General features: G+C 34.4%; 1 protein-coding gene across 3 annotated transcripts; it reads left to right on the top strand.

Annotated features, from left to right (window-relative positions):
* Positions 1-35,655: 35,655 nt before the first annotated feature.
* Cabcoco1 (ciliary associated calcium binding coiled-coil 1) lies at positions 35,656-141,441 on the top strand. Of its 3 annotated transcripts, none has more exons than XM_027931165.2 (8): positions 35,656-35,728; positions 45,020-45,123; positions 50,891-51,060; positions 56,243-56,387; positions 70,508-70,580; positions 134,545-134,667; positions 135,060-135,200; positions 140,868-141,441. In XM_027931165.2, exons 1-8 carry the CDS (start codon positions 35,678-35,680, stop codon positions 140,940-140,942), a joined length of 882 nt encoding a protein of 293 aa, XP_027786966.1. In that variant the 5' UTR covers positions 35,656-35,677; the 3' UTR covers positions 140,943-141,441. The 3 variants fall into 3 exon arrangements, with proteins under 3 accessions (XP_027786966.1, XP_071466831.1, XP_071466829.1); XM_071610728.1 differs by having other exon boundaries at positions 35,665-35,728; positions 45,024-45,123; XM_071610730.1 differs by lacking the exons at positions 134,545-134,667; positions 135,060-135,200; positions 140,868-141,441 and adding an exon at positions 80,095-80,163.
* The last annotated feature ends 2,738 nt before the right edge of the window (positions 141,442-144,179 follow it).

Here is a 144,179-nt window from a genome sequence, read left to right as displayed (position 1 = left end):
AATTTCATATAGCAATCATTTGTAAAACACATGCACATACACAATTAAATTTCTCTTAAGACATTTCTCTAGACTAAACATGCTCAATTTCTTCTGGCTGTTGTTCATTTCCATGGTTTTTAAGTATTTAATTTTCCATTCAAGTGTTCAACAATCACTTCATTTTGTCAGTTCCCTTCCCTACAACCAAGCAGTCCATGGACTCCTTAACATTTCCTAACTTGTGTTGTAATAGACATAGATAGGGTGAGTCCTTCTTCTCAAAAATCCTAGATACTAACAAATCCTCTGAAGAAACCAATGCAGAGAAAAGACTTACCAAACAAAGCACTCTGCACAAGTTCATGACAGAAGAAAAAAATTAATTAAATATACTCACATTGACGCATGACTCAAGGTTCTTATTTATTTCCTAAATGAATGGGCTTACATTATATTCTAAAGTTCAAAAGGATATACTCCAAGTGACAGTAATACCCATAAGGGGGTGTTACTCTTACTGGTTATTGATTTTGATTATTTGAAATTTCTAATTTTTTCTACATTGAGCTAGCCTGGTTTACACACATTCTTTTAAAATATTCTTGAATTGATTCACCAATAAATTATTTTGGTATACACAACTTCCAAAAGTTGAACCTCTGGGCAGTAAAAAATAAATGGAAATTATATATTAAAACCTTTTGTATAAAACAATTACAGTTTTATGATTGAGGCAGAATCATGAGAAATTATCTATAATGCTCAAGTAAAGGCAAAAATTTTGAACAAAGAATTCATCTGAAACATTCAAGCAAAGCATTGCCTCTGGGTATATTGTTTGAAATCCATTTCTTTTGGAACCTTGATGTGGAAGATACATGTACAGTAATGTTAGCCTACAGTAACATACAACAGAAAATGTATTATTAAACTTGGAATACTTATAAGCATCCTTAGACAAAAATGCCCAAAGTAGCTGCCTGAATTGAGACATCTGGAAAATGAAGGCATTATGTGTTGACCTGGGATAATTTGCTATGATGCTGGTGATTTTCTATTCATTTTCTTCAGTACTTTTCAAAAGACTATTGTATTTAAAAACCAAATTGCTGGCACCATGCAATTTGGAAAAAAAAATACATCAAGTACACAAATTACTGGAGAAAAATGCTGCCTGTATTTTCCTACCAAGTTAGATCCACAGAAAATGTCATGTCAAAATCCTGTGGGGTCATCCTTTATACATTTGTGGATGAATTTATTACCTTATTACCCAGACTATCCCCATTACAGAGCAAAAGCTCCCTGTGTAATGGAAGCTTATGCAAACATTGATTTCTTGTGGTTAACTTCCAAACGTCTCCAGATTATTCTCGTGCACTCTTGGAGCTTATCTCTTCACCCAGCAGCAGACAAGTGAGTTAATATACAGTGCATGTGTGTCCATTTCCGTTGACACAATGCGCAGGCTATCAGTCGCTATTAATTCCAGGAGAGTAAGGGCAGGGCAGAGGGCAGGCAAAGAGGAATTTCAAGGAAACAGTAAAAAGAATACCCGCTGTCGGATCTTTTTTTGTCGAACAGTTCAGTTGTGCTCCACTGATCTTTTAAAGTCTGTGTTTGCACTACCTTCAATTACTTGCTGAAAGCAGCCCAGATTGGCTCGTACATGTCATTGTTTGTACAGCACAGAAACATGAATTAAATCTGTCAGTCTTTTGATCTGCATGCCAAGTCAACAGTGTACTCATTGTAAGTACTTATCAAAAAAAGAAAAAGAAAAAAAAAAAGAAGAAAGAAAGAAAAAAGAAAAACCTCTGTTCCAACATGAAGAAGACAGGGAACAATTTTTGCCCTTTTGCCTATTTTTTTTTAATCACACCTCCCATAATATTCTTCTTTAAAGTGACATTTATTTATCAATAGAAACAAACCTTGTCAGAGGCAGTTCTTAATTATAGATTTTGCGGCCTGTGGAGGCTGTGTTACCTTTTTCCTTTTAGTGCATAACCACATGAGTAATAGAAAGAGAAAGGTAAACAGTGACAAATGAAAAATACTGTTTTGCAAAAGTTCTGGTACAGTGTGAAATTCCTTCCTTTAGAACTTTGTATGCAATCGAATATTCTAGAAGCAGATCATGAAGCAATCTTCTAGGAAGAAAACAGAGGAGACACTAAACTTCATTTAAGTTGAAGTTCAGCCTTTAAAAAATAAAGTCTTCTATAAAAATGAAGTTGGCACTTTGGCACTCTTCATTTAGCTTAATCAACCAAAACAATTATCTTTATCATGTACAATGTTTCAAGAAAGAGAGATTCTTTCCAAATTATTTCTTTAAAATTAAAAAAAATAATAATAATAAGACGAGGACTCAAAGTTCTCTGACTTTTTAACTTTGTTTATTATAAGGTTAACATTCTAAAAAAGAAAAAATGTGCAAAAGTTTGCATTGACATAGTCACCCAAAATGGAAGGAGATGGATAGCACTGATGGTTGAGCAATCCTCAAACCTCGGCGTATTAACTGTTCCTGATAATCTAAGAAATAGAAGATTGTGCCTATGCAGCCATTTAATGTGAAAAAGGATGAGGAAAGTTTCAAGAGGAAGATAGTGCAAAGAAGAGAAAAGATCTCAGTAATAATTCGTATCTTCAAACCCTAAATATAACAGAGGAGGCTCTTTGTGATTAAAATCATTTTTGAATTAATAATCAATGCTTATCCCCACAAAACAAATTGGAGGCAGCCAATCAGAAATCAGCCTGGAGAGTTAAGGAATTTATCTCTGGAGTTTGGGGCCAACATGTTTAATGAAAGCTACATTTATTTTATTTTAAGAGCTTGAAAGAACTCCCCCCATGTGACCAACAATTAATCTAAACCAATGATGTGCTGAAAAATCACTCTGACCATAATTGGAAGTCACTACAAGAAATTGCCTCTTTTAGGAAAAGATGAGAACAAAGATGCTACTGAATATGTTTTCTTGGGTCTTTTTGTCTGGCTGACCTTACTGTAGATGAAAAATCGGTGACAGCTGTAGCTGTGAAAGGCACAAAGATCTCTCTCAGTATTCTGTATAACACACACTCTCCCAGCTCACATTGCTTTGTTTCCAAAGGCATTTTATTCTCAACTTTCAAAGCTGAGAGAGAAGAAGAAAGTGCCAATTGGAAGTCAAAAACAAAACAATGAGGAGATATTCTTTATTAGATTCGTCTGCATCGCTTTGTTAGCAATCTGTTAGTCAGACTTCCATTTTTCTATCTCTCCAACGAAGTACATATGAGTCATATAAAGACAGAATCACTGAATAGCAAATTGTCATAGAAAAATAAAGGCTAATGGTTGTTGGTCCCCAGTTCCAAGGATCAAGAGAAGTGTCGCAGGTCTTGTTGGGGCTGGTTCTAGTGCCAGTTTCCAATGTTTGATTATGTATATTTGCTAAATATTTTATTCTTCCAAAATCCCAAGAGAGCATGCTTTTAAACATATTTCCAGTATTTCCTGCTTTCAAACAGGCCAAAAATACCATTAAATGTATTGTCTCCAAATTTCTCTGTCCCCCTTTTTCTCTGTCTCTCTTGTATTTCCTTTCACAATTCTTGCCAGAACTTAAGGCACCATGAATCTGAAAAACAGTCTTCTGTTTTTAATCATAAATGTCCCCTTTGAACTTATCTGCTGAACACATTCTGAATTCCCTCACACAGGAACAGGAAGTATTATGGGTAGTCAATCAGACTGATATTTTGGGCATGTCAAATCTCATGGGTGATAACAAATTTGTTATTTTACTAACAGGTATTTAGTGCATTAATAGCAATAGGTTAAAGATGTACTTTTAAAAGCTATACTGGTCAGCATAAAATCAGGTAACTTTAAGTCCAAATATGAAGGTGATGTTATTTTCCATATCCAACTAAAATGTGGAAAACTGAACAAAACAGATCCTTCCATGTAAGTTACCTAGAAAATCTGGCTTTTGGTTAAGAGGGACGTTTGAGGGACTGTTTTCTAGGCTTCATCGTCAATGTCTCAGCAGCTGACTTAGCAACCAGCCAAGATTCTGGGGAACTCCAGCCCCATGCTCAGGGGCTAGAGTTGTAGATCAGAGGTAGAGTGCTTGCCTTGTACATGTGAGGCACTATGTTCGATTTACAGCACCACATATAAATAAGCAAATAAATTAAAGGAGCATCAACAACTAAAAAAAAATATTAAAAAAAAAATCCCATGCTCAAAGGTTTAGATGGATTGAGGCCTGGTAGCTGAGTGGTTATAAATTTGGAATTTGGTGCTAGACAGACCTGAGTTGACATTCCAGTTCTGTCATTTACTGGCTGTGTGGCCTTAGGCAAACTACTTTACTCTCTGAGCCTGTGTACTCAACCATTAGAAGTGGAAAATGAAAGAGCTTTGCAAGTTTGTACAGGAGAGCTTTTGCATTTGCCGGAAAGATTAAGAGAGAAAATTCCTATAAAGCACTGGCAGGTAGTAGTATGGGCTCCACTGAGAGCAGCAACTGTTTATTTGATTATTGTTGAATTAAAAGTTCTATCGGCTGTCAGTTATCCTCCAGGGAATTTGGTTCATTCATTTATCATGGAGTAGTTAGCCCTTCACACTCACTGAAATCTCCAGTGGTTTCTAGAAGGGAGCATGAAACAGAGTGAGGCAGCAAGAACAGCCAGTGAGAAGAAGTAGAGTAGAAGGAGGAGGGAAAACTCTGCTAATCAAGGAACCCGGTGTTGACTTTGAAGTTCTCTGCCAGAAGGATAACATGACGCTCCAGCTATTAAATTCTAAGCTGAGGAATCAACAGGAGTTCCTGGTCACTCCAGAGATACTGGAAAAGACTGGTGAAGTTCTGGTAGATTATCCAACAATAGTGAGGAAACCACAGGTGGGCAAAGTCTTGGTCACATGAAAATTATGCAGAGTGTTGGATGGAACCAGTGAGCGAGAGGCAAACTAAAGATCCTAAAGGAAGCCTTGGCTTCTGCCCTTGGATGCCACTCCAGGAAGCAGAGCTCCCCTGAGCCTCAGGAACACATAGTATGTACACACACACTTACAGTTGCACATGCACACAAACGCACACACACACACATGCTCTTCTTATTTCAGAGTTGGTTTGACACAACATTTTAGTTACCTAATAGAAAGCTTAATACCTAAAGTTTAGTTTGACACCAAACTAATTCTTAGAGGACAAATGCTTCATATGAATAGTTAGAAACACTTTATAATACCCAGTAGCTCAATAAATGGATTTTCTGTAAAAATAATTGTGATGAGTGAATGTCAAGCTCACAAGCCATACAGAGCAACAACTTTTCAACAAAAAAGACACACAACTTCACTATCCCTTACTATATCTAAACCGTTGGCAGTTCTATTTTCTCTGTTTCAAAATCCAAGTTGTCACCATATTTACTGATTTACTGACTTCACAGCTCTCAGTACTACTTGACATTATCTTGGTCATTTCTTTGGCTACCTGTTTAATGTTTGCCTTCCCAGTCTAGAATATAAGCTCTCTGAGAACAGAATCTTGTTGTATTTACACCTAATAACACTGATACTTATTTTTGCTAAACAAACATGTATTAAGTGCTTGCTCTGGACAAATACAATTATAAGCTCTCCCCAGGAATTTTATTATTTGAAATGTCCCCAAATTTTTGAGATGGATACAATTAGTATTCATATGTATCCAGAGGAATATGAGGCAGATAGGTTAAGTAACTTTCTCAATCAGACAACAAATACATGATAGCACCTGTATTTTAAAAATCAAGTCTATTAAAGCATAATTTATCTAAATTAAAAAGTTCCCATTTTAAGTGTGGAGATTAATGGATGTTAACAAATTTATGTACCTGTGTATCCACAACCACCATTAAGACACAGAACATTTCTATCATCCCAGTAGATTCTCTGATATCTTTTCTACAGTAACCCCACCATGAGATTGGCCACCAATGAACCACTTTTTATCTCTATAGACTTCTTTATGACATCTGTATAGAAACCTACATTAGAAACCACGCTTGGTTACTTTGTCTCTGAAGCCATTTCTGTAGTTATCATGTTCTTTGATAAGTACTCAGGTGACATTCAGAAGTTTAGTTCAAATTGTTATATATTCTACAATTTTAATAGTTAGTTACGCAAACACAAATGTAAGTAAATAAAAATGCACTCACCATCATTTACTGAAGTAAAAAAAAAATAAGCTAAACTGGATTCAAATTCTGTTTTGTTTCTCTTGCTAGGCTTTGTGACCTTGAGTGAATTTTATATATACCATGTCTCTTTCCTCATCCACATAAAGTAGAGATATTTATAAACAACTGGAGAGGCAGGAAAAACAATTGTAAGAGATCATGTAATTAACATACAGATCAAGTTGCCTACACTTAATAGACCATAGATAACCATTGCACATTTATTTACTATTTCTCTTCCAGACGCAAGGTCACATGGCCTTCGATGCTGAGAAGTGTTGTTTTTATCAAAGTACCACAATTGCCTATGGAAACTCAAGCATCTCTGTGAAGTAGATGAATAAATTATTCCTCAGATCTTTCAGATGGAGAACCTAAAGCAAAGAACCCTCAAAGTGAATTTGCATGGGTTACAAAATAAGCCATTGGCAGAGTAAGGTCAAACTCAACATTTTTTTCCAAAGAGACTCAAAGTAATTATGTCCATTTTTCATTCCTGCTCAGCTGGTTGGAGGAAACTATCATCATTGCTTTGATAGGTGGGGAATCTCAAATGTGGGTCGGCTAAATGGCTATATTGGTTCGGATATGAAGTGTCTCCCAAAAGTTCCTATTAAGGCAGGGATACCTAGAGGTGAATTGCTTAGATTTTTGAAAGCCATAATGTAATCAATGGATACTAGTTTGAATGGACTAACTGAATGATAAACATAGGCAAGTCAGGCCTGGCTAGAGAAGGTGGATCACTGAGGCATGCCCTAGAGGGGTGCATCTTTCCTGCAGCACTTTCCCTTTTCTGTCTGTCTCTTCTTCCTGGTCACCCTCAGTGGATCAGCTTTGCTCCACTGCACCCTTCCACCATGATGTTCTACCTCACCTTTGGCCCAGAACAATGGATTCAGTCAACCATGGACTATCTCTCTGAAACAGTGAACCAAAACAAACTTTGTGTCCTCTAAGTTGTTCTTGTCAAGTATTTTGGTCACAGCAAAGAAGAGCTGACTAACACAATGGCCTGTAAACGTTATTATTGTTAAATAATAACAGAGCAAGGACTAAAGTGTTTGCCTCTGGATTAACCATTTTCTTAACACTGAACTTGCCCATCTCACAAACTTTCAAGCTGAAGCTTTGTAAAAAAATAAATTGCTGATCAGCATACTCAAGAAAAATGAAGAGAATAACCAGACAGAAGGGAAATGGAAAGAACTCTTAAGAAATTTGATGGAATAAAGATAAACACTGAAAATGGTAGAAGTTGTGAATATGGCCCATATGTTCTTTTGGAGCCTGAAATTACCCAGACAAATAGGTGGGAATACATGGCTGCTAGACAGACAATGTACCAGAAATACCCATTTAGGGATATAGTAATCAAAGTGTTATCAAGAAATGTGTCTTCAAGATCAAGGGGAGAACATGCTATCCCCATGATGACTCAGAAATTTCAAAATTTCTGGTTTGTGGCTGCATAAAATGAGTTATTGGCTTGAACCAGAACAGAGAAGACAGACTTGTGCTGCAGGAAAAAAAAAAGAAAGAAAAAATTTTACTCCCTTTTAGCTAGCTCCTTGCAAAAGAATATTATGATAGTTGGTGAAGAAGCACTTTCTAAAATAAGAATATCTGTTTTGGGTACAGAACAATTCTTAATATTTCTATGTTTTAAAAGCAGTAGTTTCCAGCACTGTTTAAAAATTAATAGAGTATGATGTTTCAGAATTCTTATGCCCTTTTCTGAAGCCAGAGTGGAGAGGAGGATTTTGCTGATATTAAGTCATGAGGTATATAAGGCATACCTCTTGAATACGTGTTGGCACTGACTTCATTCTACTTCCTACAAGCTAACCTACTTTTTTTTTTCTCTTTAAGACATAGCAGAGTGAAGACTATACCTTCATCATTTAGATGGAGATACAGAACTTCAGTTTTTAGAGAGAGATACTTTCTGAGTATTTCTAAGGAGAGCTTATTTCCAGGCAGGCTTAAGGAACACCACAGGTGCTCCTGCGTCAAGGATAATTTAAGAACAGTCCTGCCTACAGGCAGAATGACAAATCTTAATGGGAGGTGTTTGGATTATGCTGGAATTCAGACCATCTAATGATACAGGATAGCATTTCACTTTAGTTCTTTCCTAGCCTGCCTCTTAAGTCATTGAAAGAGTAAAACAACATTCTATGTTTCTACATGATTGAAATACACGTGGGATGTAGGTGAACATGATGTTAGGGTTGGAGGGAGAATGTCTTCACTCCTTATGGAAGTGACACTCTCAAAATTCAAGCTTCCAAGTTCAATTTTAACAAATGATCTAAAACAGAGTAGATAGCTGGGGAAAGATAGACACTTAGCAAAAATGAAAAATTGATGAAAAAATCATCAATATCTTTTTATGGGACCACAGTTGCTCTCCTTCCCCAGTGTGTGGCTTTGTGATGACCCTTATGTGCTCTCACTTTTCCCCAATCTAGCCATCATATCCACATTCCTCCATGTCACCCACATGATATAGCATCCTACCCAAGAGCCATATGCCAGAACTTTCCTGAGCACTCGTCAAAATATTGAATTAAAGCCCTTTCCCATTCAAGATAAAATGGCATGTGATTGTAAATATATATAGTTTGGCTTGCATAGCATAATTTCAGATGTGCACTAGTGCTAATCATTAAAAGCAAAGAATGCTCACATAGAAATCAGACTTTTGCACTTTTTAAGAACTAGAAGATCTTAAAATATCTGGATCACCATTTTTTTGAGGCAACAGTCTCCAGGAGTTGCTTCCTCTAGATATGGACATTGCAGATTACCAAATTCCCAGAGGGCTCATTTCACCATGTGTACCATTTATTGTAGGGTGTGGTGGGTGGTTAGGGACTTTCCGTGAATGTAGTTCAGGAGAACACAGCAAGTGATTCTTCATTCAGAAGCATGGAGGGGACTTAAGAGACCTAGTGGTGGTGGTGGCAGAGAGGTGACTCTGTGACTACAAGGTGTGTCATGTTGTTTATACACAGATAGGCACAACTAAGTTCCCATGAATTTGGAGAATTAATATTTTTGTCTGTGTTGTTATTTTATCTTAGAAAAAAAAACTAAATTCAAAGAACAAAAGGAATTCAGGACCATCACCCAAACAATTCAGTGCTATCTTTTAACTACGTTATTTGAAACTCTGTTCATTGGAACATTAAATTTCTGTTTACGGGGATGTTCCAGAACTGACTGTGCTATTGTGCATGGTCCCTTTACATCGCACCATTCCCTAAATTCTGCCCCCACATTCTTTTTTCTTTTCTCCATCCAGTACCTGAAGTATACAAACATATGACAACATCTACAAACATAGATATAGAGGCATTTTTTAAGAATAAAATAGGATCATTCTATTTCTCTGCTACATAAAAATACAACATAGGTAACAGGAGATTTATGTCACTTAAAAGTCCTTTGATAAAGTTTCACAGAGAGTCCTAGGAAGACTTTCATCTCTTAGTAGCGTTTCTGTCTCTATTTCTACTTTAGCCTGCTCCTAAGCAAAGCACAGGAGTTGAACTCACCTTGGGTATTGTTCACTGGGAAAGCCACACTGTTAAAAGCCTGAGTTTGGGTGTCAGACTGACCTAACTTTGAATCCTTCCTCAGCCACTTGCTGGTTCTGCCACCCTTGGATGCAGTGTCATTTAATCCAACAAGCCAACAAAAAACAAGTCTCAGCAGAACAACAGCTCCTCAAACTTATGCGAGTATACCTTGATTAAATTTTCCAGAAATTAGCCAAGAGAAACTCTGAGAATAATTTCATATTTTAATTCTAGCATGTATATGGATATATTGTGTTATGTGCTATTTTTATTTTAAATTACATATGGAAGAGGGTACTGTGATCTTTTTGATACTTAGCTGTTTTATTCAGCTTTTTTTGCCACTGTGACTAAAAGATCTGACCAGAACAACTGTGGAGGAGGAAAATTTTACTTAAGGGCTCACAGTTTCAGAGGTCTTATAGCCCATAGAAGGCTGGCTCCATTCCCCAGGGCTTGAGGTGAGACAGAACACCATAGCTAGAGTGTGTGGCAGAGGGAACCAGCTCACGTGGAGATCAGGAAGCAGAGGGGAAACTCCACTGGCCAGATACAAATGTATACCCAAAGCCACACCCAATCCCCACCTCCTCCAGCCATATCCTACCACTTCAGTTATCCCTCAGTTAATCCCTGTTAGGAGATTAAATCATTGATTGGGTTAAGACTCTTACAGTCCAATCACCTGAAACTCCTTGCATTGTCATATCACATCCAAACCATAACATGAGCTGTTCTAAAAATTTTAGTCACTCTGTGTATGTGTGTGTGTGAGTGTGTGTGTGTGTGTTTGTGTGTTTAAATCTCCAAATGAAGCTAATATTATATAGGCTCACAGAGCTATTTGCAAAGGCTGCAGCAGACAAACATGCAAACTCTTTTGTTCCATACTGAGAGAGAAGGTATCCATAGAAGGTATCTCTTAATACAGTGTGTGCTGCCTTCCCATTTCTGCACTTTTCCCCCATCACAGCTCTCAAAGTTTGGCCCCTGACAGCCCCTCCCATCTCGAACCTCTCCTGACCTCTTGCTTCCCTTCTCTTCAGTACTTTCCCCTGTGTTTAGTATTTCCTCCACTTATTTTCCACCATAAGTTGGAAGTTCCTTGAAGGTAGGAATTCAGTTGCTGGGTCCCAGAGTGCTGTCCCCCAAGAGTTTCTGGAGTTGAAAGCCAGGTGACTGCAAGGGACCAGAGAAAGGGAAGCACCCGAGTCTCAGTGTTGAACTTAAACTTCAGCCACTCCCTGGCTTGGTCTGCTTCCCTTTTCCCCTTGGCTGCCTCTGGCTATTTTCCCTGCTTGTAATTGGTCTATGGTTTTTTAACTCAGTGGAGCACATGGGTTAAATACCTAATTAGCACATTTTTTTTTTCTAGTGGCTCAAAAGTAGATGCCCTCAAGTGGCTCTTAAGACTACATGCACAGCCCTGGCTGTGATAGCAGCCTGGCAGGAACCTGAACTCACTCCTTTTCTTGTACATACTCTTGGGTATGTACAAAAATGAAGACATCCCTCCCAGCTGTTCCAACAGCCTTCATCTGGGGTTTACCCAGTGTCCAAGAAGTACAAGTGGGCTTTTTTTTTTTTTTTTCAGGGAGGCCAAAATATATTCTTTATGCAGTGTTTAAAGTACAGCCTTGAACATTCAATTCCGTGTTTTTATATCTCTCTGGTTGTTCAAAATAAAATTAAGTAGACATATAATGATAAAAGAGATTTTAAGGGGAAAAATATTCATTGCTGTAATTTGTCTCCAAAATAATAATAACAGATCAGCTATAGTCTCTTTTATCAGAAATTTCAACTGTCTTCATTTCTTCCATGACACAAGGCCCAAGACCTACATTATTGCATTAAGTTTGCAAAGCTATCGAGATGCCCTTGAGTAAGATTCATCATCTTGTCCTAAATTCTCCACACGCTTCACTAAAAGCCTAGTGGCAGACTGAAGGGATTGTCAGAAAGCATAAAAGACAAAATAAAAATTTTATGCTCTTTTAGGCAAGTGAAGATTTGCCCTGTGGCAATTTCTGATATTAACTCATTAATCCTCACCACCTATCCAGAGGATAGATTTCGTGAAGGAGCAGCCCTTGTCATCTTATTCACCATCAAAACAGATCCCAGAGAGCTGGCCCTTCCCCTAGGCTTGGTCTAAGCATCTCCTCAGAGTCCAAAAGGAATGGGAGACAGGGACAGATGGCATTCAGGAGTACCCCCCTAGAGTTCCCTTCACGTGTCATCAGGTCCATCAGTCACACAGGCCCTGCGCTGGGTTTAATGCTCCACGGTCGCCATCTTGAAGTTCAAAACCAATGTCCATCAAGAGGCTCTGCATTTTCATTTTGCAAATTATACATCCAGTTCTGCCTGTCACACATCAATGGGAGAAGCAATGTTAGTAACACATCATTGGGCCTGGAAATTTATTTGATATCCACACTGATGCCAATACTCTAGCAGTAAAGTCCACACTTTCTAGCACTTCATCAGTCCTCTAGGTTTTCTCTACTTGTTCAAATTTAGACCATCCATGTGATTACAATTCTAAAACATAAGGCTGGATATCAATTTTCCTACTAGAGTCTATTTAGGCTACATTTACTTCATGTTTTCTTGGTTTGAAATCCTGTTTACTTTAGAGTGTGTTTAATTGTTGACATATAATCCTATACCTTCTTTGCATGTGGCATCTCAATAATGTGCAATTTCTAATAGTCAGCATGAAATCATAACTTAGAAAAACATTGCTGAGCTAATTAGAGGGACTATCAAAATAAATTCAAATCTCTTCTGGGCCACCATCCATATCTGAATCATAATAAGTGTGAAAATGTTTACAAATTATTACAAATTTTCCACATAGTTTTTGCTCAGTGTTAGGACCAGTCGTGTTTTTTCAGTCATTTGAGTTGACATGTTGGATCATCTCCAGTGAGAATACTGATTTCAGAGGCACTCAGCTTATTAGTGATTATAAAAATCAAAAGACAAAATAGCCCTTAAAGTGTAAAATGTAAGAGACATTCTTAATGGAACAAATTGAATTCTCTCATGAATGTGCTATATTATTTATCCTAAAAAAAAATTCAGTGAGGTTAGAAAGACAAGAATTGAAGGAAACTAGCCAGGCCAATATACAAATTATTTGTATATTCTGATGAAATTACATATTTAAAAAATAGTTAGAAGTCTAAAAATTATATAGAAATGAAGTGGTTGGTTTCATAGAGGAATTTTAAAATAAGCAGTTGCCTATTGTTACTTTTAAAACCTTAGAATTGAGCTTCCACCTCTTCCTAATTCTAAGTCTGTTTTTTATTACTTTCTATGAGATTCATCGTACCTACTGTGTGCAAGGTATTGGAAAAACCCATTAATACTCCATATTTCTTATTCTTTTCCATGTTCTTATTCCTACTAGTTTGAATACTAGGAATATATTTTGGAAAACAATGAGCTCATTTCTTACAAATCCCTAAAGCTTTTCCTGTAAAAAGCCAGATATTACATTTTAAAATTCAAGAAAGTAGAGTTTAGTTTTGCAATCTGATAAAAAATGATTTATATATGCTTATAAAATGCTTACATAAATATATTTTAGGGAGTCCATAAATCCCTAAAATTGCAGGTGAAATTTTGAGAAGAGGAGCATTTGTAGCTTTCATTTGACTCCTAAAGAATTTGTGACTCCAAATACAAACTGCCCCCAATATTACCTTCTTCTAGGTAACTCAGTCACTACCATGAAACTCTTTAATGAGCTCAAAAGCCATGAAATCCAAAATAAGTCAAATTCTTTATTCTGAAAATTCTCTGTGACTTGATGTTTTTATTGATGTGCTATGTTTTGGACTCATTTGGTTCTGCAATTATTTTTTTCTGTTGGTGAGTTGTACATTCTCCACGGGGGTACAATCTATCTTGAAGCCATAATTACTCTTAGTCTGCTACAGTTTAGATAACTTTTCAGTGAGGTTAGAAAGGCATTTTTCATTTTTTAACTTTTGTATCCTCATACACTCATTGGTGTGACCCATAAATGTCTAGATGATGTCAGAATAGAGAACATGTATTTCCTTGATAGCAACAGAAAAGAATTTCTAACTTGGCTAATATTTGTTAAATAATATGTGGGGAAATAAGAAAGATTACATGGTTTGACTAAAAGTAGAACTATATTTTTGGCCAAAATGATTCAAGTAAATTTATTCCAATCTCATTTCTATCTTGCTTTATAAAGCTTTTTGCTAAGAAATTTCAGTTACACCATAACACAAAATAAAGCCAACAATTTGTCTTTGGGTTCAAACTTCAAATACCAACTTCCAGATTCAAAATTTTGAAATGTGTTATATAGCATTTTACAAATTTTATCTCTAAATACTATCACTATCACTATTTTAACAATACAGAATGAGAAATATTTTTAAAGGTAGTAATGAAGCCCTGGATTTTCTTTTCTGTGTTAAACTGACCAATGGACACGCACTGAATAATAATAAGAGCAATAATATTGACTACTTACTGTACTCACAATAATAAACAAATGTTATTTTACTCATGAGGAAACTGAGGCTTAGGTTCAGTAATGTGTCAAATGTCACTAAGCAAGTGGCAGGGCCTGAACTTGAATCCATACCTGTAGATCAGCAAATTTCATGCTCCAAACTCACCATGTATCTTAGCTTGAATGGATGCAAAATAATTGATTGACATTAGAACATACTGATCAAAAGTAGTGTACATTCCTTGGGAAATATATGCCTCACTCATAAGAAAAACAATGATCAAAGAACCACATGATATCAAAGCACAACAAAATTAAGAACCCTAGACTCTTAAAGGACTTTTAGAATCCCATGACCTCAGGCAAGTGGCAAAGTGGTTCTGGGGAGACAGGTGGCCTACTTGCAGGAAAAAGAGCGATCCAGTTACTCTCTGAACCTCAGACTCTCCACCTTGCAAATGGCCTGGTGAACTGAATATTATTTTTATTTTTTTAACAAATTTTTAGACTTTTTTAAAATTGACAAATAAGAGTTGTATATATTTATGCTGTATGGAATGATGTTTTGAAGTAAGTACATATTGTGGAATGGTCAAATCAAACTAAAAAACATGTATTACCTCACATACTTATCACTTATTTGTGGTAAAAACTTTCCAAATCAGCTTTTTTAGAAATTTTCAAGCATATCTTACACTGCTATTGACTGTGGTCACCATGTTATAGAATAGATCTCTTGAACTTATTCCTCATATCTACCTGTAATCATGTATTGTTTGACCTTCTCCCCACTCTTCTCCATCCACCATTCCACTCTCTACTTCTATAAATCCAACTTTGTTAGACTTCAGGTTTAAGGGAGATCATCTAGTCTCAGGATGGCTTTCTGTGCCTGGTTTATTTCACTTAATTTCCTCCAGGTTCATTCATGTTATTGAAAGTGACAGAATTTCTTTTCTATTTAAGAACAGTATTCCATTATGTATATACCACATTTTCTTTATCCATTCATCCATTGATGGACACTTAAGTTGCTTCTGTGTCTTGATTGCAGTAATTAATGCTGAAAGAGATATGAAAGTACAGCTATCTCTTTGACATACTGATTTCATTTCCTTTGGATATATTCCCAGTAGGGTGATATCTGGGTCATAAGGTAGTTCAACTTGAATTTTTTAAGGAAGCTCCATCCTGTTTTCCACAGTATATTTACTTTTACATACTCATCAACAGTATGCACACCTCACCATTTTCTCTCATTTTTAAATAGGTATTTCAATAGACATGTAGTGATATCTTGTTGCTTTAGTTTTATTAAAACACTGATGATTAGTGATGTTGAACATTTTGAGTTGAACAATTCCTAACTTCCCTTCCATGTCTTGAAAGTCTGGCAAGCCTTGTCAGGGAAAGGTTTTACAGGAATCTCATGTGAAGTTACAGTTTTAGTCTTTAATATGAAACAAAATTTATCTATTTTGAATGACAATTAAGTACATACTCATTTTATAATTTCATTTAAAAATAATTCTGAACTATAGTTTGATGATTTCAATTTCCAGATAAGTTAGCCCAAGAAATAATACAACCAGGGAAAATTGGCTTTTACTCCAAGAAATGTGACTGATTTTTCTTTCACGTCTGTAACACTGTTTGGTCTAGCTCTGATTTTTCTGATCAATTGTTGGCTGATGCTGTTATATTACATTATGTAGATCTTTAAAATATGTTACTTCTAACACTGGGAGTTTTTCTGCCAATTACTTCATGATTTTTGAATTTCCAAATAGGAAAAAAATGGGGAAAAGATGATTATTCATTGTTGAGTCTTATTATTTTAGTGTCAACACACAGTTTTCAAATTGACACAGTGGTTCCAGGTCAACTTTAGATGTGAAAGGAAAACTCTACCCTGACTGATTGCTTTCAAAGGATCCGAGGTAAGTGAGTGTACCTCAGTGCTCCTCTGCCACTGCTGTTTTAAATGAAAAGCTAATAGCAAGCTACTGAATTAAGATGGGATTTGGTGTTTCCGATCATAATAATACTCCATCTTCTCCAGACATCCACTAGGTTGGGTACAGACCAGCAAATGCATTCTGTCTATACCATCAACTCCCCTCTCACAGCTCTAACTGCCCTCTCCAGCAGCTTCCCAAATTATTAAGGGATGGTTATTCCAGAAAACCTCTTTAGAGGAATATAGACTTTCATAAGAAAAAAAATAGTAATATTTTGCAACATTACACAGAATGACCCAATTTGACAAATTGACATATAGATATCAATAAAATGGAGCCATGGAGCAATAAATAAGCACACTGAGTTGTAGATGACTGGAAGTCACATGAATAATTTCATGTCTCTTGGGTCCTTTCTAGTGAACAGAAAAGGTATTTTATTAAATGGAGCTCTGGCCATGTAAAATCTAATATGTGGCTTTAAGGAGTAAGATACATTCTTAAGAGGTTGGGCTAATTGAGCCCTTTTAGTTCTGTTCCTATTAATTTAATCAGCTTTGCAGAATTAGAAAACAACATAGAACCTGTGAAATCTCTAGTAATTTACAAGTATGATATAATTCCCCTGTAAATTTGCCCCAATGTGTACCATATAGCACAGGGATTTACTGAGATAGTAGTAAAAATTGGGTCAATGTGAATATAATCCAAATAATGTACTGAAATAATACCCAGAAACTCAACAACATTCTGCATTCTACATAGCATCACATACTTTATTAATATATTTAATTTATGTACCAGATAATTATTTATGCAGCAAATGATAGCTAATGGCCTGAAAAAGTTGATGCAATTGTCTAATTTACATTAAGATAAAACTGGAAACGATGGGAGGCTAGTTACTTAGCATTCACTCATTAATGAGAGATCCAGTTGTCTTTGTTTTTTAAAGAACTAAATGCATTGGACCTTATTTCCTTTTGCATTCCAGGAATATATTTATTGAAAAGTATACCACTCTTAGCTGAGTGCAGTGGTGCACACCTGTAATCCCAGAAGCTAGGGAGGATAAGACAGGAGAATAATGAGTTCAAAGCCAGCCTCCTTATGGAGGCACTAAGAAAGTCAGTAGGACCCTGTCTCTAACAAAATACAAAAAGGGCTGGGGATGTTGCTCAGTGGTTAAGCAATCCTGAGTTCAATCCCCAATACCAAAAAAAAAAGTATACTTCTCTCCCATAGTAATTTTCTTTCTTGGCCAGATTATTCCTCTCTGTCTACCAAATTTTACCTTTTTCCATCATTCACTGTATTTACATACCAGTCCTTCATCTGGAGCTGTAAGCTCAATCTTGTCACATTGGACCCATCCTTTAAACCCAGATATGATCTTGCCACCACCCAACTCCTAGCTAAACAGAGTCTGTCTGCCTTTCAGCCTCAGGAATCAGCATATCCATAATCCTAGCCAGCCTCAGATGATCTTAAATGTGGAGACACATACCATGGAGCCTTTTCATTTGACTCCTTAATACATTATCTGGACCCCTCACCTGGCCCTCCCTTTCTTAGTTTTCTTTTCATGGATAGTTTATAATTGGGTTGGAGATAAAAATCATCCATGCTTTGCCTCTCTTGGCAACACTCACAGTGTGTAAGATGATTTCTTATAATTATTCTCACGATTTAGATATTGGGAGAATGTGTTACAGAGACATTTTTTTTTCTGATTAACACTCAATTTGCAACTGATCCGCCCAAAATCATTCATGCCATGGTAACTTTTATATTCATTCTGCAATATCATGTGTTGTTTATAGGGAGTTGGGAGGTGATATTAAGTAGACACCTTTTTAAAGAAGTCTGACTATAAAGGAAAGAAAAAACTGAAGCCAATCCCTTAACCAGAAAGATGGAGCAAGGAAAAATGTTATGTTTTATGGATGAGGCTTAGAAGGAAACATGAGAGTACTTATAGGTTGCAGAAAAAGAATGGCAAAACAGGAGAGACGGACATGACACAAGTTAGGATCCTTCCTGATGGATAACGTCTAGGAAACAGAAGGAGAGGATGGGATCAAGTGGAAGAGTTTTACATATATAAATATATATATAAAAGTTTTATATAAAATGTATAAAAGTTTAATGTATATATGCATATATATATGCTTTATATATATAAAATGTATAAAAGTTATATATATATATATATATACTCACACACACACACACACACACACACACATACACACACACACACACACACATACATACTTTAAATACACTGTTGTATCCTGGAAAATAAATGAGGCACATCCAAGTTTTCAAACTAAGCAGTTATAGGGGGCTACCCATTTAAAATGTAGCCTATGATATAAACATGGCTGACAGCCAGTACATTGCTAGATGGTTAGCATGTGTTGAATGCTCACCATCTACCAGACACTGCACCAAAGCACTCTCACATACATGATCTAATTCAATTACCACCCTAGCAATTAAGCATGCTAACACCATGAACTGAGTAAATACAGCATGGAAGACCTTCACCAGCAGAGCTTATCAAAAGGATTATTCTGTATTTTAACTGAGTTGTAGCAGAATGTCCTGGTGCCGTTTACAGGAATTGAAGGGATGTATTTACATAGTGACTGCCTCCAAAATAACTCCCTCTGAGAAAGTTCCCACGAGGCAGTTACAGTGCTGTTCTGGAACTGTAATAAAGCAAATGATTCAGTAAGTTGAATTCTTCCATTGTGTGATTAACAAAGACACAGAGCATTACACAGATCAACAAACTACAATGTGCTCACAAGGAAGTCCCACAGCCTCAGCCTGAGAGAACAGAGGCTGACTGCATACAGCTGCCTGAGGAAAACCAGTGTCTCCAGTTTAAAAAAAAAAAAAAAGTTTAGAGTCCAGGAAAAGGGTTTTGTAGTTGCTTTTTGCTCTGTTTGCTTACTACTTTTTCCTTTATCACACACATAAGCCAACCGCCATTTTGAGTCTTTTTTCCTAAATTAGATATACATTTGTCAGGTGACCTTGTATTTTCTATCTATATGCTTCCTTTTTTTTTTTTTTTTTTTTTTTGGCCCTAAGGAGTGAATCCATAGGTACTTGACCACTGAGCCACATCCCCAGCCCTTATTTATTTTGAGACATAGTCTCACTAAATTGCTTAGAATCTCACTTAGTTTCTGAGGCTAGCTTTGAACTTGTGATTCTCCTGCCTTAGCCTCCCAAGTTGCTAGGATTATAGGCATGCACCACCATGCCCAGACTTCTGTATGCTCTCAATAGTATTGAGAAATACTCTCCGCAAACACATGAACAAGTGGTTATTTTTTCCTGATGATTCTTAGTCATCATAAGTATTTATATTCTAAAATCATAAATCAAAAAATATTTACTAATCATTGGGATGAGCTCATGTGTAGAAATGCAACAAAACAGATGAAATTGAAGGGAAAAAAAAAAACAATGGAATGTTTCAGAGGATAAACAGGGAAGTAGAAACAAATTAAATGAAATTTCAAAAGCTAGCCTAAAACCAAGAAACCAGATCTAAGAAGTATAGTGTCTCATCAAAATTGCTTTACAGGTACAAGTGCTCTGTGTTCTTCCAGAGTTGTAAAGAACAAACCTTAAACTCTAGAGGACAGATTCACCTCACACCTCATACTTTACCTCACTAATTTATGCACCAGGATTCTGGAAGCATAATGAAAAGGCAGAGACTAAGCAAGACCAAAAAAAAAAAAAAAACCAGAAAATGAAATATTAGTCTCAACAATACCTATAGCATTCCAAAACCCAAAAGAAAAAATTACATTTTGATAGGACTGAAGAAAAAAATAGAGTAGATATTTATATGTACACACATATATAAAAATATATAATTAATATATATATATTAATATAATTTATATATATATATATATATAGCTTTAACTCTCTGAGTAGAAAGATTATATTATAGCCAGATTTTATTATTCTGTTCAACATCAACACACATAGATTATTGAGGTACTATATTTACCTTGTATCAATAAATAACATTAAATGAAGTAGGACTGATTCATGGCTGACATAAATTTTGTCTGTATTACTACTTTCCGTGGACATTGCTGCTTTAGTTCTCTCTGTCATACCAATACATGCACACCGCAATCATAACCATAAACTAAATGACTACATACTCAGAATAGATGGCTGTTAGAAAATACTCACACTAATTGATAATGACATCATGCTGGTATGCACATTACAATGTAAATGAGGCTTCCAGACTCATTTATGGCTCTTTTATTCAAAGTTTAATACTTATTGCTTTTTTTTTTCTTTCATGGTTTAGAAGGTTCTTCTTAAGGCTGTGGGATTACTTATTCCTGCTGATTTTGCCCCTTGGAATTGGACCAAGAGTACCAATTTTTAACTGTATTTTAAAACAGATGCTTACCAGCAATGAAGCAGAATTGAAATGGATAATGGAAACCACATTACTGAAAGAAAACAAGTAAGGAGAAAACTGATTAACAGATTTATCCAGGCAGCCATTTGGCTTTATTAAAAATTTAATTATTCTTTGCATCAGAATATAATATCACTGTTTCCATGCTTTTGTCTGAGTGTGTATAAAGAGAATCAACCAAATGAACCCTTTATATTACTGATACATTTTGAAAGGTGGTTTAACATCCATCTCACACACATCTGTAAGCTTAAGTGATTTCTCAGGGTCATACAAAGATCTAGGAATCAAATGCAGAACTCTGAACTTCCCTTCAAGTGTTTGCAAACCTCAGCCAAATTTAGCAAAACCAGGAAAGAAAACAGTGCTTGATATTGTGCCCAGCTTTTCTTTGGCTCATATTTGTGATGATTCACAGCAAGACCACATGGTTTCCCTGTGTCTCAACTCCTTCCTTTTCTAAGAACTCGTCTTTCTCGAAGACTCCATTATTCTCTTCAATGCTGAAGAGTACGGAAGAAAATTACCCAAATTCAGATTTGGGTCTTGTAGATATAGGAAATATTTTTTCTTTATCTTTATAAGAAAAGTTGTAGAAAGTTAATCCATCACTTAACTGTAGTACATTCTTAAGCTCAAAGAGATTTACTTTTGCTGAGTTTAAATCACTCACGAAAACATTCTCCTTCATGCAGACGAATTGCATGTTCCATATGTGGCTCATAGCATGTAACTCATTACTGAGACATTGCTCACCTAGTACACTGTTTACAGTGGAGGGAGGAAACGGCATGTGTTCTTATTCTCCAAGAGCTGAAAAGATTGTTTTGTTTTGTTTTTTAATTAACATAAGCTCTACCAAAGTGAAGGAGGAAAAAACAACTTCATTACTGAAAATAAATAGTGGAGATGTAAAATTGGGATCAGAAATGATGGAAACATTAAGAGAAGTAGACTGTGATGATCTCACCAAGTGATATCACCATAGTCATTTTTCAGTGCAGTAGTAATTTGGCAGAGGGATGGTCTGACAGTAGCTCTACATTTTGCTTAGCTGAGAGCTTCCCTTGTAGCATAATACATCATGGAATTGAAAGCATTCAGCTTTGTTTTGCAATTCACAATTCAGCCCAGGTGGGCCACTATTACACAATAACTGTACAGCTGTTAGTATCATTGCCTAAATTGCCCTTCCTTTTTTAAAATTTATAGAATAATCTGCTCAACCAATAGATACTAATGTCCAAAAACTCAGCTCTTATTTACCATTTACTCCCTATAAAGGTCCAAATAACTAACAAATCATTCTCAAAGGAATTCCAATTATGTGCTTGTTCCCTTAAAGAGTATAAAGGCAAAAAAAAAATGTCAGCATTGTGTGTAAGAAATAAAGTACTCCGAACACCTGCTAACAATACACACTGTATAAAGCACTTAGCCTGTAACGCATTTCTGGAAATCATTTCAGAAATTTACAAACATAATTTTTGGCCTATCTTCCCACCATTGTAAAGACTCTACCACATGCTACAATTTTTATCTGAATTGCCTGATGCTGTATTCTTGATGTTAACTTGGTGGGGAGAACTTAACAGATACATAGGTTGTATCGAATACACAGAGTTTGTCAGAGTTAGTGTTTATAAAAATTAATAGTCTCTGCTGAAACTTTCTGATCTCAAAGAAATCATTCATTTGTTTAACTGACAGTGTTTGTCTTCATCCAAAAGCTCTTGAGTACATCCAAAGAGCTTTGCTAGTGTGATAAATAGAACACACGTTTACTCATTTGTTTCAAAGCTTTGAAACACTTTTTTTTAATGTTCTAAAGACTTTCAAAGAGAGCAATAAGTTAAACAAATTAGAGAGGACTGAGAATAGAAAGGTCAAACTCAGGTGTGATATATATTTGTAATGGAGAGGAGCTAAAATAACACAGAATTATGTTCTATGTATTTTATGGGAAGGATTGACTACAGGATAAAGAAGTTTCTGTTCACTATTTTCTCTCTTAACCAGTGCTGTTGGCAATTTTTGTTAGATTTTTCAGCAGGGAAAAGATGGTGTCAGAGGGATGGTCTAACGGTAATTCTACATCTTGCTTAGAAATAAGCAAACTTCCTCCTGCTCTTTACCCCAATAAGCATCTTCTTTATTGTTCACACCATGCGCCTAACATCTATTTTCTGTCTGCAGTGATGTTTCTCTCTGACATGGGTATTTCTACATCATGATATTTTACTAACAAGCTTATGAATACACCTGACACATCTTATGACTATAATCTTTATGAGAAATTTCTCAGTATGTTATTAAAAAATTATCTGATCCAGATTCTGTTGTTTTCTGCTTCTCCAAAATAGCTTTTATTCATTAATTATTTACTTGATTTATATGAAATGTGTTCACTGCCCAAGGACTTCTGTGTTTGTGCATAAAATTTCAACTACATCCAGCAGCTAAAATCCCTCTAAAACTATAATGAAATTACCAAGTTAATGGAGCAGTGTAATCAAACCAGAGTTAATAAATATGGTGTGGCCTTAATAGACGCCATAAGAACAAATGTCAATAGATATTGACAATTTGCCATGTGAAAGCATGACATTTATTATGTTTATATTCATGTTTTCATGCATTTATTATTTTTATGATCCAGTTATACTGAGTACCTTGGAACCGCAGTACTGGGCTTTATGGAAATAAAAGAAATAAACAATTTTCCACTTTCTGAAAGTAAGTTATCTATTTTTTTAAATAGCATGCATTAAAGTTTGCCAGAGGGGTTAGTCCATTGAAATGCACAGACTCCTACTAACACACAATGTGAAAAATGTACCTTTAAAGATTGGTAGTGAAACAGGAGTCTGCCAGAAAGGTTTTAAGTTATAAATACATTAGGAAGTGGTTGTTGTATCTCTTTGTTGTCTTTTATTCCTCATTATGGAAATATTTCAACTCATGAGAGTCTGTTTATGCATGCAAGCACATAATTCTTTTGAACACACATGGTTCTTAAATTCTTCTAGAATCTTCTCACAAACATCTGCTTTCATTGCATGTATTTTACGTCAAATTTAAGTCAAGAATGAAAGTGCTCCCCAAACCTATCGCAGAGTAGATAGGACCCTTTTGCTAAAATATGCTTTGCCAAATTCTGCCCTAATCCCTAAAGCTAGATGAAGAGAAGTTCCAAAGAACACAGAGCTGGCTACACCACCTTTTGGATCTTACTGTTTATAAGCTTCTTGTTTATGTGTTTAGAGAAACAATGCACACTGCCAGAAAAGAGCTTCCCCCCCCCCGACTTTGATGAAAAAAATAAGAAATCATATTATTAATTTCTATTCTCATGAAAAACACTGATATGCTTGAACTTTCTCTTCAAAAAAAGAACTATAGTGGACAATTGTTGAACTAGAGTGATAGATACATGGATATTTATTATACTATTCAATCTATTTTTTGTAGAGGTTTAAAATTTTCTATTAAAAAGCAAAAAATAAAATTGCATATTCATTACAGAAAATTTTCAAAGTACAAAGATGAAAGTACAAAGCAAAAAGATGAAATCACTCAAAGGCAGTATTTTAGTCAATTTCCCTCTAGTTCTCTTATTAGAAAAATATTACTGTAATTACACAGACAGAGCCACAAATTGGTGCCATACTGTATATATCTTATTTTGTACTATTCTTTCTTAATTTATTATGAATAATTTCTCAAAAATGTGACTTTGTAGCCGTAAAATTTTATTTTATGATTTTAATTTGTATCTCCCATTATTGGGTATTACCTTATATGTCACTTTCTCCCAATACTTACAATGTCCCACTAAAAATTATAGGTGATATTTACAGATGTTTATGATTATGTCCTTAAGACACATTTCTACAAAACATGTTTTCAGGTCTAGGAATAAGTAAGCTTTTATATTTTATGGATAGTTTCATATGAACATGCAAAAATGCCATTAATTCACATGCCCGCCAAAGTGCATGACAAGATCCACTCCCCTGCATGCTTGCCAATTATTCATCTTGTATCTCTTTCATCATGTTGAGGTTAGACACTTTTAATATGCCCACTTAAGTTCTTGATTTTTTTACAGAAGAGGGGAGATTTGTCTCTTATATTTATTTTAGTCATTCCACTTATTCAATTCAAAATGTTTTTAGCTAATTTTTATGTCTTAATTTCCCACATAAGGACATGATTTCTACAATAAATAAAATCACCTTCAACAGTTTAATCAACCACTGAAGACAATTCACTCTAGAATTAAAATTATAATTACAGAAATGATATTAAGAATGCCCACTCCTCATATCATAGACAAAAAGGGAAAACAACACTCCATTCTAGCTAGAGAAGAAGGTAAACTTTAGTTGTGGTTCTACAAGTGAGTCTAGGGGTAAGGCATAAAATGAGACCCCCAGAGGGTCTGTAGATATGGAAGTTGCAACTTAAAACTTGTGAGTTTCCCCTTTACCCGCACCCATCTGACAGTAGTTTCCTTTCAAGTTCAGTTGCCTGAACTCCATAATTGAGCAATGAAATCATGAAGCTTTCATGCTATTCTACTTCCTGAATAGTAGAATTTTATAGATTAAAATAAGTGAGGAAAAATAACAATTATTTTGGTCATTTGACTATTTATATTCATAAAAGGAGCATTATTATCTAGTTTAACTTATGGCCACTTAGGGCACAATCTACATTATTTTCTATTTTCTTAGGTAGTTGTCATTTTAGAAATCAACTTCCATGATTGTATCAGTGGATTTAAACCTATGTTCCTCCCCTGTTATTATTTTTGTATTAGGATTTAATGAGTAAATAAGTGAAAATGTTCTATTATTTCTACAAATATATTGTCCAGTCTATTAGACATGTATTTATTATCACTATAAAATGTATTGACTTATTACTACATGTACTTATTTGTAATTAAAAATACTAACATAATGAGACTGTGCCCAGTCTTGTCAAACTCAACCTTGAACTTATTTCAGTAGTCTGATTTGATTTCCTACTATTAAAAAAAACATGCACATTTGATCTACCTAAATAATGATGAATGATAGTCTGAAAAAGAAATCTTTCCCAGGTAGTCTTGGGATACTCTTCAATTAGGTAATCCAGAGCTTCAAATAAAACCAACATTTAGACACTAATTATATCAGATTTTCTCAAATCTAAGTCAGGCAAAAAGCACCTAAACCTAAGGGACAGTACTCTGATAGCCATTAACAGTATGATTTCCCTTATCAACAAGTTCTCAATGATCCCACTGTAATGCAAAAACTTGTCACTAGCAGATATACCTTTGTAAGCTCTATTCAATTGTCTTCTTTTCTCACAGACCTATCCTCTGTGCTACGCTTGAGCTGTTTTACAATTTTATGACAACAGACATGATAAAGCCTGAATTCTTTTAATTGTACAAAATCAAAACATTCCTAACAAATGAAACATTTATACATCAATCAAACACACAGGAAGAAAATGATATATTCAATATGTATCTAACGAACTGTTTAACAGGTTGAAGTCCTTCAAGGTGTTAATATGTGGATTACAGTGTATTGGGGTATATTCAAACTGTATTTTAAATACAGTTTGGAAATTGTATGGCTAACAATAGATGCTTTAAAAAAACTAATATCAAGTCAAATCTCGGTAGACCCTCCAAACACAGCTTGCAAACTATTGCTTTGAGAGATGTACAGTACAATGAAACTTGGGCTCTTAATTACATAGTCCTGAGTTTAAATTATATCACCTCTACTAAATAGCTCTGTAATACTGGGTAAATAATTAACTTCTTCAAGCCTCAGTGACTACATCTGTTGAAAGGTTTAAGGAAGATAATGCACAAAAAGCAGTTAGCCAGAATGCTAGTTATGATAATGACAATGATAAGCTTTATTCAATTGTCATCTTTTCTCCCAGGCCTATCCTATTTAAAACTACAACGTGCCCAGCTAGAATCATCCAACTCCTAGATCTCTTTAAGTTTTTTTCTACAGCACTTACCACTTTCTAAACACATGATTAACCATTAGCAGAGGATATGATTTTCAGTTTAAAAACTCACATAGAATAATATCAGGTGCTTTGTAGATCTTAACTTCCTAGACTTGCCTAGACAAAATGTCTTTCAAAAATAATAATTAGTAAGTTCTTAGATCCTAAATAGAATCTAGTCTTATGAACTCACTAAAATGGAATTTCTGGGAGCACAGAGTGTTTGTCTCTTTTTTTTTACCATGTGCATAGGACAGTGCCTGACACTATATATGGTCGTCCATAAAATTTTGTTGGATGTCTTGGTCCATATCATCAGCAATTCTAGTTAAGCTTAAGGTGTGAAAAAATTTTTTCATTACATTTTTATCCTAATACTCATAATAATAATTAAACACTAATTACTGGAGGTGGAGTTAGAAGCCAAGTTACTGGAGGTGGAGTTAGAAGCCAAGCCTTAATAAGGAGTTTATCTCTTCATGTATGACCACAGCTCAAGCCAGTTCATTGATACCTCTCATTAGATAAAGTTCCAGTAGAGAGAAAAATGACAGCTCCCTTATCAAAGAGAGGAGTTAATGTTGGTCCCAGCAATACATCCAGAGCCAGAGAAGAATAGGTAGACTTGTTCCAACAGTTTATACATACACAAGAAAAATGGGACCTTTCTTGTCCAATGAAGAGTGGTTTCAAAGGATGCAACAGCAATAAGAAACATACTGCCCCATTGTAATAAGCTGTCCTTGGACCCTGAACCTATAATCATCACTGAGTTCTACCATTTATGGAGTCCACTAAGCAGCGTAATTCTTCCTGAGTCTGCCACATCAAGGATGGCCAGGCACTCAGGGGGCTTCCCAGCAAGAAGACCTTGACAGGTCCTTCAAACTTCTGCATTTAAACATATCTCTGCTTCCTAATCCAATTACTAAACTGTAATCAAATTGAATCAGTCAGCTTTATATCTATGGTCATGGTATCAATTATTTCAAGAGAGTCTAATGATTGAAAGAAAAAAATAGTATCATATCAGCATGCTTAGAAGACATAGATCAAAAAGAAGGCATTGTCATAGCAACCCCCCTACTAATTACCAGGGTAATTCCAGAGTAAAGCAGAACGTATAGAATACTGTGACCCAATCTCATAGAGCAAATTCCTAATGACAAGAGTGTGATCCAATGTTGTGGTGTTTTGATTAAGCTTATCAGACTCCATTTTCTCTCTTTAAAGTCTGGACATTAGGCAGGCATGTAATCCTGTAATCCCAGCTACTCAAGAGGCTTAAGCAAGTTCAAGTCAAGCCTGGACAACACAGAGAGACCACCAACCCCAACCCACCCCTATTTTTTTTAATTAAAACTTTTAAAAAATCTGAACATCAGTTCTGTTCTATGATTTATTATTTTTTTCATTTCTTTTCCCCAATTTTTGACTTTTGTTTTTTCTGTGTAAACATTCTAAGTTTATTTGCTCTAATGTGAAGAAATCTTCAAAGAACTTTCTAAGAAGATCCACCCATATTAAATGAAAATAAAGCTATTTTTCATTCCTTAAATTAACTGGTCAAAAATCTCACTCAATAGCATTTTCTCTACTGCTGGGTACTGAAGCTGTGCCTGTATCCTAAGGGTCATGAGCGGAGGTGGGGGGAGACCATAATGGGCATCATGGAACAGGACCATCATCAAAATAACAAGTCAGAAACCAAACATTAACCACCAATAGGTGATTATATCTAGTCTGACAAATATCACATATAACCTCATGTTCTTTGCAGACCTAGCCTCACAGCACACATAGACAGACATCTCTCCAAAAATTATTATAAAACAAAATAGAATAAGGTATAAGTCTTGTGATAGCTGATTGCAATCTTCTGAAAGCTGAACAATGACATAATACATTTCTGTAGTGTAATGCTTAACCCAGCTTTGAGACACATGAAAACACATTTCACTTGAAAAGGATTCAGATGTGGTTTTTAGAGATGATGAAAAATATTATTTAAAATCTGTCACCTATTGTACTAGAATTGAGAATAATCACAGCTACAAAAATATTTTCTATTGGTTAATGAATTGTTTCCTCATCATGCTTGCCTATTTACTGAAGTCTTACCAAAGCATTTTAGCAGATGCTATAGAGGTGGAAGAAATCATAGCAATAGCTTCTGGCCCTAGAAGGTGAAATAGAGCTGTCTCTAAGCTGAGATCTAAGAAGGTACCAGAAAAAGACTTCCTGTTTCCAAGTTATAAACCCCACAATGGGCAACCCTCTATTAAATCCTCATTCATTTGAGTGGCAAAAGAAGTTGCCATCTTCAAAAGTTTCCTAGGAAAATACAAATATACCCTGGTAGGTGCTAAGCCATACCATGTCATACTTTAGTTATTACTGAGTATCTGGGTCAATCATTGGCCCATGAAATGCTAACTGAGTTTGAAATTATTGTGAATGCACTGGAGATGGGGGAGGCACAAGAAAAAAAGATTGAAAAGGGAGCTAGAAAGGCACCAGATATAAATTCCATCCACCCACTCAGGCTCTGGAGTGAGCAAAGAACTAAAGTAATGTGACGTAGGGAGGCAGAGTGAGTGGGCTGTGGAATCATGAGAACTAGTCCATACCTGCACCTGCCTGCCACATACTTAGCCATGAGACATTAGGTCAGTTACCCAGCCCTCTGGGCCTCAGTGTCTTCATCTACAAAATAAAAATAATACTGTCTACCTCATAAAGTGATTTTGATGATTAAGTGAGACAATGTAAGTTATTTCACTTTCCTGGAATCATAAACATGCATATGCAACAGAAATGTTTAATAACAGTAATACTGTGTATTTGCCAAAGTGTCTGTCTGAGGCAATGAATGCTTTCGGAAATTATAATGTAATAGAATTTGCAGAGATGAAGTTTCCTTTGAGATTATCTGGTGGTTTTCAAACTTCTTAAAGCTTAAAATCTTTCCTTCTAACAAACTGTACACGAAAGCTATTATGTAAAATAGATAAAATAGGAATTGCTATACTTAAAAACTGGATGGGGGTAAGAGGTACTGCTGAAAAGGGGGCAACGCATGCATGGTGGAGGTACTTCCAGAATCGCCCAGGTGAGAGCTCCCCCAAAATGTGTTCACAGAGAAATGGAGCTCCTGCCTTTAACTAAGTGGCACCCAATCACTTTTAGACAGTTTTAGAATAAGAAAAAAAAAATCAATAAAATGGTTTTGATCATGCATATTTCACAAGTTTAAAGTGTAGGATGAATTTTGATTTCCATAAAATAAATTTATGGCTAGCTCAAATCATCCATTTAAAGGTTCTGTTTGTACTTTAGAAATTTGGGTCAGTCTGTCTTGGCTAACATTCTGGAAACAGGATATAGGTTTTTTTTCTCAGCTGAAACATTTTCACATGAGACGTATGTCTTTGCTTAGGTTTGTTAACTTGTTTTTTGCATGAAATTACCAGTTCACAGGTATGGATTAATGACATAAAAATGGTTCACTGAAGCCTAAAAGGTGTGATGAAACTACTAACACAAACACTGCAATAATGAACAATTTGTAAATGAAAATAATTAACAGGACTTGTGTGAAATATAGATCATACTAAATTTAGTTGGGATTACAACTAAATCTGTGAATAATAAGCATTCTCCCATACTGCTGCCCCTGCCAAGTGTGGTCCTCTGGCTTCCAGTGAATTCTGCAACCTCACATGATGTTGTAACCTGTATCCTCCAGGGAGTGAATTGAGAGAATAAATGCCTTGACTTCACTTCTCCACCCTCCAAGTTCTCATCCCCTGGTGAGATTTTACTGGGAAAGGTGAAAGCTTCAAGGGCAGGATGAGCAAGAAGAAAAGGTGAGGCACTCTTCCTTCCTCTGTTCCCATCATCCATGGAGAGGTCAATCAGGGCTCAGGTAATCTGGGTTTTATTTTTTGTTGTTGTTTTTTTTTGCCATTTTACGGAGCAAGTTTGTAAAAATTACTTGTCAATAGAGGAACTACATATTCTTTTTGACATTAGAAAGTTAGGATTTAGGGAAACAGCAATCTCTACAAGTTGTCTGAGGAAGCCTGCCGCCCAGGACATAGATGGAACAAGCCCCTTAGTACTTCCAGTCTCCCTGTCTGCCATCATTTCTGAGCTTAGGTACAGCCTCTCCAGCTGGGAAATGGGGGGAGGGGTTCGGGCAGGGAACACATTGGGGTTTAACCCTACCCAGATAATTGTTTGGAAATCCACAATGAAAATAAGAGCTAATTGTTGGGAAATCCCAACAAATCCCAATTGTCTGTTCAATTACAGACAATACTGTATGTGGTAGGCAATAACAATGGCATTGAACAAGTCAGACCTAACCTTCCTTGTTAAAAGTTTTAGAGTTAATGTTTGCTAATGTCAGTCAAAGTCCCACCACAGAGTACAAATCTATCTGGTAACTGAGGAAAGTTTAGGAATGGAGCTATTTGCAAATATGTAGGCAGTCACAAGAGAAATCAAGAAGGGATGGAGAAGCATCTCAGGACTAGCAGCCTGAGGGAGCCTTTACTACCCTTAGGCCTAAATGGGTAAGCAAAGAGGTTGCCCTAACCTTGAGAGGGCTGTAGCCATGGAAGAGCTCAGGCACAGGTGATCATCTTTGAGATCTTTGGTAAGAATATAGCTGTTTCTAACTGTAATCCTATGTAGAATGAAGTGAGAGAATAAATAGCCTAACTTCACTCATATACCCTCCAATATCCTGCTAGTGCTCCCATTGGCTAAACTGAGCCATAAGTCAAAGGGTAAGAAACATGGTAGATCCAACTGATGGAGCATAGAAGATATTAGTCTACCAGGGTAAAAGGCCTATGGAAAAGGACAGAGAATGGATATGAGAGGCCAAAGGAGAATGTCTATATACCAAAGAAGACAAGAACCAGTAGCAACCCTTGATAGTACAGCTTTAGGAGAAAAAGGAGATAAGAGAGATTGGAGAGCATGAGCTGGTTAAAGATGAGTCATCAATAAGTTGATTGAAAATAAATGGAAGAAGTTATAAGATTATCTTAGAGATCTCTGGAGTAGGAAAATGTAATTGTTCACAATATGGAACAAAGAGAGAATTTTCATTTGAAGAGCAGAAAGAAGTACTGTAAAGTGGAATGACTGGATAAAAAGGACTAACAGATGGACCCAAAATGCAAAAGGATGGTTTTGAAGTTGTAGTAGTATTACATGAATAATGTCAAAACAGTACCACCTTGTTTACTGGAAATCATTGCTCCATTCATCCTCAATAATAATCAGTCACTCTTAGAATTTATGCTACTATGGTGGGTTTACTATCTTATCTCCTAGGAGTGTTTTTATTAAGGTAAGATCTTTCAATGTTTTTGGTATGATTTACACAGATGAAGGCACTTGATTGAAATGAGAAGACTAAATTTGAGGATTAGGTAAAGGTTATGAAAACTTTAAATGTATTTCAAAATTAGTTAACTATTAGAATACTTTCTTTGCTAAAATTAAATATGTAACAAGAAGCAAAGACAATTACTTACAAATTAAATTGCTTTTTATCTATATTTTTTCTTTCTACAAAAAATGTTAACTGTGTTTCAAGCTAGATACAATGTTCTATCTAAATTTCATCTCCAAATTTTGTGTTCTTTCACTACCATTTAAAGGACAAATTGAGCTGGACATGATGAAAGAGTCACTGGATGATAATCCCAGGGACTCTAATTTCCAGCTGAAGCAGGAGGATCCAAAGTTCAATACCAGCCTGGACAATTTAGCAAGACCTGTCTTAAAATAAAACGTAAGAAGAGCTGAGGGCATAGCTCAGTGGTAGAGTGCCTCTGGGTTCACTCCCTAGTACCAATAAACAAATAAACAAACAAATAAAGAAAGAAATTGGAATTTTTCTAGCCTGATTCTCCTAAGATTGTCTTTGGGGTTACTCAATAGACTGAAGATCTCAGGAGTCACAGTATTTGAACTACTCATATGTCACCCATCTCATTAGTGACATTATATCATTTATTGTTGAAGCACCTAATTAATACTTAAAATTAGCCAGTGACAGAGAAACTGTGAAGAGTGGAGTAGAATGTTTACCCATCCTAAGAACTCTGCTGTAATCTTGTTGTCAGTACTACTGGCCATACATTGCCAGTAGTACTGACAACAAGAAATATCCATCAGAAAACATCTGGCCCTTTCCTATATGTTTCTCTGATACTTAAAAGTATACTGTTTTTTTTTTTTTTTGGAGGGGGGTGTACTGGGGACTGAGCTCAGGGGTACTCAACCTCTGAGCCACATCCCCAGCCTATTTTTGTATTTTATTTAGAGACAGGGTTTCACTGAGTTACTTAGCACCTCACTTTTGCCAAGGCTGGCTTTGAACTCGCAATCCTCCTAACAGCCTGCCAATCTGCTGAGATTACAGGCATGTGCCACAGAGCCCAACTTGAAAGTATACTTTATTTTAAAAATCTATCCAGTATTCAAATTGGTAACATGATGAAAAGATTCTTCTTCGAAAAAAAACCCTACTTCCATTTATTAAATGTGCTACTTACACATTTATAGGTGTGCAGATTAGAGTTCTTTCAGTAGAAGAGGAGTCAATCTGATTTATTAAATAATAATTTTAGCACCCTCCCACCTCTACACATACACATTTTACTGATAGGGTAAGTCAGAAGTCTTAAAAAAAAAAAAACAACTGTAAACTACAAGGTTTCTTCTGTTTCTCTTCTATCCCTACAACAATAAACTAAGATAATCTGGAATTTTCCAAGCTTTGGTTAGAAGTCTTTCGCTTCAGAAGAGACCTGAGGAAAAAAACTTAACTGACCTTTACAGGTAGGAAAGCATAGCACCTACTGAGATTTGTCTTCTTGTTGGCACCTCTCTACAAAAGAAGTGGGAGGCTAAAATCAGCTTCAACTTGTGCAAATTAAAAGTAACCTTCAGGCTAATGGGTTTTCAACACCACTCCTTACTGAGAAAAAAATAAAAATCTACCCCATAAAATTAAATTACCTCCTCAAAACTGACTTCTCTAATAAATTACAACATTAAATATGTTAAAATAAAATTATAATTCCTTCCAAACAATCCCTTGCTTCCTGAGGTAACACCCTCCCTGTTACTGTTAGAAGTAATTCTATCTGTAATGGAATACTTCATTCAGTTCTGGAGTCCAGTACCAAAAAAGACCACCAAAAACCTAAAAACTGTCAATGAAATGGAAAAACAACTAAAAGTCAAAAAAATAAATCAGATATTTGAGGAAAGCAAAGAACTATAGTTAGGAGAAATTCAATCTTTTAGCTCTTTAGCAAACACTAAATTTAAAGAACATAAAGCATTCTAACCTTGTGGAAAGTGACCAGCTACTTTCAGTTTCTTTGGAGTACAGATCAAAAAGAAACAACAAAACAAGTAGGCCTGGTAATGAGTTTGTAAAGTGGTGGCTCTCTATTAATCCTAGCAATCACTAAAAATTGTCTATATAGTTCACTAACTGAAGAAGTTCTAATGTAGTCCTTTTAAAACAGCATTGAAACTTGGAAACACGTTGTTGAGTCAAAACTTTGTACTGAGAACTGGACTAGTTCCTTTAAGAGGGAAAATATGGAAACAAAAAAAAAAAAAAAGAGGAACAGTACAACCCACTTGAAGAGATGGGCATACATATAGCTAGAAGCAACTAATGAGCACAAAATGCAAAAATGATGTGCATAATTTGAACTGGGAGATCATTTGGAGGAAAGTCACAGGAGATTATATAAAGCCAACAGGTTAAATTTTGTTTGAAAAACCATGGATGGGCTAATTTTAGAATACCTGAAAAAACAGTATTCTGGAAACTATATACAGGATGAACTAAATCAGGAGAAGCATCATGCTAATACTAAAACTAACACAGACCACTAGTAGGTGCTAGGACTATCTAAACATTTACATATGAAGTCACTCATTAAATCGTCACCTTAATGTTCTGAGTCCAAGAGTGTTACTATCTTGTTCTACAGACCAGGAACTGATCCACTTAAATAATGTCGGATTTTGAGAGTAAGCCTCCTGCATAGCAGACTTCAGGCAAATAAATATAAGCAAAGTACATTTCATTTTCAAAGCAAGTGTTGATTATCCAGAGAAGAGAATACTCAAATTTCCATACAATATATCATATTGTTTTAAGAATTTTTATTACAGAAATTTTCCAATATTTATAAAAATAGAAAGAGTACAATACACCCCTGTATCCCGTTGTACTCAGGCTTGATTCATCTGCTACACAACCCCTAATTTCATATACCTAACCTTCATTATTGGATTTAGTGATGATTAAACCATATAAAGTATTACTACTAAACTCTGAGGGAGGGGTATAGGAAATAAGGAGAGGTAGACTACGCATATGAATGTTTCTCTAAAAAATGAAGACTTTGCTTTTTTTTTCCCTAAACATGACCACAATACTATCATAACACTGCAAATCACACACTCATTCACATACAATGCTTATTAAGATAAAATATCAAGGAATGATCCAATTTTCAATAATTTATCTCACTTTATTGATCCAAGTTTTAATAATTTATCTCACTTTAATATCTATTGAGAACTTGCAACGCACCAGCATTCGGTACCATCACATAGAGTAGTTTATTGAAATTGCTGTTATTTAAATTGCGTTTTTCCTCCCGCCTTTCACTCCAACTAAAAGGACAAGTCTGTCTGCACCGGTGACTCAGAGCCTCCGCAGCCACGGGGCGGAGGCTGGGCCTGAGCGGCTTTCCGCTGGGTTCGCTCTGGCCCCGGGACGCTGGCCCCACCCCGGTTGCCTAGGCGACCAGGGCCGTTGCTATCCCGCGACATCATGGAGACTTCCTTGGGGACGACCCCTGTGGGAAGCACACCCGAGGCGGAGGTACGCGGCCCCTTTCCCCGTCCCAGTCCGGGTCCCAGAAGGTCCGAGCGCCTGACCCCGCCACGGGTCAGCGGCCAAGGCCACGGCCCGCCCGGGAAGGTTCTCCAGGCCCGGCTTCCGCAGGTGCGCCGCCCAGCACGACCGCGGGGCTGGAGCCCGCCCGGGCGGCGCCCGCTGCGTCCCCGAGCCCCGCCGCGGCTGGCCATCCCCAGCTGGCCCTAGTGCACCGCGCGAGGTGCCCGTGATTATAAATTGTATTCATTCTTGCTTTGGACGGTTAGTTCCATGCCCGAAAGACCTTACATCCACTGACTTTTTTTTTTTTAATTTAAAAATTAAAAACTGATTTCAGATTTTTAAATGGGCCAGTCCCTTTAAATATTTCTATAATGATCACAGCTATGATTGTTTGAAAGGTGTCGCTGAATAATAACTGCTTATTGGTAGTGGATTGAGTAAGTGTAGAAGGCCAGACCTTGGTGCTTCTGTTATTATTTTGCCATTTCTCTGAAAAAAAAAAAAAAAAAAGATAGGCGACAGGACAAAGAATAGCAGATGGAAAATCCATCTTCCAGCCATGTCTTTGTTGCTTATTATTAACATGTCTTTTGGAAATCATTTGACCTTCGTGGACCCCAGTAGCCTCCTTGTGTAACATAAAGGTTTTTTATCTTTAGACCCCCTCAACACCCACACACAGCAATGATTTTTAGGTACCTTTACTCATTTAGGCTTAATACCCTGAGACATTTAACTAAGAACACTGCCATGCCAGATATAACCAAAAAATGTTTTATTCTCCACAACCGAGTTTTATTCTTCAGCTTTTTTTCAAGCCTCTTAGGTGAATAATAATGTGTTAATTAACATCACTTTGCCTTATTAGTCTAAAAAACATTCTTTGTGCAGAAGATAAGTATTAGCTGTAATTTTATAAATGACGAAATGCAGAGAACCAATAATTTTGCTCCTTGCTCTCAGGCATCTAACTGTTCCCACTCTGGATCCCTCCAATACTATATGCAGACCGCTAAGGCATGCAGACTCTCATATGAGCCTTTTGAAATAAAATTAGCATACATTAAATGCACTTTTTAATGTGATAAACTGGTTTCTCAGTCACTTACTCCCTTGTGATCTCTAATGTAAGTAATAGAATTTCAAAAGTAGCATAGAAAATTTCCCAATTAAATTGTGTTATTTAAACATATAGAAAAACTTACGAGAATGCACAATTGCCAGTGTAAGCATACTTATACAAGTAAATAATACCCTTTTATTAGTAGATTGATAATTTTGCAGTCTGTTGAATCTGTACTAAAGTACACATACACACAATCTGTGCCATATATAAAAATGTGCACATATATAAAATAGTATTTATATATATCTACTTCAGATAGATATATCTGTACATATATCTATGTACAGATATACAAATATATAGATATCTACTTTAGATATGTATAATATACATATATGATTACACATATGTGACGTAATGAAGTGTCATACTCTAGGGAAAAAAACTCCACTTTTTATAATGGATGAATCAGATGAATGCACTAGTTATAGACCTTAGATGATTATCTACCATCTTAGGATTTTCAGCTTGCCCATCTGTAACTTTGTGGAGTAGCAGATATTCCTCATGATATGCAATTCAGGATATGCTCAGTCTTTTGGTTATTAACAAACTGGGGACATCAAGTTGTAACTTGGACTCACTTAGTGGGCTCATTTACTAAGATGACACATTAATACACTGGGTGGTGAAAAGTCCATTTTCCATTCTAATGAAAGCAGAGTTCTTATCCTTCACAGGGGAGACAGTTGCTCCATACAGCTGTGTCATTCATTACAGTGACAAGTTCTGCCTGCTGCCCATTTGTGCTTACTTCGGGTTTCAGAGGTTAGATGGAAAAGATGGCAAGGCTCTCTTGTAGTCTATTCCCAAGAATGCAGCTTTTTAGCTGAATACTGAAAGGTTCTTCTTAGATCAGATTCTTTGCAGAGTTGATCCCCCGGGAGCTAGTCCCTGATGGTGTCATTTCTAATAAATTCTTTATCTTAATTGACTGGCTTAGCCAGTAGAACATCTAGTCAGCAGAGCCAAGATGTAGTGAAATATGTCTTTTCTTGCCAAATCTATCAGAAATAAAGCATAAACTTCCAATAGTTTGAGGTTTCCCATTTATTGGTAGTAGCCAACACCTAGAATAAAAGTAACCAATTATCCTAACCACATAGTAGACACACAATAAATTATTAAAATCATGGGTAGTCTGAAATATGCAGGAGAGGTAGTTATCATAGACTAAAACCTACTCTGAGATACTGTGAATAAATGGACATGAGACACAGATCCAGGGAAACTATTCCTGTGACATTGCATAAGCTCTATTTGCCAAATTTCTGAATTCAATATTCTAGGTTCTTTAATTATATTGGAGAAAATGCCTCCCTTTAAAATTTAAATCTAAACTTTTGGCATTTAATGTATGGACACATAAAAACAGAGAAAAATGGGGAAAATCTGAAAATAAGCATTTCTACATGTTGACATATATAAATGAAAGGAGTTTATAAATGCAAACTTAGACTTCAGTAATCAGTCTTCTATCCATAGTTTGTTCATAAACTGGCTTTCTTAATATCTTCAAAAATAGTATTTGCAAAATAGAATCATTTAAATGGTAAACATAAAAGGAATATGCTTCAACTCACATGAGAGATCTAAAAGAAAATGTAGATGATTGTTTCTCAATTGCTTCTTCTGAATAATGTCTCTTAAAATGTTAGCACATCTTCAAATCAGTGACATAAACTCAGTGCATGAGCATGGCGGGGGGGTGGGTATTTGTGTATGTATTTTTGTACCCAGTATTGAACGCATATCATCCCTTTTTTTAATTTTTAATTTTGAGACTAAGCCTCACTAAGCTGTTTTGAGCCTTGAAAAGTTGCTGAGGCTGGTTTTGAACTTGTGATCCTTCTGCCTCATCACCCCAAGTCTCTGGGATTACAGGCATGTATCACCATGCCTGGCTGGAACAACTATATAATCTTGAGCAGAAAGATAATGTCAGTTGTCTGAAAGAATGTCCAGTGGAGTCTATAGATGATTCTTTCTATGTTAGATGTTCCCTACAAATGTTAGAATATAGACCCTACCCAACCCCTGAAGGTTAGAGAAAAACCATGAGCTCAACTTGGGTAGCACAATGAGGTTTCTAGAATTTTAACATCATTCAAATTTATTGAAATTTAATGAAATTATGAGTAATTCAATGTGAGTAAAAATATTGTCATATAGTAAAAATCAATCTGTGTACACTATGGGACACTATGTACTTAAAAATCTTACTGAGTGATAATGTTTATCAGTATTTGGGGCTTCTGGCAAATACTGGCCTTAAGCATGGAAATACTGAAAAATATTTGGGGTTGTCTTTTTTCTTGCCATTGTTTACTGTCTTGTTTATAAAGCTCTGCTCTTACTTTGCCTCTGTCCTTCTCTAAGGTGGCCCTATATAATCCTCAAACGTTTTCTAATATTTAAAGTTTTATTTTATTAAAATTAATTATTTAACAAATCTAGAGTTAATTTTTGATAGGTGTGTTTTGTATTTGAAATGAGGATCTAATTTGAATCTATTCATGTCCATTGAGAATAGACTTACTGTTGCTATCACATTACATATAATACATGAGTAAGTATAAGAATGGACAAACTACTTAGTGGACAAGAATAAAGGATCCAAATTTTATTTTATATAAAATTCTCTCTTCTGTTGCATTGACTAGTTTGTCCATTCTTGTATCAATATCATATCAATTTTATATTCAGCTTTACTATCTAATTTGGAAATGTCATCCTCACTATTGTTTCCAAATGTATGTATTCTCCCATAGGAACTCAAAATTTTATCTGGTAAAGTTCTAGAATCCCATTGAGATTATTAGCGCATCACATTTATAACATGGGTGGTGTTTCATGTTTTGAATTAGAGGTTTTCAATACATTTATTTTATCAATTCTTGTCTTTAAACTTTTGATAAAGTTTTAGAATTTCTCTATATAGGCCTTATACCTTTCAAATTATAATCAAATATAATTTAATGAAGTTTTCCCTTTTCCATTTCTAATTAGTTCCTCATGTAGAAAAAAAGCAATTGACTTTTATATATTTGTTATTTATAACCATTTTACCAAGTTTATTATTAACTCAAACACTATTAATACAATGTCGGCTTACTTAGGAATGTAATCTTATAATCCTTAATGAAGATTTTTTAATTTAATTTTCTCATTTCTAATATTTAAGGTACATATTTAATTTTCTTACCGTAATTTTTAGATCCTCTATAGTATGTAGAATTACAATAATGTCGCTAGCCATAGTCCTTTTTTGTAATAGAAATACATATTTTATTACTATTAATATTGTTTTCTATAAAGTGTTTTCAAATCAGCTCATATGATAATAGCCACAGTGCTTTTTCGGCACATGATTTTTAATAGGAAAGACTGCCATTTCATCATTCAATATTATGTTTATTGTTCATTTTGGTAAAAAGTCTCTTTCATATTTAGCTATTTTTCCCTATTTGCTGAGTCTTGCTGCTGAGTCTGCAAAGTACTTTTTCACATTTATTCATATAATCATAAAATTTATTTCATTTAATTTGACATAAAATTACATTCAAGGTATTAATAATGATCCATCTTTTATTTCTGAATTTAATCTTCTTTGGTCATAATAATAACTTATTAGTATTTAATGCATATCTGGGTTCAATTTTCCAATATATATTTTAATTGTAAATTTTGCATCTGAATGTATTAGTGATTCTGGTTCATGATTTTTCTTTTTTTTAGTTCAGGGTTTATGTGTTGCTTATACTTGCTTCTTGAAAATGAACTCTATAAAATCTAAAATTATCAGAGTAACACAGAATTTATTTGTTTTTTATTATAATTTAGTATTATATTTTAGAAATTCAAATATAATACTATCTGGCATAGTGACTATATAAAAACATGAGTTTACTTTGCATTTGTCAGGTCCAGTTTTCTCCTTTACCCCAGTCAATTTTTTTTTAGTTGTAAATAGACACACAATACCCCATTTTGTTTATTTATTTTTATGTGGTGCTGAGGATGGAACCCAGAGCCTCACACATGTGAGGCAAGCCACAACCTCATCCTAACTCCAGTCAATTTTGATAACTTAAAATTTTCTAGAAAAATCATCCATTTCCTTGGAATTTTTATATGTATTTAAACTGAATGTACTATATATTTATTTATTTTCTTTCTTTCATATTTAATTACATGTGACAAAGTTTTGTCTCTTTTATTCACATTTAAGAAGCTAGTTCTTTCATTTATTTATTTTCTTTTAAAAAACTATTTGATCCTTACCTTCACAGCATGATGGCAAGGTGAGCACAAAGTTTAAGGAGATGTCCAAATCTCAGTAATTCAGACAAATCATGTTTTGATGCACTACTTTCAAAAACAAAATTAATACAAAAATCTTGATGGATTAAATTTTAAAATAGAGATAGGATTATTATTACTGTTTTTTTTTTTTTTTTTTTTTTGCCTCAGGCTCTAATATGGCTCAATACTGCACTACTCCTTAGTTCATTTATTTTAGACTTTAAAAAACAATGCTTTTCAAAATCTGGCATTTGTAGATGGCCTATGTTCTATGTGACTAGGAAGCTCCTCTATAGTAATGAGGTAAAATCTGTTATCATTCTTTAATTACATTTGTTAAGAATTTTTTCTATATAAAATACCACCATTGTTGGATACAAACAAGCCTCTGAAAGCTTACATTATAAAAAGAAGATATATGTGTGTGTGTGTGTGTGTGTGCGTGTGTATATATATATATATATATATATATATATATATATATATATATATATACACACGCACACACACACACACACACATATATATATATATATATACATACATATATATGTATGTACACACACTTACACACACACACACACAATGTGGAATAGTTTGGTGACATTAAAGGAAAAAGAAATGAGAGAGAGAATTATCTAGTAAATAATGCCAGGCTTAAAATTTTATTGCTCTTGGAATAGCTGCTAAAATCCACCAGGTGGTGGAATAAAATGAGGTAACAGTGCAATTTAGCTTACATATTTTCCTAGCCGGAGATGTAATTTTACAGAGAAAGCCACAATTACATATCCACATTTTTTAGTCTATTTATGAATTTTCTGTTATGTCTTTAATTCTTACAAATCAGAATGTATGTGTTGAAAGATCAAAGATTTTTAGCCACCTAATATTCTTTCTAGTGAGAGGCAGTATAATAAACAAACAAAAAAGAGGCCTAGTTTAAATAGATCCAAGAATACAATTTAATAGAAAAGGAAAAAACCCTGAGGCAAACTCTACTAAAAGACAATTATTTTAAGCCTCAAAGTTTTAGTAAAAAATGTAGCACTAATATTAGGCATCTTAACTAGAATTATTATTGTCCAGAAGGTTAAGATGATGATTGTATTCTCTTTCATACAGCTCTTGGGTGGCCTACTTTTCTCCTATCCAGAGATTTTTTTGAATCAAATAAATTGATCTGAATCTCTGTGTAATTCACTTTTCTTGTATATCTTTAATTCATTATTAATAATGACAGCAATCTTGTATTTATTAAAACATATAAAAATGATTTTAAATAAGGATCTGAATTTAGATTCAAATGACTTGCTTCAAGACATAAAATGAATCAGTAGTCAAGCCATCATGAGATCCTCTAAATCTGTCCTTCATCACACTCTGCCACCTAACACTGTCATCCTGTGATGAAGAGAAATTCTGTTGGCAACCTGTGTTGACATAACAAGGATTTGCAGAATTCTAAAAGAAGTAAAAAATTGGGTGTCTTTGAGGAATTTATAATTGAATGAGATTGACAGGGATAAGTATATTTTACTTCTAATAAAATGAATATTTTAAAAACATTTAAACAAATATATAGACATATATTAGGAACCAGAACAGTATCCTATATAAAAATGGAGTGATTTGTTTTAATTTACAAGTATCTGAGTGCCCAATAGGGGTAAATTACTTTATTTAACACTAAACTATTTTTTCATGTTCAGTGTGTTGGTGTATGCCTATAATACCAGCAGTAAGGCTGAGGCAGTAAATTGCAAGTTCAAGTCTAGCCTTAGCAACTAAGCAAGACTCTTTCTCAAAATAAAAATGGCTAGGGATGCTCAGTGATAAAGAATCCCAGAGTTCAATCCCCAATACCAAAACTACATAAAATATTTTTTCTTAATGTGTTTGTAATTTCATCATATGACCTTGTTTAAGTTTAATTTGCTCACCCTTAGATTATAAAAAGATGGCTAATAATTTTACATGGTTTATTTCTAAATTAATTTTTTAAAATAAAAATACAATGATAACCTAATATTAAATTACAAACACTAAACCAATGATCATTATTAATAAGCCTAACTTTGAGAGTCTTCTATTATTGGAAAGGAATAAAGGAAACGTTTGGGATGTGATCTGGTCAATTGTAGCAAAGCATTTCCTTGGCTGCCCTTATTTACTGGAGCACATTCACATGGAAGGTCCAATAACTATTTGGTGAATTTAAAAACATTTGGTGTGTTTCTTCCCATATCTCGCAATCCGTGATGCTGTGTAGCCCCTGTCTCCCATCTCTTTCATGGCCTCCTCTTCCATCTCCCATTCACAGCTCTTCTTTTCCTGCTCTGAATTTGGACAGTCTCACCCATTCTCACTCTTGAAGTTGACTCCTAAAACATCTTGAAGCTTGATCTTTCTGAACCCACATTTCTAATTAAATCTAAATATTTCTACCTTGCTATGCATACTCTCCTTAATTGAAATTAAACTTAACATTTTGTCTTTTAAATACCAGTCTTATCTTCTAACATGCTTATTTTTACAGGTGTAACGAGGGTGCTAGGTGGAGATGTGCAGGCTGTACTCTGAACAGAAGCACTTGGCTGAGATGTTGTTGAGGGCTGAAAGTATATTCACATGTGATGTCCTCGTGCACAGGACCACACCAGCTTTGAGAATGGCCTTTTTTTTGCCTCTTCCCCCCAAAAGGATAGCTTTGTCTCATTCACACCAAGGCGGCACCTATGTTATTGAAAGTCCCCAAATCACCACCATTTTCTCCAAGTCACCTATTTCAGAAATTCAGAATGTCCATTCATTCTTCCCTCTTTCAGTCCTCCATAATATAATATGCGGCATTCGCTCCTTTATATTCATCTATACTGCTAATGAAGCCCAATGCTTTATCCCCAAACTGTTTTAGTGACCCCTCTTCATTGAACTCTTCCTCTGTGTTTTTGTTGTTATTGTTGTTGTTCCTGCTTTTCCTTTATCATTCCTTAAGGCAAAATTTTATCTTGTCATTTCACTGCTTGAAAACCATACAGATTCCCTATTGCCTGTATTATTAAGAAAAAAACTTGTCATCTGTCATTCTTCAACCAGCCTGGATCTAAAATTTTTATGGTCCCTTGCACAATATCTTGCACTTTGTAAGCACTCACTAAATATTTGTTGACTCCTTCAATTTAAGATTGCCCATAATATGTTCCCAATGCTCACAGCCCACCTCAGTCCACCTCATCTCCTGCATACCCTAGGTACCACTGTGAACTGCTTGCTTTTGTAAAACCCACCCTTAACTATTCTGTCTACATAACCTTGGCGTTGCTGATTCATTTACCTTGAGCATCGTCCCGCTGTAGTGCAACAATTTATTCCTAGACCTCCCCACTGTGGACTTTGTTTATCATTCCCAGTCCTCATCCCTTTTGTTAAACTGACTGCTCCATTTATTAAAGCTCACTTATAACATTGTTTTCTTGTTTTAATCAGCCTTGGTTTGTTCATCATAAACTTTCTGAGGTTAGCAAGTCTTTCTTATTCACCTTTGCTTCTTCTTGAGCCCAAGTTCAAGGAGGAAGATGAAGGTATTCAGTAAATATTTGTTGAACCCCAACTCATTACTCAGTTTTACATATGTGCAAGAAATAGATTGACTAGTTACTTGATTTGAGGAGAGAGATATAATCACATAAGAATGGAAAAGTAAACAGATTATATAAGAGACCATTGTTTTAATTTTTTTTTCTGACAGCAACTAGGCCACAGGAAGAACAAATTTTGTTATTATTAGGTTTACTGTGTAATCCATGAGATTGCAATAACTCATTCCATTTTTTTGATAGAAAGATACTGAATTGCAAGAGCATGAAAAGATTTTGTCTTCCGATTTTCTTTCAATGGACCAAATCACTGATTTGCTAAAAGAAAATGTAGATGGAATTCAAGAGTAAGTACTTCAATATTACAGTCAAATATAGAATGGTTTTAGTTCTTCATATGTAAATGACTATGTTTTAAAGTTTCTTCAAAATATTTGTTATATTGTGCACTGAAATATATTTAGACTCTAGAACACATAATTTTTTAAATAACTACCTGACTTTTGCATTGCCCAGCAGTCCTTATTATGGGGAGAAATCCATTGAAAACCAATTTGTTTATGCTAATCAAGAATAGGAATTTACTATTAAATGTAGCCTCTAGCATATGCCATCTTCCATTTCTTATCTCTTTCTTCATAGAATGGTCAATATGCACAAGAACCTACAGGGTTGTGTTTTCTGTAATATTGTCGATATATTTTATTATTTTGAAAATCCTGAATATTAGCCACCCACCTGTGATTATTATTTAAAAAATTGAAGCTATGCTATCTACTCTAATTGCATATACATTGCTTAAAAATGTAAATATAACTGAATTTATAGGTCATAATTCTAGCATATGTCCTTCTCACTACTTAGGCCATTTATTTCTACAGTAGATCATTTATTTATATCAAACAAAATTTCATAAAATATATTTTCAGTAATAATTCATTTAAAAAACTATCTTACTTTAAAATGAAAACTCATAAAATATGGAGGTGGCAATGATGTGATGTGCTGGATCACAGTGTTCTGGTGTCTAGCCTCTGATGCTCGTCCTCAGGACACAAGGTGTTGTGGTCCATATGGACAAACAGACAATGATTCTGTCAGTGGTTATAACTGGCAAATCACATAAATATTACAGAGTACAGCAATTTGCTATTAAGAAGGAGACAGGAGAGATGTATTGGCTAGAAGAGAAATTTAAGAAGAGAAGGTTCATGGAGAGCAGAGCCTTTTGCCATGATACTCTTCACCAGCCCACTCTCACAGACTGCTAGAAAGTGTGACCTGTGGTTCAGCCATGCTGCCTACAATCAGTGAATTAAAATTCACACAGATTTTCTTAAAGTATCTCATGATAATTTTACCATTTTTATAAAAATGAATGTTCACCATTGGAATTCAGATTCTTAGTGAGAAAATTGCAAAAAAAAAAAAAAAGGATTCATTGTGTTGATGCCACTAATTGTGTTTCCATGTAAAATATAATTTTCCATTTACAGGTAACTCCAAATGCTGTTAAACAGTGCAGTGCAAAACAATATGTGTGTATTACTAGGAACAATAGTAAAATGTAAATAACAGATGTTTAATAGTTTAATATTTACTTTTATTACATATTAAGTAAAGCATGTCATATTAAATACAATTATATTAAATAAAATGTATTGTTGCTTTTTAGAACTATTTCTTACCACATCACAAGTTGTGTTGTGTATTATACTTTATGTGACTACTTTTTTAAAATATTGACTCACAATTTTTTTAAATACCTAAATTCTGAAAATAGTTTTAATCTCTAGGTGGTGAGATCCAGGAAAAAGTAAATGATACCATAGTTAATGTAGAAATGAGCAATATAAAAACAGATGGGTTCAATAGCAGATTGATTTTTTTAGACTATCTCATCAATATAGAAATTACCTGAAGCAATCTCAAATTTCAGAACATGTTTGGGTAAATGACATCAGTTCTGTTACGAGTCACTTCTTTGTAATTTGTTTTAGGGATCTTTATATGATTTTTGTACAGGAATCCTGAAATATTTGCAATCAATCATTTACTTTGAATTTAAAATAGCATTATTATAAATGGGAATTTATATGCTTTACATTTTGAACATGCTTTTCAAAATGACAGAAATATTATTTAGGTATCCTGTCACCAAGTGCCAGAAGTATGCCAAAATCACACTGTATACAAAGCTACAGGACAATTTAATTTTAAAAAATTCAGTGTATTTACCTACCTTTTGAAATTAAGAATTGCCTCCATGAAAGCAACAAATGAAACATTATCATTAAACTTATTTTTGGAATATACTTTAAAATGTTAAATGTCTGGGTATACATCTTTTGATCTCCTAGCTGCTATAAATCATAAATATTTTTAATGTAACCCTAATTTTATCTACATATCCACCCCAAATCCTTTTTTAAAAAAGATGGGGACCAAATTAAAAATAACTTTATAAACACAGAAATAACAATGAGGCATTTTAAAAAATATTTTATTTAGTTGTACATGGACACAATACCTTTATTTATTTATTTTTATATGGTTCTGAGGATCGGACCCAGTGCCTCACATGTGCTAGGCAAGCACTCTGCCACTGAGCTACAGTCTCAGTCCAAGGCATCTTTTAATAACATTTATGTAGCTGTGCCTCTATGAGCTATTTAGTTCTTCCTTAAAACTATGTCTTCATATCATCATACTTTAGAAGTAAAATACACCCAATTTCAAGAACATGTAAGAATAGGTAATGATTTTACTGAAATACTTGGAAAGACAAAGTAGATAGTAATCATCTCTCACTGTAGCAAAACTTCTTAAAACACTATTAAACATCATTATTTTAATTGACATTCTCTAGCACTACTTCTGTGTCCATCTCTCCCCTCTCCCTTGTTCCATCTCCCCTTGTACCCAGAAAAAGGTTTACAAATTTGCTAGTAAAATTCTCAGAAACTTTGCATTCAAACTTCAGCAGTATCTTGTTCCAAATGTTTCCTGGCATAATCTGCTTTGAAGTGAAATGACTGAACAAACAAGACAAATGATAAATACTTATTAGCCCTGTGGTTCAGGTTCCAGGGAAGATTCAAAGGGAAAGGAGTAGAGGGAGGTAAAAGAGATTTCACCAAAATAATTTAGAAAAATAGTTGTCTTCAAACACGAACATTGAAAAATAAAAACAGAAGTCAAGAACATATACAAACATCCGACCAAACATTTTATTAACAAATCTTACCATGCAGATGATAATTGAAGAGAAACTGAGAAGGAAAAGTAACTGCTAATAGCAGAAAATGTTAGGCAAAAACTGATGGTTAGAAAGGACATCAATTTCACACACACACACATACACACACACACACACACACAAAAGTGAATAAAGAATAAATGAGAAAATTTGTAAATAAGGAAATTTTAGAAATAAAGTAGGGAACTAAGTATGAAAAAACAAAACCAGTGTAGAGTTTACCTTGTTGAAAATCAAGTCAATGATAATAATGAAACATTATTACTGAAAACATAAAAATGAAGATTAAAGCAATTAGAAGGTATTAGAATATACACCTGACATAATGAATCAGAAAATAATTTAAACTTCATAAATACTTCAATTTTAATATTTCAATAGAATAAAACTACCTGTATTGCCTAATTTCTGGGTTAAAGTCACACATAGAGGGAAAATAAAAGAATGGCCACAGACTTTTCCTTAATCGTGTCAGGCAGCAGAAATCACTGAAGTTGACTTTTCCTTAATCATACCAGGCAGCAGAAATCAGTGGAGTTGATGAGTCGCCAGAATTGAAGGAGTCAAAAGAATGTGGTTCCAGAATAAAATGTATTGGCCTTCTTTATGATTTGTATATTGAGGGTCAGGTTTAGAAATTTGACTTTCTCAAATATCAGAAATATATTTTTCTATTAAAAGTTTGTAATATTTGCTATTTGCATCTTTAACCTGCATGGATTTTATTTTAATATAAATGATAAAGGGATATTTTATTTTATAAAAGGATAAACAATTTTCCCAGCACCATTGAGTCCATACTTCCCCCATTAAATTGAAATACTACCTCTCTCATATACTAAGCTCCCATATATATTTACACTTTTTAAAATTTTTGTTCAACAGAAGAAAAGGAATCACATCTTAGTTGTGAATTAATAAAATAATCTAAAGTGCCCACCACAAAAAATAATTATAGAGAAATTTCATATACTGAATACCATTACATGGCATTGTAGGTAAAGAGTAAAATTACAATGATTGTTTAGAATAATCAGAATTAACTTTTGATTTTGAGGTTTACCCTGATACCACTGAATATGAAACATATCCACATAAGTTTTAATTTGTTCCCAAAATTGTTTACTCCTGTTGTATTTATTACTCTGATCACATAGTTTATGCTAATATTATGAATAATAAGCACTTCCTTTTTATAAGATGGCAGTGTAAAGCTGTCACACATATACTCCCCCTGCCTCACCCCCAAATCACATAAAAACCACAAGGAAATACCAGTTCCATCTTTGTCAAAGCAAAGAGAATGCTGAAAGCCCAAACTACAAAATATGAAGATGATTGCTACAATCATTATGAAACTACCAGAAGAGCAGGAGAAAATATAAGGAAGATACACATAATTGTAGATCTTAGAATGTGTTAAAAAATATATTTATCCTCCCCAAGGGATAAAACCCTAAGGTGCCATTCCAAGAGCCCTTAGTAGCAGGACCAGGATGTACAGGCTTGGATCAGATACTTTCTGAATCACAGGAAGTAGCCTGTTTATTTGATGGTAATGAGAACCTATCCAGGCTGTTTTCTTCTTTTCACCACTAATTAAAATGAAAAGTAAATATTAGAATAATTGGCAAAAAGCTACTCAAACAGCAAAGGCCTACTAGTTTATAACATGGAAAAGTTTCCACCCCTACTATATTTCCAAAATATAGCACTCCAAGGACAAAAATTAACTTCATTCAAAGATAAATAATGAACAAAGAATGTGCACACAAAAACAGATAACTCGGGCTGGTGTTGTGGCTCAGTGGTAGAGTATGTGCTTAGCAAGTGTGAGGCATTGGGTTTGATCCTCAGCACCACATATAAATAAACAAACAAATAAAGGTATTGTGTCCAACTACAAAAAAGTATTTAAAACAAAAACAGGTAATACAAGGGAAAAAAGAGGAAACTTATAGGAAAAAGAAATAAGAGCAGATAGGGCTGGGGTTGTGACTCAGAGGTAGAGCGCTCACCTAGTACATGCGAGGCCCTGGTTGGATCCTCAGCACCACATAAAAATAAGTAAATAAAATAAAGGTATTGTATCCAACTACAACTAAAAATAAATATTAAAAAAAAAGAAATAGCAGATAAAGAAAACACACCAGAAAGATATAGGCATGAGTAGAAAAAAAGTTTGATCAAATATTTCATAATGAATTTGTAAAATTTATGAAGCAATCACAACAAGAGAATAAAGTATATATAAATTCAAGGAATAGATAATGAGAAATTAAAGGCTAATAAAACATTTTTAAAATGTAGAAAAGGAAAAATCTTACTGAATTTAAGGTGAAATTTATAGTAGCCCAGGGAAGAAATAACACTGCTGATACATGCTAATGGACAGAGAAGACAGTAATGAAAAATATACAAAAATAGAAAAAAATATTTAAAAATAAAGTGAAAAATTGTAGCTATGAATAAAATTAATAAAACATACCTTACTAGAATTTTTTAAAAAGGAAAATACAAGAGAATATTTAACACTCTAGTTCCAGAACATTTTAAGAAACTTAATTGTGAATACAAGAAATACTGAATTTCAGAGGGAAAAAAAATTACAGACATCAAAGACAGAAGAAGGAAGTAAAGGGGGAAGAATAGAATTAGAAAATAAAGAAAAAGAAAAGGTGACAAAATTACAGAATTCTCTTTTGAATGTTGTTTGAACTTATGGATTGTTATATAACTGGATATTTTAGATTATGAGCATTACAGAATTTTCATTCAAGAAAAACACTTGTTTTCAAAAAGGAACTGTTCAGTAGTTAATCTGATATTGTATTTGGATTTTTGTTTTCTTACAGAAAAATGGGCACATTTTTGAATTTCAGACATCTTCAAACTTGTTTAAAGGAAGGCATTCTACTAGATTATTATGTGTCTGGATTTTTGTGGGCTAAAGGAATGGAATTTTCTATTACTCAATATTCAAAATTTATGACTTTACTGGATATGTTGCTTCATAATCTTAGAAGTAAGTACATTATTTTTCTCTTTTTCAAGAAAAGAAGAACTTAGCCTACCATCTGAATTAATGTTCTTAAGCAAAATTTCTTAATTTTACATTAATTTCTTCAATTAAAATCATGTTCTCCCCCTTTCAGGTTATAGCAAAGATATGGCTCATATGTTTATTGAGCTATGAATCCTCAAATAATGCTTAACAAGACTAAAGTTCTCTTAATAATCAATTTTGCAATGAAATGCTAATTTCATTTAACAGTCTTGTCAATGCCATCACCCTTCAAATAGATGGGGACTCTCTGTGAGAGATAGCTAGCTAGCTAGCTAGCTAGATAGATAGATAGAAGATATAGATATAGATATTTGAATCCAGGAATGCTTAACCATTGAACCACATTCCCAGCTCATTTTTTAAATTTTTTTAGTTGTAAATGGACATAATAGATTTATTTTATTTTTATGTGATACTGAGGATTGAACCCAGTGCCCTCCACATGCAAAATGAGCACTCTGCCACTGAGCTACAACCCCAGCCCTCCCGGCCCATTTTTAATTTTAATTTTGAGGTAGGGTTTGGCTAGGTTGCCAAGGCTGGCCTTGAACTTGTGATCCTCCTACCACAGACTCCTGAGTTGCTGGAATTACAGTTTCTCTGTGATATTCTTGCAACATTTTCGTATATATAAAACTCTCTGGAATTAAAAGTTTTCAGTAAGTATTTCCCTAATATCAGTGGGCATAACAAAAAGGGAGGGATGAGGAAGCTTTCTGTGTATTGTGTAGAAGACTACATATCATTAAGCGAAGAATTGTGTGCTTTTGTTTATAAAAGACATAAAAATAAGAATTCAGATGTTTTTGTATATACACAAAGAAATGCAGAAAAATAAAGGATAAACCCATAATTACCTGTTGAGAAAGATAGTAGAATCTGGGCATTTGGACAACAAGTGTTGAAGGAAGTATTTTCTCCTATTAGCTCCATGTTTATATTTTGAAACATGAATATAAGATTGACAAAAAAATTTTAAATTCAGTCTTAAAAGAGAATATATGATATGGCAGTCCAAATCTTTGAATCTCTAAGCAGAGTATTGATGAATTAGAAAGAGAATAAAGAAGAGGAAATATTTTTATGAATCTCAGATTCTCAATTTGAGAACGTATCTGCATCTCAGACTTTTTCCATACCTTATAATTCAAAGGAGAAACTTTTCATTGTTGTTATCAGTTAAAAAATGAATTCCTAAAACTTGAGCTAGACTTATCCAACTATTCATAAACCATGAGAAACTCATGGATTTTAACAAACTTATAGTCATAATCAGTAAAGAATGTGATTTCAGTATGCTTACAGGTTAAAGGAGGTCAAGTATGTCTACATTTAAACTAAGTAGTGGTAGAGTTCTGTGCACATGCTGTCACTCCCATTCACTCACAGCTTATGTGAAAGTGCTAGAGAGCATGCAGTCCCAGATGGTTGTTGTCTTGTGGTCCATCCAGTATGGAACTACTGTTTAGCCTAACAGGTTTTGATCTTATCTTTGCCTTGAATTTGTACTGTATATTTACAAGGCATTCTGCAGACAAACCATCTAGAATCAAATGGAATCAACTCCCAAAATTATGTGGAATATCATATTTGTAGATTTAGTGCTTGGGGATTCAACCAACTGTAGATAGAAAACATTTGAAAAAAAAATTGTGCACAGACTGAACATATTCAGACTTTTTTTTTTTGTATTGGGGATCGAACACAGAGGTGATTTACCAATTAACCACATCCCCAGCTCTTTTGGGTTTTTTTTAGTATTATTTTTTAGCTGTTGTTGGACACAATACCTTTATTTTATTTATTTATTGTTTTATGTGGTGCTGAGGATCAAACCCAAGGCCTCGAACATGCTAGGCAAACACTCTACCACTGAGCCACTACCCAAGCCCCCTAGCTTTTTTAATTTTTATTTTAAGACAACTTCTCACTAAGTTGCTTAGTAGGGCCTTGTTAAGTTGGTGAGGCGAGCTCTGAACTTGCAGTCCTCCTGCCTCAGTCTCCCAAGCCACTGGGAATATAGGTGTGTGCCACACGCCCAGCTCAGATTTTTTCTCCTAGTCATCATCCCCTAAACAACAAGTATAACAACAATTTACTTAGAGTTTACATTGTATAGGGAATTAATTATATGTAATCTAGAGATGATTTAAAGTATGCAGAATAAATGTGTATAGGTTCTGTACAAATACTACACTATTTTATTTATCTGCATATCTTGTCACTCCCAGATACTCAACAGCTTACATGAAAGTGCTGGTATCCTTGGAGGGTCCCAGAACCAATCCTCTTGGATCCTGAGGAACAATTGTATACATTTGGAGATCTAGTTTTCCTAAGGTCTGACCAAAGACAAAATATAGAGTTTATTGACTAAATATGTGGCCTTTATCTAGGTCCATAGGCATAGATTAACTCCCTGGTGTATAACGTGATTACTAGTAAGTAACTATGGGATCCTTTCTAATCCTGTGATGCTAAATCGTTTTCCTCTAAATGCAAATAATCAGATAACATTTATGCAGAATTAACTTGTGCCAGACATAGTACCAACAGCTTTAGAAATACTGTCTTATTTAATTCACACAGAACTTTTGAGAAAAACAAGTAAAGTTCTAAGGGTTGAAAAACTGTGAGGTCATATAAAGTCAACCTCCACAAATGAGATCCCACCTTTATGAATACTGTATCAAATGTGCCTGGCTTTGGGCTGAATTATAGAAAACACCATACCGTGTAATATGCTAGAATATGCAACTTTTCAGTTTGCCAAGAGTTTGACATGCATTTCTTATTTGATCATCACAACAGCACTATAATTATGAAAATAGGTATTATTCTCATTTTATAGATAAAGAAAATGAGACTCAGGTCACCTAGCTAATATCAGCTATGAGGTACCATCCTAAGTTTTCCAATTAATTAGAAGTCCAGTGCATTCTTTCATTGCCCTAGATTGTCAAGAATAAATTTTATTTCTATCAGCCTTACTGTTTAAGTGGTTTAATCTTTCATATTTTACTCATATCTCTGAATATGATTTCTAAAAGAGCAAATATTTCAGTTAGATAAGTGAAATGATAACTTCCCTAATTTTTAAAGCAATTATCGATAGAAAGACATTAGACACAGAAAAACAGTTTTAAAGAGTCAGTTATTTTTCAGCATGAGGGAATAGTTTTAAAAATGTATTTCTGTATTTGATAAGTACAATTTCATCTAGAATTATAATCATTTATCTAAGAATTCCTTTTTTCTCTGCATCTCTAATTAATACCATTTTATTAATAAAATGATTCAGATTCTCCATTCATTTAGAATTGCTCTTATTCAACAGATTTTTCATTTCTGAAGTTACTTTCACTATTTTCAAAAGGAGTTTATCATGGAAAGAGAAATTACAATTGAGTTGAATTCCACTTAGAATGATATTGGAAAGCCTAGTTATTCAGCAATGATTCAGTATATCTGACATACATAAAAGGATGTGGAGGGACACTATGAGAAATGAACCAATTATGATTCATTAAAACAGATTTAAATTATTATATAGTTTTATGCTTGTTTCTAATCCTGTGAGTAGAAGAGAATCTAGATGGAAAAAGTGCAAGCTAGTATTCATATTATATTTCTAAATTTTTTAAAATCGCTACCATTTTATTAGCAATTTTGGTATTTGGGATATATAGTACATACATCTCAGAAAGAGTAGCTGTGTAATTCAAAAGTGGCTGGGTCCCACAATCAACAGATATGTTCACAACCTATTTTTTAATCTCCATCCCTATTCCTCCAAAAATCCATTTCATTGCATGAAGGGAGAACAGTTACTGATGATGTCATGTGACAGACCTAACTGTTTGGCAGGGTTCACGTTGAGCAACACACTTAGCTTTGATGCCTCATCCAAATGCCCCCCAACTGATATTCACCTCCCCTAAACAGCCAGTCCAGCCTTCGTTTCTCTAGAGCCTTTCAACTGTCCACCTCTCATCCCCTGAGCTCCTACTAATATCAACAAAGGCTCCTCTGGACCCTCCGGTTACCTGAATTCATTCTTCAGGGGACTGGGGGAGCATATGTGTGGATTGTAAGTAAATATTTTGCCTTCCACTATCAAAAAATTAGCATAATTACCAACCAAGAAAAAGACAATAGAAATTAATAGTTTCATTTATAGACACTCTAAAAGCTAAGGTTATTGGCATGTATCTCCTTCTTCAATTGGACTAGTGCCACAGAAAGTGGTTTGGGGTATTTTTTCTATTTGTTTGTGCCTCTCACCAAACAGACTAGAATGACTGAGCTGTTCATGCTGGGAGCTGCTGGTGAAGTTGTGTTGCTCTTTTTCCATTTTCTTCCAATGCTCAACCTCAGTGGGCATACATTTGAGGAAGAGCTGAAATGAGTCCTAGGTTGGTTTGTGGAAAAGAAAAAGATATCTTGATGTTTCATGTAAAAGTTCATATTCCTGCCTTCTACTGAAAATCTTCAAGCCCTATTTCTCCCATGGTAACTATCAGCTGAAGTCCAGTGGTAGTGGACTTCAGCCATTTCGATTTCTAGCTCTGAGTTCAGCGACTGAACCTACCATCTGGGTCTTCCTCATCATCCAAGTCAACCAACTTTTTGTAATTTTTATGTATCCTTTATTCTAAGATCATTTTAAAAAATCTCCTCTCTGTTATAAAGTAATCTTTACATATATTTTGATTCTGTTGATCTTAAAATGGAAACATAACAAAGCTCTTCAAACAATTGTGCAGAATTACAGTAATTTACAATTGTTGAGTATGTCAGTTGCTATTCTTTTACTACAAAATGTAGTTTATGCTTGTTTCCAATTCCTGTAAGTAGAAGAGAATCTATATGAAACAAATTATAAGCTAGTATTCATATTATCTTTCTAAAATTTTTAAATTGCTATCATTTTATTTGTTATTTTGGTATTTGGAATATATACTATGTACATCTCAGAAACAGTAGCTGTGTTTAATTTATTATGAAGAAACAAAAGGAGATTTACCATTTACCCTCACAAAAACAAAGTAAATTTTGGCACATTTATGACATTTGGATTATTTTTCTCTTAAAATATGTATCAAAATAATGCTTAAGATTTCCTTGCATTTTATTTCAGCCCTACATATGTCCCTAGAAGACAGCATAAAGTGGCTTGGGGAAGTTATGGCTGAAATTGGACCAACCCAGTCACAAAAAAATGAGGAACAGAATGTCTTTAATATAGAACAAGCCAATGCTATCATTGATTACTTAAAAATCAGGTATGGTTTTGTTTTTAGTAGCATTATTTTTCATTCCATATCTTCTAGAAATTGTCTATTTAAAAATTGAATTTTTATTAATTTTTTATTTATATATGACAGCAGAATGCATTATATTACAATTCTTATTACACATATAGAGCACAATTTTTCATATCTTTGGTTGTATACAAAGTATACTCACACCAATTCGTGTCATTATACATGTACTTTGGATAATAATGTCCATCACATTCCACCATCATTTCTAATCCCATACCTCCTCTCTTCCCCTCCCACCCCTCCCACCCCTGCCTATCTTGAGTTTATCTATTCCTCCCATGCTCCCCCTCCCTATCCTACTATGAATCAGCCTCACTATATCAGGGAAAACATTTGGCATTTAGTTTTTTGGGATTGGCTAACTTCACTTAGCATTATCTTCTCTAACTCCATTTACCTGCAAATGCCATGATTTTATTCTCTTTTATTGCTGAGTAATATTCCATACTTTTTTATCCATTCATTTATTTAAAAATTGGACTTTAAAATCAGGTATTTAGTGGAATGAATCTGACCTAACTTTCATGTACTTACATGATTATACTACAGTGAGTCTTTCTATTATGTATATCCACAAGACACTAATTTTACAAAAAACAAAAATTAAATAAACAGAAAAATAAGGTAGAGAAAAAGGAAGGGGGGAGGGAGAGGATAAGGATAATTATTGGGGTCTTAATTGGAGCAAATTATATTCCAGGTATTTAAAATTATGTCAAAATGAATCCTGATATTATATATAATTTTTATAAACCAACAAATAAAAATAAATAGATAGCAGTGAAAAACAAAGCCTTGCATAAAAAATCAGATGTTTATAGAATTGAAGCAGTAATTAATCAAACCAATACACAAATAATATTCAAATCTTCCATCTAATAAATAAGTCAGGACATTAAACATTTTGGCTAATGTTGCATTCTTTAAAATGATTTGTGTTTAGTAAATACAGTTTTACCTAGAATTATAATAAAATACCTAAGAAATTCTTTTTTTCTCTGCATCTTTAGTACCATTCCATTAATAAGATCATTCTTCCTCATTAATCAGACTTAATTATAATATATTCTATATTTTAGATAGTTGACATTTCCAACTACTAGCTTACATTTTAAAGAGCAATATTCACTTCCATTTAAATGTTCACTTTAAATGTTTTATTTTAGAAATGGAAGAGATTTATTTATTGTATACTATAAAATATTTTATACTATGGACCGATTAAACTCATTATTGTCTGTCTTTCTACTTGGAAAACAACAGTGGATGGAGAGAAAGTATTTTTTTATTACAGTGATTCTTCATTGGTAAATAAAAAATCTGTCTTTTTATATAGTCTGTCACAATGTTTGCATTAGAGTCATGCATCTCTCCAAAGGGACATTTTGAGTTTGCAAATATCCAAACAAGAGCAGGTAAATTCTTTCTTTTGCCTAACTACAAGTCTCTGCATAATATCCTTGTTCTTCTTATGCTATATACTCCAGTGTTTTCCAATTTAAAAATTAAAATTCTAAAGCAAAGGGTGCCAAATGATATTCTAGACATGCTCATGATTTGCTTGGCAAAGATCCTGGTTGTAGTCTGGAAGCTTTATAAATATTAGTGTGTTTAATATGATAAAGTTTATATACTGACTTCTGGCATGAGTTAATAATGGCATATGATATGCTTTTTATATAATAGCATCTGATATAATATGATTTCTTAATATAAAAATATATCTCCTAATGAGTGACTCTCACTAAAAGCCACAGTAGTTCTCATATCAATTAGAGTAAGGCAGGGTCTTTGGGTGTGGGAGGGAAGGAGCTAGAAATTCAGAACTGAATAAGAACCTGGGCTTTGAGGTTTGTTTGCCCACCACAGTTTGAGAATCACTAAGCAAGAGAATTCCACCCTGCACATCTGTACTGGCATCCTTCTTTCCACACTATTTGAATATAACAGGTTGCTCTTGCAGAACACATTTTTATACTTAAGCTCTAGGCCCAGTAGGTTTATAATGGGTGTGGAGACCAATGGCAGCAACACCCACATAAGCACCATAAAGACACCTACTTACTGGATAGTAAGAATGGTCTCCTTTCCCTCTGATCTCTCTAAGGCAGATGTTCATCAATGTATTTCTTAACATTTTCTTTTAGAAAATGTTTATGTTAGAAGGGGATGTCAGCGTTAGTCACCTTTTTAAAAACATTTTTACTGGTTCTTTTTAGTTGTACATGACAATATAATTTATTTATTTTAATATAGGCCTTTATTTATTTATTATTTATATGTGGTGCTGAGAATTGAAACCAGTGCCTCACACATGCCAGGCAAGTGCGCTCCGGTTGAGCCCCAGCCCCAGCCCTAGAATTTAGTTTGACACAATTATAAAATCATGGAATATAATTGTATTCCGTGCATTTATAATTAATTCAGTCCCCAGTACTTCCCCTTCCCCTCCTATTCTCCCACCCCCTGTTCCCTTTCCTCTACTCTACTGATCTTTCTGCTATTTACTTATACTTTTTTAAAAAAATAGTTTCTTACAGATGTACATGATGGTTAAGATTCACTGACTGTAGTATATTCATATACGTCCACAGGAAGTTATGTCAGATTCATTCCACTATCTTCACTACCCCATCTATCCTCCCTTCCCTTCATTCCTCTTTCTCTACTCCCCTGATCTTTTTTCTATTTTTTTCAATCCCCACCCACCTTATTTTGGATTAGTTTCTGCATGTTAGAGAAAATATTTAACCTTTAGCTTTGGGAACTGGCTTATTTCACCAAACATGATAGTCTCCTGATCCATGCATTTACCAGCAAATGACATAAAGTCATTCTTCTTTATGGCTGAGTAATATTCCATTGTGTATATACCACATTTTCTTTTTCTTTCTTTCTTTCTTTCTTTTTTTTTTTTTTTTTGTACTAGGGATTGAATTCAGGAGTGCTTACCACTGAGCCACATCCTCAGTCTTTTTTGTGTGTGTTTGTTTGTTTGTGACATGGTCTTGCTAAGTTGCTTGGGGCATCACTAAGTTGCTAAGGTTGGCTTTGAATTTGCATTACTCCTGCCTCAGCCTGGACAGCTGCCTAGTTTACAGTATGCGCCACCATGCCTGGCTACACATTTTTTTTTTATCCACTTATCTGTTGAAGTGTACCTAGGTTGACTCCATAGATTAGCTGTTGTGAATTGAGCTGCTATAAACATTGATGTGGCTGTGTCACTTGTAGTATGTTGATTTTAAATTCTTTGGATATATACTGAGGAGTATATATCTGGGTCAAATGGTGGTTGTCTGAGGAATCTCCATACTACTTTCCAGAGTGGTTGTACCAATTTGCAGTCTGCCAGCAATGTGAGTGTACCTTTTTCCCCACATCCTCACCAACATTTATTGTTACTTGTATTCTTGATATTTGTCATTCTGAGTGGAGTGAGATGAAATCTCAGGAGAGTTTTATTTTGCATTTCTCTAATTGCTAGAGATGTTGAACATTTTTTCATATATTTGTTGACCATTCTTTTTTTTTTTTTTTTTTGAGAAGTGTCTCTTTAGTTCCTTTGCCCATTTATTAATTGGGCTTTTTTGGTTTTCTTGGTGTTTTTTTAATTCGATGCCATCCAATTTATTAATTTTTAATTTTACTTCTTGTACTTTAGGGGCCTTGTTAACGAAGTCAGTTCCTGAGCCTACATGTTGGCATGTTGAGCCAACATTTTCTTCTAGCACTGGCAAGGTTACTGCTATAATTCCTAGATCTTTAATTCATTTTGAATTGACTTTTGCACAGGGTGAGAGATAGGGGTCACATCTTATTCTCCTACATATGGATTTCCAGTTTTCTCAGCATCATTTGTTAAAAAGGCCATTTTTTTCACCAAATTACGTTTTTGGCATCTTTTTCTAGCATGAGAGTACTATACTTCCATGGATTTGTCTCTGTGCCTTCTATTATATTCCCTTGGACTTTATGCCTGTTTTGGTGCCATACCATGCTGCTTTTGTTACTATAGCTCTGTAGTATAGTTTGAGGTCTGGTATTGTAATGACTACTACTTTGCTTTTCTTGCTAAGGATTATTTTAGCTATTCTGGGACTCAATTTTCCAAATGAATTTCATGACGGCTTTGTATTTTTCTGTGAAGAATGTCATTGGGATTTGATGGGAATTGCATTAAATTTGTATATCATTTCCGTAGTATGGCCATGTTGACAATATTACTTCAGCCTATCCAAGAACATGAGAGGTCTTTCCATCATCTAAGGTCTTCATTTCTTTCTTTAATGTTTTATAGTTTTCATTTTAGAGCTTCTTCTTCTCCTTCTCCTTCTTCTTTTTGTGGTCCTGGGGATTGAACCAAGGACCTTGTGCATGCAAGGCAAGCACTCTACCAACTGAGCTACATCCCCAGGCCTTTCTTCATTTCTTTTGTTAGATTCATTCCCCAGTTTGTTTGTTTTTGAGATCATTGTGAATGGGATAGTTTTCCTAATTTATTTTTCAGCAGATTCATCATTGGAGTATTGCAACATAATTGATTTATGGGTGTTATTTTGTATCGTGCTACTTTGCTGAATTGATTCATGAGTTCTAAAAGTCTTCTGGTGGCAATTTTTTGGGTCTTCTAAATATTGGATAATGTCATGGCAAACAGAGGTAGTTTGAGCTCTTATTTTCCTATTCATATCCATATAGTTTCCTTCTCTTGCCTAATTGCTCTGGCTAGAGTTTCAAGGACTGTGTGGAATAGGAATGGTGAAAGTGAACATCCTTTACTTGTTCCTGTTTTTAGAAGAAATGGTTTTAGTTATTTTCCATTCAGAATAATGTTAATAATGTTGACCTTGGGTTTGTCATAGTCTGTCCAATGTTGAGATATGATTCTTTTATTTTTTATTAGAGCTTTATGGTTATACATAGTAGTTGGGTTCATACCAACAATCTCATACATGCATAGGAATTGATTTCAGTTCTGTATCTGCCCTTTTTCCTTCCCATTTTTCCTCCTATCCTCCCCACTCCCTTTCTCCTTCCTCTAGTCTACTAGACTTCCTTTCACTCATTGATTTGTATATGACTGGTTTCTTATGTAATCTTATCCTTCCCTCCCCAGTTCCCTTTATTTTACTTTAGCTTCCTCATATGAGATAAAATATTTGACCATTGATTTTCTGAGTTTGGCTAATTGCACGTAGCATGATACTCCCCATTCCCATCTATTCACCAGCAAATTCCATAATTTCATTCTTTTTAATGGAAGAGTAGAATTTCATTGTGTGTATATGTGTGTATTACAATTTCTTAATCTATTCATATATTAACAGGCATCTCTATTGATTCCATAATTTAGCTATTGTGAATTGTGCTGTTATAAACATTGATGGAGCTGTGTCACTATAGTATGCTGATTTTAGATTTTTTAAATCAAATATAATTGTGAAATTTTTTATTTTATTTTTATTTTTTAATTTGTTCTTTTTAGATATACATGACAATAGAATGTATTTTGGCATATTGTACATACACGGAGTATAACTTATTCTATTAGGATCCTGTTTCTGTGGTTATACGTGATGTAGAGTTTCGCTGGTGATGTATTCATATACGAGCATACGAAAGTTATGTCCAATTTGTTCTACTATCTTTTCTATTCCCATTACCCCTCTTTTCCCTTCATTCCCCTTTGTCTAATCCACTGAACTTCTATTCTTCCCTTCCCACCCCTTGTTTTGTGTTAGCATCTGCATATCAGAGTGAACATTCGACCTTTGGTTTGGGGGGATTGACTTGTATCACTTGCACGATAATCTTCAGATCCATTCACTTGCCAGCAAAAGTCATAAAGTCTTTCTTTTTCATAGCTGAGTAATATCTCATTGTGTACATATACCACATTTTCTTTATCCATTCATTGGTTGAAGGGAACCTAGGTTTATTCCACATAGCTTAGCTATTGTGAATTGAGCTGCTATACATATTGATGTGGCTATGTCACTGTAGTATGCTGATTCTAAGACCTTTTGGTATATACCTGAGGAGTGGGATAACTGGGTCAAATGGTGGTTTCATTCCAAGTTTTCTGAGGAATCTCCATATCGCTTCCACAATGGTTGCACTCTGTTTTCCAGAGTGGTTCTAGATTGCAGTCCCACCAGCAATGTGTAAATATACCTTTTCCCCCATATCCTTACTAAAATTGTTATTTATATTCTTGAAAACTGCCATTCTGAGTGGAGTTAGTTGAAATTTCAGTGTAGTTTTAATTTATATTTCTCTAATTGCTAGAGATGTTGAACATTTTTTTATATGTTTTTTGACCATTTGTATTTTTTCTTCTGTGGAGTGTCTGTTCAGTTCCTTTGCCCATTTATTGATTGGGTTTTTTGTTTTTGGTAATTTTTTTGGTGTTAAGTTTTTTAAGTTCTTTATCTCTTCTGGTGATTAATTCTCTGAGATTCAGGAGGAAAAGATTTTCTCCCATTCTGTAGGCTATTTCTTCACATTCTTTATTTTGTCATTTCCTGTGAAGAAGCTTTCAGGCTTGGTGCCATTCCATTTATTGATTCTTGATTTTCCTTCTTGTGCTTTGGGAGTCCAAATTATAACAATAGTAAATATTTATGCCTCAAACAATGGATCATCTCTGTACATCAAACAAACCCTTCTCAATTTAAAGAATCAGGTAGACCACAACACAATAATTCTGGGTGACTTTAACATGTCTGTCTCTTAACAGGATAGATTTTCCAAACAAAAACTAAATAAAAATCTATGGAACTAAAAAATACAATTAATAATTTAGACTTAATAGACATATATAGAATATTTCATCCATAAATGCCTGTATACACTTTCTTGTCAGCAGCACATGGATCCTTCTCTAAAATAGTCCATATATTAGATCACAAAACAACTTTTAGCAAATACAGAAAAATAGAGATAATGCCTTGCATTCTATCAGTTCATAATGGAATGAAATTAGAAACCAACAATAAAAAATAGAAACTACTCTAACACCTGGAGACTAAAACATATGCTTTTGAGTGACCAATCTATAGCAGAAGAAATCAAGAATGAAATTTAAAAATACTTAGATGAAAATGAGAATAATTGTACATTTCAAAACCTCTGGGACACTGTGAAGTCAATGCTAAGATTTTAGATCTTTTTGGAAAATACCCAGGAATGGGATTGCTGGTTCATATGTGGTCCCATTAGTTTTTTTTTTTTTTTTCCAGAGCTCTCTTTCTCTTCTTTTTTTTTTTTTAATTTTTATTGTTGGTTGTTCAAAACATTACATAGTTCTTGATATATCATATTTCACACTTTGATTCAAGTGGGTTATGAACTCCCATTTTTACCCCGTATACAGGTTGCAGAATCACATCAGTTACACATCCATTGATTTACATATTGCCATACTAGTGTCTGTTGTATTCTGCTGCCTTTCCTATCCTCTACTATCCCCCCCTCCCCTCCCCTCCCCTCCCCTCTTCTCTCTCTACCCCCTCTACTGTCATTCATTTCTCCCCCTTGTATTATTTTTCCCTTTCCCCTCACTTCCTCTTGTATGTAATTTTGTATAACCCTGAGGGTCTCCTTCCATTTCCATGCAATTTCCCTTCTCTCTCCCTTTCCCTCCCACCTCTCATCCCTGTTTAATGTTAATCTTCTTCTCATGCTCTTCGTCCCTACTCTGTTCTTAGTTACTCTCCTTATATCAAGGATGAAATTTGGCATTTGTTTTTCAGGGATTGGCTAGCTTCACTTAGCATAATCTGCTCTAGTGCCATCCATTTCCCTGCAAAGTCTATGATTTTGTCATTTTTTAATGCAGAGTAATACTCCATTGTGTATAAATGCCACATTTTTTTATCCATTCATCTATTGAAGGGCATCTAGGTTGGTTCCACAGTCTTGCTATTGTGAATTGTGCTGCTATGAACATCAATGTAGCAGTGTCCCTGTAGCATGCTCTTTTTAGGTCTTTAGGGAATAGACCAAGAAGGGGAATAGCTGGGTCAAATGGTGGTTCCATTCCCAGCTTTCCAAGAAATCTCCATACTGCTGCACCAATTTGCAGTCCCACCAGCAATGTACAAGTATACCCTTTTCCCCACATCCTCGCCATCACTTGTTGTTGTTTGACTTCATAATGGCTGCCAATCTTACTGGAGTGAGATGGTATCTTAGGGTGGTTTTGATTTGCATTTCTCTGACTGCTAGAGATGGTGAGCATTTTTTCATGTACTTGTTGATTGATTGTATGTCCTCCTCTGAGAAGTGTCTGTTCAGGTCCTTGGCCCATTTGTTGATTGGGTTATTTGTTATCTTATTGTCTAATTTTTTGAGTTCTTTGTATACTCTGGATATTAGGGCTCTATCTGAAGTGTGAGGAGTAAAGATTTGTTCCCAGGGTGTAGGCTCCCTATTTACTTCTCTTATTGTTTCTTTTGCTGAGAAAAAACTTTTTAGTTTGAGTAAGTCCCATTTGTTGAAACAATTGACAAAACTAAAAGTTGGTTCTTTGAAAAAATAAATAAAATCGACAGATCCTTAGCCATGCTAACGAACAGAAGAAGAGAGAGAACTCAAATTACTAGCATATGGGATGAAAAAGGCAATATCACAACAGACACTTCAGAAATACAGAAGATAATCAGAAATTATTTTGAATCCTTATACTCCAATAAAATAGAAGATAGTGAAGGCATCGATAAATTTCTTAAGTCATATGATCTGCCCAGATTGAGTCAGGAGGATATAGACAACCTAAACAGACCAATATCAATTGAGGAAATAGAAGAAACCATCAAAAGACTACCAACAAAGGAAAGCCCAGGACCGGATGGGTATACAGCAGAGTTTTACAAAACCTTTAAAGAGGAACTAATACCAATATTTTTCAAGCTATTTCAGGAAATAGAAAAAGAGGGAGAACTTCCAAATTCATTCTACGAGGCCAACATCACCCTGATTCCTAAACCAGACAAAGACACTTCAAAGAAAGAAAACTACAGACCAATATCTCTAATGAACCTAGATGCAAAAATCCTCAATAAAATTCTGGCGAATCGGATACAAAAACATATCAAAAAAATTGTGCACCATGATCAAGTAGGATTCATCCCTGGGATGCAAGGCTGGTTCAATATACAGAAATCAATAAATGTTATTCATCACATCAATAGACTTAAAAATAAGAACCATATGATCATCTCGATAGATGCGGAAAAAGCATTCGACAAAGTACAGCATCCCTTTATGTTCAAAACTCTAGAAAAACTAGGGATAACAGGAACATACCTCAATATTGTAAAAGCAATCTATGCTAAGCCTCAGGCTAGCATCATTCTGAATGGAGTAAATTTGAAGGCATTCCCTCTAAAATCTGGAACAAGACAGGGATGCCCTCTCTCACCACTTCTGTTCAACATAGTTCTCGAAACACTGGCCAGAGCCATTAGACAGACGAAAGAAATTAAAGGAATAAAAATAGGAAAAGAAGAACTTAAATTATCACTATTTGCAGATGACATGATTCTATACCTAGCAGACCCAAAAGGGTCTACAAAGAAACTATTAGAGCTAATAAATGAATTCAGCAAAGTGGCAGGATATAAAATCAACACACATAAATCAAAGGCATTCCTGTATATCAGCGACAAATCATCTGAAATGGAAATGAGGACAACCACTCCATTCACAATATCCTCAAAAAAAATAAAATACTTGGGAATCAACCTAACAAAAGAGGTGAAAGACTTATACAATGAAAACTACAGAACCCTAAAGAGAGAAATAGAAGAAGATCTTAGAAGATGGAAAAATATACCCTGTTCATGGATAGGCAGAACTAACATCATCAAAATGGCGATATTACCAAAAGTTCTCTATAGGTTTAATGCAATGCCAATCAAAATCCCAACGGCATTTCTTGTAGAAATAGAGAAAGCAATCATGAAATTCATATGGAAAAATAAAAGACCCAGAATAGCAAAAACAATGCTAAGCAGGAAGTGTGAATCAGGCGGTATAGCGATACCAGACTTCAAACTATACTACAGAGCAATAGTAACAAAAACAGCATGGTACTGGTACCAAAACAGGCGGGTGGACCAATGGTACAGAATAGAGGACACATAAATCAATCCACAAAACTACAACTATCTTATATTTGATAAAGGGGCTAAAAGCATGCAATGGAGGAAGGATAGCATCTTCAACAAATGGTGCTGGGAAAACTTGAAATCCATATGCAACAAAATGAAACTGAATCCCTTTCTCTCGCCATGCACAAATGTTAACTCAAAATGGATCAAGGAGCTTGATATCAAATCAGAGACACGGCGTCTGATAGAAGAAAAAGTTGGCTACGATCTACGTACTGTGGGGTCGGGCTCCAAATTCCTCAATAGGACACCCATAGCACAAGAGTTAATAACTAGAATCCCATTAGTTTTTGAGGAATCTTCAAACTGCTTTCCAGAGTGGTTCTACTGGCCTTCAGTCCCACCAACAATGTTCAGGTGTTCCTTTCTCTCCACAACCTTTCAGCATTTATTGTTGTTGGTATTCTTGATTGTTGCCATTCTGACTGGAGTGAGATGAAATGTTAGTGTAGTTTTGATTTGCAATTCCCTAATTAAAAGAGATATTGAACATTTTTTCATGTATTTATTTACTTTTTTGTGTTTCTTCTATTTAGAAGTTTCTGTTTACTTCTTTTTCCTGCTTAATTTTTTAGGGATTTTTGGTGTTAATTTCCCTCTATCCCTATTTTTTCTAGTGTTTTCAACATGAATGTGTGATGTACTTTGTCAAATGTTTTTTCAGCATCTATTGAGATAATCATAGGATTCTTGTCTTTAAGACTCTTTATGTAGTAAATTACATTTATTGATTTCCATATGTTAACCAACCTTGCATCCCTGGGATGAAATCTACTCCACCATGGTGCACTAACTTTTAAATGTGTTTTTGTATATGATTTGCCAATATTTTATTAAGAATTTTTGCATCTGTATTCATCAGGGATGCTGGTCTGAAGTTTTCTTTTCCTGATGTGTCTTTGGCTGGTTTTGGTTCCAGGTGATAACTAGAATGAGTTTGACAGAAGTCTCTCCATTTCTATTTCACCTTTGGATCCTAACCTCACTAACTTCACATACCCAAAACTTATAATCCCATGTCTCTTAAAAAAAGTAACATTTGAGAGATGAGTCAAATAAAATCAACCAGAATCATTTTTCATGCTGTTAAATTTTCATTTGTGAATTTAAGGAAGTTTTGTATTTTAAATCTCCTTGTTACAGAAAGACAAAATATCAGTTAGTAGTATATCTGGAATTTATACTATAGTTGGGTGAAAGGAAATGTGCTTTCCTACAACACCTGTTCATTATCCCTCATAGATTCACAAATGTAAGTGCAGTGGCAATTAAATCACATAATACATTCATTTTGATGAGTATAAGGCAGTTTTATAAATATGAATGCAACTCAATTATTAAAAGTGTGTGTGTATTTCAATTTAGCCTGATAGCAACTTTACCCAACTGCTCAAAGCCCTAGTTAATTTAGGGAGATCAATTTGTAGAACATGACTCATAGCACAAGAAATTGACAATAAAATTAAACTCCATTGGATGCTCTTAGTATATATCCCGTGATGGGTCTCTGATTTGAAAAAACTAATACCAAAATTTGTCCCCCATATTACTGTAAGTACTGACAAATCTATTTGTGCAGTATATACATTTGTATATATAATATGTTACAGACATAAATATGGCTATAAATGTCACTGTAGCTTTAATGTAATCATTTATATGTGTGTATGATATATTCATAAATATACTGAGACTTATATACATGTGTATGATATATATAGATGTATATAAATTATGTATATGTCATCTATATATATATATATATATATCATGAGATTACATATATATATCAATATATGATATATATATAGATACATAGAATGAGAGAGAGAGAGAGAGAGAGAGAGAGAGAGAGAGAGATGAGATATATCTCAAATCCAAGCACATTTCTTGCATTGTGTATTCTACCTGTTCCCTGGGAATTAGGCAAGGTTATGTGTGCAGGCATATGTCTCATATAAGAAAGCCAATCTGCCCCTCTGTGCACAATAGTATATTGTACATCCTGGCTTGGAGAAGATATATTGACCTATTTCCATTCCATCTCCCTTTAAATTAACAACTAAGGCTAGATGTGTGACAAAATAGTCTAGGAACTTGATCATCCAGAAGTCTAAAGGAAGAAAGAGAAAATGCACTCCCACAACTGAAGTATCATTTGCTCTCCTGCATGACCATTTGTCACTCTCTGGTAAAACTGAGGTAGGGAAAAGGACTTTGGCTGCCCCTAAGAAACTGGCTCTTTAGGCCCCTTCTCCTGGATATATCACCCTAGATCTGCCTTGCTCCCAGCTCTGCATCTTTGACGATGGCATCCAAGTCACACAGCTCATTTCATTGCAAGGTCGTTTCCCTCCTGAGAGGGACAACGTGATTCCTATGTGCAACAAGGAGAATAAAACTGAAAGATTATGAAATTGCAGGAAGGAGTATTTATGAAGTAAGTTCTTTGTGTGACACAGGATGGAGAAAGGGAAATTTTACTCTTGTTCACGAGGAGGAAGCCAAGCTATTTCCACAACATGGTCTTCAGTTTTTTTACTCAAAATCACTTACTGCCAATGTAATATTTTTGACCTTACAGCTTTCTCTAGGCTACTAGTTTCAGGGAGGGAGAATATGAATTTATTTTGCACCAATGAAACATCAAACTTCACTAATCTTAATGTATTTTCCTAGCCAACAAATCAAAGTGATGCCAAAAAGCTAAGTTAGCTTTGTGAATGTTGATGAGTAATTCAAGTGTACAAGGTTAAAAAAAAGAGAAAAAGAAAAAAGAAAAACCATAAGTGAGTCTACACACCTATCACTTTTTAATGGATTGTGTTAGTAGTGAGATCAACTGCTAATATAACTCAAAGAGACCCAGCTGCCTGAGGATTTCTTCATTGATTCCAAATGAATTGAAACTTTGATCCATTACAGCATTCAGGAGAAGCCATTATTATACATGCTCTGTAGCTACATTTTGCAAATGTTAATTTCTCAGTTATATTAAAATCAATTTTCTTAAATAGCAAAAGGCACCAGAGTGAAAGAGAAACCACTAAGACAATTTTTTGTTCTTGGGCATTTTGCTGTAATATGAGTCTATTAATTTTCCCAACCAGCAGGAAGAGAATTAGAAAAATTCAAATATTATCACAAACAGGATATTAGAAGTCAGCCCTTCAGTTTATTTTTAACTCTCAATAATACATTGCTGAGTTCTTTAAATTTGCTAAAAATATTTATTTTCGGGAGCTCTTATCCTTTGGCTCTTTGTAGTTTTTATACACTGACCACCTAGTTTCCAGGTAAGAAAAAAGGAAATGATTTGTCTTAAATGTATTCCACCCTTTGATGTGTGATTGAATATTCTGCAGGAAAGTTGGACATCTTCTAAATGGATTTCAGCTCATGTCGCATCATTTTTCAGGTGTTATTGGAGATTGATTTAATCTTGAAACAGTTTAAGACTGTATGAAGAAGTAATTGATATGGAAGTAGATTACAGAATTCAGTGCCATTCATATCAGAGCAAATTGACTCTATTTTGGAGCAAAACAGAAAATAATGTGAAATTTAGTGTTATTTAGGGATGGACCTTATTTGGTTTTAAGTTCAGAATTACCAAGATGCAATCTAATTGCTTTCTTATCCCAAACCTATCCAATCATCACAGATTAATTTATTGACATTATTCTAGGTACTGTGTTACATTGTAAATGTCTCAGAAATTAAAATCTCATTCTTAACATTTCTAGACAATTTATTTTGAAATAAAAGAGGTATTTTATATTAGTATTTGGTATCGTTAGCTGGATCAGCACTAATATACTTCTAATAAATGCCTTTATGTGTTTTCTTTTTTTCCCTGCAGTAAATTTATTATAGTTGCACATTTATTTTGTATTTCAGCTTATTTCAACATTACAGACTGTATGAGTTTCTGTTCTTCTCTACCAGGGAAGAAATTGTGATAGGAACTGAGGTAAGTAATTCATCTAGATGGAACCAATTAAGCTGAATCACTTAATGCATGCTGATCAGCATCTGGATCTTTAACTGCTTAAAGCAACTTCTTGTCAAGATTATTCAAGTGTTAATATAACCAAGTAGTAGTTTGCAAAAAGAATAATTGTATAAAGTGAGCTTTGGATTAAGAAAATAAGCTGTCTTTCAGCATTAGCAGCATTGTTAATCACATATACTTTAAGAATTTATGGATTATTCGACAAACCTAAATTGAATATGGTATGCATGTCTTCATACAAATAAAATCAGGAAATGTGAAATAAATTAATCCAGTTAAATTTCTTCTAATTTCATACTTATTTTTAGTCTAGTCAATTTTTAAGGCCTAATTCAAATCTCACTTCCTCACTGATGAAAATTTGTCTTAATTACATCATATCTCAAACAAAGGGTTTATAAAAACTCTCTAATCACAGTCTACGATTATATTTCAATTAGACTCTTCATTCCTGCTGAATTTTGGTTGCTCTTATACCATTAAAAACATAAATATACACTATTATATAGTTTTCTAATTATTTCTGTGGGTTGATATAGTTAACATAGTCTTCCCAAAAGCAGAGATTATTTGCTGTTTTTCTTTAATATGTGACACCCTAGAGTACAATACAGGACACAGTAGTCCTTCAGTTAATACCATATTGGTTTATTCAATGGCAGTGCATGGAAGTTCTACAAGAAATGATCTACCTAAAGACACTTTAAAACAGCCATACATATAATCACAGATCTGTAATTACTAGAAATGAATCCTGAGTAGAACAACATCATAAGGAGACCAAAGTGCCATAAAAAGTGCTCATGCATATTCTCAATCACTTCCAGAGTCTTCATTATGTCTTAGAAATAGGAATGATCATAATCAGAAATAAACAGTAATTCAGAGGGTATTCATATTATCCTTATAACTTTCCTGATATGAAGCACAAGATGGAATGTGCCCCCTAGTCTGTCTTCCTGAATGGTGTTATTCTGGAATTTATGTGTTTGGCACCACCACGTGATCCAGCAATCCCACTGGTAGTTATATATACAAAGGAATTGAAATCGGTATGTCAAGGAGACATTTGCAGCCTACGATCATTGTAATACAATTCACAATAGCCAAGAAATGGAGACAACTAAACTGTCTATCTACAGATAAAGAAAATGTGGTACATGTACACAGTGGAATACTGTACAACCATAAACAAATATGAAATCCTGTCATTTGCAACAACATGGAAGGAACTAGGTTATTATATGAAGTGAAACAAAGCAGGCATAGTAAGACAAGCGCTACATGATCCCATTCATATGTGGAGTCTAAAAAGGCTGACCCCTATAGAAGTGAGAGGGAAATGGTGGTTTCCCTAGGGAGAGGAGGGAAGAAGAAAGGATAAGGAAAGGCTGATCAATGGGTACTTAAGTTACAGTTTAATAGGAGCAATAAGTTCTGGTGTGCTGTTTCACAATAGGGTGACTATAGATAATGAAAATGTACTTCATATTTCAAAAAACTAGCAGAAAATAGTTTAAAGGTTTTTATCCTAAGGAATTGATAAATGTTTGATGAAACTCATATATGCTATCTAATTTAAACATTATACTATATGGTTTATATGTGTATCAAAACATCACATTATCCCAATAATATGTATGATTTTTATGTTTTATGTATCAGTTAAAAATTAATTTTTTTATAAAAAAGAAAATTCAGCTGGGCATGGTGGTACACGCCCATAATCTCAATGGCTCAGGAGGTTGAGACAGGAGGATTGCAAGTTCAAAGCCAACCTCAGCAAAAGTGAGGTGCTAAGCAACTCAGTGAGACCCTGTCTCTAAATAAATACAAAATAGGGCTGGGGATGTGGCTCAGTGGTTGAGTGCTCCCAAGTCCAATCTCCAGTACAAAAAAGAAGAGAAAAGAAAAGAAAATTCATTACAAGCAGAAATACACTAAAGCAAATACTAATAGCTATTCTTAAGGCATAAACAAAGAAATTTCAAACTGAAAGTGTGAAAAATAAATATAAATGTGTGTAAAGGGAAAGTAAAGTGGAGTAAGTGATTGATAGATACATAGATTAATCTAAATAAATATTTAGTATATAACAGCCATATTTTGTGAGTTTCAAATCACAACGAAAATAGAATAAAAATGGAAAGGAAGATAAATAAGTTAAATTATAAAATTCTGGTATTATTTGAGAAAAGTACTCATTTATACATAATTAATAAGTCAAGGATACATATTATAATCTCTCCAGTAAGCAATGAATAAATGATAAATGTTAAACTAATAAAGGAGACAAATAGAATGATAAATCAATTGAAAGTGCTAAATTTAAAATACAAAATTATAGAAAGATGAGAAACTTGGAGGAAAATATTTTCAATTATGAAATTAATCAATACCTTTTCACTTAAAATTTGATGAGAGATCCCATAGGTAAAATTTCTTTTAAAACATAACTGGGATTAAGAAAGAGAAAATTTTTAAAAGAAAAAAATTAACCTGAAGAAAACACTTAAAAATCAATATGTGAAGTTTCAAAATATTTTATATACCCATAGTTCCTGTGATGAAATAAGAAAAAGTGAAACAAGATAAACATAGAAAAAATACTGTGAAATTGACTACAGAAACATAGGTTTAAAAAAATGAACAGACAATAAACAGATACAAAAACATTCAGCCCTAACGGCCCAGGTGTTTAAAGGCCTGGTCCCCACTGAGGTGTTACTGTGAAGTGATGGGACCTTTAAAAGACTGGTGAAATCTAGAGTGAAACCTTTAAGGCATGAGCACACCATTAAAAGGGATTATGGGATCCTAGCCACTTCAAGTTCTTACTTTTCCTTCCTGGAGATGAGGTGAACACTCTTGCTTCATGACACGCTGCTGCCTTCACAGGCCCAAAAGCAGTGAGGCCAACTGATCATGGACTAGAACTTCTAAAAGTGTAAGACATAATATAGAGCTTTGATAACAAAAACAGCATCAAAACAGACATGAAGACCAATGGTACAGAATAGAACATACAGAGCCAAATCCACATAAATACAATGATGTCATACTAGACAAACATAAACATACATTGGAGAAAAGAGCCTTTCAACAAATGGTGCTGGGAAGCCCATATGTAACAAAATGAAAGTAGACCCCTATCTCTCAGCTGCACAAAACTCAACTCAAAGTGGATCAAGGAGCTAGGCATTAGACTAGAGACCCTGCACCTAACAAAGGAAAAAGTAGGCCTAAATCTCCATCATGTCAGCTTAGGAACCAAATTGCTCAAGACTCCTAAAGAGCACAAGAAGTAAAATCAAAAATCAATAAATAGAATGGTATTAAACTAAAAAGCTTCTTCACAGGAAAAAAAAAATCAAGAATGTGAAAAAAAAAAGAGCCTACAAAATGGGAGAAAATCTTTGCTACCTATACTTCAGAAAGAGCATTAATCTCTAGGATATATAAAGAACTCAAAAAACTTAACAGCCCCCCCACAAAAAAAAGAAAAAAACAAAAACCCAATCAATAAATGGGCAATGGAACTAAACAGGCACTTCATGGAATAAATATGAATGGTTAACAAATATATGAAAAAGTGTTCAGCATCACTAGCAATCAGTGAAATGCAAATTAAAACTACACTGAGATTCCATCTTACTCTAGTCAGAATGGTAATTTTCAAAAATTCAAGAAACAATAAATGTTGGCAAGCATGTGGGACAAAAGGTACACTCATACAGTCCCCCATAGCTGGTAGGACTGCAATTGGTGCAACCACTGTGGAAAGCAGTATGGAGATTCCTCAGAAAACCAGGAATCCCACTCCTCTGGTATATACCAGAAGAACTTAAAATCAGCATACTATAATGACACAACAACATCAATGTGTATAGCAGTTCAATTCACAATAGCTAAACTATGGAATCAACCTAGGTACCCTTCATCAAATGAATGGATAAAGAAAATGTGGTATACCTATACAATGGAATGTTATTTAGTCATTAAGAAGAATTAAATTATGGCATTTGTCAGTAAATGGATAGAACTGGAGACTATCATGCTAAGCAAAATAAGCCAAGTCCCCAAAACCAAAGATCAAATATTTTCTCTGATATGTGGTTGCTGACTCACAATGGGCAGGGGCAGGGAGAGGTAGGAGGGAGGGTTGACAGACTGGACAGGGAAGAATGAGGGGAAGGGAGGGGAAATATGAATAGGAATACTATACAATGAATCAGACATAATTTTCCTATGTTTATGAATACACAACCATGTAACTGCACATCATATACAACCACAGAAATGGGAAGTTATACTCCATGTATGTATGATACATTCTACTGTCATGTCAAACTAGAAAGAACAAATTATAAAAATTCAAAACTAAAACTATAAGACAAAATAAACTCTTTCTTTTTCTAAGTTGATTATCTCAGGTATTTTGTTATAGTGACAGAAAACTGACTAACAAAGAACTACAAATAAAAGAAGAAAAGTTATTTTTCTATTACAAGATTGGCTAATGTAAAACAAGTAACACCTTATTTTAGTGAGGATGCAAGAAAACATGTGAGAGGTTAAACTGGTAAGAGATTAAATGTAAAGCTCCTTTAAAGTGCAAACTGGCAAAGTCTAAATTTTTTAAAACGTGAATATCCTTAGTCCTGAAGTATATGAATTGTCATTGTAGACATAGTATTTTTATTATATAAATAAAACTAATTAATCCTGAATTCTCATCAAGGAATGGCTTATAACAGCTAAAAAATTGCAGAAGACAAATCAGAGAGAAATGATTAAATAAAATAAATCTAGTCACTCTAAAAAAAAAAGAATCTATCAAGTCATTAGAAGGAATATAGTAGATTCTTGGGTATGGTTTCATTAATATCCTTCATGACTATTCTTGACATTTTAAAGTATAAAAGTAGAACAATATAAGTAGTGTCCTCATTTATTTTTCAAAGCAGGTAAACATGAAAATATATATACATGTAAGTGATAGTAAAAGAACTAGAAGAATTTATAGTTACCATTAATCTGGTCTACCTTTGGGTAGTGGAGTAGAAGCAGGAGTTGGATAGGATGTGAAAAGGGACATTTTATTCTGTCTATTTCAGATTTATGTTAGACTCTTACAATGTGAACGTCTTCATGTATTACTTGTTCAAGAATAAAATTGTTCCCTAGTTCATTGCTGAGAACTATTGAGGCACATTTTATAAATTAAGTGCAGGTATATAAACATTCTTACCACTAACATATTGACAGATAGACCATCAGTCAGAGAGACATTTTCTGGATTTTTAAAAGATAAAGGCTGAACAGAAAAAAATAAGTGAATTCTCAATCCATAAAATTATATACTTTACAAGTGTGTTGCTATGATATTTAAATTTTAAGAACAAATTAGGTCTAGCTGAAAAGTCATTTATAGAGTAAAAATCTGGTATTGTACTGTTGATTCCCAAATTTTCCCCAGGAAAATAAAATTGATATCATAAATTTTATATATATAGAGAGAGAGATAGATATAGATATCATATTTTAAAAATATTTATTCAGTTTAATTTCACCAGTCACAATACATCTTGGATCATGTGTACTCTTGAAGGTTTTATAAATATATATATATATATATATATATATATATATATATAAAATTTATATATTTATTATATATATATATATATATATATATATATATATATATATATATATATATAGTGTGTATGTATGTAAAAACATGCACACATGTATATGTTCTTGCACTTGGAAATTTAAAATCTCACAAGATTTAGTCTGTTTTAGTAATTTCCCCAATTTCAAAAATGTGATACAAATGAATTGTTTTATTTCTAAACATTTAGGCCAGTATGACTAATATGGTGCAGATTTTACTCTGTAACATGGATATTTCTTGCAGGCCCCCTTTGCACAACTCCAGGGGGCACCATTCACATTGTGGTCCCCGTGATTAATGAAGTTGGGCATTGTACGACCTATGCCCTGTTTTCACAAGCAGTACTGTACCAGGATCAGATTATTATAAACATGGTAGACCTAGAAAGATATTTAAAAAGAATTATAAATATACAATAAGTGGTTACCTTGCCTAGAGTCAGACTTTGGCTGCCTTTTATAACCTAAAATAATACCACTTAAGGTCAGCAAATATTGGAAATTCAGACCTCTCTCAAATCAGTGAATGTCAACTGTATATAATTTCATGTTCTGAACACTCATTCTCAAAGCAAAAGCAAAAGAAAGAAAATGTTTTTTTGTTTTTTGATATTTGGTTTTGGGGTTTTTTTTGTTTGTTTGTTTCTTTTTGTTTTTTGCTCCCTTATTTTGAAATTCACACAGATTAATGACACTGTACTTAAAATTTGTTACTTTTGGGGGAAAAATCACCAGATGGGAACATAAATTTTATTTTCTTTCTTTAAACTATAAAGTTATGGTGTCCTAAATAAACAAAATATGAAACTTATGTAAACATTCACCCTTTTAAGGGTAAAAAAAGCAGTAAAAACAACATTGCATGTCTGATCATATTTTGGAAAGGAAGAAGGCAACTGAAGCATAGCTACAAAGATATCTTTTTTCACTTCAGTTTACCCTTGAGATGTACCTATCAAAATAATCTAAACTTATCCAGATGATGTTTTTAATCTTGAAAAAGGCTTTTTTCTTGTTGGATGATCCTATTAGCAAACTGCTGGAAGGAAAAATCATACAGGGCATAATTTGTAGTTTGACCTACTCACATTGGGTGTTGCTAAAGAAAATCAATCAGAAGTTGTTGTGTTAAAATAACTCTATCTGCTCTACCTGGCATGTGTGACTAACTGACTTTAGAATCTATCATTTAAAGAAAACTGTTGATGCTTCAGTGTACAATTTATCAAACTTCACTCTAGCCCTTTCTCTTCAAAGCACAGAAAAATAATCATCCTTCCCTAAATATAAATCTTTTAAGAGAAATTTAAGGAATCTGTCTCCAGCAAAACAATTGATAAATGGCAGGAGCATAATTTAAAGATGGTTTCCATCACATATCACATGGCAACTCAGCTCTTAAGCCTGTCACTCAAGTGTTTCCATTCGTTGTCCCACCAGCATCAATCTCAACTCTTCTGTGACCCATTCTCTGATTGGAGTAGGTTGGTCTCTTCATAATTATAGTCTTCCTACTTACCTCTGCTTGGAAGTAGGAGTCTCTTCCTACTACTAGAAAGCTCTCCAACATTTTGTGCCTGTCTAAACCTATTATTCCTTCACAGCTTAATTTGAGGGACATTACTCTTGAAGAAGGAAGGCAGGGAGGACGGAGGAAAGGGAGGAAGGGAAGTTCCTCTAACATTACTTTTTTTATTTCCTCAGTATTAAATACGTTGTTCAAGAACACTGTTAGCATGCACTCTGGGAAAAAAAAAAAAACTATTTCAAATTATAGATCTTCATCTCGTAGAACTACTCACATACTTATGTGAGATCAGAGTAACTAATGTTATTCTCATATTTTTTTAGTTGTAGTTGGACACAATATCTTTATTTTATTCATTTATTTTATGTGGTGCTGAGGATCGAACCCAGGGCTTCGCACCTGCTAGGCTAGCGCTCTACTGCTGAGCTATAATCCCAGCCCCTCTCATATTTTTATCTGTATAGGAACTATATACATTTGCCTAGCATTTGATAACTAACTCACTTCATGTGAAAAGAAGGAACATTTTATTTTATTGAATAATTGCAAAACACTACTTTTGAAATATATTATTTTAGCTACAGACTGAAAAATCTAAATCAATATTTAAGTTATCAATTATTAAGTTATCAAGACCATTACCAAGAAATTAAAAGCTGATATAAGACTGAAATCTGTTTACATGAGTCATTTTTAATTATGAAGAACTTGTTTTAAATGGGCCACCTTGGGAAATATCTGACTAGAGCCTATTATAAGTCAATACTTCAAGATAACAAGCCACTAATATTTTTAACTACATCATAATTTTAAAATTCTATTTTGAGGAAGGAAGTCTCTATAGATAAATTACAAATCCAAACTCTAAAATAAAATTTTCAGTACAAACTTCAGAAAAGGCATAATAGTATTAATGTTTTATACAATAGTGTCTTACAAATTAATAATAAGAAGGTCCTAATGGAAAAATTAACAAATCCTGTTTAAAAGAGAAGATATATAAATAGCCAATACACTTACACAAAGATTTTTTACCCTTTGTATCCTCAAAGAAATTCAGATTAAAATAAAATTATCAAAATAAGATTCTCAAAATTTAAAATGGTCAGAAACTATCCCTTGTGAGAGTGTGGGAACAGGCACTCCTGTGTTTCCAGAGAATAGTTTGGCAAGACATATTGAATTTTAAAATGTGTTTACCTTCTGAGTCAACACTTGTACTTCATTCTGTTTATCTCAAGTAGATAATCAGACAATGGATAAAAATATGAATGCATATATTTGCTCACAATAAACTGTGAAGGACTTAAATGCCTGTCATTAGAAGGAAGTTTCAAAATTTGTGGTACTTCTACATAATCCTGTCATTATTTAAAGTCTCTTATGTTTTATCTGTGACGATTATTTGTACTACGTTAATTATATGATGAAACAGGCTACTAAATGCATCTATTGTGATTGCAGTTGATAGTTTTATATTACATTATGTACCTATACATAGAGAATAAGTCCTGAAGGACATACATCAATTTTTTAGCAGTAATCACTTGATATTGATAGTATACCAAATAAAATAAGCTTTGCTTTTCCTTTACACTTGTCTATTCTGCCCTGAAATTATTTTTAGCAATCAACATGCCACTCTTTTTTGAGAGCAAAGGCTTAAACTATCAAAGTTTTACTTCATTCCCTTTTATTTTCCAGATTCAGCATTATTTATTTTCTCTTGCTTACTTAACTTTAAAAGATTGCATAACATTATGAAAATGTCTGTTTTAGTTTGAAGAGATGCATTTCATGTTTATGTGATTAGGCAATGTTCTTTTTCCCTGCAGCAAAGGTTCTATTGCAAATGAAGATTTAATTGTTACTTGAGTATGAGAGTCTTATTATTCATGAGTTATATAAATCACACGCAAAAATATGTCCAGGGTGCTAACAATAAGACCTAGAAAACAAGGACTCTAGCCTCAGAGATTTACCCTACTATTTAAAATATTATCTGGCCAATAGATGACAGGATGGAGGGAGACAAATGCTATTTAAGAAGAGTCAACTTATCTTCCTTCTGTGATTTCATACCCACAAAACCCGTTAATAATCCAAGTTTCTAGTTTAAAGATAACATGATCTTTTCAGTGTTTTCTAGGTTTTTTCAAGTCCAGAATTGTCTAGGGTAGACTATGTGTGGTTCAGCAACACACATTGAAAAGAAACATTTTCAAATCAAAATGTAACTAAAGGATGGTAATCTTGATTTTCCAGGGACAGAGGCCCCTTTAGAAGAAAAGATTCAGGGGTGACATAATAACTTTCTTCAAATCTAAAGTACTGGTAAGACAAAAAAGAGTTTTGTCTTGTTTGCACAATTCCCAGATGACAGAACAAAACCAATGAATGTTCTAGAGGAGGATTTTGACTAAATAATTGCAATCACTTTCTAAATAATAAAAGTATGCAAAAAAATGGAAGGGATAAAATGTGGAAGGACAGGGTCATGGCTTCCTCACTTTCATACTACCAACTCTCAGCCCAGGTCCTGGCAAACAGAAGGCACACCAGAAGGCACTTAATAAATTTTTATTGAATGAATTGAGAGATAATGTTATTTCTTCATTGAATATGTGTCAAGTTCAGCAATATGATTCTTGTGGAATAATATTTGGTAAAGTAGTTTAAAAAATCAGATGGAAATTGAGCTAGATGATCTGTAAGTGCATGACCATTACCCCAGGTATTTCTGGGATTTTCTAGCACAATTCCAATTTAAACTATTTTGTCCTCTTGTTCCCATGAGTATACTTCCAAATGTTCTTCTCATCATTAAAGCCCATAATTTATGATGAGCCAGTCTTACTCTGGGTAGCATAACTAATAGAATGACAAAGTGGATTTCTTTCTGCAGGCTACAAATCATGTTGGACTGCTACAGTTGGAGTGGATAGAGAAATATAGTTGTTTATAACTTGGAAGTCATTTACCATAAATATATAGCTGGCTCTATTTTGGTGAATGCAGATTTACATGTTAATAAATGTACTCAAATGTAAGTCAACCAAGACTCTATAGTTGTATCAGTTACTTTCTTTGAAAAGATTTTGGTCACAGTTCTATATAATTGGGCCACATACCAATGTTTCCATAGTGTGCCAGTTTGATTACTAGGCCACCCTTAAGGCGTGGTGAGTGTTTGACAGATGGCTGAGAATATGCAAGTAAGTATGCATTGTGCAGAAAAGCATGCAAGTGAAGAGTCAATCAAGAGAGAATAAACATGCTTAGAAAGAGGCCACCTTATTGGTATTCTGACTACAGAATTGGACAACTTTCTATGCAAATTATGCAGCTGCATCAGCATCATTGACATTATAGGAGCGAAGTGGGGGGGAAACAACAAAGTTCTCTGTAGCAAAATAGCTGTGTGGTTGATCAAGTAAATAATATAAGGGTAGAGGAGATAGAGGTTTGTTTTTTTTTTTTTAAGTTGCATATTTATTATGTTTGCCTGAGGCACTAATGACCATAGCAGAAGTAGCAAGTTTAACTGATGAATATGGAGTTTCACAGTTCCCATTGCACAGCTTTTGGACTAATGAGAATGTGGATGGAAGTCTCAACCTACTTTCACATATTTCAAGATCTGCAGGCCTGGTATGTACAGTATCATATACATATGCCAGTGCTTGTGGAGATATTCACTCTCTCTTTCTATTTCTCTCTCTCTCTCTCTCAGGAAGGGACAAAATGGTAGACCATTAATCATTCCAGGAATTTTTTTCTGCCTTATTCAATATATAAAAACAATTAAGAACTTTCTGCTTTCTGCTAAAGATACAGGAAGTATTTTCCATGGGAAGAAAATACACATGTAGCTAACTAACGAACACAGATATTTTGCCTCATATTTAAAGAGTGAAAAATCTTCCTTGAATCATCTTTTCTTCAATAAATAGCAAAATATATCAAGCAAATATGATGTATTAATATTTATAATCTGGAGCAACTCATGAGTCTTCTAAGAAGTCCTTCCTGACTTCTATATCATGCTGAGGGTGACCATGTTCCCGCCACAAACCACTGTTACACACACACACACACACACACACACATACATACACACACACATACATACACACACACACACACACACACACACACTGATTCTTAGAAGTTTTAGGGGAAAAGTGATTCTTATCTTTAGCTTTAAAAATTTAAAAGCCAGCCCAGCTCAGCCCAGGGATTATATGTAGGGTGTCACAAAGAGATTTGAGTTATGTCCCTCTCTAGGTTTCCTCTGTGAGTTTTAAAAACATATTCACAAATTCTTTAATGCTTCTCCCCTCAAGAAGTAAGCTTAATTTCCCTTTCCTTGACAGTGGGCTAGATTTAGTATCTTCCTTCTAGTGAATAGCTCATAGCAGAAGTATGGGATGCCATCTCCAAGACTGGTCTGTGAAGAAATGGTGGTCTCCCTCTTGGTTGCTCTCTGATGAGGCTCCCTTGAATCATTTCCACTAGGGGATGGATGCCAGCTACTAGGTCATGATGACACTGAGGAGCTTCTGGAGAGGCCCAATGGGGAGGACTGGAACTCACACAGTCACTGTTTGAGCTGCGTCTTGAGAAGGCTGCAGGCCTGCCTGGTTGTACACCCAGCAAGACCCTGAGACAGTGCAGCCCAAACAAACCACTCTCAGCTTCCTGCACACAATTGTGTGTTTCTAAATGTTTGTTGTGTTAAGCAGCCAAGTTTGGGATGATTTATTACACAGCAACAGATAACTAATACAGCTTTCACTCACAATAGCAGCTGAAATATCTTTTGCCCTGTATTTCAGGCACTCACAAATGCTCATTTTACATTATTTCATTTTTTTGCCCCCACTGTGTCTGGCTACTCCTGCATAACCCACGTGGGCCTTTCTACTGCTTGTCATTCTCAGAGAAGCTTCTGGAATTCTGGTTTAAAAAAAATTCATTCTATACCACGAGTGGTTTATATCTCAAACCATTGCACATAACAGACCCTCAAAAAATACCAGTTTATAGTATAACAAAATACCAATTTCTTTTGACTTCTGCAAAGAAAAATCATTCACTTGAAAAATGTTTTCTTAACAACTCAGGCTAAAGTTATAGGGAAAAGTGCTTAAGTGTTTGAAGCTAAGCCTGTATAAGCAAGACTTGCTACTACTTATAACTATAACACTTCCTCTGGTGTCTGAGCAAGGCTGATCATGGGTGCACTACACTCCTTTGCTTCAGGAACAAGAATAGCCAGCCGTACATTCAACTCCACATGCCAAAGCTCGAGTGCAGTTAAAGCCCAACAAGTCCTTTACCGTAAGATACAAGGTTCAAGATCACTACCTGAACAAATTTTCAGGCCTAGGTGTTGTTTGTAATCTCCAGGTTAGAGTCTGTTGCCACCTGATCATCAAGATATTTTATTTAATATTTTTTAGTTGTCAATGGATCTTATATTTATTTATAAGCAGTGCTGAGGATAGAACCCAGGGCCTCACACATTCCAGGCAAGCGCTCTACCACTGAGCCACAACTCCAGCCCAATTATCAAGATATTTATTGAGCAAATGCACTATGCCTAGCAGCATTCTAAGTATTCTGGGGACTTACTGTCAGTCAGAAAGTTCATATAAAAACACTACTTTTACTATTGTCATGTGACACTCTTGTGCAAAACACAGTTGCTCAGAACACTAACAGCCTCACAAGAGAAAGACATTAATTTAGTAAACCCACAGACATATATATATAGTTACAAAGCAGGAATTGTAAAGTAAAAATACAGGTTACTAGAAAGAAGTATATTAGGGTAGGGACCCGTAGGGGGGATCAGTGCATCAAGGAAGCCTCCTTTGAGCTAGTTATCTTTGGGGAGAATACAAAGCAATAACATGTTTACTACTTAAGTACACAGCAAAGAGAAGTTATTTGAGCATTTACTATATGCTAGGTGCTGTCCAGGCACTTTAATTATCAACACATGTACCCTTCACAACCACCACAGGAGGTAGGCACCGTGTTAACCACATTTTAAAGACATTAAACCCAGGACATATGTCCACATGCTTAACTACTGTCCCCAAATCCCTCTGCCAAGGCTTTGATTTAATCATTAAGTACCAAAGAGAGCCTTGAATGAAGGGTTCTGTTTAGAGCACTTGTAAGTTGAGCAGCATGTAATCATATCACTTACCCTAAGAAGTTTCAACACTTAAAACACAAAATAGGATATAGTTTAACTTTATTACCTTCAAAACATGGACTCTTTAAAAAATTAAGATGATATAAATAACATTGTAACAAAGTTATTTTAAATATTCATCACTTTTACAACCCTTTCAATTTGTTTATGTTTTCTACCCCAAAACTTCACGATGTTCTCTTTTATATAACAAACACTGCTAACTTAATATATATGTTTCAGTTTATATGTGGTTTATGAAAATGGACACTGTACATATATTAAATTACAGCCAAAATTGAGAAAAGAGAAGGGAAAGTACTTCATTATTCTTTGTTAAATAATGAACGTTCTGGAAATAATATGATCATTAAATGCAAATGAGTATAACTCTGTTATAAATGTAAATTTTTCAAAACTTAAAATGCTCCTTAAGATAAACTCTTTGGCTGAAATTCTGAATATTTAATTGCTCTGTTTTCACAAAATGAATGCAGTTACCTATTCAACATAATTATTTATCTAGGCAAAAACAATCATAATTGAACATAGCTGTTTTCCAGATGCATTTGAAATAACATAAATAATCCGACATTGACTATTGGCCTATTGCTTGGGTGTCTTCTGTCTGCTCCTCCAGATTCCTTTCTACCCTTTCCACCCTGCTGTGTACCTCAAGAGGTCAATGTGTATGGAAGCCATCAAAGGTTCCCTTACCCTCTGGCCTCCAGCTAGGCCACTGGGGAACATGGATGGCAAAAGAGTGAAGCAGAAACATTTTTACACCCTACTCCCCTCAGTGGGTCACTGCCTGCTGGGTGGTCCTCTATAGAACATTAAGATTCCGGTCCTGTCTGTGCAACACATTTCTCTGTAATCCAGAAACTTCTCCTCCCTTTATTCTGTTAGTCCCAGAAATGAGAAGAGATAGAATGCTACACCATCCTTAGTTACTTCCCCCAAAACCAGTCTACACTTTTGCAAATGGTCCCTTTATTGAACCTCCTCAGCTACTGAGCTTCAGAGTATTATTTTCTCTGAGAACTTGGACTTTATAGTCACTGATCCCAGAAATGGCCTCAGAGAACTGACCTTCAAAATGGGATCCTGAATTGGTTGTTTACATATGCCTATGGAATTCAAATAGTTCACTGCGCAGGAGTTGAGGGATAGGGAGAAGCTGGGATGGAACACTAAGAAAGGTGATTGAAAATTGACTCAGGAAAAGGATTAAGTAGATGGGTTGAACTGGCTGAATGTTTGGATGTGGGTGCACTCACTCATGGTTTGGGACTTGGGAATGTGGCCAGAGCATCCAGGAGTAGAATTAACAGTCTGCTAGGCTGGCTGACTCAAGGTTGAATTCAGGGGTGTCCTAGTCTCAATTAGGTTGATGCGCCAGAACTTCCCTGGCATAATGTAGAGGAAAAATTGTGATGTCTTAGGGAGAGGAAATCATGTACAACCTGTTTAGCTATTTCCTAACCATTACAGAAGAAGTGTTCAGAAGAAATATTCCCCCTATCAAGACACTACGATCAGCAGCTGGCCAGGCACAGTGGTGCACATCAGTAATCCCAGGGACTTAGGAGGCTGAGGCAGGAGGATGGAGAGTTCAAAGCCAGCCTCGGCAAAAGCAAGGGCTAAACCGATCAGTGAGACCCTGTTTCTAAATAAAATACAAAATAGGACTGGGGCTGTGGCTCAGTGGTCAAGCGTCCCTGAGTTCAATCTCCAGTTACCACCGCCCCACATACATACACACAAATTCAGCAGTAGCCACCTCTGTAGTGGCTGACTTCTGAATGGAGAATGAGATGCTTTGAATGACATTTGGGATGGAGAATATTGAAGACAGCAATTCACCCCACTCCACTGATGTGTTTATACACTTTTTTTTTTTAAAACCAGCGTTTGAATTCAGGGACACTTAACCACTGAGCTACATCCCCAGGCCTTTTTAATTTTAATTTTGAGTCAGGTCTTGCTAAGTTGCTTACAGCCTTGCTAAGTTGTGGAGGCTAGCTTTGGACTTGTGATCCTCCTGCCTTAGCCTCCCAGGCTGTGGAGATTACGGGCGGGTGCCATTGCGCCCAGCTGTTTATACTTTCTTAAATCACTACATGAAGTCTTAATAATATTTTAATTACTATATCTCACTAAGTTCTTGTGAGAACAAGAACTGCAATTGCATACTTTTTAAAAATTTTTTTTTAGTTATCAATAGACCTTTTATTTTATTTATTTATATATGATTCTGAGGATCGAATCCAGGGCCTCACACATGCCAGGCAAGCCCTCCACCACTGAACCACAACTCCAGCCCCAATTGAATACTTTTTAAAGAAACCATCTGTAAAATGTATGTTTCTCACTAATGCTTTAATAAGTGTACTCTCTTTATTTGATTTTTAAAAAATATGGAGTATGACTTCAAGTCTGGTAGAAGGTGAACATCAATGATGAAAAGTGAACTTGATTCAAAGGAAAGCATTCCTCACTTAGTTGTTGGATTATCAGTGATAATGTTCCTAATCTCTGTGAAACTCAATTTATTCATCTACAAAATGAGGGGAATACTATCTGTCTCTCATTTCTGGGTTAAACAAGACAGAGCCTGGAATGGGACAGTGACTCAATTAAAAAAGCAAATTGAGTTTGCTTTGCATATTCCTCTCTCATAACACTTGCAATCTAGTACCACAGACAATGAATTTGGGGTCAGGATTCCTATCTACTTATTCAATTTTATAACCTCCATGACTGACATAGGCATATACTAAATGCTGTGAGTGGTTAAATGAATGAGTGAATGTGTGCTGTGAGGATGAAATGAAGTAATCACTTTATGACTTACCTTCCACTCCTTTCCTCTACTGTGTTTAAATTTCATCTCTCCATTCACTGCCTTTATGCTCAGGGGCAAATTACTATATCTCACTAAGCTGTAGGTTCCTCTTCTTTTAAAATCCATATAGCACCTCTCTCTTAGTCCAATTGGGCTTCTATAGCAAAATTATAATCTGGGAGACTTGTAAACAACAGAAACTTATTACCCACAGTCCTAGAGGCTGGAAATACAAGACAACTGCAAACTCATTATCTCCTAAGGGCTCACTCTGTGCCTCATAGATGGTACCTTCTTGTGGTACCTTCATTTGGTAGAAGGGGCAGACACACTCCCTTGGGCTTCTTTTATAAGGGCACTATTATTATCCAGCTTAATCACCTTCCAAAGACCCTACCTCTTAACACCACACATTGGGAATTAGATTTTAACATATAAAATTTGGGGAGGCACAAACATTAAAATCATAACAACTTTCTAGTCTCATAGGAGTACTGTAAGAAATAAATTAGCAAAGAGTTATCTGGAAAATAGAAAATACTCCATAAATTTCATTTCCCTTCCTCTTTGTCCCTTTGGTATTTCTAGAACCAAACGCATTATAGGCACTGAAATATGTGTTGTTCATGGACCATGCATGAAGTTCTAATTTTGAAAGCTCATACTCTATTCATTCCTTTTATAAAACTCCTAAGTATCAGATTACTTCTCATGGGATTGCAAAATATTTTTATGCCTTTTATGGTTAAAATGCTCTAAGAATTTGGAAGAGGTCCCACTCCAGATACTGCAATAAATCCAAAATGAATAGATGTGGAAAATATTTAACATTTAACAGTTAAATTTTGAATAGGAGAGCTATATAGTTAATTTTATCTCTTTTATTTCTATGCATCATGAAAGAGACAGTTTGTATAGGTTACCTAAAAGAGGCTCCCCTAATCATTTTTAACTTGATACATCAACTCAAGTGTCACCCAAAGGCTCTTCTTAACAAATGCACATATTGTTTGACTTTACTTGAAATAAACACAAAGCTTAAAATTAGATTATTGCTTAGACACAGAGTCATTAAATTAAAGTAAGGCCAGAGATTTGGAATTAAGGCAATTTAAGAGAGTCACCTTTCATTAAATCATGGCTGCATTATTTGGATTGTTTTATTAGCTTTATGCCACAATCATACAAACTCAGTTAAAATTTCACAGTAAATGTATATTGCTTTTACACAAATTCACAAAAGACCTTGCCTTCAAATATTTATTTTATATACTAAAAGGAACCCATAACTACTAAATTACTAAAAACAAAAGACAAAAGTGGATTTTTAAAAGTTGTTTGAATCATTATTACCCCAACTTTCCTTTTTCAAATATAACAAAAAAAATGTATACATATCGACAACAATCCAGTGCTAATTCCCCTAATTTCTCTCATTTTTTTAGGGTTCTTGTACTATATCATTATCTAAAATGTAAAAATTTAAAACTGATTTGCAGAGAAGGATTATTTATGGTATTATTTGTGTTGAGCAGCTTTTCAAGAAACACATTTTTTGGATTAAAAGAAATATTTGTGGTAACTTAAGCTCCACTGGCTGTATAAAAATTATAAAATGAATTAAGAAGGGGATGGACATGAATTAAAGCATGAGTGACTTCATATGATAAGTATTTTACATAATTTGTAAATTTAAATTTTTGTTGCCTCAAAATGCAGACAGAATAGTTTAAGAACATAATGCATTTATTTGCCAAAAACAAGGAAAAAATTTTGCTTAATTATCATTTTAAGTAATTTCTGCAGTGAGCTTTTTTTGTGTGTATATAGTCAATGGAAATTTTTAGGTCTAACCACATTAGTTAAACTCTAATCCACTATTGTGATTGTACACATGAGATGCTGGATTAATGTTTCTGTGTGTGTGTGTGTGTGTGTCTAGAGACATTGATATAGAGATAATAATAACAGCTTCATTATAGTAATTTATTTAAGGAGCCCTTAGAGTTAACTAGAGAAATCCTAATTTTCTGTTGAACACAGTTTAGATCCTAAAGCAGTTGTGATGCTATTTCTATTTCCAGAATATGAAGTAAACACAAAAATATTTTTACTTCTCAAAACAGTGTAAATATGCTTAACAATAAAGCATAAAATATACAAATATATAATTTCATATTTTTCAAATGTGAAAACTACTTCATTCAAAAAATAATCATACTGGTCCATCTGCTTCCAGCTCTGATAGTATATCTTAAAATAGACTACAGTCTAATCAAGAACAAATAGACAGTGGGTACTCTTTTTCAAAATCCATCGGAAGGCTTTGGAGGTCTTCCAAGATAGTCAGGACTTAAATTAGAATCTCAGAGAAAAGTGAGGACTTTTGAGATGAGCCTAATATTTGTGTACTGCTTCACCTTTTGGGGCATTTGTTCAGTTTCAGAAATTATGAGGCAAGAGGTTGAGAAACCTCAAATGTGTATAAACTAAATAACACATTTCTTAATGCATAAGGTCACCCCTAAGAAATAGAGAAGCCAATAGAACTTTTGGCAATTTCCTAAGGATAAAAACTAAAAATTATAATATGGCATGCCAAAGCAGCCAGGATCAAGAAGATGCCAAGAAGATGGTAGGTGCACAGAAGTGAGTTGTACACGCCATTCCAGGTGTTTTTCTTAGCTCCAAAAAGCAAATGATTCACTGTGCAGAGCATCTGTATAGCAAAGTGAAGGTTCTGGCAATTTTAGAGTGCCAGGGGCATAAAAAAATAATAGAAATTAAGAGTCTCATCGGTTGAGACTCTGGTGTTCCTAGCCTTACAAAGTTTGAAAAACAGTCCTAAATCAGCCCAATCCGTGTTTGGATTGAGATGATCTGTTCCTACTCTTGCCTATCTGGAGGAAGATAACAAGCTGTGGGGCAGTTTCAAATGGTGATATGTGTGTAATGGGCTCCAAAAGAGGTAAGAGGGAAGGAAAAATATTTGAGGAAATGGTGGTGAAGTTTTAATCAAGTTTCATGAAAACTATAAACTCACAGATCCAAGAAGCCCTCCAAACATGAGATGCATGATGAAAACTAAACCATCATAGAGCATTGTCAAATGGCTAAAAGCCAGTGATAAAAAGAAATCTTAAAAGTTAGCCAGAAAATAAAAGCACCTTATCTTTGTCCCATGTAAAGGAACAAAGATAAGAATGAGAGTGGAGTTCTTCTTGGAAATAGTGCAAGCCAAAACACAGTGGAGCATTGAAAGAAAATAAACTGTCCACCTAGAAGTCTATATCCAATAAAGACTTTTTAAAGAAAATGCAGGTGAGATAAATACTTTTCCAGATGTACAAAAGTGTAAAAATTCATCATCAGCCAACCTGCACTAGAAGAAATATTAAAGGAAGTACTCAGGCAGAGGAAAACGATGCCAGGTGGAAATGTGTGTTCCCACAAAGGAATGAAACCACCAGAAATGATAAACATGTGAGTCAATAGAAGATAAATTTTAAGTAATAAAAATATTTAAAATGTTCATGCAAAGTAAAAATAAAACAAATGTGTGATTAGATTTATAACATACATAGACGCTTAAATATAAAACAACAGGAATAGCAACACCAAGAAAAGAGAGATAGAAGTATAGTATAAGGTTTTGCACATGAAGTAGCATAATATCATTTTAGGGTAGACTGGAATAAATTTAAGAATGCATAATATACCCTAAATCAATTGACAAAAACTCATAGATAATAAACACGCAGAGAAGGTGAAGTGAAATAAAATTATGTTCAATTAATCTGAAAAAAGCAAGAAAAGAAAACAAAGACATGTGGGACAAATAGAAACAAATAGTAAAATGGTAGATTTAAACCAACTACATCAATTATCACATTAAGTGAAAATGTAAGTCTAACCAAATCAATTATCACATTAAACATAATGACCTATATAAAATACAAAGGTCATTAGATTGCCAACTATATGACCCAACTCTACATGATACCTACAAGAAACACTGTAAATATAAGGACACAAACAGATTAAAAGTAAAAAAAATATAAAAAATATATAGGCCATGTCAATAGCAATCAAAAGAAAGCAGTACTGGTTTTATAAATGTTAGGCACAGCAAATGTCAAAGCAAAGAACGTGACCAGTGAGAGAGAAAGCCATTTCATAATTATAAAGGGTTCAATTCAATGAGAGTACATAATAATCCTAAAAAACGTATGTACAGAAAATCAGAGATTTAAAATACATGAAGGCAAAAACCAAGACCTGCAAGAAGAACTAGACATATCCACAATTAAAATGGGATATTTCACCACTCTTCTTTAAATAATTGTTAAACTAAAATGACAAAATTAGTAACGTCATAAACAACTACACCAATCTTATGAAATAATTTCACAAAATTGATGTTAATTGAACACAGCAAAAACAACACATGAAGCATATTGTCTGATCACAATGGGATTATTAGAAGTTAAACTGAAAAATCTCAAACGTGTATAAACTAAATAACACATTTCTTAATACAAATTAATAAAAAGAAGGAAAAAATTTAAAAAGTGTTTTTAAATGGGAAGAAAATGATAACACAAAATACTAAGACTTTTTTGATAAAGCAAAATCAGTATTTACAGGGAAATTCATAGCACTTAAGCAAAATATCTTAAATTTCTGAACTCCACACATTAACCTTAAGAAAATAGCAAAGAAGAGAAGATTAAATACAAATTAAGTAGAAGAAAAAAGAAACCAATTTTTAGAATAGAGCATTTTTTAAAAATCAATACAGGGGAGGGTGGAGGATGGGAAAGGCAGTGGAGCACAACAGACACTAGTATGGCAATTTGTAAATCAATGGATGTGTAACTGATGTGATTCTGCAATCTGTTTATGGGGTGAAGGTGGGAGTTCATAACCCACTTGAATCAAAGTGTGGAATATGATATGTCAAGAAATTTGTAATGTTTTGAACAACCCACAATAAAAAATTTAAAATAAATAAATAAATAAGTGAAATCAAGGTATTGTGTTAAATAAATAACATGTAATCTCCATGGGGGAAAAAAAAAATCAATACAATTGATAAATGTTTATCAAGACTGAGCAGGAAAAAAGAGAGAAGTCATAATTACCAATATCATCAATGAGACTGTTGACATTAAAATTCATACAAAAATAGAAACAATAAGTTATTTTTATCATTAAGAACTGCGAAGGGTCTTAGATTTTACCTATTTTATGATTTATTCACTATTTAATGGATCCTTGCAGGAAATTTAGACCTTGGAGTCAGGAGCAAAGTTAGAGAATAAAAAACAAATTCCAAGTTGAACTTAAATAAGATATTAAAAAGAAAATAAATAAGAATAGAAATTAATAAAATAGAAAATGTAGTAATAGAGAAAATTACAAAGCTATAAGGTGACTTGACTTTTTGAAAATTGACCAATTGAACTGAAAACCTTCTAGTAAAAATTTAAGAATAAAAAGAAAGGTGGCAGAAAATACAATGTCATACTAGAAAAAAAGCAGTAAAACCTGGAAAATTCTAATAGCTCTATATCAAAGAACTAAATTAAAATATTTGAAGGGTGTGGAACAGTTGCCTACCATGTGCAAGGACCTGGGTTCAATTCCCAGTACCAAGAAAATAAAAGTAAAAGTTTTCCATAAAATTTAAAATATTTTTCACATGGAAATTTCTAGACCCGTATTGCTTTGTATTTAGAAAAGAAACAAAATGAATCTTCATATATGAACTTTTCTGTTTTAGAAAAAGATCAACATAATTGTAATACTAAAAACTGATGAAGACATTTTATAAAAGGAAAATTTCTGATATCTCCTTAAGGAACATGCATTCAAACATTCTAAGTGAAATGTTCCCAAATCAAATATACCAGTATATTAAGAAGATAGTAAACCACAACCAATTAAGTTTGTTTCAAGAAAGCAAGGTTTGTTTGGTATTTGAGAATAAATCAATGCAACCAACCACAGTGTTAGAATAATGATGAGAAATCATATGGTTTTCTCATTAAAACCAGAATAATCCTTTCATAAATCTGTTAGCAAACCTGGAATAGAGGGGAAATTCTTTAATGTGATGAAAAATTAAAAAGTAATTACAAATGCCACCACCAAGTGTTATAATCAAGGGCCAAATATTGATGTCTTCCCTCCTAAGAATGGGAATGAGGACGTCTGCTGACATTGTTCCTATTTAACATACACTGGCAATCACAGTCAGGATATATTAAATAGGAAAAAAGTGGTAATTATAAAAATAGAAAAGTCAGATTTTAAAATTCTCATTTCTCTTATTTGACATGATGATGTGGGTAGAATACAAAAGAATCTACAGAAAAATGATTGGAACTTACAAAAAACATTGCAAGATTATTGAACAAGCAAAATGGCCAGTACATAAAAATAAATTTTCTACATACTAACAAGAAGCAATTAGAAAATGAAATGGTGAAATAACATCATTCACAATGGCATCAAAAAACATAAAATATCTAACTGAAAATGTTTGATATATATATATATATATATATATATATATATATATATATATATATATATATATATAAGATGCCAAAGATTATTAAGCAAAATGGAACATATACTTGGCAATCTGGTTTTTATATATAAAAAAAAAGTTTGCAAAAGCTGAAACAATCTTGAGAGCAAAATTAGAGGGTTTTGGATACTGTGGATCAAGAGTAATAAATTGACAGTAATTTTAAAACTATAAATTACATTGACTTAAACATAGACAAATTGATTCCTGAAAGAGAATTTAAAAAGAACAGAAATAGACTCACACAGTCATTTAATCTATGACAAAGGTGACAATATAGTACAAAGGGAAAAATGTGATTTTTTAAATAGATAAAGAGCAAAAGAATATTCCATTAAAAAAAAAACTAATGAATCTGTGCTGGTGGGACTGCAAATTGATGCAGCCAATATGGAAAGCAGTATGGAGATTTCTTGGAAAATTAAAAATGAAACCACCATTTGACCTAGCTATCCCTCTCCTTGGTCTATACCCAAAGGACTTAAAAAGAGCATACCACAGGGACACAGTCACATCAATGTTTATAGCAGCACAATTAACAATAGCTAAACTGTGGAACCAACCTGGATGCCCTTCAATAGATGAATGGATAAAAAATGTGGCATATATACACAATAGAATATTACTCAGCAATAAAAGAGAATAAAATCATGGCATTTGCAGGTAAATGGATGGAGTTAGAGAAGATAATGCTAAGTGAAGTTAGCCAATCCCCCCCCAAAGAAAACACAAATGCCGAATGTTTTCTTTGATTAAGGAGGCTGATTCATAGTGGAATAGGGAGTAGAAGCTTGGGAGGAATAGACAAACTCTAGATAGGGCAGAGGGGTGGGAGGGGAAAGGAGGGGGCATGGAGTTATTAATGATGGTGGAATATCATGATCATTATTATCCAAAATACAGGTCTGAAGACATGAATTGGTGTGAATATACTATATATACAACCAGAAATATGAAAAATTGTGCTTTAAATGTGTAATAAGAATTATAATGCATTCCGCTGTCATATATAAATAGAAAAAAAAGAATTGCTCCATTAATGAGGATACCCAAAATCAAATTAAATAAAGGGTTTTTTCCAAATAAAAAAAGAAAACTAACAAATCTGGACCTTCACAATGTAAACAAAGATAATTCAGATAAATTAGAGATCTGAACACAAACTGTTTCAGCTTATCGAAGACAGCATAGAGAAGAATCTTTATATCCTTAAACAGAGAAAGTTGATCAGCTGTACAACATTCATATCAAGAATTTCTTTTAAACAAAAGATAACAATAAAAACAAAATTGAGGGGACTGGGGACGTAGTCAGTTGGTAGAATGCCTGCCTTGCATGCATAAGGCCTTGGGTTCAACTCCCAGCACCAAAAAAAAAAAAAAAGTAAGAAAGCAAAAAGAAGACAAAATTGAGCAACTGGGAGAAAATATTTGCCATAAAAATGTACATGACAAAACCATATCCATATAAATAAAGAACTATTTATCAGTAAAGATAAAAAATATAAACTAATATTTAGAAAAATGAGCAAAAACTTGATTATGCTCTTCACAAAACAAGATAACCAAATGAGGGTCTATATTCAGCTTTATTAGCTGTTATTATAAATGCCCCCCACACACACTGAAGGGTTGGGGTGGGGAGCTCATGCTTCGAAGGCTGGGTCCCCAGCTGGAACTACTGGGAGGTGATGGGAACTTTAGGGGGTAGAGCCTAGGTGAAAGAGGTGGTCTTGCGGGTGTGCCTTGAAGGATATATATTTTTGTCCCTGGCCTCTCCCCTCTCTCCTATCTCCTCTCCTCTCCTCTCCTTTTTTTCTCTTGGTTAACATGAGGTGAGCAGTTTTTCTCCACCACATGCTTCTACCATGATGTACTGCTTTGCCACAGGCCTAAAAGCAACTGGGTCAAATGGACATGGCTCACTTTAAAACTGTGAGCCAAAATAAGACCATAAACAAGTTTATGGTCTGAAATATTTTGTTTCAGTGATAGAAAGCTGATGAACACATTGGTCATCAAGAAAATGCAAACAAAATCAGCTGGAGTTGAGCCCTCTCACCAGGCTCCACAGGTACTCTCTTCACATCACTATCTGGACTTTCATTAAAATAGTGTTTGGATCCCAAAAGTGAGGGTTGCAAAAAGAGAAGAAGCAGAAACTGCGATCCTTCACAGAACGAAGGTTCATGACATCAGGGTAACTTCAACCACATTGCATTGGAGCAGTCACACGCCTAGGAGTCCAGGGGAGCAGAAATCTACCCCACCTCTCAATGGGTTCAGTGATGGGATTTGCAGCCATCCATATCCATGGTATCTTCCCATCTCCCTCAAATCTATGCTTGTCCAAACTAGCTCGATCATCAAGTTAATTTCAGATCCTTCTCTTTTATAAATTATTAACCCCCTAAACTGAAAATAGCTCCTCCATTTCCCCCTGTGAACTTTCATTTCATCTTTACCTTTCTTGGGGCACTTTTAACTTTCAACCTTGAATTATTTATATAAACCTTATCTCCTCTACATTTTAAATAACATTTATTTCTAGTTACTTAAATAAGAAATGCATATTGTATAAATTAGTGGGATTCATTTCTGAATAAATATGTGCCTGCTTTGTACACATGACATGCTTAATAAGCATCTATTGAGTAAAGCTTGGAATAAAATCCAAACTTCCTAATAGGTCAATACTAGATCTCCCAAGGCTTTTTAGCTTGCCACTTTCTTCCTTATACTCAATCATATTTTTTTAGATACAGATAGGCAAAATTATAAATATTTTTTTTCTAGGCTTATATTAGGGGGGAAATCATAATAAAATTTTAAATGAAGAAGAAGAATATAGTTTTTGACCCCTATTGAGCTCTTAACCATGGTCACGCACAGCTCTGAGCATTTCATCCTCATAATACCCTACAAAGTTTCAAAGAAAGGGGAAAAATAACTAAATAATTCAGGAATATAAAATCAAAGAAAAATAAAATAACAAAAGAACCAGAAAAAAATTATGCTATAGGATCCTGACCAATTCCAAGGCATCTGAAACTGTGTCATACATTGGCTACTTGGGGAGGGAAGCCAGGCTCCACAAAAATGCACAGGGAAGGACTTTGGGATAAAAGGGCATCTTTCCTCTGAAGTAGAAACTACTTTTCCCATATTATATAGAGTACTATGTAGTTCATGCATTCCTATTTTTTTATTGATTTTTTTAAATAAATGACAGCGGAATGCATTACAATTCTTATTATTCATATACACACAATTTTTCATATCTCTGATTGTATATAAAGTATGTTGACACCAATTCGTGTCTTCATACATGTACTTTGGATAATGATGTCCATCACATTCCACATCCTCGCTAACCCCCTGCCCCCTGCCCCCTCCCTTTCTCTCCAACCCCTCTGCCTTATCTAGAGTTCATCTATTCCTTCTATGCTCCTCTTCCCTACCCCACTATGAATCAGCCTCCTTATATCAGAGAAAACATTCAGGATTTGTTTTTTGGGGATTTGCTAACTTCATTTAGCATTATCTTATCCAACGCCATCCATTTACCTGCAAATGCCATGATTTTATTCTCCTTTATTGCTGAGTAATATTCCATCATGTATATATGCCACATTTTTTTATCCATTTATCTATTGAAGGGCATTCAGGTTGGTTCCATAGTTTAGCTATTGTGAATCGTGCTGCTATAAACGTTGATGTGGCTGTGTCCCTGTAGTATGCTGATTTTAAGTCCTTTGGGTATAGACATCCTCACCAACACTTATTGTTGTTTGTCTTCATAAAATAGCTGACATTCTCACTGGAGTGAGATAATATCTTAGAGTAGTTTTTATCTATACAATGAAAACTACAGGACCCAAAGAAAGAAATTAAAGAAGACCTTAGAAGATGGAAAGATCTACCTTGCTCTTGGATAGGTAGATTTAATATTATCAAAATGACTATATTACCAAAAGCACTATATAGATCTAATGCAATTCCAATAAAAATCCCAATGACATTCCTCATAGAAATAGAAAAAGCAGTCATGAAATTCATCTGGGAAAATAAGAGACCCAGAATAGCTAAAGCAATCCTTAGAAGGAAGAGTGAAGCAGGTGACATCACTATACCAGACCTTAAACTATACTACAGAGAAATAGTAACAAAAACAGCATGGTATTGGCACCAAAACAGACTGGTAGACCAATGATACAGAGTAGAGGACACAGAGACTAACCCACAAAATTACCATTATCTTATATTAGACAAAGGTGCTGAAAACATGCATTGGAGAAAAGATAGCATCTTCAACAAATGGTGCTGGGAAACTGGAAATCCATATGCAACAAAATGACATTAAACCCCTATCTCTCACCATGCACAAAACTCAAGGACCTAGGAATACAACCAGAGACCCTGTGTCTAATAGAAGAAAAAGTAGCCCCTAATCTTCATCAGGTGGGATTAGGCCCCAACTTTCTTAATAAGACTCCTATAGAGCAAGAATTAAAACCAAGAACCAATAAATGGGATGGATTCAAACTAAAAAGTTTCTTCTCAGCAAAAGAAACAATCTGTGAGGTGAATAGAGAGCCTACATCCTGGGAGCAAATTTTTACCCCTCACACATAAGATAGACCAATAATCTCTAGGGTATATAAAGAACTCAAAAGGCTAAGGACCAAAAAAACAAATAACCCAATCAGTAAATGGGCCAAGGACCTGAACAGACACTTCTCAGAAGAGGATACACAATCAATCAACAAATATATGAAAAAATGTTCATTATCTCTAGCAATTAGAGAAATGCATTCCTATTTGTAAAAACAAATAGATCCATTTTCTGCCTATTGAAACTTTGAAGACTTCAATTACTTTAGTTTTTGATGTAATGTTAAAATCTTTAATCACCCATACAGGGGGAAAAAAAAGTTAACAGTAGCTTAGTTTTAAAAAGTTGCATTCTACTTAGAGGAAATAGTACACTATTAAAATTAGATAAAAATTAAACAAATTTCTGATATTTTTTAAAACTAAAAGGTCTTACATGTTCAATACTATGCTTTATGAATGTTGAAAAACAAAAAGGAAATGATATATGGTACCTAAGATCAAGGAATACAATCTATTTTACAAGTTAAACCTAAATATTTAGGGAATTCATAGGAGAGTTTAGGTGGAATATAACAGCAAAATAAAATTTTGTTGGAGTTGGGGATTAAGAAGGTCCTTCAAAGACATGAAGAATTTAGAAAGATTACCAAAGAACATTCCAGATTCAAATTTGAAAGCGTTGAAATTAGTAACATAAGCAAGGATTAGATTATATTCCTCAATGATCAAGATGAATCTAAGATGAGCAGAGCTATGTAATGGACATCATTGGAAAATACAGTCCAGTGGTTAAGGCAGGCTAGATCATGACAAATTCTGAAAGGATGGTAGTCAATGTGGTTCCAGTTGGATACAATGAACAGCCCAAGGCCATGTCTATAATTGAATGTGGGAGTATTTTATATACTAAAGGGAACTTTATTGAGCTTTAATATACACAAGCCCTTCCTGAAATAGTTGGAATGATAAATTCCTACTTTTTTGCCATAAAATCAGCATCATTTTCCATAAAGCAATTATTACTTTTGACATGAAGCAAAAGTCAGAGTTTGGGTATGTATTTGTGTCCACTAACTTGATGATTTGTGTAGGTGTTTTAACTTCCAATGTCAGGGTCAGGAGGTGGGTTAGGGCTATGCAGTGTTATGGCAATGAATCAAACTGTTCATTTTAGTCCAAAAAGTGGCCAATTCCCTGAAAAATATTCAAATAACTAAGTATAAATTAAAATAGTTACAAATTATTTGTGAAGAGCAACCATAGATTTTTTTTTAGAAAAAAGTTATTAAAGTAAGCAAGTTTTTCTATAAAGATATTATTCTTTAGTCATGCATCTAGTGTCAAGAGTTTGGGTGTGAATATGTGTGTGTACATGTACACACATTTATGTGTGCTTTCATTTCCAGAGTGTTGGTCAGGAGGCAGGGTAGGACTACAGCAGGCCAAGCCAACTAATAAACCTGACATTTCAGTCCACAAAGTGGATAGTTCACTGGAAAAAGTTCAAACAACCAAGTTTAAAATAAAATATTTACCAATTCACTTTGAAAAGTCACCACAATTTTATCTACTGAAAGATATTAATGCCTGTACTGTTTCACCAGATCTAGCAATTCATCAGTCTATTATAGAAATAAACTTTATTAAACAGATGGGGCATATTTTTCACTTGTAGAAAATGTTCATTTCTACCCAATGCCTATATATTCTAGATGTTCAAAATTTATTTCTAGATCATAATACAAAGTTCAATAAAGTTGTCAAATGAAAAACTCATCGGTTACTTTTTATTATAAATATGCTTTGAAAACACTTTGCTAATTTTACAGAAAGTCATTATGTCAATAAATAAATCACCTTAATACACTGACTGATGGAGAAAAATTGTTCTAATATATAATTTACTACTAAATGTCTCAGTATTTCAGGAAGTATTAATAGGAGCCTGACTACCTGTATCTTAAACTGAACATTAATTTTGATCATTGCTTTCCTGAATCTTAAAACATTTGGGAAATGTAATGACACGAGGACATGTTTACAAAACTATTTTCTTTTACTTCCCATCTAAACTAAGAAAGGGTAAACCTATACTAAACAATCCAAAGAGCAACTAGTAGGTACAATGTTATGTAGGCAATATTGAGAAACCACACGAAAAGTCAAGCTTAAATTCTCCAGTTTATGAATATAATATGGAGTTACAGTTGACACATAATAGAAAAATCTAAAAATCACCCCTTTTTCAGTTAACTTTCAAAAATCCAGAAAATATTCAGCATATGATCTGCTTTTCACTGCAAGAGGAAGCACATGGAAAGTGACTTCTCCAAACAGCACTCTGTTATTTCTGACCAACTCTTTTAATCAAGAGTGGTGAGACCTTGGAGCAAATCTTAAGCTGTAGGGTATGAAAACCTTCCTTCTGTGTTTTTCCAAAACTTTTTGAAACTCCTAAACTGGAGGCTGCTTTTCTATGTCAGGAGTCTGTGGTACCTTTGCTTTCTACATACTGATGGGGGTACAGAGTTAATAGGCACCAGAATTGGATATGTTTAGCAAACCAGAAAGAGGAATAAAGAGGAGGAGGAAGAAAAGTTAGAAAAGAGAGGAAAGAGGAAGACAGGACAGGGAAAGGGCATTAGAGGAAGGGAGGGGAAGAACAAACACACAGACTCACTAAAGATGGGTGAAGGTTTACTTTGGAGGAAAGGTCTTAAAGTATACATGCTTTGAACTCCCAAAGAAATTAAAGGGAACACTTATGACATATAATGACAAAAACAGAATAAAATGAAAAGGGAACTGGTCTTCTGAAGAAAGAGAAAAATAATGACTTTAAAGGACTTTAAAATATTTAGAAATAGCAATGAGTAAAAATGACAATGAAAAAAAAAACCTATAATATGGAGAACAAGCTTCAGAAAAATCACACAAGAAAAATGAGGGGAAAGACACAGAGGCAAGGATTTCCAGAGAAGTAATGGTCATCCAACATACATAGGGCTTCTGTTCCTGAAGACAAGAGCAGAATGAATGGAGTAATAAAAAAATCATTCAAAGATATAACTGAAATAATATTTGTGAAGTGAAGGCAGACAGGATCTAAAGAACAAAAGGAGTCACTGTTGTAGAATAAAAAGGTAAATGATGACAAACTCTGGGACATAGTGAAGTGATTGAACTTCACCATTAAAGCATCTAAAAATAAAAATGAGTCACTATCAAAGAAAGAAGTAGGAAAAAGGAGAAGAAAAACACTTCTAACTTAAGAATTATCATCAGCAGCTCTAGATTCAAGAAAAATATTACCAGTGTTTTGGAAGAAAAGAGATATGATTCTAGAATTTCATATTCAAAATTAGTATATTTAAATTTCCAGACAACATGAAATTATCTCCAAATGTACAAAGTTTGAAGAAGCATACCTTCCACTTACCCAGGCATCTGTTTTTAAAAGTCCACATATTATTACAATCCAGCCAAGTTTCAGTGTCACGAGCTTGATTTCTCAATCAAATAATCAGATGGTCACAGAGTTTGGGTGCAAAATGGAGTTGATTGTAGTAGGGTTCGACAACCCCAAAGGAAAGAGAGGATTAGACAGAGAAAGATAACTGAACATGTGCTGCAGGCAATGACAAAATCTCCGTCAATCCATTGGGTGAGCTTTGGAGATCATGAGAGCATCCCATATAGGGCCAAAATGGCCAGCCATGTGACCGTCATCCCACCCTGTGAAAGGTGATGTCAAAACCTAGTTGATGTCAACTGGCTGGGTAAATTTGCTAATTAGTTGTTTAGTTCTTCTATGGTAAACAGTCTCTGGTGGATATTTATTAATATGCAATACACATATAAACTATATATCTATTTCCATAGAGAAGACATTATTTTAAGCTGCCATAAAAATTTTTAATGTAATGTTTTGGTCCACAAAATAAGCCTCAGTAAATTCCTTTGTTAGAAATAGTGCATAAAAACTGTCTGACAATGAGGTAATCAAATTAGGAGTGAAAACATACATATACAGAAATAGCACAATAATAAAAGCTGTTTACAAATTTTAAAATTCTCTTAGACAACTCTATTGCCATAATAAATCTAAACAAAAATCACTAGGGAAAAAACTATATATATATATATATATATATATATATATATATATATATATATATATATATATATATATATATATATGATACTTAGAAAATACTAATATTTGTGGCATCATATATGATTGCCCAGAACTGAATAGACCTACTTCTTATTCCACAGTCCTCATTTATGCCACTTGTATAAATAATAAGACACAAAATGTGCTTTGAGGTATCACTTTCAGTTAGATTATTAACTTCCTGAAGGTAGAGCTATTTCTTGTTTGACTCTTCTACAGATCTGAACATAAGAAGAAACTCAGTAAACATTGAGTTGAAACAATTGTACTTGTGCAACCCACAAAATATCAGAATCTTGATATCTACACAAATAAAACTGGAATTTACAAAGATTGAAAGTTTCCAAATCATTCTAACTACAAAGGGAAAGATTCATAAATTTGCCATTGCATAATTCTCAATAATTATTTTTATAATGCTAAGATTTTCACTGATGTTCTTAGAATATTAAAGATATTTAAATTGTTTCAAATTAATTAAGATGCAACCAAAACAGCTCTACAGTTCAAAGAATGCACAATCAAACCTCTTACACATAGCATCTCTCTAGTAAAAGAAAAAAAAAAGTCTATTTTCACCCATAGCTCTTTTATAATAGTAAAAGCTAGGATTTAAAAAATGACTTTTGCCTACATCTCAAATAAAAAAACAAAAACAGAAATGTTTTCCTGATAATTGTCATTCTATTCCTTTTCTATTTTTATAATGTGCATCTATGTTGATCAAGAGCATTTTCTAATTTTGCAAATGATTAGCATGACTTAATAATAAAAACCCAAATAATTTTGAACACCTAACTGGTAATATTTTTAAATATTCCTTGGGCTGGAACAATTAGATGTTTGAATTACTTACTCTGAATGCTAATGTATGAACACTTTCCTCCTGTTCCACATTCATCTCTCTATATATAAACTATTTAAGTCACAGTATAATTATGGAATATGTTAGTAGAAGGAAGGCAAAGTGTTTTATCAATGCCTGTAAGCATCATTTACATTAGCATCTGTTACAGAATTGGTTTTAAATTTTATTTCTAAAGCCCTAAAATCTGTGGGTCACAAACATCAGTATTTTTAGACTACAGTGTCATAGGATTAAACCTATTTTTGAACCTTCCTTTGTTTCAACACACTTCTGAATGCATATAAAGATATGGATAATATAGCTTTCAGATTTCTTTAGTTCCTTTTTGCTCTGTAAATCTTTTTGTCTGTTATTTTTTCTATTTTTCTTGTTTGTTTTTCTTTTAAATATATGAAGTTAGTTCTTAGCTATATTTATGTAAAAGGCTTTTAATACTTGATACATCAATTCTCAGATGTTTGGAATAAAAATACATCTCCTAAAATATGGACATATGGAGACAGGTCTACCAGTATTGCAGTCAGACCTGTCGTTTACAAAGCAGCATGGAATACCACCAGGTTACTGCAGATCTCTGGACAAAAACCTATCAATAAGGAGCCAGCCTCATATTTAAACTCATTAAAAGTACATTGTTAATTAAAAAGAATGAATAATCTGTGATATCTTTATGCATTTCATATCGCCCTTCAAAAGTAAAAAAATGTTTTGAACCCTGGAGATTATAAGGAAATATGATAGTATTGTTTTTTAATGTTTACATAGTTTTCCTGATTCTTTCAATTGATATTAAATAGACCCCAACATTTCCTCCAGAATTTGAATTTTCAGAAATTTTGACCTGGCTAAGCTTCCTTCAGCACACTGGCCAGGTGACTGCAGACATATGATTTATCATTCCAGGGTCCAGTTTTCATCCAACACACTGGCAGCTGTTTAGGGTAATGATGTAACCAGAGTTGAGATTCCTGTCTTGCTTTCTTCCTCCTCTCTTCATCCCATTCCCATTGCCTTCTTTGGAGGCTGGTCAGGAAAATGAAGGAAGATGAGGGAAGGGAGAGAGGAGCCTGTGTCCAGAGTTGAGCTTTTGGTTGGTACACCCTTGAAATGTAGTTACATAAGGGAGACACTGAACAAATAAGTAAATAAATCAAGAATAATGGGTTTTGTCACTATAGGAGAAGGAAATCATATATGTGGTAAGGGGGAGGCTAGAATAAACCCTATGATATTGTTTACAGTATCACTGTAAACAAGGGATTTTAAGATGAGTGATAGAGAGATGGAACATAGATGATATAATTTTTTTCTTTGTCCTCTGATAGGGCACAGAACAGTGACACTTCAGTCAGAATGAGCATCCTTAAAGATTATATTTACTTTGAAATCCTGAGTGCTATAAACTATAATTATGTACCATGGCCTATTTCAATCAATGCCTAGTAATTGTTGTTATGCTTCTGTAGCATTATAAATCCAGTTCAAGACATTTCTCCAAAGAAGACATACAAATAACCAATATGTATTTGAAAAATGCTTAATATCACTAAGCATCAGAGAAATGCAAATCAAAAGTACAATTAAATATCAACTTGTGCATGTCAGGATGGTTATTGCAAAAAAATAATAATTAAAGAAAAGATAACAGGTGTAGGCAATAATGTGGAGAAATCAGAGCCCTGGCACTTTGTTGGAAGGAATGCAAAATGGTTCAGTCACTATGAAAAACAATAAGGAGTTTCCTCAGAAATTTAAAATGTTACTTACTGCCTTATGATCCAGGGATCCTACTTCTGGCTATTTATCCAAAAGGCTTGAAATCACAATCTTAAAGATATATTAGCACTCCTATATTCAAGGCAGCACCATTCGCAACAGCCAAGATGTGGAAACATCCTAAATGCACATGAACAGATGAATGGATAAAGAAAACATAATGTGTGTGTGTGTGTGTGTATATATATATATATATATATATATATATATATATATATATATATATGCAATAGTATTTCGCCTTTAAAAAGAAGGAAATTCTACAACATGCAGAATATGGATAAATCTTGAGAACATTATGCTAAGTGAAATAAGCTATTTATACCCAATTTAAAAAACAAACAAATACTCCATGATTTCACCTATGTGAAATATATGAAATAGTCAAATTCATAGACTCAAAGAGTAGAATGGTGGCTATCATGAGGAAACATCAGACAAACTCAAAGAGGAATATTTTGTTAAAAAATCTGTAATTATTCTAGGCTTTTCAAAAATGTCAAGGTCAATAAAAATAAGGAAAGACTGGGGGACTCTTATAAATTGAAAGAGACGAAAGGGACATTTACATGCAACATATGCTCCTGAATTGGATCCTAGACTTATAAACAACATTGTTGAGATAATTGGTAGGATTTCTTGGAGTCTGGGGGTCACATGGCAATATTAGATCAAAGTTAATTTTAATAGCTGTGTATAAGAAATGCACACCAAAGTTTGGCAAAGAGTGCTGCATTAGTCTGCAATTTGTTCTTAATGATCATGTGGGAATACTATGTATTATTTTGGTAGTTTATGTGTAAATTTGAAGTTACTGGAAACTGCTTTCACATTTCTGTTGAGTTTTATGACATAATCCTGCCCAGGGTGGCATGGCTGTGTCACTTCCTACACCTGTAGATGAAGCCCATATAAAATCCAGGACTGTAAATTTATCACAATCTTCTTCTTACCCACTTTGTATTGTGGATGTTTCTAGCACATTTTTTTTACCTTCTGATTTTTCTTATTAAGTTAGAAAAACAGTTGTACTTCAAATTACTAATTTTTTAGAGGAGTTCTTTTTTAGACGGAATCAAACCTGGAAATCAACCAAAATTTGCTTTCATTTTGACAAGTTATATATCATAAAAAATGTATTGGTATATCTTCTTGACTTTGGGGGAAAAAAAGAAAAAAGGGAAGGAAGGAAGGGAGGGAAGAATAGAGAACTGGAGGAGGGAGAGAGGAAAGGAAAAAAAAAACAAAATTTCCTGAATAAAAAAAAAAATTCGAGAAAGATATTTTAGTTTCTCAGAGTGATATAAAATGCTGTGAAAATTGTCCCATCTTTAATCTATTCTCAGAAGTTGTACTAGTTATCAGGCTGATATCAGGCTCATGTGATTCAAACTTACCTCTTCTAAGTAATAAAGAATCTTATAATTTAAGTGTTTTGTAGTATTCTCCATTAAAAAGCTAAAAAAAACATTGGTGTTATATAGTCTATTATTTAATTGTCTGGTATATAAAACTTGCCATTTTACAAAATAACAATATTTTTAAATAGTTTTGTAAAGTACAGGAAGATTATCTGATTATTTTTGTTTTAAAATCTATTTTTTAAATTATTGACATAAAGATCAGTAAATATGAGCTAAAAGAAAAGATATTTAAATTAAAACAGTCTGTCCTGATTCCCTAGAGAGTAATAAACCAGCATTTTAATTACTAACAAATTTATTCAATCCAGGTGTGAACCATCAAAGTTTAGAGAACTTCTCTGCTTTAAGCAAGTACTTTGCATTTGTATGAAATTATGATGCCATCAAGTTCTAACATAGATGGCAAGCTTAGAAAACTGTCAGATGTGTACTGTAGTTACATTATTTTTTGAAGTATAAATTTGCAGAACACTAAAACTACCAATATTTGCCTATAAGACAATATATACCTCTCATAGAGATAATGAAAACATCCAAGACTTTTCCCTCCATTGTTAAGATTAACCAAAAAGTCATTTTTTAGTAAAACTAGAATGAAATGAATAGTTTCCTTACTGGAAATAGATTGTTATATAAACAGTTATTGGAACCATATAATCTGTATCTATAACCACTACTCCTGCTACTTTTCAACTTTAATGAAACTGTCTGTTCTGTATAGCTCTGTTAGTCCTCAAAATCATAAGGCAAGGCTCACAAAGACACATGGCAACTGCCAACATTATAATTACTTTTGTATCGATTTAAATCTAGCAAAATATTAAAATATTTTATCTCTGGAGAATGACTTGAAAATATGATCATGAAACTGAAAGTTAGGACAAGGGGCATTTTGTTTTAAATCTCAATTTGGGCCAAATCTCCATCTTTATTATTACAGTGAATGTTTTGAGAGTCTTTATGGGAATAAGGAGAACCAGCTTTGAAATGCTTTGAAATTTATATTTTGATTATATCTACGCTTGGTAAGATTGATGTATCTATCTGCTGTTTAGTTAGCTAGAATACCATTATAAGTAATATACACAATTTTTAAGTAATACCATTTATACTATTTATATATATGCATACCATTTGTAAAGTAATAAGTGCATTTCTCTATTGTAATGTCTTTTGGTTTTGATTGCTTAGCTCTGTAGTTCTAAAATATTCCTGTTATTTTTAAAGTATTATATAGTTTTCACCTACTTATGTATTGCTTCATTCAGACTATGCATCTACCAATTTTGCTCTATTTTGAGATTAAATTTTTACATTGAATATATGCCTCAAAAAAAAGATTAAATTATTCATAATTTAATGTTTACCAAAGAAAAATATTTACCACATATGAAATCTACTTATCTTGACTTTTGGAAAGTAGAATTTTCTAATTCAGGAGAAGGACTCACTATTTCAGACATTTAATCAAGAGCTGGATAAGGACAGAGTGGGTTGCTGCAGTTGCAACATATACCAGAGTCACACTATAGTGCCCTCCTGTGGAGGTTTGGTTAAAACTTCATCTTTGTGCCCATGAGAGTGATATTCCAAACTAAGTGGCAAACTCATCACATCCAGAATTCCTGAAGTTCGGTTTACTTTGGTCATTTTTAAATTTGTGACTAGATATTAAATTATTTTTAAAATATAAAAGCATTCCCAGTTCAGAAGATTTACAATGCAAAATATAAATTGAGGAATGTCAGTTTTTCATCTCATTTCTTAATTATTTTATTGAAATGGGCATTTCCTGATTATTATTTTAATAAATACTAAAAGAGGAAATAGCATAATCAAATGCTTAACTTCCTAGTTAAGTATTCATTTACCTAAATGAATTCTCTAACTTACATGTTTTTTATGTGATGAAAACAGTTTTCTTTTTAAATACATAAAAACTATAATATTTTTAAATTACAAAAGAAAAAATGACAAAGAAGATTTTGTTTAGAATACATATATTCATTTGGGTACAGATTTTTTACAAGGACCTAACACATGTCATTGTTTTATAGAAATATTCCACTAAATATCATATGTCCCTCCCTCTATGCTCTTTGTAAAGAAAGTAAAATACATAGAAGGATGATCATTTAGGGATGTGTGACATTATTGTAATTGTGCATTTAAAAATAACATGCACAAATAGAAATCAGAAATTTTTCCCATATAAAAAAATATGTACTTATTTATATCCATCAAAAGTTGAATGCAAAAGTTTTTTCAAACTGTTAAGCATTTTTTTCTCAGTTCAAGAATTAACTTTTTCCCAAGGATAAATTAAAGTTACTTATTAGATACATATTTTGAAATAATTTGGTTCATTTTTTTCCCTCTCAACCCTAAACTTCCTTTTTTGCTTAGTTTCACAGGAATGGAAATATAAACTTTATATAGTGCGCACACACACACACACACACACACTAAGAACTCTTTATGCACATTTATAATTAAGTTTCAATATATACAACATTCTCAGATTGGAAGATTCAGGTATCTGATACTTTCTCTTTTATTTACTCTTTTCCTAGCTCACTGCTTCACTAACCAACCTTTTCTAATTTGCTAATGCTAAAGATGCCTACCAACTACTCAAAAGACTGTCCTCCTTCTTCCATAGGAAACTAAATAGGTGTTAGGAACCACTAGACCGGAATTAAGACTTTCTGTAAGAAGTAGAGAGGGGAAGGAAAAAGAAAATGAAAAGAGTTAAAAGCCAGAAAGCTAGCTACAGCATTTTGTGTCAACAGAAAATACAATGGATTTTTGTCTTTTCACATAAATCTCTTTAAATCTGTCTCCTGCAAATGGAAAGGGGGAAGCACTGGTTTTTTCAAAGTTTAAATGTCTGTAATTATAGACTATTAGGTAATTGGCAACGTCCACACCTGAAGAAGTAAGCAGAGCTCTTTCTGAAGCCATAGCCATGATCAAAAGATTATGAGTAAGCACATCCAAACTACAAGTGTTGGACAAAATCTTAAAATAAAAACAAAAATAGGATGAGAAAGTGTGAAACAGGGAAAATGGCTTAATTAATGAGACCACATTAGATTAGAAGCATAATAGAGACCTAAACTAACCTAAACTTTTAGATAGAGTAAGCTTAGTACGGAGCAGCCTTGTTGGTCTTTTAGTTCCAAAGAAAATCTAGAAGAATCAGATTTTCCAAAGTCAGGAATACATTCAATTTCACCTAAAAACAAATGGGAAATGTAAGATGTCTCTGTAGATCAGTCTAAAAATCAGTAAGACAAAATTGGGGCCCAGCTAAAGAATGTCCCTCAAAGCATGCAGGATGAACTCCAAAATGCCATCTACATGACAGCATCACTTGGCTCATAGTCCAAAGGGAAGACAAAGGTTGAGAACACTCTTTCTTCAGAAAGCTTATTCAATATCAGCCAGAACTTGATCTGCTTTCTTCCTAAACTCCAAAAATGTCCGAGAGCAGTTTTCTGTCACAAAATCAGACTGAAATCACCTAAGACTAGGTTTTGTAATCTTCAAATCTTGGGTCCAAGTTTTCCACCATGATCCCCTGGGGTAGCCAGATTTAGACAGAGAGCCATAATCTGGTTCCAGGGCAGGCCTTCTTGAATAAATGAAGGCCTTGTTTTCAAGGAGTTGAGGCTATAACTAAGAAAGTTACCATTATCTACTATCAACGTACCTTTCCGAAATCTTTTTTTTTTTAACCCTAAATAACATTTTCTTTCTCTGCATTCTCTGTCACATGTGTCATAGCAAAAACTACTCTGAAGGCCTGATGAAAGTTGAGGAAGAGAAGAATGAGTAACTGAGTCAGAAAATCAAAAGGAAGAAACGAAGGTTTGGAAAGGTGCTCACAGTTCTGACTCAATCTTTTCCTACAGTCCTTTCCCTTAACAGTTCTGAAATATTATGGTTCAGAAGGCCCACCAAGGGGATTCCTCTGTTGTCTTTAAATCTGACCTGAGTTACCTGGAGCACTTTGGAAAAGGAAACTATTAACACCCCCTTTGTGATTCCACTAAATAGAATAGGGCTGGGCTTCTCCAGGTTTTAAAAGCTCCAAGTGCATCTTTGATTTTGATGCACAGCTGTGGCCAAAAACTAGCAGATTAAACTTCACTGTAATGGGGTATAATTTACTGGCATAAGTCCACCTACCCATATTCTCTTCCAAAGAGATACAGTTGGTACGGTTTATTATTATACAGTTAGGAAACAACTAAAAGTGAGGTCAATACTGTATGTTAGTATTATCTTTCCATTTCCACTTTCCTTTAATAGAAGATTTCTAGCTGAGTGAATAATTAAGTGGAATAAAGACTTAATTCCCCAACCTTTCTGCAATAAGTCAGTACACTTAGTCAAAATTAAGTTTTGACTAATGTCATATGAGAAGTAAATTATGAAACTTCATGTAAGTGCTCTTTAAGGATCACACTCTTTTTTTTTTTTTTAACCTTTCTATTTTGTTGGCTAGAATATGAAGGGTGTTTGGGGCCATTACATAATCTTGGAAATGGAGCCAATAAAGGAGCTACAAGACAGACGGAACCTAGATCCCAAAAGACTTGGTAAAAAAGGAGAGCCACGATAAGAGCTTTGTACTATTTACTTCTGAACTGCTATGTGAAGGCAATGGAAAATTCTATCTTGTTAAAGCTGATGGATCTTTGGGTTTTCTATCACTGGTATTTTACCCAAATACACCAATGTTGCTACTTTGTATTGCTAACAAATGAAGAGTATCCATCTTTAATTTTAAAATACTTAAATTAAGACACTTTAATGATAGCTTAGAATCAAAATATTATACTTTCTCTTCTCAAAATATAATTTTTCCTACAGCAAGGGGTGCAACACAGTGGGGGAAGATTTAGCTAGCATTTACAAGATCCTGGGCTTGAAACCCAGCACCACACATAAAAATTATTTCTTTCCTATAACTCTTAACATAGAAATTATAATATATGCAATATTATATCATAATAACTACACTTGACAATAAATGTACTAGTTTTAACCTTCTTACAAATTCTATACAGTAAAAAATACTAATTTAAGCACCAATAAATTTGAATTTCAAATACATCAACCTCGTCTGCACTAATAGTAAACTTTGGTTTATAAAAGAACAAAGACACTTACGATTTATATACTAAATGATTTATATATACATTTCTATGCCCCTAAAAAACAAACAGTATGGGGAGACTGTTTGGTTTTAGGCGCATAGAAATGTGAACTTATCTGTGGTACACATTTCTCACACTGGTGCACGCACACACACACACACACACACACTCATGCACGCACATTCATGTAACTCAACACCTCTTTCTTTTTAAAATTTATATGACAGCAGAATGCATTACAATTCTTATTACACATATATAGCATGATTTTTCATATCTCAGTTGTATACATAGTATACTCATGCCGCAGTCCGAACAAGTCAAAATAACACCTGGCATTTTGCCAGGGGAATGTTAGAGTTCGTAAACAAGTCTGGATGGTGCCTGGCAAAATGCCAGAGGGAGTGGTTTGAGAAGTAACAAAAGCGAGCCATTAAGTGTGGAGATTCCTTATTGGTTGACTGATGTATCTAGTTTATGCTAATTAGATAAGCTGTGTGGAATGTATAAATACTGCTCCTGTCCTGCAATAAACGGCTCCCACTCCTGCTGTATCAACGTACACAAGTTGTTCGTCTGTCACCCGGTGGAAGCCGTTTATTGCAGGACAGGAGCAGTATTTATACATTCCACACAGCTTATCTAATTAGCATAAACTAGATACATCAGTCAACCAATAAGGAATCTCCACACTTAATGGCTCGCTTTTGTTACTTCTCAAACCACTCCCTCTGGCATTTTGCCAGGCACCATCCAGACTTGTTTACGAACTCTAACATTCCCCTGGCAAAATGCCAGGTGTTATTTTGACTTGTTTACAGACTCTAACATACTCACACCAATTCGAGACTTCATACCTGTACTTTGGATAATAATGATCATTACATTCCACCATCATTAGTAACCCCATGCCCTCTCCCTTCCCCTCCACCTCTCTGCCCTATCTAGAGTTTGTCTATTCCTCCCATGCTCCCCACTCCCTATCCCACTATGAATCAGCCTCCTTATATCAAAGAAAACGTTCGGCATTTGGTTTTTTGGGATTGGCTAACTTCACTTAGCATTATCTTCTCTAACTCCATCCATTTACCTGCAAATTCCATGATTTTATTCTCTTTTATTGCTGAGTAATATTCCATTGTGTATATATGCCACTTTTTTAAATCCATTCATCTATTGAAGGGCATCTGGGTTGGTTCCACAATTTAGCTATTGTGAATTGTGCTGCTACAAACATTGATGTGACTGTGTCCCTGTGGTATGCTGTTTTTAAGTCCTTTGGGTATAGACCAAGGAGAGGGTTAGCTGGGTCAAATGGTGGATCCATTCCCAATTTTCCAAGAAATCTCCATACTGCTTTCCATATTGGCTGCACCAATTTGCAGTCCCACCAGCAGTGTATAAGTGTACCTTTTTCCCCACATCCTCGCCAGCACTTATTGTTGTTTGTATGCATAATAGCTGCCATTCTGACTGAAGTAAGATGAAATCTTTCAGTGGTTTTGATTTGCATTTCTCTAATTGCTAGTGATGATGAACATTTTTTTATGTATTTGTTGATTGGTTGTACAACATCTTCTACACTGGAAATCTTTCTTTACTCTTGATGCATGTTTATAATTGGTCTTGCTCTCTTGCGCAGGACAGCATTTGAATTTGGCAACATCCGCTGTTTATATGCAAGTGGAGATTGCTAATTATAAATAAAGTGTGTTTTCGTTTTGTTTTGTTTTTCTAAATCATTGAGGTAGACCCAGAATCTTTGCTTGTAACATTTTATTAATAGTTTCAGTTGCCCTCCCAGTCTTTTTCAACAAGGGTTGTGCAGAAATCTAAGTGCTACAGAAAAAAATATCACTATTTTCTTAATTTTATCAAAGACAGGACATAATAAAAGTTAATTCATTACAAAAAGTAGATGCCTTGGGCATGAGGGTTAAATTTTCTGGGAAACTTGCTTGAGAAGTTGGGAACTGTTATCAATTGAATGTGCAATTGTATTTAGAAAATATTTTATAATTCAAACAGCCCTCAAACTGACTAGTTTTCTAACCAATTCATTCAAATTAATAATATTTGATAGACATAGATGTAGCTTTAATTCTGCAGAACTTTGAGTTCATTTTAAATTCTATCTTTGGTAAGGATTCTCATCTAAATGTTACTAACACCAATTTAGCGTTCAGGTTTTAAGCATAATAAAAGCAGTATTTTGAGCAAAGTAACTTGGCAATGTTACATACAACATTTTGAAATGAAAGTGATTACGGACAGAAAGACTAATTAGGAAGTTAGGAAATTGAGAAATTATTTAAAAAATGCTAGGATATAGCAATGGTAATGGAAAGAAAGGCCAAGTTTAAGAAATATTAAGAAGATTTTTAACATAGAAATGGGTAAACAGTTGTATATAAAAGACTAATAAGCTTAGATGAACCAAAACTTGTACAGATTTGAACAAGAGTTCATAAAAGTGCAATTATATCATTAATGTGATTAGCAAAGCCATTTTTCTTAATAGTAAGGGTTGTGATGATGATTTTAGTGTTAAATACTTTAATATAGTATAGGAATGACAACATACAAACTTCCTACAAAGAATTGGAGAAACTGGCAAGACAACTATGTTAGAAAGGTCATCAATTGAACTGGGAGAGGAAATTCTTGTATAATAATGTATATCCAGCCCTCTGTGTGCAGGTATTCTTTCTGCTACCAATTATTATGACATTTTTACACACAGGTGCCAGGCACAAAGTCTTATTACAGTGAGAGTGTGTCCTTTGGGGTCAGGCACTGGACATGTGTAAGAAGTAGAGGAGAAACTCTGTTTGAAATGTATGGAACTAGAAGCCAGTCTATGGAAAATTCTTTTAAACATCAACTGTGTAGAAGCTATTCAAGTCTTGCCATGAGTTAAATGACATTTTAAGAACTCTAAAATATATTTTTGAAGACTTGGAATAAAAACCAAAGTGCAAATGAAATGCAAACATTTTATTCAATAAATTTAAAATATACCACTTTAACTGTAATTTGGGCAGACATTTGGAATGTTTTAGTTCAACAAGTGAGAAATTACAACTTGTGATTTGGATTTATATGTAGGGTACTGTCTTTTGTCATCTTAAAGTTGATTTATTAAAGAGCTGAAAAAATAAAAACACAATGGAAGCTGAAACAGGAGCAATGCAAATGAGCAATGAAATCAATAGAAATTATTCTGACTTCAAGAAGGAAATTGCAACTTCCCAGAATCCAGATCATAACAATTAGAAGTCATAATCCAATAAGAAGAGATACTTCTTAAATAGAGGCAATGAATAGGCATCTAGATTGCTTGATAATTCAATTAATAGAAAGGAGGACATCAGACAACATAAGAAGATTTAAACTTCTTGCATTTTAATAACAACTACTAATATCAATTAAGATAACAAAATGTATAATATGCATGTACAGTGAAGACATCAACACTTGTTGGTTAATGAGTCCTTCATTCAAGGAATAAAAAGTCTTTTAAATTGTTCTCTGTATGAGAGAAGCTGAAAATAACTTTAAATATTGCAATTCATGGATGATGGAAACTTGATAAAGGTTTTCTCAAATTTGACAGCAATCCTAAAATGTATATGATATTACTAGTGAACATTCATGAGGCTAAATTTTCCCAAACTATCAGTAATAAAAACATTTCCATTAACCAAACTAGAAGAAAGACCGAATAACCCTCCTATTCTTTCTATGGAAAATAATATTATAATATTGTTGTATCTGAAGAGCTATTGAGTATGATATCTAAAAATAGGGTAAAATGTATTGTAGATATGGATTAAGCAGTTAACAATTTTTAAATTAAATTTTTAATGAATGTAATTTGTTGTTAATTCTTTTATTATTCTATATACTCACTTTTGTGAACTATATATTCACTTTTGTACCTAATTTTGCATCATTATTCACCTTTGGGCTTCACAAAATCCACCAGCTGCTATTGTACATGGCTCTTACTGGGAGAAGCAGGGAGACCAGATGGAAGGTGATGGATGATGTGGTCTAGGTGGCTTGGAAGAGGGTGGTGGCAGAGAAGGTAGAGAAAAGCTTCATATATGTTTTAGAGCAGATCTGCCAGGCCTTGCTGAAGAACTGAATGCAAAATGTGAAGGAAACAAATAAGTTGGTGATGACCCCAGGATTTAATTTGACAGTTGTGTGGATATTAGCACCATTACCTCTAAGACTAAGGAAGGCACAGGTTTGAAAGAAGAAGAGTTCCTTCATTTTGGACATGTTACATTTGTCATAGTTTCTCAGCTATGCTACACAGCTTTCCATGCTGCTTGTCATGCAATACCCTGAAGTCCCATCCACAGTAGACGGTTAATTCAAAGAGAACAAGAACTGACTGCTTTTTGCCCTCATGAGCATAAAGTTTCTATTCAATTAAATTTAACCTCTGTCATAACAACGATATGCAAGTTAGCTAGATTCAGATTTCTTGAATCAAACTCTTAACTGTCAAATAAAGTGCCAAAATTTGGAATGAGATAGATGAGAGTTCGCACCTTAGTCCCCACCACTAACTGGGAAACTTAGAACACTAGAATAACTTCCCAGAGCCTCTTATTCCTCATCTGAAAATAAGAATGTTTTTACTCACAGGATTGTTACAAAGGAAAAATAAAACAATGCTTGCAAAACTCTTACTACAGTGTCCAGCATGCATTAGCTCCCAGTAATGATAGGATGTGCTTGCATTTGGTTGTCTTGCTAACAGAGATATACCAAAATCAGTGTACCAGAGAATGTTAAAAGAGAGAAGTTGTGTTTTCATCATAACATATTTTGAATAATTTCAGGAGAAGATAGTAGGTTTCTGAACTCTTCCAGTCCTGAAAAGGAGGAGGAGGGACTAAAAGGCACTGTGAGCAAAAATAGAATGAATTTACCCAATTCTTTACTGCACTATTTAACCTCTGCTTTCTTAATCATATGCACAGCAGGAGAAAGGATGTGCTAAAACAATTCATGTGTCATGAACAAAGCAGCCACAGATTTTAGCTCAAAAATCACACTAGGAAAACCACCAGTTGGAAGTAAAGTAATAAGACCAAATTTATTTTTTTAATTGAGTCTTGAGTTACAAGCAACCCTTTAATTACATTAATCAAGCAGGCTTCCTCTCAGCAAATGATGAGGGAAATACATTGTTCTAACTTTTGCTAAATTTGTTTTAAAAATTGCTGAATATTATTTGGACATATGGAAAATAGACCTCTTGAATTTTTCTCTCTATTTTTTCAATGTAACTATAGCAAAAGACAAATATGCACTTAGTTCCAGATATAAGCTACTCTATAAAACTGTAAGTCACATTTGAAATTTCAAACATTTACAACATTTCAATATTTTAAAACATTGGCACTCCTAAACTAAATTCCACTTAGTTGTTGTTGAACTTTAACCATAACATTTTCTACTATTTTTTCTGCTAACTTTTTAAAATTTTGATATATAGTCCCAATAAAATTGGTTCTACCAATTGTTTGACTGTCAATGGGCAGGCTACTTGCCCCATTTGACATGTAAAAAACATAAATAAGTCTTATAGGAGAGTATGTAACTTGCTAAAAGGTCATGTAGTTATTAAATACCAAAGTCAGAACTAAACCTAGGCCAGTTTGACCCCAGCCCTTTACTAACACCATGTACATCTTTTGTTCTAGAATGCTCTGTCTCTCACTTTCTACAAGCTACTTCTGTCTGCCTGCCTTTGGGATTTCCTCTCCCTCCCCGACCCCATCTTCATGCTAGCTCTTTATTTATCCTCATTCAACTGAGGCACCATCTCAACTTTAAGATTTCTCTGAATATTTAATCTCTTCCCTCTCGTTAGAATGAACTGGCTGTCCTTTTTCTAAAATTCCCTACTTATACTGCTAATAATTATTTTACTCTGCAAATTTCCTAATATGCCATTCCCCACCCCCACAGACTAAACTGTGACATTTTTGAAAGACAGGACTGTATGCTGTTTTTATTCGGATCCCCAACAATCTAAGATAGTACTTTGCTTGTAGTTCATGCTTAGAAAGGTATGCTGAAAATGGCATAAATAAAAGTTTTAAAAATATATAGCTCTTTGTTTTCTGAAAAAAAAATATGAAAGCTTGAAGGAATTACTGGGAGTTTAGCTTAACTTTTGAAGATAACATAACATTTATAGAGAAGGGCAAGTGGAATGTTAAAATTTAAAGCAAGTTATTTACAATAAGTCCTGAATTGAAATGTCTAAATTATAACATCAATACAGGAGATATAAAGAACTTTAATTTATATTTCTGTCATTTCTAGTGATATTATGATAATTCAATAAAATAATTAATATTTTATAGTAAGGGCTTAAATGTGTACATTAAACATTTTATATTTTCTGGCCTTTAGAATTGATTATTGCCACTTAATTTACACTTTGTCCAAGCAAGTAAAACAAACTGAGAATCTTTTTAATCAGTGTCATCAAGCAACCTGGCAACAACTCATTTGATCAAATAGTCCATAAATCAAACTGGTTTGAGACAGATGGTGTTTCTTAGATAACTAAGAACATCCTTGGTTCAAGATGAAACAGAACTAGTTCTTCAGTAGATGGCACTACTGGGTGGCATTGGCATATCAGCCTTTATTACGATAGGAAGCGCTAAAGAGCCAAAGCTACTGTACTTGGAAAGTATGCCATCAGCCCTAGTACTTACTACTGCCCCATGGCCACCATTAACCACCTCAGGCCCTATCTAAGGAAAAAATATGACACAGTAGGAATGGAATTAAATAAACCCAAAAGTTCAATAACATTGAAATAAATAGGATGAACACTTTGAAAGTGTTATGAGTTTTCAGTTCCAAATGTGCGCTATATTGTGAAAACCTGTATTTTAAGTAAATCATATATTTGTTACTCTTTTCTTGGATTAGTGTCTAGTCCTTTGAAAGTGTAGCAACATTTCAGTGCTATTCCTAAGTATATATAGTCAGTAATGTTTGTTAAGAGCTTTGGGAGAAAAGGACTATATAAATGTCAGTAGTTATTAATATTTGGATTTTTATATTTAGCTATCAAATGTGTTTTCCATGATCTATCATCAGAGGTCTATTTGTAGCCTTCTAACATTTTAAGTAAAAATAACCATTGGCCAACAACAATATTTCTTCTGTTCTTTATAATCAAAGTAATATTTATTAGAAATTAACAATTATGCTCAAATTATTCAAGAGCCAAATTTATTTTGACATTTTTATATTTGAAGTCAATTATTGCAACTGATTCCTCTGGCTTTAAATAAGTATTGTGAGAAGCAGTCAGCCGAAAATAGTGTTTACCCACTTACCCTACCAGGCCCTTCCCTTTTTGCTCTTTGTTTGGCTGATCCCTAATGACACATCACTCAGATGTCAGTTAAATAAAGACAGACTAACCAACAACCCTATAACATAGCCCACTTGTAGCCATTTTTACATACTATTATAATTGTACACATCTTTGTATTCTTTGCTTTCTCACCCAACCTGCAAGCTGTAAACCCCTGCAAGGACAGAAATCCTGCTTACGATGTTTCTGGCACATGGAATGTGCCCAAATCAATTGAATTGAACCAAAATCTAAATCTCACACAAAAGAAAAAAAAGAGCATGTGTCTGCTACAATATAAAGTATACTAGCAAAAGAGTCAGCAAATCTAGCAAAATGGTTTTTCATTTTTTTTCTTAAATGCCATTTCAACTTCCTTCCAAAGTATTTTTTAAAGGGAGTGGTGGAAGTCGGGGGCAGGGGTGACAGGATAGAACAGTTGTGTTGACCTTACAACTGATTCTTTGATATTAGAGTTCAAATACTAGTTTAGGTTAAAAACCAAGACAGTTTTTAGGGCCTCTTGTCACTAATGCATGTATCAAAGACCACACAAATTCCCATGTTGGCATTGGCTCATAAGAACAAGAATAGGTCAAAATATATTGGCAGAGCTATATAAAGGAGTCTACAAAATACAGGCCTATGCATTCTGGCTCAATCCCTGCAACATTGCCCTTCACTTTTATGAGTACTAAATTTCACTCTAGTTTTAATAATAATAACAATAAATATAATAATAAAATCTTGTTTATATAAGAGGTTCATCTTGTTAAAAATGCATTGAGACTCATGGAGCTTTATAGGACCTAATTTATGCTCTCTTTGGTGATTTAAAGGTGATAACTTCATGTGATTTATTGCCACATAATTCTGAATTTTAATAATATAATGACTCATGATTTTTACATTTCTTAGAGAACCAGCTTGCTTAAAACCATTGCAGTTGTTTTTACTGGGGTCATCTGAACTACAGTTCCCAGAATGTTCATGAAAGGGACATGCTTTATGTGTTCTGAACGGCTGTAATCTATCATGGCTGGTGCTAGGTCGACAGATTATGAGTTTACAGTGTCAGCCCAGTGAATTAAAGCTTTGTTGTAGACCAGCTTGCTATGCAATTATTTCCAGTTCATATCCTATAAATCAGCACTGGTCACATGACAATCAGAAATTTCCATCTAGCATTTTAAGCATCTATGTTTTATCTTAATTGTGCTGTATGATTCTACACCTAGAACAGTGTGACATGACTGGAACCAATAACTTAGAAAATAAATCTCACTGTCACTAGAACCTATTTAAGGAATATTCTATGTTCTCGCTTTTCTTTCTTTCTTTCTTTTCTTTTTTTTTTTTGTTGAGCTGTTTGGTATTTATGTTGAAATAATAGGAAAAGAATTTAAATAGAAACACTTCTTATGTCTTATCTCTGCAAACAAAAAAACATAATTTACAATAAATTAGCACAGCAGTTGTTAGTGTAGCTCAGCTTTATTTTGCAATTCTCACACCTAAGCTCACAAGATGACACTTTTTCTGATAAGGTAATCTTTATAAGGTAGTTCTGTAGGTGATTAAATCTGACAGATGCTAGTGAGATGGTGAAGTTCAGAGATATAATAGCAAACACTTTAAAAAAATTCTTGTTAAAATAATAAAGTGCCTCATGATATGCCAATAGAAAAATCAATCTAATAGAAGAATCATTTACAATGTTATATTTCTGCATCTAAAACTGAAGTAAAATTATTCATCAATAAGTAAATATATAAATTATAATAAAATGTAAGAGAACTGGCATTTTTTAGAATAAAGAATATTACCTTCCCAGTCATTTTTAGTATTTACACATCATTGTTGAATAGAATGAGAATAGAAAGCTTTTAATACAAATAGAAGCGAAAGAAATAGAATGTGTCTTTTCATAACATTTTGATAGTCTATCTGTTCTTCAAAACATGCCTTGAACACCAGATCCTTCAAAGGTAAAGACTTTGTCTCCTCCTGAGGCAAAGAGAATAATCAGATGGCTGATGTTTCCAGTGATACTAGCAATCTGAAATATGTTGAGACTTAATTGCAGATTGTATAATTAGATTAACCCAATTAATGCTATAGCTTAGTTTTGCAATGTACCTTTATTATTTGAATGTTTTAAAATCTGGTTTCTAATTTCTAGCAGAATTTTGAGACAGTAACTCATTGTCCTTGCTTTTTCTCTTTTGCTATTTTTTTTTTGATTACTTAAATGATGTTAGCTTTGCTAAAGTCAATTGGTATTACAATCTGTTGAAGTATTATATTACAGGAGGTGCTTTTTCTGGTTTTCTTATCTAGATATAGGTTGCCTAAAGTACAGAGTTCATTTATAAATACCAGGAAGTTCCCTGAATCGAGTAAATTAACATGCTGGGCCAGATTCACTGGCTTCATTAGCAACCCCTCATACCAGGACTGTGTTCATACAAGTGTGAAAACCCAGAACGACCCTTGAAGGGTTTCCCTGGCCTGAATAATTCCCTAATCAGGGAACAGGGAGCTACACTCATCCTGAAATTTCAGTATGCCACCATCTATTCATTTTCTATAACTTCTCCTTGCATGGACACCCTTTGGAAAGTACAGCAGGAGTATGAGAAAGTCAAGAAGCAGGATTGGACACCCAGATAAGGAGCAACCTGGGTATGAGTCATGTTGGGGGAAGGTGAAGAATATACAGGGAAAATTCTAGAATTTAGTGCCTTGCACCACAAGAGAATATATAGCAGAGAAAAATAATCATAGAGTGACTTATTGACCATATGAAGCCACACAATGATTTCCCATATTTAATTATTCAATAAATATTTATTACTTTCCCACCATTTATCAGCCACCTGCTAGGCAGTAAAGTAGGAAACAAAATAGATCAAGTCACTATTCTCAGGGAGCTTTTATTCAGCATTGTTAACGACATAAATTGGTGATGATGAAATCTCAAAGAAAAAAAAAACTTCAGACTTTTAAGTTTTTTGTATATGCCAGATACTGTGTAAGTGCTTTTCACATATTAATTTAACCCTCACAAAAACCTATGAAGTGAATAGTCATTGTTGTCCTCATTTTCTAGATGTGGAAATAGTGGCCCTTGTTGTGGGACCAGGCAAAAGAGGTAACCTCAGAGAGGCAAGTTACACCTTTTACTTATAATGATGACAGTATTTTGACATAGCAGATGACAGTACTTTTGGTGCTAGATTTGTAGAACACTATTTCTCTGCTTCCCACTCAAATAAGTGAATGATTCAAAACATAAAATCAGGTGTCTGAAAACCACAGGACAGAAACAGCACCCAGGTCCCCACAGGACAGCTCTTGATACAAAGCCAATACACTACTGGCTCTCTGCCAGAAAAGTAGTTTGGTTCAGCTATATAATCCCCTTTGTGAAATGGATGGATCTGATCGGGAATGAGAGCTGCAGTGTGGACAATGAAACTGGTCCACAACAGAAGTAATATCTTATTCAACCAGGTTTGACTTGAAAATTATATCAGCTATGAAAATTATTTCACTGTCGTCTTCTGTTATGAGTAATCAGGCCATATTTAATTTTAATCATTAATATGTAAAAATAATAAAAGCCACCAAAATAGTCCATAGTCAATTTTCTGATAAAATAAATTTGCTTTTTCCCCAATTTGTGATTTAAATGGCCTCCAGAAAGTTTTTTGAAACTAAGTGTTAATTAAAAATATGGAAATGGATTTAAAGCACATTACTGCACATGGTTGAAGAGATTTGTTCACACAACCATACCTATTTTTCAATGTATTTTTAACTGTCTAGGTTATTGGTTGTTTTTCTGTATGCCTCTTCCTAGAGAAAGCTGTGATTCCATTGAAAACAGTAATTACAATTACAACAAATAGGATAAATTGCTATTTGAGAAGGAACCATGCAGTTTTAGTCACCAAAAGCAAATGGATGCTACTATGCTTTCTTATTTACACAAATGAATTAAGCATGTTCTCAGATTTCTTTATAAACCCAATGCTTTTTATATCTTGCCATGTTTTTTTTAAAAAATTCAATCCTCCATGCCTTTCATTGATTTATTTTGGGAACAATCCACTATAGTAATGAGCAAATTCTCTCTGCAATTACCAGAGAACTTGTGTTTTTAGATCTCCATAACATCTTACATCCTTTTTCTTTTCTAAGCCTCTATTCCTCACCCATAAACTGGAGATAAACATTTTGGGGATCCATTAAAAAAAACAGTAGAATTCCAGTTGCCCCTAAAAATTAGGTGTATGAACTTTGAAGGCAAATAGCCCTGGGTTCAAATTCTGACCAGATTTACTATTTTCTAGTCATGTGACTTGGATGAGTGAATTAACCTCTTTGTGCTTTAGGTTCTTCATCTTAAAAAAAAAAAAAAAAAAAATGAAGCCAGGGCAAAGGATGTGGCTCAATGGTACAGCACTTACCTAACTTGTGCAAGGCCCTAGGTTTGATCCCCTGCACCACAAAACAAACAAACAAAGTAAAAAAGTGAGACTAATAGAACCTCTTTTCACAATGCACTACAGTGAGAAAAACCTAAAATGTATAATATGCTTTTTAACCAACCCAATGCCAAGCACAAGTAAGTTCTCAGTAAATAAGAGCTGCTTCTTTTTCTTATCATCACCATTTATTTTCCTGCATGGCATCCAGCACTACCCTCTGCACAACTCCAGTGGATACCTTTCACAAGGGTATTTGGGTGGGGAATCAAGGTTGGGGGACAACATAAATTGGAAAGCAATGGAAATTGTGGCCTCTGAAGGAGGGTGTCTTGGCAGCACCCCCCTGGAGACTTTCTGTTGTTGTTACTTCCATCAGGAGCTGGGTGGGGGGATTCTTCAGAATTTGAACTACACTGTGTCTAACAAAGAACCATCCATCAGAGGTTGGAGTTGGGGTTCAGAGGAAGAGGGCTCGCCTAACACACACAAGGCGCTGGGTTTGATCCTCAGCACCACATAAAAATAAATAAATAAAATAAAGATATTGTGTCCAACTACAACTAAAAAAATATTTTTTAAAAAATCAGTCAATTTATATAGCAGCTTAATCATCCATCAATTAAAAACAACCATCAGGCTAAGCTCAATGGCACACACCTATAATCCCAGTGGCTCAGGAGGCTGAGGCAGGAGGATCATGAGTTCAAAGCCAGTGTCAGCAAAAGCAAGGTGCTCAGCAATTCGATGGGACCCTGTCTCTAAAAAAAATACAAAATAGGGCTGGGGATGTAGCACAGTGGCAAGTGCCCCCGAGTATTCAATCCCCAGATCCCCAGTACCAGAAAAAAAAAAAAAAAACCTATCAATGCAATCAAATCAGTGAGAATCTTTTCTTTATTTTGTTTTGATTGTTTGTGGAGTCCAAGACTCCACAGATCACTAAGAAATACAGATACTACAGTGATGTGGCAATACAGCTACTAGGTTGGCTTCCAGGTACCATTTTTCATGACACACTTTTAACCTGAACTATATGTGGCTGATCAAACAAACAAGGCAGTCTGGAATTTTTTAAAAGAACAGATATCCTAGTGGTACACCCAGCATCTACTGAATGCCTCCTATATACAAAGACCTGTGCCCTCAAGATGAGTAAGATATGCTCCCTGACCTCAAATTAGTTCCACAAAATGGTGGGAGATCACTCATACCTGGCTATAACTCAAGAGCTATGTGACAAGTGGAATAAGCAAATTACTCTGAGAACACAAGGAAGACAAGAAAAACTTCCCTGAGGTGAATGAGTTGGTCTAGAAGACCCAATGGAACATTGGCAGGGTCCAGGGAGAAAATCCCTCCCTCTCAGCAGAGAGAGCAGCCCAGCCAAAATGAGCCTGGAAAAGCAGCCTTACTCATGCTGTTTAGTTTAGTTTTTGGTTGCTGGGGTATTTTTTGGGGGGGGACAGGTAGGAGTGACAGTCATCTAATAAATTTTTATGGAGCACCTACTATGTTCCAGGCACTGTGCTTATTGGGAAAGTGTATGTAGTCCATTACAGTTGGAGCTCAAGATTCGTGAAGGCAAGACATGGATTTGAACACTGCAATGTGATCATTGTTGTGCAAATGAGGGGGCAGATGCTTCAGACATCATAGAGGTGCCCCCAACAAGTTTTGTAGCTGATTTAATTTCAGAAACAAGATAGAGGGAATAACCAAAGACAACTGCAAGGCTTTGAGTCCAGTATCTGAGAAGCTGGTGATGCCATTGAAAGATAAGTAGAATGGGAGAAGGAGGAGGCTGGGGAGATAATTAAATAGCTACAAAGGGACAAGCTTCAGCCTGTCTAAGATTCCAATGAATACTAAGTGTATAACCCAAATATTCTTCTATGTCATGACAGAAAAGTACTGAATCTGTGGATCTACACAGGCAGCTGACCCTGCATCTTGTGTAAATATAGAGAAAACCACTTGAAATTTAGTAACATAGGATATAACATCTGCAACTGAACAGGAGATGACCTAAATCCAACTCCAAATTTACAAACAAACTACTCTCAACGTGTACTGTGATGTGTGGCAGAGCCAATCCAGACCCTGAATACATTTAAGGAGGAAAACAATTCTAGATTTCTAGAACATTCAAATCTGGAATAACAATACCACCTAAATGTTTCAGAATATGTTTAGTCATGTTTTTAACTAAACTAGTGTGCTTTACAGATTGTAGGTGAAAAGACTTTTTTGAGAACATCTATTGCTGCATACACCATTGTCCTCCACAAAATCAGTTTTGTAGTTAACTTCTAAGATTTCAGATTCTAAGAAAAGCCCCCAAACTTATGCCACAGTCTGGCTGGGCACAAAATCACGAGCCACTCACAGCCTTGTATATTCAAACAGCAAGTCTTTATTCCCGAACTCACACCGGCACTCTACAAGCACGTTCTGGGCAAAATCCACACTTCCACTGGGCTCTGCATCCCAAAATACTCTCTGAATCCCGCGGGAACTCAACGGGAACTCAAGGAGCGGCGGGCGCTTGAGGCAGCAAGATACTCCCTATTCCCAGCAGGATACACCCTAAACCTGGACCCACCCTAATCCAGCAGGATCCTCCCTAAACCCGGATCCACCCTGGTCCTTGAGCAGGGTCACCTTACTCAAACATACATGCAATGTCACTGCAAATGACCTGGGTCCAAAGGCAAGCCCGTTTCCACAAATGGAGAGTCCTTCCTCTAAGCAACATTGGGTAGGCTGACAAAGAAATTGCCATGCGTCATTCCTACTTGGCAATGGCTCTCAGCAACTTAAGGTACTTAGACTTGTTTTTTAGAAGGGAATTAGTGACTCTTCATGGTATTGAAATGATGACAACCCCCATGCATAAAATAGAGGGCTGCCCTGGATAAAAGAAAGGGTTTGGGCTCTTCCTGTTTCTAGACTACATAGAGCAACAGGCAATAGTTTCCTCCAAAACGAGAAAATCCTTCCCTGTTGGCCAAAAATAATTTCCTAATAAAGTTAAAGAATCAGTTAATATAGATTTAAAAAAGAAAGAAAGGAAAAAAGGCGGGGGCCAGGGAAACTCAGCAGAGAGGGAAATATTTATAACTGTGACAACATGTTTCCTAGGAATAATTTATGAGCCTATTGGAGAAAAAGGAAACACACAAACTATGAATAAAATATCCAAAACATAAACATCATGCCTTCTGCAAATTTTCTCTAGTTAAAAATTAAGGTTGAGGTTGACTAAAGTAAATGACTACATTTTCGTGGTCTCTTATTTCCTTGATGCTAAGGGTTACCAACTGATTTACAACTTCCTGTGTTGTTTTTTTAATCTATATTTGTCAGCACATTTTTAATGTCAGATTACTTAAAATAGACATCTTGGGTCCAAGAGGTCAGGAATAATAACATTACGTTGACTTCTCTAAAGATTTCATAGCACTTTATAAACATTCTAATTTAGCCCTCAAAAAAACTTCATATTTCTAACTGAAATTAGTTTCAATACAGTTTTTAAGTTGTTATTTTTTTCTACTTTGAACTGACAGCTCCAGGACTGAAGTGCAGTTCAATCAGTATGCTTTGAAGTTAAATAAATTACAGATATAGATTTCTCCAAATAGTTTCAGCCTCCTCTTATTCAGGTAGTTTAAACTGACAAAATAACAGAAAGTCCATGAAAAAAAAAGAAAGAAAGAAACACTAGAACCAAGGACCTAGCATTCTTCCATTGTAGTTCCTGTGCCAACCAGTATAAATTATTGTCTCATATAATTTCTACCAATTCCAGGTACTTACTCAAAAAGAGTATTTCAAATATGAGAGCCATGAAGTAGCTTCATCTGCATATAAACTATCATAAGGTGCAATGAAAATGCAACATATGCAAAATCAAGTTTTTTAATTTATATTTGATAATTCAAAACAGGCTTTCCACAAAGATAACTGAGTAACTCGTCTTTATTATTCCATTAGACTGATACTCATATTAAATTTCAGATCTTTAAGAAAATAGATAATCTGGACAACTTCTTTAATTTCAAAAATTAAAAACCTCAAATGTACACCCTAGACAAACCCAAATCAAAATGTATGTGTGACTACAATTATTTGAAATACTTTACACTGATTTTAAGGTTATGCCTTCCAGATTATAACCATTCAGCTAAATAAATACACTCCAAGTAAGTCCTAAAAATTATATTTTAAAAGCATTAGGTGTTTTCCAGCTATTTATAATGGAACCATACTTTCTGACTCTCACCCTGTGGAAGTTAGTTACCAGATAAAGTCAACCTAAGAATCAAAAGTACAGTGTCAAATTGAGTAGTTTCAAGAACTCAGCATTTCATTTTCCCAAGTATTGAAAGTTTGCCCTGTAATGCCCTGACTCTACTTTTGACAAAATTTGTTAAAGGGAATCTTTGTGATATGAATACAATCTAGGCAACCACAGGCCACATTTGAACCAAAAAACAAAAGATAAAGAGAGCAGTAAGTTGGGCAGGGTAGGGAAAGAGCAGATTTTCTCATTGGAAAATCAGGTGTAAACAATCTCCTTCTGTAAGTGGGTGATTTTCTTTAGACAGTATTGGATGTATACTTCATATCTCAAGGTTTGTCACTCTGTGGACACAGGGTGATGACACATCCTCATTAACTAATTCTTCAGAGTTGGACTGGCCAAGCAAATTAACACATACATTCACCAATAGCATGGGCTGGTGTCCTCAAATACAGCTACTTTAGCCTGTCAAGTGTCTGCAAATGACAGCATCAGAGAGATGAGCCTTTCAATAATAGCAGTAATTATAAATAATAATAATAACACACCTTGAGGTTTAATAATACCTACCCTTTGAAGAACCCCCCCCCCCATATTTTCATCTACATTATTTAATTTGTGCTTGAAACAATTCAATGAAATAGCCAGGTAGCAATTATCATTATCCTCCTTTTACAGATAAATAAACTGAGGCCTAGGGATTTTCTCAGCATCACACAATTAGGAATAGAGCCAAGCCTAAAGCCTATAATTCAGTCATCTATCTTCCAGATTATTGCAACTTTAGAAAATATCTGGGTGTTTAAAGAACAGTTCTATCCCTCAGGAAATGTTTGCACTAGAGCCAAATCAAAACATCTTTTCCTTTTAAATTGCATTTACAGTACAAGAAGGTCGTACTTTTCCGATTCATTAGAGAGAATTTTATTGTCTGGGGTCATTAAGATAGGAGTACTGTGATTTCTTTTCAAATTGTTGTAACACTGGCCTTAACAGAAGCACACTTAGAAATACTGAAGATATCTAAAATACCGAGAATCCATTTCTTTAATTACCAACTTTTTACAAATTATTATTTCAAACCCAAGTTAAACAAGATCAAATCAAGATATATAAATAAAAATGGGCACAAGGTGTTAACTGGAGTACCCTAGCCAGATTGCAAATCAGTTTACTAAAGCCTGCCAACATAAATTCCTCCTTTCAGCTCCTGCTAGAATGGGTCCTCTTCATTTCCTGTCCTGACTTGTGCTGGGTTACCGTTCACTGTTGAGGTGATTAGCATGTGTGGATCTGATGGTCTCAAAGCTCGATTAAGTTATAAATGTTCAAACTACCAGTATGCTGTGGATAAAAATAGAAGTTGCTATTAGATGTCTATTCATACCCTGCAGAAGCCTGGCAACATTTTGAACCTTTTCAAAATGTAAATACTGCATATTAAGCATAGGAAAGAAAATTAATGTGCTGCATTTGCAAATTTATTTCCAAGTCAAAAATGCAAAGGGAGGAGGAGAACTCTTGTAGCAGAATTGATATTCTACATTTACAGGGTATATTAAGAAGTTTGTAATGGCCCTAACACAAAAGAAAAGTACTTTAGAAATGGATTAATTAGTTTCTCTGATAATCTTAGCTTTTGAATTTCCTCTTTTTTCATTTTAAATTTATGGCCTCAGTATGACATTACCCGAGTTTATTGCATTTTGCAGGTGGCATTCATATGTTGGTACTTTATGTGCAGTATATCGTGGGCAATGAGTTACAATTTTTTGTTAAAAATTTCCAGAACCACACAAGTACTTCTTAATTAGACTTGCAAATGAGTAATGTTTTTCTTCAAGGGGGAAAATAGTTAAAATATTACTGGAATTTTTGTGCCTTTTTCACTTAGTTAATAGTGGGGAAAGTTGGCAATAAAAGTTTGCTTTTGAAACTTTGACATATTTTAGTAAGTTCTGATTTACATATGAAGTCATCCTCTGGACAATTCCAAACAAATGTCTTTTCAAAGCAAATCCACTTTTTTGTCTGTGTGCCTGGTGGCTCAAAAAGGACTGAACAGACTTATCTTGCTTTCTGCCATTCAAAATACTGGAAAGTTGTAATCTCAATGGCCTTTTTAATATGTTAAAAAATTTAATAATATATTTTAATAATGTAACAAGTACCACCTTAATTATAGATTTTAGTGGTACAAACATTACCAACAAATCACCTACACTTTCTCCAAAGAAGCATTACTGAAGAAAGCAATAAATCTGAACTCATATTCCTGGTAATATTAACACATAACATAGAAAAAGAAAGCATGAAGTAATACAGCATTGAGATAAAAATCTTTATACTATTCAGACGCTGTAAGAACTAGAAGCAAAATCTAACTCCAAAAAGTAGGTTTTTAAACCCAAACTGACCTGAACTTATTTCCATGGGAGGTCAAAATTCTTAGTATTTATTCACATAGTAGATATCCAATTCATATTGAATATACACATTTTTAAAGGATTTCTAGTAATTTCATTTGGCTTGTAAGTAAAGATCTTGCATTTTTAAAAAGATAAATGATGTTTGACAATGAAATTTTGTACTTTTGAATATTAAACTGTGCCAATAAGCCATTTTCTTGATATCCCTTAAATACCATAGTACAATTCAACTAAAGTGCAGATTGTAAACCGTCTTAAATAACACTAATGCAATGTGCACGTAATGAACAATACAGCTAACAATTTTCATATAACAGATAACATCTGGGGGAAATGTATATTGGTAAGTTATGCAAAACTAATTTTCTAGTGACCACATCTGTAGATGTTATTTATCGTATGTTCACTTAACAGTCCATTATTCTGTTTAGAAATCTATTCTCTTCTTTATTAGAGATTTTAATGTACTCACCTTGGTTCAAATGTTCTGCTCATTATCAGAAAAAATATAAATGGCATTCACATGGAACAACATGATTGTTTTTATTATATCCATTTGTGTGCAAGCATTCAAAATGGCAAGAGAAACACATTTATTGCTTTACATTCAAAGTAATATTTAGGGGGTATTTGAAAGTCAAGCAAAACCAATCATTTGGCCAAATGGATATATGTGTATAATCAGAAACTCCTGATTTTTAATCTCAACATTAGGCCCCAGGCAAGTCACTTAAAGTCCTTCCCTTTTGTTTCCTGATCTGAATATTATGGGTGCTATTCTCATGGAAAAGGTGGGGGTTGCTAAGTCAGGGTACCAAATAGGAGTGGTTTTTTAATAAACTTGCTTGATCCTTTTTCTGTTTTTATTTTTCCAGATTTAAGAGGTAACATATTAGACTTTTGAGGAAAAAAATATGAGACAATTACAATTCTACAGGAATGTATAAAAATAGTTATAAAACTAGCTTTATTTAATTTGCTTCAACTATTCATAGACTTGAGGAAATTATAACGTTCTTTCAAAAAATCTAACTTAATAAAGCTGACCATGTCTCTCTGTTTTAAATAGATTTTATTACAGAACCAGTGATGTTGTAAAACATGAGGTTTTGTTAAAAAAAAAATACAAAGGCCTAATTGTATTTTTTTTAAGAAAGTATTGCATCAGACGGTTTTTCTTAACCATATTTGCTGGCTTTGTGTTCTCACACAATTATTGATTCTAATTTTCCCTAAACTTGTTTAAAAAAAAGTCTGCCATTTTTTAATGGGGAAAAATCACCATGATGCTTCTGGGCATTGTGTATTTCACACCATGTATTTGAAAGTTAACTTCCTATTATTAATGAAAATTTTATTTCTACCTTCAACTGAAATTGAGATATTTCTTTTCCTTGTAGTAACTCACTAACTGCTAAATGTAACTCTTCATAAAAGAGAAAAACAGCTGTGGTTTGGTTTATCAATAGTATGCAAAACGCCTGAAGAAAAGAAATTCTCACCCCTGGTTTTTGTACACAAATTAAATTGATCTCATAGTTACATAAGCTACACTCATAAAAAAACAAGGAAAAGAAAAGCCCACTGTCATTTAGAACTTGAGCTTCTCAGAATAAATGGGAGCTTCACTCTACCAAAGAAATGATGATGTGGAGCTGTGAAGTGCCAAGTTTCTAAGTGTGTGCCCAGTACACACACACACACACACACACCACACACACACTCACGCACACACATGCCAAAAACCAGAAAACTGGGTAGCTGACAAGTAGTTCAGATGAACCGTATAAAGAAATCTAGATCACAGGGATATGAGGGATAAAATGAGAGACTTGAACTCAAATATCCATTTGCATTTAAGTGTATAACCTGATGGGAAAGGGGCACTAAAGGGCAGATGGTAGAATGTGCTGTTACCAGAATGGAGAGGCTATCTATTAAGAACTTCACCAGGGGAGGGCACATTAGCAGAAAGTCCTGAACTGTGAATAGAAAAACATAGCAAGCAGTAAGACAAATATGATCATAGCAGACAAAATTCTGCTTCATTAAAAGAAAACATTTTCACCTTGCAGAGCTATGTGCCTGCAGTAAATTCAATAAACTACAGTTTTCTTCTTTTCAATGACTCACCCACCAAACCTGGCACCCCAAACTTTGTTTCTTACTGTATATTAAAGTCTACACCCCTAAGTAAATACCTCATCGTCTTCTATTGCTTCTGATTGCGACATTCAGCTTGTTTATTTTACCTGTAATATTTCTAAAGACATTAAAATGTGTCTAGCTGTGTCCTTTCCCTAGCTTGGGAAAATAAAGAGCAATAGAAGATGTAGGAGGATACAAACCAAGAGTGGTAGAAAGAGGTGCAAATAATTTTGTGAGAAGATAGAAACCTTTGTATGACCTACTTAGAAAAGCAATGGTTTTATGAATGTGATGAGAAAAAATAACTATTCTTAAATTTTTTTTTCAGTATTCTAAGTTTTTTGTTTGTTTGGTACCAGGAATCAAACCCAGGGTGCTTAACCACTGAGCCACATCCCCAGCCCTTTTTATTTTTTATTTTGAGATAGGTTCTTACTAAGTGGCTCAGGGCCTTGTTAAATTGCTAAGGCTGGCCCTTAACTTTTGATCCTGTTGCCTCAGCCTCCCCAGCCATGGGATTACAGACATATGCCACGTCTCAATATTCTGTTTTGATCAACATTTAGTCAACTTAAGATAAACAACCTGGAATGACATCACCTAACAATCAGAATGAAAATTAAAGTGCTTAATAATATCAATAACTTCCAAGTATGGCAACTTGATGTTGTTTACTGAAAACTGCATAGGCCAAGGGGTCAATACACCAGGGTTTAAGTCCCAGCCCTGTCACTGAAGAAGTATTTGACCTTAGACCAATCGTTTAACCTCTTCATTTCCAAATGTCAGTGCCTATAAAGTTAGGAGACTTCAGTGCTTCCATTTGATGACATTAAGCAGCCACTTCCTATAAACTCAAGTTAAAATTAATAATACAAATTCATTGCAAAATACCTACAAATTGGTACGGCCAAGAAATAACTTCATTTCCAGTACATTCTGAAACTTTTCTAAATAAAATATTAATATTTAAATTATGAAACATAACATATATGTTTATTTGAAATATTATGAATTTAGAAATGAACATATAATACTTCGTGATTTTTTCTAAGCTCCAGAAAATGGTAATTATTTGGTGAATTCATATATTCTCAAAGTTTTGTCTTCAAACTTGTCAGCATACAGAGAAGTACTTCTCAGAACTGCACTCATAAGCTCACGAGAATTTACCATATAAACTAGAACCGTTTATTGATTTAGAATGAGGAGTGTAAAAGGCATAAAAACCAAAACACTCAAATGGGCATGTCTTCACAGATCAATTGAGATGGGAAATCAAATTATGGTCAAAATGCTGCATGTTAAACATGGAATCAGAACATAAAGAACAGATGCTAGTACTTCATCTCCTCTTGCTCTTCAAGTCCTGGTGGGTTAGGCATCGCCAAAGTTGACTCTCCTTTTTCTTCCCTTTCAGTGGTGACTACCAGGCTCCCTCCCACTGACACACTCTTGCAAAAGAGTTGTCAGCTGATGTTGGTGAAGTCTTGTCCTGCCCTCTGTGTTTCAGTAAATCTTTCTGGCTTTACATATTAATCTTTCCAGAGTGGTCTCCTAGTTTCCAGGTTGTTGATGGCTACTCCAATGCTCCCCACAAGAACAGCTTCATTCTGCTGAGTAATATCAATCACCACCAGGCTGTTACTGGATGTAATAAGCACTGGAGAAGATATACATGGGCTCTAAAACTTGGTTCTCTACCTACAGAGAGCTTGTAGGCAGGAGTAAGGGGCTGAGGCTTGAGACAAAGGCCAAAGCAATACAATATGAAATTCTACACCATTGTGTGTAGAAAAAGAATGGGAAAAGAAAATACCAGTTGACAGTAGTTGAGAGAGATGGAGTTCAAAAGGCAACAAATAACCAAGAGGGCGGTGGCATCAAAAATGCAGAAGAGCCAGTCACAGTGGTACACGCCTGTAATCCCATTGGCTCTGGAGTCTGAGGCAGGAGGATTGTGAGTTCAAAGCCAGCCTCAGCAACTGAGCAAGGCCTTAAGTAACTCAGTGAGGCCCTGTCTCTAAATAAAATATTAAAAAGCACTGGGGATATGGCTTAGTGGTTAAGTGCCTCTGGGATCAAAATCTGGTACCAAAAAAAAAAAGAAAAAGAAAAAAATTAGAAGGGATAAGCACTTAAAATATACCAGACTTGGAAGTATGGCAGATACATAAGGGAACTGGCTGAAATTGTTGTTATTCACTGAAGACTTTCATACTTTAGCTCTTCTCTTCCTCTCCAGCAAGTGATAGAGGTTGTCAAGACTTCAGTCCACCCATTCCCAGAGCCTCTGGTAGAAGGAATCTCATTTGATATTCATTCAACATTCATAGAGCCACCCTCAACCTCAGATATGGAAATGAAGGTAGGTTCCCTTTTGTCTTTTCATTCACCCTACCTCAGGGATCAGGGAGAAAGAACAAATGTTCTTCCATTTTCTTGGCCTCTGATTTTTCTCAGCCAGACATAAATATTCCTTATAGCAATTCAAAGATGGGCCAAGTGACTGTGTTTGGGCAATTTTAAAATCTTCCACCCTTTGTTCCTTAACCTCTATCTTCACTTTCCCAAAAGTGGGTACCGCTTGGCACCATGACTGGATCTGCTGTAATCCCCCATGAATAATGAAAATGCAGAATAATGTCAAATCAAAACATCATTCCTGATAGAATATCACCCAATCGAAGCTTAAGGCTCTATATAAATCTCAGAATACTCTAGAAATCTCTTCAATGTTATATGCTTTCAATATTCTAGGGGTTGGATCAAGAACAAGGCCCTGAGCACTCCCAGTCAGAATCTGACACTTCAGACATGGATCCTTTAGTTGGCTTCACCATTGAAGATGTAAAATCAGTCCTGGCTCAAGTCACAGAAGACATTTTAAAAGGCATTCAGGTACTCAGTATTGATAGTATATTTAATTACCTTATTATTAATTAGTCAAACTCAGCATCTGTAAACCCTGTCAACACTGTGCCATCAAGAGTAATACTTATGATGGCGTTCAATTGAACATCTGCACATAATTCTCAGTTAAGTCAACAAGATCACAACATAGATTTGCCTATAGCATCTATTATGGTGTGGGTTGTCAGTGTGCAAAATCATTCAACATGGAAATTTAAAAGAAAGGTAAAAACTCTTGAGTATTGGGCTGGGGATGTGGCTCAAGCGGTAGCGCGCTCTCCTGGCATGTGTGCGGCCCAGATTTGATCCTCAGCACCACATACAAACAAAGATGTTGTATCTGCCGAAAACTAAAAAATTCTCTCTCTCTCTCTCTCTCTGTCTCTCTCTCAACAACAACAACAAAAAAATACTCTGAGCATTGCTACACTGTAAACATTGCGTATGCAAGAGTAATTGTACATTTCTAAATAGTATACACTGAAAATCAAATCATCATTCTTAACTAAGTCTTCTCACCAGCTTTCTGAAATGTCTTAAAATCCCTCTCAGATAGTTTGTTTCTTTTCACATATCACTAGTATTATTTATACCAACAGTTACATGAAAATGGTATTAACAGTTACAGTATCCCAGTAGCCACAGTGATCTATCAGCCAGCTTAGCTTTATGCTTAGTTCTTTCTAATTCTGCCCCAACAAACAACCATTTCTACCTAACATTAAAGATTTACAGGAATTCACATAATTCTCCAGGCCACACGATTAAATAAGTAAATTGCATATTTTTGAGTGAATTTGCAATTTCTTAGAAATGGCCATAAATCAGCAGGACAACACAGTGCATATTTAAAATACTAATGCATCTCAGGGGAAGACTTAGTTGTTATCTGAACTTGATACCATATATAAAAAGCACACGGTATTAACAACTAATTTAAAAAGAGCAAAAGATTAGCTTGGCATAAGCATACTTTGTTACTTGTTTAATCATCAAATGTTATTGCACTATTTACACGAACATTTAATGATTTGGTGCCAACAGAATCAGCCAAAGTCCTCAGCTTAATAAGGGGTGTTTAGTGTTTACCAGAAATAGTGGAAGAACACGTTTTACACAAAGCTTTATTGTTAACAACCCCATGAATGTAATAACTGGTTACTGTGTGCAAGGGCAGAGTGCAGCTGAATTAAGCTGAGTTCAGAACATATCTCCTCTTTAGATTTGATAACATTTCATCTAAATATAGTTTATGTATAATCATGGCCCTGGGCTCCTTTGCAATCCTGCGGCTCTGAAATTATTGCCAAGAAACTACTAGAAAGCAATAGAATTGTTTGCAGCCCCCCAAAATTGAAAACATCTTTACCAAGGTCATGTTCCATGTTGTGAACAGTATGTTTTTAACTATTTGCTGACATTTTTTTTCAATATTAGAGTCTGGGGCATTTATACCTCTACTCTGTAACAGAAAGAATACGATTGCTGTATATGCACATTATCTTCCCATTGGCCTGAAGCCATCCAGAAGTTCATTAGCTTGCTCACCTAAATGTAATTAGGCACAGAGAGAATCTGGACCAGAGGAGAGAGATGCAGCTCCTTCAGGTACCAGGATTATTTCCATAATAAGTGGATCTGTGGATGTCAGCATGGGCCAAATTAGTGCCAATTTTTCAATGAAATGGCAGGATGATGTGGATTTATACAATGTCTCAAGATAGCTAACCCCTTTATGTATTTTCTCTCAGTAATCCTTATAAACTCAATGTACGTGAAGAGGGCATTTGACCAGGTAAAATAGAAAATGAGGCACAGAAAGATTAAGTCATTTGCCCTTAGAGTTTTCAGGGTTGACAACTGATGAAAGGTCCTGAATGGGAGCTGGATTCTAGTCCTAATTCCAATGTTATCCACAAAAACCACATAATATTTAATATCATGGCCAGAATAGCTTGGATTTTAATACACTTGTAGGGTGATACTTTTTCAATGTTTACACTTGTGTCTTGGTCAAATTCCAAGTTGAGTAATTACCTTTTGCTCACCTAAATTTCTCCTTCTGTTTCAGATAGGTCAGTTATTTTCCGCTTCTGAAAGTCGACTTCCAGTGTCCCCTGGTTCTAAAAACTGCCACAACCCTTTTCAAAGGCAGTTGTGTGTCAATGATTGGTGTATATTATATATCCCTTCTGAACAAACCTGCTGTACAAATATTTAGTGAATTGTTACTTGTAAGATGTTTTCAATTTTCCCATGATTTTTTTATCCATCTTTACTTAAAAGTCATACTGTTTTTACAGTATTTGCAGAAAAAGGCAGTAGAGAACTCATGTTTTTAACACAGTTTTTTCAGAGCTTATTCTCTAGTATGGTAACAAATAAAATTCATCTTCTATAATATATAAATTTCGGAAAATGTAGCATGAGTCTTTACTTTTTTATGTTGATCCACTTATTTTCCCATTGACTCACTTTATGGTTTTAGAGATTTATTAAGAATGAAGTTATCTTGGCCCTCAGATGTTAATTAAAATAACACTGAATAGAGCAAACATTTTAAGCCTACATAGTTTAGGTACTTTAATTTTAAAGATACATTCAAAATGAAATTATTTTGGCCCTGAGTTATATAATAAAAATTACACCCAATGGAGTAAACTTTAATATATTTAAAGAATTACATTTCAGAGAAATATGAATGCTAACACTAAATTCTTACATTGAATGTTGGCTGTTGGCCCTGTCTTAGCAATAGGGTAAAATAACATAAAACCTTGAGGGAAGTCTGCCACACTTAAGAGAGAACTCTAAGTTTTTCTTAAAATGTCTAAGGACATCTTTAGGTCAACTTTGAATTTTCCAGGTTAGGAAAGTTGAGTGAGATCACCTGAAAGTAGTTGTTTTAGGTAGCTTTGTATTGCTATGACTAATAAACTTGACAAGAACAACATAGAGGAGTAAAAGCTCATTTTGGCTCATGATTTTAGAGGTTCAGTCCATGATGAGCCAACTACTTAACTCTGGGCCCCAGCTGAGGCAGAATATCATGGAAGGAACCTCCTCAGTTCATGATCCAGAAAACAGAGAGAGCTCTGCTCAGCAGGGACAAAATATAAGCTCAAAAGCCCATCCCCAGTAACCTACTTCCTCCAACCATGCCCTACCTGCCTACAGTTACCACCCAGTTAATCCATTCAAGTGGATGGTTCCACTGATTAGCTGTGACCTCATCAGTGGATTGTGATTTCAAAATCTCTCTCATAATCTAATCATTTCGTCTCTGAACATTCTTGCATTATCTCACATTGAGCTTTTGGGGGACAGCAAAAATCCAAACCAAAATGTAGGGGCCAAAGACTGTTGAACTGAGGTCATGGGTTGTACATTCTTTCCTAAAGGAAATAGAACCAGACCCAACCCTCGTGGTTGTGGGATAGCTATCTGTTTATCAGTGTTCTGAGAAATAACAAGGAAACACGGCAGACCAATGAAAGCCTGTCCTTGACCTGACATGGAATCTTTTGATCCTGGCTCTGCTGGTTATGCCCAAACTTATGATACTAGTACTGATCACCAAGGTCTGGAGATCTTAAAGGTCACTCTCCAGGTAGTGCACCACTCTGTCAGGTGCACCTTCATGAATCTTTTCCCCAAGGTCTATACTTGTTTTGGTAAAGTCTGTCTCATTGAAATACCTGAAAAAGCTCTAGGTGAGGTAGTGAAAGAGAAGCCGGTAGAAGACAGTCCATCTTACATTGAATGCTGGCTTGTACTTGTCTGAGATTACTGGTGGGCATAGAACATTAATGAAAGTGCAAAGAATGAATTGCTTGGGTGGAAAAATCCTTCCTATTCTTTTGGAATTGTAACAAGATTATTTCTTCAAACCATTTCAACCCCTACATGATCCAATATGTTCTGTCCCACAAATTTACTTTAATGAAGTGGGAGTAACAAATGTTTAAAATATTTTATAACAAGATATCAATGAAATGCCATTTGTGAAGTATATCACAAAATTGGGAGTTGGAATCACGAATTTAAAGTTAGGATAAAATGTCAATAAAATCTTATTCTCCTACCTAATTTTTCACAAAAGGACTAATAGCCAGAGTGGTTAAATGACTTGTTCAGTGTTACATATCTAAACTAGTACATAGGTCTCCCCACTGATAGACTAATGTTCCCTTCAACTCTACTGAAATTATGCATGAGGAGATTTAGTGAATCCTGAAAAATAAGAGTTCCCTTGTAACTTGAAGGATCATTCCTTTCCTCTTCTATGCAACCACAAATAAAGGAAAAGATAAGACAGCAGAGTCCAAATCTTGATCCCAGAGCTTAAAAAACTTAAACCAAGAAACACTGATTTTCATATTAATTCTAAATCTTGAATTGTTGACATCAAAGTAATCTTGTCAGAAATAGCAAGTCATCCTATGAAGGAAAAGCAAAATCTCATCAAATAAGATAGCCATTTCAGATGTATTATAGTTACACTCTTAAAACTCAATAAATAGGTAAATAAATACAAAAATTATATCAGTGCCTAAACTAGTTTTTTGATATTTAATTTTTTTCTATCTAGTTCTTGCTTTTTAAAAAAATTTTCTGGGGATTGAACCCAGGGCCTCAAACATGCTAGGCAAGCACTCTACCATCAAGCTACATCCCCAGCTTCCAGATTTCTTCAAAATTAAAAAGTTTCTCAAAATACAATTACCCTAAAGACTTCAAATTATGTTTTATATATATATATATATATATATATATATATATATATATATACACTAAACTTTGAAATTATTAACATGTATTTGCACAAACTACTCTTTCATACACTCATAGATATTTTAAAATCACCAAACAGCAACAAAAACACCAATTTTGTCATGTCGACAAACACTGGTTTCTCTGTATGTAATTTTATTATCCATTGTGATAAACGGAGACATTTCCAGGGCTACTAATGTTCAGATAATGTGTAAGTATTTCTGGAATTGTGCAGGTAGCAATGTTAGTCCACAGAATATCACTGCCAGAGGCTAAATGCTATCACAGCTGAAGCAATCACTAAAACCTGTCAGCTACTGTGTACTTTTTTCTACCAAAAATATACCACAAAGTGGCATCATTCCAAGAGTTATAATGTATGATGAATACTCTTAATTATGAGAATTGTTCTAATTGTGAGATTATTTGTGTAGTTATTTCACAACAGAAGCTTTCTGGGATCCTATTTAGAATGCATTACACAGAAGACAAAAACATTCATTGCAGAGGGGTGGAGGGACCAACAACATTGCAATAACTGAGCCCAAAGCAGTTATTCTGATTCGGTGCTTATTGGTAAAGTCTGTCTGAAAATACAGATAAATTATCCTATCTTCCAACACAAGGCTATGTGAAAAATGGCTGTCCAAATACCACTTCCTGTTCATAGTAGACATGCTATACATTGGGAATGTGCAGAGAAATATGATAAAGTGTTATCACATCACTACAGGCTGAAACACGGCGATGTCTGCAAAACAGGAAGGTGTGTGAGGGATAATGTCTGTCTTTAGGCACTATAGTATGTCAAAACCACAAAGACAATGTGCAGCGAAAGATAGCTCCATCATAACCACTTTTTTATGATTGTCTTCACAGACCGAGATAAACGAAAAGCTGCAAATACAGGAAGAGGCCTTTAATACACGTATAGAAAAATTGAAAAAGGCCTGAGGACTCAGAACAAGAAGAGTGATGCTAAACTTCACAGAAACAAACAAAACAAGCCAGAATAATAGATTCTCTCAAGCATCACATCTCCTTCATTTAGTTGTGAAAGGAAAACCAAGCCCGACTTTTTACTATCCTAAGTAATTAGAATAGTATTGGCCCCAATTTTGCCATCTCCTATCCCATAACAACCTCTGAATTTATTGCACTGCATGTAATGAAAGTGTTTTGTGTACAAGAGTTTGGAGAAATTATATATAAAAATATAATTACTTTTATGATAGTCCTTTTACATTTTGACTAATAAACACTATTCATCTTTTCATCTTCAATAAGAATGACGCCAACATTTCTAAATAGCCAGAAATAAAGAAAAATAATAATAATTTTATCCATATTGATCCAAATGAACTGTCACATTACTGGAGTACTGTGAAAAGATTTCAGTACCACACAGTCGAAGACAAAACTTGCCAAACAATGACAATTCAAATGCATATACGAAGGGATTTTTTTTTTACTTAAATCATTTGGTTTTCTTATTTAAACGTTTCAGTGTGAAACCAATTTTCTGAAATTATATAATGCAGTTTGAAGCATTTTAATTTATTCTGCACTGTATTTGTTATTTCTAATCTTGTTACTCTCCCTGGAGAATACATGACCTATATAAAAAGAAGCAATGTATAAACGGTTATTAAAGACCAACCTATATATAGATTGTAAAAATCTTAAATACAAATCAAACTCACACAGCTCCTAAAATTAACCATTTTATTGCAGTGCAGTAATTGAACAATATCTCACGTCTTTAAATACCCTTTTGAACATAAAATTTCAAAATAAAAATAGCCATGAGCCCAGTGATTGTTCCTAGTTAGACTAATTAATTACTGTCTAACCCCCTTCCAAAGTTTTTGGACTTCAGAGTATTCTGGAATGAGGGCACAGTGTGGCTAGGAGAGGGTGATTTCTCAAAATTTTCCAAATGCGTCTGGGTGGCACTTCGTTGAATATGGGTGATACCCTTGCCTTTTCCATTGGTATCAAAGGAACTGCCCCAAATATATTCATCTGGGACAGAAACAGACCTGGCAGCTTTGGGTCATTTTCTAACTATTCTGAGTAAGTATAGTAAGCATAGTCATAAACCATGTTTATTATTCATTCAGCTCCAAGGCTGGGTGACTAGAGATGTGTTTCTTCCCTGACCTGTCCTTCCTGAATAAAAACTTTAAGGGCTGTAGGAGACCATTAGGAGGGCTCCTAAGTCTAGATTCTCTCAGCAGTCTTTTCTCCTGGGAAAGAGTGAAACTGGGGTAACCGCAAACAGGGAATAAAGCTTCTAGAAATCACCAAGCACAGCTTCAAAGGCAATCATTGGCACAGAGTGGACCTGAACTTCTAATAAAGACTGTTTATTTGAGCAAGGAAACCAGGAGTCTAAAACCAAATCAAAAATAAACACTACATAGAGACAATATACTCCAAATATACCCGAAGCTGAGCTTCTGTACTGAGTCCTCAGATCTGATGCTGGCTTTGCCATGGCTGGTATATGACCCTGGGCAGGCTACTCAAACTCTGTTTGCTCATCAATTAAATGGAGATAATATTTAGGAGGATTCAATGAATTCATATTAAAGGACTTTTATTGTTTCTGCTACCTCTTATGAATGCACACCTCCACTGCTCCTCCCTAACACCTATTGTCCAAGAGTTGGATCCACCTCTCTCCCTGAAATCCCAGCTTCCTCTGTCTCTTTCCTGGCACCTGTGGATGGGAATATCCTCCCACTCTTCTGAGGTCATCCCACAGTGACCACTCTGCCCCTCTGCTGCCCTACACCTTTCACCAGAGACCTCTGCCACAGTTCAAATTTAAGACCTAATAATAATAGGAAGAAAAGCAATCATAGTAGAAGCAGCCAGAAATTTTAATTCACATTCTCTAAGCTTTTCAATTAATACTGAATTGATAAAGGAACATTTGTAAAATTTAAAAAATTCAACACATACAATAATGAAAAATAAATCTCTCCCTAGGTACCCACATTCTTCTCCCCAGAGGCAACCACAGCTTTCATCAAATGCTTAGAAAAGTATTGTTTGCCCAAACAATTGGATGTTTGTGAAAGTGGTCTTTTTAAACACAATTTGCATTGCTCTTTAGATTGTTCATCAAATAATGCACCTGGGAGATAATTCCCTGTATCAGTTCATTTTAATGAATATATATTTCATTTTACAAATGCCCTCACTTTTTAAACAGGTCCTGTTGATGAATTTTTTAAAAATTATTTCCAGGACTCTGTTGTCACGGTGCTGCATTGCCATCCTTGTGCATATATCTTTGTGAATATTTGTGTCTGTGCCTTTGTGTGAAGTTCTAGAGGAGGAATATCTAGAACAAATTGTGTGTGCATTTTGGATTTTGATAAATATGGTCAAATATTTCACCAGTTTGTACACCCACCAACAGCATATGTGAATGTATCTGTCTCAACATTGTCACCAAGAACATATATTAGCCAATTTTTTATCTTTGTCATAGTAATAGATAGAAAATGATTTCATATTATTGTTTTAATTTGTTTCTATTGTTTTACTCAGATGGATTAGGCACTTTTTTTTATATTTTTATAAGTAAATACACACACAAACACACACACACACACATTTAATCATCCTCATGGCCATGAAAGACAGACAGATATAGATATCATTGGCCTCATTTTATCTTGATAGAAACTAAAGTTTAGGCATATTATTAACTTAAACCAAGTTACACAACTAATAATTGGTGGGTCAGTGCCTCAAACCCAACTGACCTATTTTATAGATCGTGAAGCTGGAATACAGAGACATTTTAAGTAATTTTCCCATGAACATACAGTTAGTAAGTGGTAGAATCAGATTTTGAACCTGAGCCTATATGATTATACACATGCCTAAATGTGTTCTTCATCTATACGTTTTTTATTAAACATGAAATAAAATGAAACTGATCTTTCTTTTTCCTTATTAGTTATATTAAGGGTACAAACTTGCTTATGTCATCAGCATAGTTAAGTATTTAAAAATTTGGGCAAGCATAGATTGCATTACCCAATTCCATTCACTCATTCCTATATCATATAGTTATTAAACACCTCTTATATGCTTGGGCATTTAGTGGTGAGCTAAACAGACATAGTCTCTGTCATAAAAATCTGTCACAGTTAATACTAACTGTGACAA

This window comes from Marmota flaviventris, chromosome 4, assembly GCF_047511675.1.
Source record: "Marmota flaviventris isolate mMarFla1 chromosome 4, mMarFla1.hap1, whole genome shotgun sequence".
Classification (NCBI taxonomy): domain Eukaryota; kingdom Metazoa; phylum Chordata; class Mammalia; order Rodentia; family Sciuridae; genus Marmota; species Marmota flaviventris.
The sequence above is the reverse complement of the archived record's forward strand: the minus strand, read 5'-3'. Positions and strand labels throughout refer to the sequence as shown.

Bases quoted from the DNA above. Each gene is read 5' to 3' on its own strand.
- Cabcoco1 (XM_027931165.2), top strand. From the start codon at position 35,678: ATGGAGACTTCCTTGGGGACGACCCCTGTGGGAAGCACACCCGAGGCG. The intron at 35,729-45,019 runs GTACGCGGCCCC...TTTTTTTGATAG, and splicing joins GAAGCACACCCGAGGCGGAG to AAAGATACTGAATTGCAAGA. The intron at 134,668-135,059 runs GTAGGTTCCCTT...TCAATATTCTAG, and splicing joins CCTCAGATATGGAAATGAAG to GGGTTGGATCAAGAACAAGG.